Source organism: Sceloporus occidentalis, unplaced genomic scaffold (assembly GCF_023333645.1).
Source record: "Sceloporus occidentalis isolate IW3139 unplaced genomic scaffold, rSceOcc1.0.p SCAF_62, whole genome shotgun sequence".
In the NCBI taxonomy this organism is placed as follows: Eukaryota; Metazoa; Chordata; class Lepidosauria; order Squamata; family Phrynosomatidae; genus Sceloporus; species Sceloporus occidentalis.
This window is the reverse complement of record NW_028317042.1, coordinates 1486847-1631025: the sequence shown is the minus strand read 5'-3', so window position 1 is coordinate 1631025 and position 144179 is coordinate 1486847. Positions and strand designations below refer to the sequence as shown.

Here is a 144179-nt window from a genome sequence, read left to right as displayed (position 1 = left end):
ATCTGGAGACCCCCATCTCCAGAAGGATATTGAGATTTTGGAGAGAGTTCAGAGGGTGACTCAAATGGTAAATGGTTTGCGGGATAAAAAATATCAGGAAAGACTAAAGGACATGACTATGTACTGCTTGGAAAAAAGAAGAGATGTGGTAGAAACATTTAAATACATAAAGGGGTTTGACAAAGTTCAAGAAGGAAGTTTATTTCAAAGGAGAAAAAATGTTGGGACCAGAAGCCATCATCAAAAACTAGAGGCTCAGAGGCTTAGATACAACAAAAGGGAGTTTTACTTTACTGATAGGGTGGTAGGTGAATGGAACAGCCTGCCAGCAGAAGTGGTAAAGGCTTATAGAGTGAGGGAATTTAACCATGCATGGGATAAGCAGAAAGCTCCTGAATATAAGACGAGACCATGGGCTATTTAAAGTTTCAGTCTACATATATCGGTAAAAACAGGCAGGGCGAAGGGTTCTTAAACATATATACATTCTGTGACAGTAACCTGAGGTTTTTAAAGTCCATGTGTGTTGTCTTTTGTTTTCTCGTGTCTCTGTTTACAACGTGCTATTCATTTCCACAATGGTTCATTGATCTACAAAACAGTTTGTACCCTAGCCGATACAGATTTAATGTCAATTAACGTAGATGGCCAACGATTCATTGATCATTTATGAAAATCGTTCCGAACGCTGAGGCTGAGAAGAAAGATTCCGAATTCCGCTCCAGCACGTTTCTGAACTATGTTAATTGCCGGTTATAAATAATGCCTTTTAACAGCAACGCGAGAATTCTTCTTTCTACGGTAAATTATAGCACTGAACGCTTTAAAAAGCTCCCTGGTCTCTTTATCAAGTTTACTGTTGCAGAAAAAAAGGACGCGTATGTTCCCAAAGGGAATATGCGGGAGAAGATAAACTCTTTTTGTTGTATGCATTTTCAGCAAGAAGCTGGAACTGCGCTTGCCTCGGTATAACACAGTGGTTAAAAGGTGATGTCCTGCCAAGGGTTAATATTTGAATACAATTAAATAGAGAGAAAAAAATAATAATAATAAAAATAATAATAAAAAATGAGTCATACTGAGTTATTTAGAATCTTGGAAGCTTTTATATATTTTCCTAGACGTTTACATGTAAAAAGTGCATTTTTGGTAAAAGTGAAAACTCAATGTACAGGGGGTCGGGGTTCTAGAAAATGGTGAGGCAGCCTAAGACATATTAACTCTTTAATAACCCATCGTGAACCAAGTGGCACTAATACCGGTCGTCATGGAAACCTTGACTTGTCATCATTTAAAGAGTCACTTAACTGAATCACCTGCATTCAAGCAGGGATATCATTATAATGGTAGTAAAAGCGCCAATCGGGAGCCTTATGTATGATCACAGCGGTATAGCATATGAAGGAGTCATCTCCTGTCTTTGCGAACCTGAGACGCTGAGATTGGGGAAAAAAAACCCCGAGACTCAGGGTCAAACCTTGAGAGTTCCCTGATATTGTTATTGGTTATTGCATCAGTTGGTTACTTTTTTTTTTTTTTACCCCAGATGATAATTCTGATGATTTAGCTGAATAGATTGCCCATTTCCTGAAGGCTCACACCTTTCTTCAGCTTTTCCATTAAATTTTCCATTCTGGGAGCCCTACACGGCTGGTAGGACCTTCAGTAAACAGACCTTTAGAACAGACGGCGTCTCTTGATTTCCCTTTGAGGAACGTGGAGCCAAGTGTGGATTTTCATAATGTATGAAATGTCACTTCTTTTGTGAGAGCATTAAACAATAACAGTTGCACCCATACCCATTCCATACGATAGCAGAGGGGGTGGATTTAGGGATAAAGTTAGATACAATAGTATCACTGATAATGGAATCCACCTCGATGGGACAGCAGATTAACCGGTCATCCAAGGACTAACATACATTCCTACTGGGAACGTTTCAACCATCAGCCTGGATATTAATATAACCGTGGTAATAAATAGTGGGCATACTTTATCAGGGAAGATTATGTTATAGGGAGATGAAATTTGTGTCATGTAAGCGATCTGGTTCGTATTGCAATTTTCCAAGGCAGCCTTAATGTATGTTGCACTGTATATGGTCAAAGCATAAAGGTACACTTAATCCACATAATCCCTGCCCTAAACAGTTTACAATATACTCTTTGGTATTTTAGGCGACAGAGGTCATTTAAGATATTGCTTTTGGGATTTTGTGATGAAGTTATGGTTAGAACATTGCTAGATTTCTGAGCAGCAGAGCCATTACCAAGGTTTCTATTGCCTGGACCAGGGTTGGTGGTCCAACCCCGCACTGACGTCATCACTTCTGGACTTTTAAGGCTAGGTTTCCACTTGTTTTTTTTTAGCTAAAAACGCCCATAAAAACGCCAATAGCGCCACCTGGCGTTTTTTTTGTGAAAAAACGCAGCAGCCAGATGTTAGCTGTTCTTCAATAGGAAATCGCACAATGCCATATCCACTTGGCGTTTTTTGGTTTGGCGTTTTTTCAGTCCTCTTTGGCGTTTTTCTGCTTTTTTGGGCTCTGTGGCAGTTTTTCAAAATCGCAGCATGTTGACACTCTGGTGTTTTTTGCAAGGAAATCTTGGCGTTTTTCTCCAATAGAAGTCTATGGGAGAGAAAAAACGCCATGAAAAAGCCATGTGGGTTTATTGCCTTGGCGTTTTTTATGGCGTTTTTTCCACAGTTACAATGCAGAGGATGGACCCAGTATCTGTGTGTCCTACGAGAAATAGGCGGGAAACAAACAGTTTGACACAAAACAAAGTTCATATTGAATTCTACACCATTTGGAACAAACATGCCATTACAAACAAACATACGCGACGCATCAACTGGATCCTGCGTGCCAAAAGCAACAGCAAACAATTTGCACCATCATTTGGGGCCAATCTTCCTAGAGGAGCAGACATTCGGAATAAAGCAGGCCTTACAAACCACAGAAAAGTGACAAAAGGGTCCGCCGGGGCGTTTAAGTAGAACTCTACCAAGTAAATGACATCAGGGGGCAGATACTTGCCATTTATCCTAATCCCTTTTAGCTGGGTGAAACTTCTGACTTGTAAAGGCTAGAAAAACTGCCTAAGGTCAAAAAAAGCAATTTCCACAGAAAGGCTAAAACGCCAGAAAAAACTCCAGAAAAAACGCCAAAACGCAGGAAAATGCAGTGGCAGTTTTCTTGGCGTTTTTCATCAAGAAAAAAAACGCAGGACAAAAACCCAAGTGGAAACCTAGCCTAAGGAGACACGAGCGAATTCACTCAAGTTCACCCATCACCCTGCATTGCCTGGGGCAGCTGTCTCTCTCTTGCCCCATTGGAGTTATGTGTCCTTCTGATAGAAGCAGATACCTTCATTGGCGTTGTTGTAAATTAATTTATCGATTCAATGTCATGAATAAACTGTGGAGGGCATTCCGTTCTGCTCAGTTAGAATGTAGCTACAGGCTCTAAATGCGTTATTTGTTAATATTTTTGCATAGACCTGTTGTTTTTGTTTTTTTTATGGAAATCTTTTGTAGAAAACATGAGTTATTTGATGGTGCAATCCAGGACAGGGCAGTGGTTGTTTGGATGAGAACTGAAGGCACATTCATGTTCTCTGAGTTCTAAAGACATCTGGTTATCAAGGCAGGTAGAAATAAGTCCAAACACGTCTCCAAAATTTAGGTAGACCGTTTACTGAAGAGATGACATAATAATCCAGTGTGAGGCAAGCAGAGATCCAGTGAAATCTTGACTTGGTTTTCTGGAGAGGCAGGACGGGTTCAGTTAAAAACTGAGAAAACAAGAGATTTGAGTATTAGAGGCAAATCCAGTCTGGACATTGAAGTAGTCTCAACCACCAGGTGAATGTCTACTACTTGTAGACAGGATCTCAGCACCATTCCACCTCCTGACCGCTGTCCTATTGTATGGTCCGGTGCCCATCACCCACCTATGTAAAATTAATAAAAAAAGGCTCTGGAGCTCTAGAAATCTTATTCCATGACAATGTATCATCACAGGTGATGAACATTAAACAAATATTATTACATGATGGCTTGGCCCTCCTGGTATATGTGATCATCATAAATGTCCTCAGTATGGTCAGATACCATACCTTGGGTTAGGTAACAAAGTATCTTATTTTGAGCCACCAGAGTTTATGATCACTTGGGGCCTTCAGGGCTCAGATTGTCTTCAAAGCATGGAATAGGGTTGGTCCTCAAGCAGTTAAAACAGCAAAAAGAAATGTTGACAAAATATTGGATTAACCCTCGTTGTTTTTCAACGATCACACAAACCTTTACAAAACTACAAAGTCACCGGCTCAGGCCGAGACAGCTGGGAGCAGATTCGGGGAGAATGTTCTCATCTGTCGGAGCAGATACGGTCAGCTCCTTTGATATGGTACTTAATAGAATGACAGATCCTGAACAACTTAACAGAAAGCAGACGTTGGAAAATCGTATTGGAATATATTGTATTCAGTGTCTGGAATACAGAGACGGCGGCCTCTGACCAGAATCATCTCGGATAAAACATACTCATCTTGGCTTCCAGTCTTTGGTGCCTACAAACAAGAGTCCTCTACTTTTTTTTTGTTTTTTGTTTAAACGTATTTACGAAAAGGTTTTAGTATTCAGAATAAGTACTTCACGGAATAGACAAACAGACTGAATACTTAATGTTTCTTTTATGAAAAAAAAAAAAGCGCGGAACATTTATTATAAAAGTTGAAAAGAACATGCCCGATGGTATAGTCCATATGCTTTGAAAGCCGTGTTTCACGTACACTTAATGAGTATCATAGCAATACTTTTTTATATAAAATACATACATTTTATGGCTATTTCTGCACAGGTTGAATAATTATCAACTACAAAAGTTATTATTACTGATTTATAGGCTTATGTGATAGGGCAGTTGTGGCCCTAAAAGGACTGAAATTGGGAACGAGGGTTCCATTGAATTTATGAGTCTGGGGTATTTCTTACCACTAGGGGGCAGTCTGTGCAAGTTTAGTTTCTAAAGTTTTACAGCTGGGGGCAGAATAGACTAAAAAGATTGAAAAATAAAAAGATGGACCGAGGGAAGAGGACTATTCTTAATAATTCTATCAGGTAGTTCCCGAAACATAATTCAATTGTCAGCCTTACACATCCATTTACTTTTTTTCAATATTTTCAATAATTTTCATGCTGGTAAACATGCCTGGGGACGCTGGAATTAACCCTGAGACTCAAAGTGATTACTCCAAACTCAAGGTTAATGGGCAAACTCTCGGGATCACACAGTCGGGAGCGGACTTCTTCGTACTCTACATGGCTCTAATGATCAATGATCTATTATGTTCAGCGTTGATGATCTCTTAATATAAAAAAAAACTATAAAGGGAGCTGTTCGATACATAAAGAACGTAGCGCAATATGATGATACTTTCCCTTTAAATTAGTTTTAAAACGTAATTGTTTCTTTGGTTGAGTGTTTGATTGATATGCACATATATTCCACGTTCATGGATTCGCTTGTTACTTTTTACTTGTTAATTTTCTTTCCTGCTAGATGAAGCCCAGGTCCCTAAACCCAATGAAAACAATGCATTTTGAGCCGTACATGTACGGGCTTTGTCATTAAGGGGTTAATAGATTGATAAGTGGCTTTAGCGCAGAATGACTAAGCAAGTGAAGGTATGAAGAGTCGTTGAATGAAATATCTGATAGATGCCTTTACGGGATGTGCCAAAGGCAGGCAGTGAACTTGCACCCTGTAGATTTGGAATAGTGTGGATTCCATGCACGGATTCCACTGCGGTCACAGACAAGCTTCCAGCCCTGACACCAGGCACCAGAGACAGGGACAAGGACGGCTATAAGCAGGGATGGCATATTTCAATGCAACGTAACCCTCCCCGTACTTGAGAGTGAATGAGCTTAAAGGGCAACTGTCACGTCTCTTGCTTTTCAAGGCATAGAAACATAGAAATTGATGGCAGATTCACCAAACCATTAAGTCTGCCCATTTTCCTCCTGAAAAGACCCCAAACCCTTTTCTTTGCTTGATCTCGTCTTTTAAGAAAAGGCGTATGAATGTTGAAATTCATGCACTTTACCGCTTCTGCTTGGAGACTGTTCTACTTACAGTATCTACCTCTCTCACTAAAGTAAATCTTCCTTACGTTCCATCTAAGCTTCTGCCCCTCTAGTTTTAGATTACGGCTTCTTGTTCCAACATTTCTCCTCCTTTGACATAAGCTTCTCTCCCGTGCTTTGTTAAATCCCCTAGAAAAAGAGCAAATTTGGTATAGATGATACTTTTATTGTCTAGCTGAACTATAATACATTTGAAGCTTTTAAGAGTAAAATGTGCCTGAAGAAGAGACAAACATTCATAATGTACACTGCCGTTCAAATGTTTCGGTCACATTTCTCGCTGTAACGTGATTGGAAAAGGGTTTCCAACAATCAGTTAGCCTTTTAAACTTAAACTTAGCGAACACAGCGTGCCAATGGAACACAGGAGTGATGGGAGTGATAAAGGAGCGATGGGAGTTAAAGGGACTCTGTACACCTATGAAGAGATTACATTAAAAATCAGCCGTTGCCAGCTACACTAGTCCTTTACAACATTTACCCCGTCTGTGCTGGATTTCTGATCCATTTCATGTTATTTTAAAGGACAAAATTAGCTTTTTTTCCAAAAACAAAGACATTTCTAATTGACCTCAAAATTTTGAACGGTAGCAGTTTTCTTTCTTTGTCTTGTGAATGTAACAAACAACAACATCTCATTCCTATACTTTCAAGTGCTGCGATAGAGGCGGTAGTATTGAATGGCGGTACAGTGAATGAATTAAGAGTCTCTTGTGAAAAAATTATTAAAATGTCCAGAAATGTATGCAATTAAATAACTTGCAACCCCTCCGCCACAGTTTTTCCAGGAGAGATATGTAGGACTTAATTCAAGTTGAACTGGTGATCACAATGCGTTCCTGGCACTTTAAGGCCAACGGCCTCCTTATAACGTCCGCTTGACATGCACGGCTGCACAATATATAGCATGCGGCTGGGCATATCCAGCTGCTGGCTGCAGAATTGAAATCTGTAGAAGAAGATTGGGGTCCGCTGGCTAGTGGCCCACCAGGCATTTGGCCGGTGTACCAGATGGTCAGTCTGACCCTGGCTGGAACATAGTGAGAAATGAATGCACTTAGCATTTTTTCGGGGACTCGCTGTGTTCCCAACTGCAGCACGTGCCTGTCATTAACCTTAAATCCTTTGCTCTATATATATGAAGATCATGTTCTTCGGGTCATGTGGAATTTACACCCAGCATTCATCACCCCTGGAACAGATTTCACTTATTTGAAAGCTCAATATCCCAGTATCATATATATGAGTCCGCAGCTTGAAGGTATTTACTGACTTAAGGACTCCGGTGCCTTGTCTGCTTGACAGCAAGTGATCAGCAGTATCTTTGCTAACCCTCTAGAAATGTGCTGAAGTCCTTATTTTAGGGTGGGATACCAGCGAATAATTGGAGTGCCATATGTATTGCTCATTTTCTTAGATTTGAAGAAGCTTTTCTCGGTATTCCGCTGTCTCAGACTCCATACCTCCCGCCAGTCCTTCTTTGGAACCCAAATCCCTTGGTCCTTTGTCTTCCCCTGATGTTCCTCTTCTCCAGGGGCTCAGACTATTTACGGAGTTCTGCATTTTCTCCGGTCCTCCTTGGGACACTCAACTTGGAAGACATTCCAGTGTATGAATAGTAGCGACAGGAACGTGCTAGTCTTCTAAACTAGATATTGTGCCCCATCAAATAAATACACAAGGCCATTTTTATAAACAAGAAAGATTAAATTATTGGGTTTTTTAATTAAAACAAATCTTGAATTCTATCTAATGTGATAAATAGGTTCGATTTACTAAATTTGAAGCACCTTTTTAAAATTTAGATATAATATATATATTCATGTTGTTACAAAATTGCCAAGCTTAAAGAACGTGCTCCCTGATCTCCTTGTATGTATCTCATCAGTCCATCCAAATATAACAAATGGACGTTCTCCGTTCTCCGAACACATGCCTTGTATTTAAAGCAACATACCCATAAATAGTACTAAGGGATGTCATGACGTTGTTAAAACTAATGAAGTCGCTGACAATCATCGTGACGAGCTAAGAATCTCTGGCCTCGGGCCAACTCTACCTTCTGGCCCTCGGCTTGGCATCCTGCGATTCCGAAGCTTCTTGTCAGTCGTAATCCTGCTTGGCTAATGATTAGATGTTGGATTTCTCTATGCATATAATACAGATGCAAAGCTCGTTTGTACATCCATTATGTGTACCGATACTGATATGTTATGAATTATTTATTAATTTAAGGACAACCATAGAATAAAAATGAAGTCTACTAATAAAATCCAATTTGGACCTTTTGAAATAATTTATTATCATGAAGTATTATTATCATATAGTCTACATATAGTCTATTAAAGGATAATACAGTATAATATAAGTGTATTAGCAACTAGAATTAATTGTTTATTAATTGTTTATTAATTATTAATAATTTAAATAAACACTAGTGGTAATTAAGACTTTTACCATTTAGCCGACAGACTGATTGGGTCCATCTTGATTTTTGTCCGCAGAATTTTTTTATTTAATTTTATTAACTTCTACTTTTATTTTTAACAATTTCTGTTAAATGGGACTGATAGGATGTAATGTCATTGGACTGATACTCTGCATAACGTGGTCCTCAATAAAAAATAAAAAGAGGACATTTTTCCAATAACGTTGTTAAAATGCATATTCTGCACTATTACATTATATTACTTTACATTTTCTTTATTGTGCTCCAGCAGACACAATAGGGGACAGTGAAAATTAATGATAATAGTGAAATTAATAATATACAAAATTGGCAATAAGAAGGAACAGAAGGGGAAAAAAACCTGCTTTTGTGAGCTTACAGTAGAATATGGGCAAATCAGGCTAATATTATTAAAGCAACACATGCTTTTTTTTAAATAGAGTACAATATACTGCTGCTAGGCTGGTTTCTGTCCATCATAGGAGAAACCATACCTTCTATATGAATTATTCAGCTTTGGGAGAACATGCTTTACCCTAGGGGGGAATAAACATGCTTGGCATAGGTACATGCCTATCCTGAATCTAAGAAGAGACTGAGGACTGATAAGGAATTGCGTCGAGAAAACGGCCAGGGTAGATGTACTGAATGGTTCTTATGTGCTGTCAGATTCGATGTTCTTCATGGCGGAGGCTGAGAGTTAAACTCAAAGCTTTAGGCAGCCGCTTTAGTTCCACAATATATTTGGGAGATCTCAAGCGGGTTTTAGCTGTCCCTCCTCCCTATGTGCTAATTCATACACCTTCATCTGTGAGGCAAGAATGATCTACAGCCCTTTCTAACCATAGCAACGTTATTCTGAGTCCTGTTGCTGGGAGTAAAGAGACAGAGAAATCACTAGATTACAACTTCGGTTTTGACATTTGGCTAAATTACCGTATTTGCTCAATTATAAAACGACCCTGATTATAAAACGACCCCCCAAATCTGAATATTAATTTAGGAAAAAAAGAAAAAGCCTGAATATAAGACGACCCTATAGGAAAAAAGTTTTACCAGTAAATGTTAATTCATCTAAACTATTCTTTTTTAATAAAAGCTATGATTGAGAAAAATATTTTGGTTTTATTTTCTTCTATTTTACAACCTGCCCCCCAGTTATGCACATCTGCCCCAGAAATGCCTTATACCCCCTATATGCCACTGTGCCCCATGATATGCCTTTTAACCCTCTAAATGCCACTGTGCCCCATGATATGCCTTTTAACCCTATATGCCACTGTGCCCCATGATATGCCTTTAGAGGGTTAAAAGGCATATTATGGGGAAGAGTGGCATATAGGGAGGTTTAAGGCATTCAGGAGGCAGAGTCGCGTATAGAGGGTTAAAAAGGCATTTCTGGAGGCAGAGTGGCATTAAGGGGGTTAAAAGGCATTTCACAAAGCACTCTGCCTCCAGAAATGCCTTATGCCCCCCATTTAACACTCCCCCGCCCCCCCCAAAACTTACCGGTGCTTCTGACTTCCCTGTCATGTAGCCGGGGCAGCATGTAGATCCCAAGCACTTACGCTGCAGCCGGAAAGAGGCGTGGCTAGCGGCGGGGGTTGTCTGCTTCCATCGCGCAGACCTTCCCCGACTGTCAGAGATCAGAGTTCCCCGCACCGGTGATTGGTTCATGCAACCTTTGGTTATGCAACAGTCCCCCTTTAAAGATTTTCATAGCTTAAATGTGCACTTTTTGGAGTTTTTTCCAGTTTATTAGGAATTCTAATTCTAATATGTATTATTATTAAATACCAACCATATTTGACTTAATTAATGAGGCCTATACTTTCAAACACTTTGTGCCTGTTATCAGGGTGATCTGTTGGTGCTGACATCTTCTTGTCTCATTATTAGGACATCATTAGGTTTGGTTCAATCACCGTGATTGTACAGATTCTCCGGGGTCCAGCTGTTTTAGGTCTCGTGTTTAAGATGCTGACCTCCAGATATCTAAAAAAAACCTTAATTACCTCATACATAGACACACCCAGGGATCAGCTGCCGAGCTGCTAATATATCTGTAGAACGTCAATGAAATCACTTAACATGTGATCATCAAACTTCAAACTTCCTTAAAAAGGGGCAATTACAAACATAACAGCTAAGGGATCTATTCCTGAACTTGCTGCGATTTATATAGGCTAAGCTAAACTTATATAGGCTAAGCTAAAACTTACAATCTAGAGTGATGAAATGCTTGGGACTGGTCTATTTGCCTGCTCAATTAAATATATACAGCTAGATTAAGTGAGATCAGCTTCAGGTGCCCATTGGATTGTGAGATGAAGGTTGGTGACCTTGTCATATGCTGCCAATCTTTTCAGGTTCTACATCCTTTGTCTTTAAGCTTTAAGTGGATTTCCTATTGTTCTCAGCGAAGATGTATCTTACAAGACCAACTAAAACTTAGTGGTGGTAACCATCTTAACTTACGGTATTCAGGACCTGTAAGCCATACTGAAATCTCAGGGTTTGACCTCCAAGTGAAGCCATGTTTCTCTGGGTCTCTGGGTCACATTGCTTTTTCTTTGGGAAGGGGAGTGGTATTTGGCCATGCCCACTTGCCCTCCTACGCAAGACTATATGGGGCTAGCCCTGCCTACACAGCCAGCTAGCCCTGCCCCCTTCATAAAGCTACTCCCCCAGGAGATAGAGAACTCCCAGTAGCCTCTTCTGGCCAAGTATGATTATTACTCCCCTTCTATACAGTTACTATGCTCCTATTAGAAGCTCTTGCAGCCTTTGTAAGTGTGGGGCGATGAGCAAGATGATGTCACAACAGGAAACTAATCAATATGCTAATTTTGCCACCTTAATAATAATAGTTTCAACACAAATATCCCCAAAACAAAAGAACAAACCATAATTTGCTTTAATGAATTTGATAATACTAATACTAATAGGTGTTACCATTCCAGATATCAGATACTTTGAACGCTAGAATATATGGCGTTTCTGGCTTATATCTGTGCCACTGTGTGTTTCTTAAATTCGTGCCTGAAGCAGAATCCTTACATAAGGAAAGTGCTGCATCTTAATTTTTTTTATGTTAAATTCAGATTTGTTGCATGGCGCTTTCATTCCAAAGGTGAAAATTCTTTTTCACAGCTGTTTTGCTTAAGTGACAAAACGGTGATATCTTGTCCACCACCAGCCGGAAAGTAGTTTATCTTCGGATGCCACATTACGATGGGATTTTTATTTTTTTATTTAGTTATTTATTTATTTAGAGCCAAATGATTAAACCTTTACAGGGTAATAAACCGAAGCCGAATGCAGCTGGGAAATAAATATCTGTGCTGTGATATTTTTCTTGTTTTTTATTTTAAAGAACAAATCATCGGGCAGATCTTTTAGCCATTTTTCTGCTTTTTTTTTCACTGTACAAAAAAGAAGCCATACATTATTACTCTGGCCACGTATAGAGAAGAATACCAAACAGGATAACATACATTAAACAATTTCATTGGGTTTTGTGGGGTTTTATTTTATTGTTTTTTTTGAGGGTTAAGTGATTACTTAACCAAAAATGCATCACTTCTTTGTCATGTCGACTTAGTCCATGGCTGAGAGATCTGATGCCTACTTAGTCCTTTATAGTGACACTCAAGCCATCATATGTAGTTTCATGCGAGTGACAGCTGTGTGGTCCCCTTAAATTTTAGTGGTGTTCCCCTTTGCAAATTCATGGGGGGGATGCTGAAGAATCCCCCATATGCATTTGCCCCTTCCCTTTACACATCTCCTTGCGAATGCCCACTGCATGGGGTCTCTTCAGATCACCGTGCTCATGCACACAAAGATTTCCCATTGATATAAATGGGAATGCTTTCCTGCTGCTGATTGGCTGCTCAATATGCATTCTTTTGAGGTCATCAGGGAAGGTAAACTGTAGACATATGCAAGTGAACCGATTCGGACAAAGTTGTCAGTTCATTTTTGGCCCATTCGTTTTCGGGCAACAAATTTTGCACTCTCTAAATGTATCCCTACCATCTCTGCTGACCACTTTAGCTTCCGTATCTTCTTGTTCTATATTTTTTCTCTTCTACCTTCTGTCCTTCATCTTTACCACATACATAACCTGGCACAAACTCCCACCAAAATGGAGGTGCTTCCAGTGGCGTCATCTCTCCCCATCATCCAAATGGGCGAGAGGATATCGCCGCCATTTTGTCCTGAGGTGAACGCAGCGCTCTCACTGACCTCCTCTTCCTCGATCTTCCAATTGGAGGCGGTCGAAGATAGAAGATAAAAGAAAAGATAAAGGGTAGATGGTAGAAGAGAGAAGATGAAGAACAAGAAGATGGGGAAGTTGTTGACAAATTCAGAAGTGGTTGACGGAGGGCATTTAGAGGGCGTGAGAGAGAGACATATATTAATTATAGAGATTCTCACCCATTTTCCAGGACAAAATGTCATGAACTAGTTATTAAAATGCTTTCCTGCGCACTGGAGAATGGGGCGACTGGGTTGTTTGGATGCGCAATGTCTGGAACTTAAAATTCTGTCAGTATTAATGATGCTCAAATGTGACAGGGACTCTTCATTTATACAATTTATACAGTCGTTGCAATAGAAGGTCACCCTTAAGGAAACAGCAGTTTTATTTTTAATAATGATAATATAGATTCATTTTGTGCTGGGCTATTTATGTTTTTTTCTGGAAAATCATTATAGACTTTGGCGCCGCTTCTTTCTGTAATACAGGTACCCAGAAGGCTGATTATTAATTCTGTGGTTAAAAAAAACTAATTAAAAAAAAAAAATTATTATGCCAACATACCTCCCAAGTGTCCCAGTTTCCTGAAACTTTCCTCCTGTTGCCCCACTATCTTCGTTTAGGGGAGAAGTGAGCATTATGGGCCAGTTGGGACCATCCTCTGATCTCCTCTGATTGACCCAGGGAGCTTTAAAATCAGTTGATCTCCCATGGGGCCTCCTGAGCCAGGTGAGCACCACAAGTTGGTTCGATGGGTAAGGTAGTTGGCTGGCCAAGCCTCTGATCCTGCCCACTACTGCCTATACTCCCCACCCATTTGCTTCTCTAGACACAAACCCAATTCAGATGTCCTGATTTGGACACCTAAAATGTTGAGGGTGTATGTGCGTTGTGTTTGTAGCGTGTACATCAGTCTAACGTGGGCATTGTGCTTGTTGAGGAGTTTTCCATGGTTGGTTCCTATGAGATCTCCCTCTCTTGCTCAGGACCAAGTTAGTCCTTAATAGCCAAGAAAGTGGAAGGGGAGTGGGTGGGGCAGGCCAGGAAGTGGGTGGAGCTAAACACAACTTTCCCCATCCTGAGATGAAGAGCTGCCCTGTGTGCCCAGGAATCTCCCGGAGCCTCCCAGCAAAACTTGGTGAATATCCTAGGTACGATCAGGACAGCTGATGTGGCATCCAGTAGCCAAGATATAAACCCAGTTATGGTGACTCTTTGGGCAAATTGGTCACTGTTGGCAGCAATGATTTTTTTCCGCCCATTTTTTATCTACTCTACTCTAATCTACTGAAAACTAACAAGATCCTAATTTGCCGTACTAGTGTCGCGTGCGGTGTTACCGTCAGATAAAGGCGATATTATCCTTCCTCTAAAGGTACACAATGCAGATTGGTTGTAATGATCTGTGAAAACACACAGCTCTTAAAGTGCTTTGGCTGAGCTGACAGTTACAGAGCATTCTCCGTACTCCCCCGTTAACAATATCCTTTCAGAAGAATGTACAGAGGAATCCGTGCGAATGCAAACATTGAATGAATTACTCATGGTGCGTGATAGCATACGGCTGGGGTACTACACACTGCGTGGACTCTCAAGATATGTTCTGCTGCCAATATTCCATTTAGATGTAATATGAGGAAGCATTACTTTACTGAGACGGTAGTAGATAAGTGGAACACCCTCCCAGTGGAAGCAGCAGAAGCATATGGGATAGGCATACGACTCCTGAACCTAACATTAAGGTGTGAGTTTTTAGGTTTTTCAGGAAAAAATAGACCAGATGGGGTCAAATGGGTCTGATCTGCTGGCCAATTCCATGTTTCTATTCCTGTAGTGGAGATTCAGGTGAATGAATCACTGAATAAAAAGTACATTTCTATTTTTTCCGTTTCTAAACTGACTCATTCTTGATGATTGATGATCCTAATTATTACACTTCATGTTTTTTTTTTCACTTAAGTATTAATATAAAAGTTAAATCTGTCATTTTTGTCATTTCTGCTTTAACTTCCCCTGTAATGATTGTGATAATAGCTTTCCAAAGGATCTACATGGCTATAAGCAATCCCTAACTGTTACTTACCCAAGATGCCTCCAGCATCCATATGGCCTGCCTCTCTGCCGCGTCCACAAGGGCGACCTTCAGGCCATGAGGATCCTCATCCGACACCCTCTGACTACAGCAGCTGGCTGGGGCCTTACCCAGAGCCGTGACACACACAAGGTGGCTGCCATTGAACGACGTGAATAGAGTGACGTCACTCCATTTTGAATGTTGCGCCATTTTCAAAATTGCCACCTTTTGCCCTACTTTTTCCTATAACAACCATCAGAGAACCACTACACCTTGCCTTCTGATGGTCCTACCAATGTTCACCATAGTGTATCCTATATCGGTGTGTTGTAGTGCTAATTTGTTCCTGTGTTTCACCAAGCTCAACTCTGACTATCCTGAATTCTGGCTTTCTGAACTCAGCTTCTTACACGGCTTCGCTGGACTCCCGTCTTAAGACCCGTTTGATCTACCCGTGTGTGCACCCTTGGTGTTAGTCGCCCAGTCTTGGAAGATCATTGGTTAGGCATATGGCAATTCTGAATCAAAGACGATACCAAGGACTGATTAAGGTCTGAGTCTTTACATCTAAGAAAACCAGGCCAACTAGACGGGCCTTGAAATTCTATTTTTCTATAGGGTACACATGGAACAGATCTACTGAACTCAGAATGTAGGTTTTGTAATTCCATTTCTCTTCTTGGCAAATTGATGTTATAAGGAAGCGCGGACACCCAGAAACTTGGCGACTTTTCTGTATTATGTAGTACCTAAATTGCTTTTACCTCACTCGATGGAATCATTCTTTTGTGTATTAGGGGAATGGACAAGTTGGCGTCCGGCCTGTACAAGCTCTGGAGAATTCCTTTTAGTCGGGTTATTCTTTATAGTTGTGGGTTAGAACTTCACAGCAAAGATCCCCGGCACGGAATACACCTTTACATTATCCATAATCCCCAAAAAAGAGAGAGTGATGACAGATATACACACATAATTAAACTTTCACTCTCGTCTGCGTGCATATCTAGAAGGCTGCTTCATAGATCCAATACTGATGTGGAGGCAAATTGCCAGATGGTGTTATGAATCATCTTGACCATTGAGATCAGCTCAACCGCTAAAGAAACCTGCTATGAGACATAATTAACATTTTTTTTTTGCTACTACTTAAAGGGAATCTATCATGGAATCTGTTTTGTCATATCATTTAACTCTTTGCAGGACTGCGATGTACTATAGAACCGTATAGTCCGCTGAAGAGGGCACTATATAGTTAAGAAGAACTAGCTTGATATGATTAATGAATAAAATAGCAGGAGCATTATTTGGCCCCTCTTCAGGTTATACAAAATATACCGTATTGGCTCGGATATAGGCCGCCCCCGTATATAGGCTGCACCCTAAAAGTTTGGTGCTTTTTTAAAGAAAAAGTTTTTTTCTTTAAAAAAGCACCAAAAAAACATGCTGCCACTCTCCCCCCCCGAGATATGCTGCCACTGTCCTCCTCCCCCCCGAGATAAGCTGCCACTGTCCTCCCCCCCCCCCGAGATATGCTGCCACTCTGCCCCCGGATGTGCCGGCACCGGAAGTTGTATACGCGTATTGCGTGGATGTCCCCTGCCGGCCCCGCAAGACACCCGGGAGTCTGCTCTGGTAAGTCTTGGGGGTAAAACGCATCGTGCGGACGGTCACCGGCTGCGGCGTTGCGGGTAAACAACCTCCGCTGCTAGGACATCTGCACGATGTGCTTTAACAATCTCCGTTGCCGGGACTCCCCCACGTGGGAATTCCTGGCAAGGGAGATTGTTAAAGCAGATCGTGCAGACGTGCCGGCAGCAGAGGCTGTTTACCCGCATCGCCACAGCCGGTGACCGTCCGCACGATGCGCTTAGACAACCTCCCGTGCTGGCACCCCCCCGTTGGAAGTGCTGGCAGGGGAGGCTGTCTGAGCGTATCAGAGAGTAGGATACAGGTCCCCTGCACCGCTGCGGGAGATCTGCATCCTAACCCTGCTGCCTGCCCGGCGCCCGGGCGCTAGACCCCGAATATAGGCTTTAAAGTGGGGGGGAAAAGTGCGGCCTATATTTGAGCCAATATGGTATTAGGGCCACTTGGCGGATAACCCTGTTATAAAAAGGGTTTATATCTCCCCTATTGTTAAGTCGCTGATTGTTGTTGATTGGTTCAGGCAGCCTTTGAAAGGATGGAATGAGGAAATGATAGATGACTTCAGCAGAGGACATTGATTGGGTGGGCTAGTATTGCCACCTTTTGCCACAGAGCCCATCTTCTCTGAGTTAAAACAGATTTCTAATTTTAAAATACTGTATATATCTTCAAAACGATGCTGTTGATTGACAAAAAATATAAGCCGTAGATCGTTTTCAAAAACTAGTGATGCTAAAAGTTGTGAAGAATATTTCCTTTTCGTATAATGTGACTGGTTCTACCAACCATGGAATTCAACGTCCTGCTTATAATTATAGTCAAGGTTATCCGAGAAAGCAACGGCTTGTAAATAAAGTCTACAGACTTCGGCTTGATTTCTGTTTGCAAAGATTACCGAATTCTCTTTGGCCAAAGGTCTCACACACAAAAAAAAGAAATCAATACAATTCTTGTAATCATCCGTCAATAGACTCCCCATGAGTATTGTGAGGTTGAAGGGTTGATCGTCAATTAGGACACTGCCTTTTGTTTCATCGATGGTTGTATTGTGTTAAGTACATACACAATAGAGCTTTGAGAACCCGGGACACGTGTAGCGCTGGTAGCTTTTGTCAATAATTATTTTCTTTAACATTGTGCCCATCTATTGTAACTGCGTGGAGACTTGTTGAAGCTTCTGACACAGCTTTGGAGTTTTCCCAGGTATGCTTGCATCATGCTAACCCCTAATTTCATATAGTTCCTTATATAAACCGATGGTCCCATGAGCCACCTTTGTTCTGAACGTTGCTTCTACGTAAAACTCACCTCGTTAAAGTGTCATCAGCAGTATATACTAGTCCAGGCTTGGAGTAGAAGCTCCAGGGAGCAGCAGCTCTTATGTCGCCTTTCATGGGCAGGTGGCCCTAAAGGTTGATATGCTCCCTGGTGTACTGGAAAATCAGTGGCTCCATTGGGGGAGATCTTTGGTCCCTGGTCCCTGTCACCAGCACAACTGAAGTCTCTTTTAACCAGTAGGTCATGGGGGGGACTGCGGGAACTGCCCTGGAATAGGCCTAGGGCAGCAACCTTCATATTGCCTGTCATCATACAAATTATAAGGCATTACTTGACAGTGGGCTCATTTTTACCTATTTTGATTAATTTTCAGGCATGACACAGATAAAACTTGCACCTAACTTGTATTAAAACTAACTTGACCGCTACCCCGTTAAAGCTCCTGTACTTAATTGTACGGCCAAGTTAATTTACCTTTAAATTAATAATACTAGTGTTCGTGTTTTTCCTTTAATTGTTGCTCTGCGGTGCCAATATTTCTCTGCACAGACCTTGTTTGCCTTTTCTCTTTTTCCTTGTTAAAGAAAGGCCACGGCGTCTGCTTTTTTTTGCTTAATGAATTACATTTTCTAGCAAATGTTTTTTGACCCGGACCGGCAAATTGCATGTAACTGTATTACCTTTCAGCTAGGTAGAAAATAAGATTCTAATCAGCCAGATTTAAAGGGAAAGGATCATTGTAGCCATCGTTGTAGTTAAAAGGGACATTTTAATATCGCTGACACCCCCCACTAAGGAAAAAATACATATTAAAGTACTCGATGCACTCATTATGCATTCAAAACAAAATAAAAAATGCCTAGGGTAAAAGCTGCAGCTGCTCTTCTCTTCTGTGGTCCAACAATTCTTCCCACTGATTGGTTGCTTGAAGCAGCCAATGAGTGTCAGGAAATCGCTCCCATTCAAATTTATTTCCATCTTGTCCCTAAAAAAACGCATTAAATTTGACTAAAGACTCCATCTTCAGGATAACAAAAGGGTGACGATGAGCGACATGGCTTATAGACAGTTATAGCTTAACATGTCCTGGTCCATCTGATAGATGTCAACAGTACTGATTTGGTTGAGACAGTCCTGACTGGTGTCCTGATTTCCAGGACACCTGGTTATTGATTTTGTCCATCACTAAAAGGTATCAGCTTCCACTGAAGACACGATCCTGAAAATCAGGACTCAAGGTCTACACACATTTAATGCGTCAAACCTGAGACGTTCTTCTTTAGTCCTCTGCAAATAAAATCAAACTTTTGTTTCTAGACCTCGTTTTCACACTTTTTTTTTTTCTAATATCACATTTCGTTGTGTTTCTTGTGCCGGCGCATGCAAAGCAGATGCTAGAATTGATTAATTAGCAACATCTGGTTGCCCAATTATAGACACAGGTGTCTGAAGAAAAACAGAAGGTCAGAGAGAACTTTTAATTTAGTTGTATCATTCAAGAGAAAAGATCCTCGCTTCCCTATTAAATACAAATACAGCAAGGATAATTTTTTAGCATTGGAAAAGCCAATGCATTTTAAAAATCTATAAACTGTTTTTTTTAAATTTAAATTTAATTTGAGGTCTGCTTATAGGGCAATATCCTCTTCTATGGAACAGAAACATGATTATTCAGCCTCCATAAGTATTTCAGCCTCATCCCAATCATGAGGGCAGCCCAAGATAGGTACAATTAGCCCAGACATAGGTCACTTTGTCATCATTGAAAACTATCCTTCACAATTAGGGAGAGCTCTCAAGAGGCAAATGTGTATAAAAGGTCACTCAGCCATAAAAAAAGACATTCCTGAGTTGCCAGCTGTCTCGTGGTTTCTGGCATATATCTAAGCTGGCGAGCAGGACCCTTTTTTCCATGTAATGGTCCGTCTCAGTCTGTCAGTTCTAGTTTTGTTGGACCATTTAAGGTATTGGGCCATGAGCATACCTGGGAACTCTCCGGGTTTTGCCCAGAGACTCTGGGTTGCCACTGGAAACCTTTGGGTCGTGGAAGCGGTGTTCTGACACACCTCACTTCCTGCCCATTAGACAGCGTCATATCCAGTGATGTCAGTGGGACGGCCCACCAATGTCAGCGGGAATTCCCAGTAGCCAGACCCATAAAGTTACCAGGGATGGCCATGAAGGCCAAGTCCCATATACTGGCCTGTGGAGATAGCAGGCTGTAAGGATCAATGAAGGGACCTGTGACACATCAGTGTGGCCGTATTCCCCTGCTCTCCCAGGCCATGTACACCATGTCTACTGGTTGTACCCCCCATGATGGCGGCAATGCAAGTAAAAAAAAGAAATGTGCTATTGCCCTTTTATGTGATATTCCCTCAAACGGTGGAAAATGATTACTTTCCACCGTTTTAGAAACTTACAGAAATATAATCAGATATTCTGCTGGGTTCAATTCTTGACTCATTTTACAAATCACATCCACCTTAACTTAATAAATCCTTCAATGTGTCCTTAATCTCTCAGAAGAGATATGTAAGCACGCCTAACTCCGCAACGGCAATTTTTCTGCTTGTAGCAAATGTTAACGTGAACGTTAATAATTAAATTTCCAATTAATATTGCAGCTAAATGTGTTATTTATCAGTTGTACAAGACTCTTCTCCGTGCATGAGTAAGAATCATCCATTAGCCGTCAGTGATCAAGACGTCGTACCCGTATCCGAACATGCTTTCAATTTTAACCCCTTAAGGACAAAGGACGGTCCCTAAACCCATTGAAAACAATGCATTTTGAGCCCGTACATGTACGGGCTTTGTCATTAAGGGGTTAAGAAGGATGCAGAGCGTCTTAAGAGACTATAATTTCCTAAATTCATCTTCTGCCTTCATCTGTGTGGTTTACAAGAACACTAAATGTAAATTTATGTTGAGTTTTGTGGGTTTTACATAATTACGGCTCTTAATTTTTTGGGGGAAAAATATCGTTTTCGCTATATATACCGTTATATAATAATTTCATTTAATTTTTTGCCATTGTGTTGGCAATGGCAGGCTTACAAACCGACTACAAGTGATAATTACCCAAATATTTCACGGGTATCAGATGGTGTCGAGAATTGGTGGCCTGATTGTCTTGCCAACAGCTAAATCTACAAATGGCTTTTAAGCGCGGCGTTCTTAAGGGGCTGCAGCGAATTTATACGACTTGTAAATGAAAGGAACGTCACAGCACAAATATCAAAGAACATTATTGCGCCGGATTTTATAGGCCTGTGTATCAAACTCCCTATGCTGCAAAAAAAAAGGGTTGCAAACAAATAGAGATTTATTACGGAAATACCTTTCTATTACTTTCATTGAGATTGTTTTTCGGCTGGTTCTTGTTTTACTGCACTGCATTTTATTTTACGATATTGTCTTGGAATTTACATATGTATTGGAAATAGGTTGATAATTAGTTTATGTTTTTTATGACATTGTAGGAACGTTCCTTTATTTAGTAGATACACAATGGTATGATCCAAGATTGTAAGCTTGAAAGCAGGGCTCTCTCCACCTAAATGTATCAGTTTGTCTTAGTCTGTCAATTCTAGTCTTGTCATACCCCTTGAATATACCATATTTGCTCGATTAAAGACGACCCTGATTATAAGACGACCCCCCAAAATCTGAATATTAATTTAGGAAAAAAAAGAAAAAGCCTGAATATAAGACGACCCTATAGGAAAAAAGTTTTACCAGTATATGTTAATTCATGTAAACTATTTTTTTTAAATAAAACCTATGATTGAGAAAAATATTTTGGTTTTATTTCCTTTTATTTTACAACCTGCCCCCACCCCCAGTTATGCACATCTGCCCCCAGGCTTTCCACTCTGCCCCAGAAATGCCTTTTACCCCTAAATGCCACATGATATGTCTTTTGCAGCTCCCTGTCTCTTTATGGTTCAATAATCCTCTTGAAGCAGCCAATCAGGGGGATTCTGCAGATCCTGCATGTAATTTTAAAGGGATCTTTCAGCTACTTAAAGGGCGTATGATGGCTGGAGTGTCCCTTTAAAGAATCTTAAAGCAAACACTTCATTCTAGTACAGTAAAATAAACTATATGGACAAAAGTATTTGGACACCTGGCCATTACACCTTGATGACATTAATATGTAGTGGGTCCCCCCGTTTGCAGCTATAACAGCTTCTACTCTTCTGGAAATTGTTGCCCATCCATCCAGTAGAGTATTTGTGAGGTCAGGCACTGATGTTGGATGAGAAGGTCCGGCTCGCAATCTCCATTCCAGTTCATCCCAATGGTGTTTCGATGGGGTTGAGGTCAGGGTTTTGTGCGGCCAGTCAAGTTCTTTCACACCAAACTCATCCAGCAATGTCTTTATGGACCTTGCTTTGCGTGCTGGGGCCACAGTCATGGTGGAATAGAAAAGGGTCTTCCCCAAACTGTTCCCACAAAGTTGGAAGCAGAGCATTGTCCAAAATGTCTTGGCATGCTGAATGGAACATGGAATGAGCTCTCCACGCCTTCTTAATAATAAATTCCAAAACTCTTGTAGTGTCAGCTCCATCAGTATTTACTGAACACCTCTAAATATAAACTCTAGCTGTGAATAAAATTGCTTTTTACTAGAGCCTTAATGGGCATGAAATCGGCTGAATCCACACATCAAATGTGTGTATGTTACTATTTAGAAAAGTTGATTTGAATGTTGTCACCGAATGCTTGAGAAGACGTATGAGGGCGCTTATGTAATTCATACCTGCCAACAGCACTGATTTTTTTTTTTGGTGGTGGATTCTAACACCCAAACCTTGCCCATGCGTATGACCATAGTTGGGAATTTGTTGGCTCCGGCTACCCAGAGCCTCTTAGCATATGATGGCTGGAGTTTCCCTCTGCCTTTAAATTCTAGATCGCTTGCTAAACAAAGCTTTGGTACACGTCCAACTTAACAAGTTCCATCCAGGTTTGATCCCTGATCTATGTGCAACGCAGCCAGAATTGTCAAAGTATTTCCTGAAAGCATCTCTGTACATTTCAAACTCGGAAATTGATGCCAATTAACAACGATAAAGAAAATTTTCATGAAACGTTAGTATTGCTTCGTGTTCCGCATTCCGATTGTATAGGTGATAAAGTCTTTTTTTGTTTCTGCTGGGTGACTTTTGGTTATAATGGATTCCTCTTGGCTGATAAAAGCTACTGCACTCTATAAGAGAAAAAGCAGCAGGGAGTCTGGCTATGAAGACAAATCACTCCACATTCACCGTGACAAGACAGGCTGGGGTATAATGACTCAATTTTATTTCTCTAAAAATGCATAATAATAATAATAATTATTATTATTATTATCATCGTTATTTTTATTATTATTATTATCATCGTTATTATTTTTATTATTATTATTATAATTATTATTATTATTAAATAATTCATAAAGGCATTTAACAAATACAAGAGGAAATTTTTTTCAAAGTGTCATGTCACAGCGTACAAGGAGACACCGAAGTCAGGTAGGACTGGCAAATGATGGTCCAGAGAGCAGCGGTCAGGATACCGGAGAGCAGGAACGTCGTGGGAATAGCCGAGGTCAGGATACCGGAGAGCAGGATAGTCGTGGGAATAGCCGAGGTCAAATAACAGGTAAACAACAGGAATGCGTACTGAGATAGGCACTACCGAGATAGGCACGACCATCAGAAGGCGAAGACTGAGTGTATTTGAGTCTCTTAAATAGGCAGAGGAGTTAGGCACCAATTAGCGTTTTCCCGCCAAATATTCAAAGTGCCGTTACGTCACTTCCTCTGCGGCCATCTTGCGTGTGGCGTATACGTAACCTCCCTGTATAAGGCGATGCAATCTCCCCCAGCGCCACTAGGTGGCGTGAAGAGGAACGAGTCCGGACACCGGAGCTGGAACTGTCTTCAGTCTGCGGCTGCCGGGTTTGGAGCGTAGAGCCGGGAGGTCTCCTTCGCTTTCGGGGTGGCTGCCGCTGCTGTGCAGAGGCGGGGGGTCTCCCCCTTCTTCGTGGCGGCTGCGGCTGCTGTGCAGAGGCGGGGGGTCTCCCCCTTCTTCGTGGCTGCTGGGCAGATGTGGAGGGTCTCCCCCTTCTTCGCGGCAGTTGCGGCTGCTGGGCAGAGGTGGGGGGTCTCCCTCTCCTTCGCGGCGGCTGTGGCTGCTGTGCAGAGGCGGGAGGCCTCCCTCTACCTCGCGGCTGCTGTGGTTGCCGTGCAGCGGCGGGGGTCTTCCTTTCCTTCGTGGCGGCTGTGGCTGCTGAGCGGAGGACCCGGAGGATCTCCCGGCCAGGTACGTTACAGAAAGGAGGAAAAATGTTAGAACAAGAGGTCATAATCTAAAACTAGACCAACAGAGTCTTAGATGTAATGTAACGTAGAGAAGAGGGCGGTAGGTAAAGGCTAATACATTGAGGAAATGTAGACATGCATGGTATCAGCATATGGTTTCTGACATCTAAAAACCCACTTCTTTAGAGAAGCATACCATCTTAGCTGCTAGAACTTCCTTGTCATCGATACAACCCCCACAATACCTCTCACCCTTTCTCTATGCCTTATGTTTGTCACCCCATTTCCCTCTAGATTGTAAGCTTGCGAGCAGGGCTCTCTCCACCAAATGTATCGGTTTGTCTTAGTCTGTCAATTCTTGTCTTGTCATATGCCTTGAATTTATGTATTGTATTAAGCGCTGCGTAAACTGTTGGCGCTATATAAATAAAGGATAATAATAATAATAATAATAATAATAATCTAAGACTGAGACCAACGGCTGATTAAAGTCTGAGTCTCAACATCAAGAAAACCGTGCCAACCAAATGGGGCAGAATGGGTGTTATCTTCAAATTCTATGTTTTAATACCAGAAAAGGAACGCACAACACTTGTTCATCAAATCTTATGTGGGTAGTTGGGAGTGACTATAGCTATACTATAGGTTCAGCCGGTATTCCGAATGCCGCTGTGCTAACTCATTTTCTAATGAGAAATATTGAAATTTCTTATGGTTATTCTGCGTCCAGCTTTATCCGATAGAACGTTTTGGCTTCCACCCAGGGCTTATTATCCCAGACCAGTTTCTACCTAAACTAAACTGGGTCACCAACCTAAGAGAGCAAACATTCTGAGCTCCTAGAAAACAAGGACAGTAGTTGGGAGTTATGCTGATGGAGCACAAAGCCACCATCAAATGTAGTGAGCTGTGTGTATTAAGTGTATTTATACAATATGGGGTACACATGTATGATACGATTTATTAAATGTTTGTTGAGACTGAATTCCAGGTCCAGGAATTGTTTGAGTCTAGCAGAACCTTGACATCTAAGCTTGTGTGCAATTATTGGCGTTGTGTCCCGGTGACAGTAAACTCAATCCCTTTGTCCCTGATGCCTGTAATTTTTTTTTTATTTATTTACTAAGCAGCATCAATCCAGCACTTGACATTTCAGAAATAAAACCCAAATCCTCCGAACATTATAGGCGCTGGAGAAACGGCTCTGAAATTCATCCTCAGGGGTTGTTAGCACTCCCCAGAAGCTGACACTGTAAAGAACAATCAATATTTAAGCTTAGTGATGTTCCCTGGGTTTTGATTCAATTCTTGAAGTTACTTTTTTTCTCTGGGCAGAAAAACAATTTATTTTTTACAAATATACGCAGAGCCCCTGTTACCCTCGGTCACAACTCCTATCATCTCTTATCTTGAGAACCCTTGAAATGCCACCTTCCTCATTTCGAAAAGATGGCAGAAAAGAACCAACTGGCCCATTGAGTCTACCATTTTTGAATCATGTTTTACCTGTTTAGCTTTATGCACATTCCGAGCTTTCTTCATTTGTTTAAAATAGGAATCCTTTCAAAATAATTTTGTTACTAAATGAAGAACAATGATGAATGTGCTTCTGGATAGCTCAGTCCAACTTTTTGAATTATGAAAGATTTTCCCTTGCAAATTAATCCAGCAAGAAGGTCTGAGGTAGCCCTGCATAAAACTTTGGACAGATTTGAGCTTGTAATTGCGCACCTCGTAGTGCTATGAGTAAGCCTTCTATTGCGAAACGCGTGAGACTGTGTTTTCCTTTGTGCGGTAATGCTTCTACAATGTTAAGAGTAAAGCTTGGATTTTATTTAGGATTATGCTGGTGTCACTTTGGAGTTTATTATTCCACTGCAAGGTGTGCAAATCTCAGCTCACATCTTTTCAGACGGACAGACCGCGTTGAGCTGCACTCAATGGATGTATCCCATTCTGATAATGGACATTTTGTATCCCAAGATGCTATGATTATGCCAGTGTTTTTTCTATTTGGTAGCCTCGTATAATACATACTTAAAGGAGACATCTCCTGATAGTCCCTCTCCTTCAATCTCATTCCCCGTCTATCTCTCATAGGCTATAAACTCTAAATAAAATATAATAAATCACCATTTTAAAGGCCAGCTGAACACTTTCTGTAGAATAAACTCGCCGGTATTGGCCCTTTATATAGTGAGGTTAGGGAGTATAACTAAATGTACCTAACCATTTCCCCTATTATGTCTTGTCTCTACATCCGTTATATTATACACATTTTTTGGACACTTCTAGTCCAGTAGCTGTCATCTCAAACCCACAAGATATGCAAGTGAATGGGGATACCCATCTACTTACTCGACGAAAGATGGGGCATTCTAGGATATTGGTCTTATACCTGCTGATCAAGTTACAATTATAGACTCTGGGATTCCTGTATCCAGCAGTCACGCTGCGCTGTAATATAGACAGGAGCAGGTGGATATCGTGGTCTTTCATCATGCCTGACACCAGAGCCACCTTCAGTCTCACTGGGGTTGTCAACCCGGAGTCACCAGGATTAACGTGGTGTCTCTAGAAAGTAGATATTAAAGCCATAGGTTTATGGTCATGTTAGACACTACGGGACAAATATGTCGAGAAAGGAAATACATGTTACATTAAATAGAAGAAGGATATTTCCACTTGCATCAAGTTATGTGGTGTCAATGAGATGAGGGTAAGGAAGATGAGCGGAGGCATCTCCTGGAGAAGATCTCAGACCACTAAGAATGATGGAAATTGATTTCCGCCATAAATCAAACCTCCTGTCATTCTTTGTAACAGAGCATAAAACACAGACCTTAGCACATTTTATGTAATAAATTCAACCAAAAAAACACCATTATTTAACGTAGGTAACAATAAAACCCATGAACCATGGACAGATTCCATTCTTGAGCTTGTTGACGCTTCCTATTTGATGGTTTTTCATCTTTGCTTTGACCTGTAAATAAATCTGTAGAAATCTCCTGGAATGTTGTGGGATGTTAAATCGAATGTTAACGGCACACACACAATGCGTTTATAGGCTTTTGACGCGATCGTTTGTGTTAGGTCAAATCAAGAGATATGGAAACATTTATTTCAAGGTTACCGCTTCCCATTAGGATGGCTCTGGCGTCGGCATTTATTGATGTACCTTAAGAGAAGCATTTAAAGCCAGCCGATGTTTGAAAATCCCAGTCCGCGAGACAGTGTTTGAGGAATCACTGAACTGAAATTAAGCCAAAGTGAAAATAAACATTTGGTCTAAGAGTTAATTAGAAATTAATGCCCCATCTATTTCTAAAGCTCACTGCTAACACACTCGGAAATGTTGGCTTGATGAAAGTAGCAAAATTAGGTATATGCTGAGCAGAACAGTTAATACAGTCTCTAAAGTACAAGAGATGTTTAGTTAGGGTGATGCCATATGTACTTACATTTTACACTTGTTTACACTAACTAAACAATATAATGCTCAGCCAACAATGGCACATTTCCCGTACCAGGGTCCTGTACGTTGATATACCTGAATCTCGTATTGGGAAAGGTGATGGGGCATCTTGGACCCAACACTTCAGTTATTGAGTTTTCTTTTTCCAATGAAATTATGGTTATTGGTCTATTTTTTGGTACAGATCAATATGCTTGGTTGGGAAGCTGCCAAAGAAAATGCCTTTTTTCCTGTTTGCTTTTTTTTTGTCATCCAATCAAAGTCCAATTCAGTAACTGACCTCAGATAAAGAGGGACTAATGTGACGCTGCCGAAAACAATTTTCTCTGTGCCTGCTCACGGTAGAGAGGAAGGAGGGATAGTTCAGGTGCCAGAATTTCCCGCCTGTGACCAGCATCTTCTTTTCTAAGCCCAGCCATGTGCCACTTATCCTTCCTTTTCTTTTATAATCCTGTCCATGTACTCAGCACTACGCATATATATTACCGACACCATAAACGAAAAACATGAATGGTTATAACCATGCCTGGTTTATAGTTTGACCCTGAGTCCCAAGGTTTTTGCCTTCTTCTGGATCAAAATTGATTGACTTGTGTCTATCTTCAAGATAAATGACTATGTTTCTATGTAAGCCAATAAATCGTTTTTTGGAAGGCAAAGACCATGGACAGTCTTTTGGGCCATACCAAAAACCAGATACAGTTAGTAGAGTGTAAAAAGTTCTCAAATTATGTTCCACAGCAGCAAGAACTTCCTTGAGATGTAGGATGTTAGGGTTGTAAGACTACTTTAATGATCCAGCCCTGAGGTTAAATGAGCTACATCCAACCTTTAAAATCCATGTACAAATTGCATTGTGTGCACATGAGGAACTGGAATCTCTGAGAACATTCGCTTAGACCATTAATATAATACATAGTGATTTCGTATAGAACACACTGTAACAATACTTTAATCCCTGGGGCCGATGTTTAAATAGCACTAGCATTGGTATTCCACCGAGGAATGAAAAAATATTCTAGTGCTTGGCTAGCCTAGCTAAAAATGTTACAAACTATCCACGCAAACCTACAAGCTTTAAATTACCGTGTTAAAACCAAGGAATATGGTTTAATTTACAAGTGATTAAATTCTCAATCACGAGCCCTCTTTCCTGATTTCTGGTCTCCCAATAATTGGTATGATTGTGATGGAACATCATGCTAGTCCCAGGAGTAGAGACCTCATTACTGAAAGCACATGGGCCCGGTTTTTGGACGGCGTTCAATTGCTTTGCTCTGTTCTTCATTTCTTATCAGACGCTGGGCTTGTAGTGTAAAAGCTGCCACTGCGTTTTAAGGATTGTTAGTAAGCCCGATGTTTAAGGACACAGAGGTCATAAAAGTGTAGATTAGATACACCTGTAACACTAGTGCATTTAGAAAGCTTCATTAATTTGATTAATATAGACTAAAAAAACTAAACAAGTCCATTCGACACACTTAGAATTCTGTAATATCGGGGAATTACAAGCACCTTTCAGAATCTGTAAGGGGAACGTCACAAACGAGGACTACCTATTTTTCTTGCTATAAAGACTGAAACGTTAATCAGTCATTGGTCTCATCATAGATTCCAGTTAGCTATCTGCCTGTCCATGCATGTCCTATGCCTGACTCAGGGCAGCTCCCCAAGCTGGTCCTACGGGCTTGACTTGAGCAGTGGGTCTTCTTTCTAGGACATGATGTCATATACTGGTATTCTGCCACAGAAGGTCACAGAACATGATGGCCAACTATGCATAGCCCTCGTTTGTGTAAATGGGTCAGTTACAAGGGAGATCTCCCCAACCAGCCCACTGACCTCCTGCCCACTAGGGAGCTACAACATTCAATGGTTTTTCACCGCCTAGACCTGTTGCCCTAGACCTAGTTCACTGGGCCACAATATGCGACTGTGTTTGCCCATTGTCTCTCCCAGTGAATCATTTCTCCCTACTAGCACAGAAAAATGCTTTGCTGAGTTTTAGGATGACTTGGAATGCCAGAGAAACCTACATAGAATAAAATAAATAACAGCAATCACTTTTCCTTTAATAATAAATAGATGAGAACCAAATAAATTACTCTGTGAGATGGCCAACTCCTCCAGGACTTGCCTTTGACCTTTTCTTGGCAGAAAGAAAGACATAATTGCATAACGTCTACATTGACTAAGCGATCTATTTTTAATTTCAACGTTTACAATATCTCCGAGTGGTATATCACAGTCTCTCTGACACCTGAGAAAGAAGAGGCTGATCTTTATAGGTTTACTTTTCAGTGTCTCTGAGAATTATAGAACACGTCTACTTTGATTAAGTATTACATGTCCTTAACCCAGAGACAGCATGAAGATGAGAAGTCTGTATCTTGACAACGGGATTCATAATATTCACTGTCATCGTTTTATCTCGGAGGTTCCAAAAACAGATCAAAAACCAATAGTTGAGCTAACGCAACTATAATCGAGTTTTGTGATTACATTTAATCCGGATAGATTAGCTGCAACACATGCTCCTAGTCAAATGCATTGAATGGAATTCATTTTATTATATTGTATCTTGATCTTTGTTCCATTACCTGACACATGCACAGAGTTATCTCGGTTCCCGGATATAAAACCACATCCGGAGCATGGAAGCATTAGGTTACCCCAAGTGCTGATCCACACAGATCAGAAATGCTGACATCAAAAGTAATACTAATGAACTAATCAAACATTCTAGCATCATAAAGTAGAATGACATCTGCTGCATCTGAATGGTAGCTGTTAAGAAATGTTTATTTTTTGGATTTCTGTAAAAAAAAAAACCTGAAGAAGGGTCCTCAGAGGTCCATAGTGGACAGCAGTAGCCACTGTAGGTCAGCTATCATTGCTTTTGGACTATATCTCAGCTGTTTGTGAACTATAACGCCATGATTCTAAGCAAACATCTGATCACCTGGAGAAGTACTTGTTGGATACTCCTGCTTTACAAGTATCACTACTTGAGAAGTTGAAAAGTTCTATTTAATAGATCATTGAGAAGTTATATTTAACATGAACAAACAATACTTGTAAATCAGTGCTTAAGTGCCCCCAACAGGACTAGTTTTGTGCCAGATAAAGTGGATCAGCTATTATCTCAGTTTTTCCAACACTTTCTTATCATCTGTGTAGACCCTTCAAGGCTTTTTAGGAGGCTGTTGAAAACTAAGCTGTAGACTTTGAGGACATGATTTCAGCATTTCCTCTCATGAACAATGGAGACATGTCATAAGACCTCCAACACTTGCCAAATAAAACCTCCGCTCTTAATGGCTCATAAGGACCAACTGTTTTATTGACTCCCCCTATAACCTAAACATTAAACAGTGCTTCGTAGCCTACATCCCATATCTCGTAAGTACTTAAGAGACTAAAAAATGCCGGACTTTCCTTTTCTTTGGAATCTCCCTCCCATGGCGTGGGAAACATTTCATGTTTTGGGTGTGAATGTTAGCAGCTCAAAAGATCAATGTAGTTGAACCTGGTCAAAGAGCTTGTCTCTCGATACCTGGTCTCCAAAGAGACGTTGTATGGATCAAACGGGTACAAACAACGATTATATGGTACGCGGTGGGTCATTGTAACAGCTGGGACAAATGTTGTTTATACAAAATGGAATTTAAACAATGTTGCCAAAAATTCTTTGTTTTTAGTGATGTTTTGCAACAGGTGTGCGGAGGAACGTGAGAGACACAACCTTCTTTATCCCATAACCTTGGGTAACACCAGTTTTATTTCCTAGAAGGAAAAAGTTTGGATGTATTTGGTTTCTTTTTTTTTTTTTATTGGAACAAAAGTAAAACTGAACGGATCTAGGTTTTTTTCCCCATGTTAATTTATTACAGTGATTAGGAAGATCATTCAAAGTTAAAAACTGCCATGTGCCAGGCACAATACAGATTTAAAAAAAAAAAGATGATGAAAGTAGTATTGATTTCCGCAGTTTGCCTTTTTTTCCTGTTCATTAATCCCGCTTGGGTTATGTGCTCTGGCAATATGTCTCCAGTTTACATTTTAATAGATAGGAAGCGGGGATAGTCAGACACATTATTTGAAAAGCAGAAAAAGTATTTTCATGCATATGTATAATGTATTTATTAAACCTCCTGAACAGCAAAGGGAAATCCATAGGAGAGATAGATCTGTTTGAATCAGGGCTGATTGTCTAATTAAATGATACAAGATCACTGGATTTTGGACTGTGGTATGTCGGATTAGACTGCTTGCTGATGCCCTATGTGCGCTAAAGTCTTCTTGGTGAAGAGCACCCATGAAGCAGGGTTACAGGAGGTGACTGTTGTCCTTTAGGGTCTTAAACTAGACAGTTGGGCGCTAACATTGAATGTGTTGTATGGACAGGAGATAAGGGGAACAGCCTCCCAGCGGAAGTGTTAGAGGTCAACACAGTGAGGAAATTTAAACTTAAGAGGCATGGGCACGTGGATCTAAAACGAGTCCGAGGATCGATAGACGCTTAAGCCTTTACAGCAGGCAAAATGGGCAGACGAGATGGGCCGAATGAGATTTATCCGCTGGCAAATTATATGTTAAATGTGCTGACCTCTTAGGACAGAGGGGTGAGGAAGGTGGGACTGGACCTGTAAGAGAGGGACATATTGAAGGTATGTGTTCTTGCTTGGAGACAGTCTCTATAATTCTAAGGGTTTTTTCCACCTACTATATTAGCTATTAAGAACTTTGGTTAGAGGATGAGAAGGTCTGGAACCATTTTGACCGAGGTCTCTCACTCTATTTCGTTAATATACTGGTGCCTGTAAGTGGATTCACATTTTAACCTCCTGTTTTGTCATTTCCATTGTCCTCTGAAATATGCCTTTCTCCTGCATCACTCAAAAGTTTGGGGAAGGCTTAAAATGATCCAAGGGAACCGAAAAAATCGAAAGACGTGGAGGAAACTTGTTAGTGATGAGCGATAAATCAAAATGAGTGATATTGATGTTAACTTCAAATCTTTTAGCAACAGAATCCATAATAGAATTTTTTTTTTTTAAAGTCTCCTTTTCTTGCCAATAACCTCACTATGGTCTGAAATGATTTTTAGATGACTATAAGGAGTAGGAAAGTAACATAAGCTCTGATTAATTTAAAGGGGGGGGACTATACCTTGTATTATGGCTTAAAAAAGGATTTAGAAACAGAGCCGAGATATAATAAAATCGGAAAATATAATAATAATAATGAGAAAAAAAGTTTAAATAAACCTGGAATATTAACTTTAATTACCGGTATTATAAATCTCTATTAATTCTTGATAAACCAGACTCGTTTGTAATTACTACCCAAATAAATAATAGACTAGCAACCTAAAAAGACTAAAAATCCTCTGAAATTATACTTACCAGTGACCTTCTTCGCTGATGCCGTCCTGCGTCTCAAGATACCATAAAGATTCTATAAAATGCAACTCAAGTAGCTGGTCCCTCACAGGCATTCTATCAAGATTTATTTCATCTGAAAGTTCTATCATGCCAAGTCTTAGAAACCAGGTTTATCTAATATATTACATTTCTGTACCAACTATGCTGGTTAATTTTATATATATATATTTTTTTTTTTATTTTATTTTTTTTTATTTATTTTACATTTTTTGCTAAATTATTGTGATTTAATTCAAAATACAAGCCATTAAATAATTACAATATTATAGTCAGCCAAAAAGACCTGTCAGTGTGAATTTAGAACAAATGAAATGTTTAGTACTCTATGGGCTGAACACTTTTCTTGCGGCTGTGTGTCTTGGTAGTTGTAGTCCTCGGCAGATTTTGTGTCCTAAATTGACGGTCCCTGGGCTAGACGCGTGTTTAAAAAATCTGTACAGCTAGGGGGCACATATCTAATGTATGAAGGGCATAATGATATTTTTTGCAAGTCAGTTATGACCTCTTCCAAATGATTGTTAAGCATCATGAGTCACCGGCAGCACCGACAGCTATGCAGTCACAAGACGCCATGTTCCAAATCCGGGTATAGAATCACTGGTTAAAAAAAGCATATTGGGCAGAAGTCTCCAGATCTTTCCGAATCCTATATAAAAGTTAAAGATTCCAAATGTTAGAAATGACAAAAAAAGGTAAATATTACAATGTGCCACACTTTCCTAGGAAATGTTATATATTATATTATATATATTATATGTTATATATTAATATATATATTAATATACATTATATATGTCAGCCGGGACCTCGCTACCTAATGTATCGGTTTGTCTTAGTCTGTCTGTTCTAGTTTTTTCAGACCCCTTGAATATATATGTTGTATGAAGCGCTGTGTAAATTTGGATGCTGTATAAATAAAAATTTATAATAATAATAATATAAGAGGGTCAGTCCCTCTTTTTAAACCCCATGTACTTCTCATAGTCTCATATTCTAACTCCAATAACTAAAGAATGCATGTACAGTACCCCCTCAAAATGTTTAGGTGCCCAAATTGGGGCAATTGTGTTGGAGGGTGTGACAAGAGGCAGGGAGGGTGAGCCAGTGCTGCGAGTGGGCAGGGCCAACACTGGAAGTGGGAGGGATTACAAAGGTGGCCATGTTGGAGCTGCGGCGGAGGTCCGTGCTGCAATAGCACAAAACTCCTTTGACTTTACAGCTCCCTGGGACAGTTCTTGGCGATCAGAAGATCACCCCAACTCATGATCCCCAATGCCCCACAAAAATGGGACGGTGGGGTAGCTACCCAGAACAGCAGAACTCTCCTTCAAAGAGGTGTTGAGAGGTATGATGTAGTAAAACGCATAGGAATCTATTCAAAATGGACTGCAACGTGAATTCAAATTTTTTTTTTAATTAGTCGGTCCATTTAAATGCCCTAATCTGTTATATAAATAGCTATCAATAAGTCACAAAGCCATATATAATATCCACGTAAAGCTGCACCTCTAACCAGACCCCCAAAACAAAAGCGTTCTTCACCGGCCTAATTCTTGACATCTACTACAGCCAGACATCTAGATTTATGAGAACTTCACACATGGAGAAGGTAGCGATCTCCCCGTTCTAATGATGAAGACGTAGGGCTCATTAACCAACACAAACATCTCTGACCTCAGACCTCGGAAAAATAAATCTACGGTGCTTTATATTCACGGGATTTCTAGCAGAGCGGGGAATCGTCATTTTGCATAATAAGGGACGGTTTTATAAAGCTGTTTATATAAATTGTTTCGGATTTCACGGGGGCTCGGGGGGGGGCATGTATATTTTTCAGCGTTATACCTCGGTTTAATAGATACCTTGCCAGAGTCTCAGTAATCAAGAGATGCATAGCCCAGCGCACGCTTGAAGATGAATGAAACGGTAAAGAACGCCCGGCTAATTTTAGCTATTTCTCTACTTATGCGAGAGAAGCCGTATTAATATTTCATGGACGTCGCCGTATAACTATAGACTGGTAAACCACAGGATACTAATCAGCTGTTACCGCTGCTGATGTAATCGAAAGGCCGTTAATGAGAGCGTATCGCTATTTAAAGAATGAGACCCTTTGCTCCGGTTTCTCTGCTCTCCCATGTGTCCGGCAAGGACATTGCTGGCAATTTTTAGCCCCGAGGCGCACGTGCTGCCAAATGTCCCGAATACGCAGCAACCTAAAAACATATTTGGCTGCTGCTGATCTCATAGCAAATTCAAGGGGTGGGGGGCAGCCTTGCTCTGCGTACGGAGACGCTCACTAAAACAGGGGCATAATGTTCGTCCCTTCAGTGCTGAGGACCCCCAGGATATTTTATTATTACTATTATTATTATTATTATTATTTTTATTATCTTTTATTTATACAAATATTTTTAGTTATAACATGGAGTCCTCATTTAATCCATTTAAGTAGCCCTTAACTAGAGCCTACTCAGAAGCGTTTTGGGCAGCCTTAAGGCTTTTTGGGGGCTTTTTCAAGCGAATATTGCCTGTGCCCCTCTTTCGTCCCCTGATGTCACTCTTTTCTAGAGTGTTTGCTGGATATGAGGGTATCGCAGGGTTCTACAGCCCTAAAAGTCACAGTAAGGTGTATAGAAATAGATAATTGGTTTATAAATTAAATTGTGTAATTTTTTTTGACAACGTTCTTAGATAACTAGTTGTCTATAGCCTCGCTGATGCTTTGTCCCTGAGCCATGCCGCTAACCAGTGGGTTGGTTACAAAGAAGGTCTCTGATCTCCTCAACTAGCCTCCTCAACTAACCCATTTCAACGATGGAAGACGGTGCCAAGCGGGTACAGGCTCAATAATACGCTGCACGTCCTTAACCCCTTAAGGACAATGGGCAGTCCCTAAACCCATTTAAAACGATGCATTTTGAGCCCGTACATATACGGGCTTTGTCATTAAGGGGTTAAAGGGACAGATCACCGAGATATGACATCACTGCGCTCAGCAGCAAAAATGGCGACCACAGATGGGGTGGTTAAGTGCATATGGCGCTAATCCCCATCCACGCTGCCTCAACAAAAATGTCCATCTTTAAGTTGACATCTTTTGAATCCTCATTTTTGGTCTAGAAAGGGGCCTCTCAAACAGGTTACTTTAACCTGATTCCTCCTTTCCAAAGATCGGGGTATGGGGGCCGAAGGCATAGGTAGGCTCTCTAGACCCAGAGAGGGTAATTCATTTTAATAAATTTGAACACCTGCTATCATCCCACTAGGCACCAGAGATGGGGAAACCCTAGAAGATTGATCTTTTCTTTCGACGTTAGCCCTTTTTAAGTTTAAAATATTTATTATATAATATATAAAACACCTGGAATGTATGTATATACAGTGTATTTTAGTGTCCCCACTCCATGCAGTTCATTTGGAAGCGAACTAGACTTATGGCTCCGAAAGCTCAAGACTCCTGCTAATCTATCTTGCAGGAAAGAAGATATCAAATTACCATGCACATAACATTTGAGGACTGTGTGAACACCTTCATCAGGACAAATGACAAATTTAATGTATATAATAAATTGATCCATTTTTTTCCCTTTCTGCAAGACGATAGAAGCCGGAGATTCATGTTTCTTTCTTTTCTAATAGTATGGTTTCTCCGCCGGCTTCTGGAATGCAGAAATTCGTCTATCTTCCTAATAACTTCTCCTAATGGACGCAGATGGAGGCTGGGAATTGAGAAAAAAGTGAAAAATAACCAAAAAGACGTTATACATTAAAAAAAAAAAAAAAAAAAGCATACTGTCCAACAACCTCCGGTTTCAAAAATTGAATATCACGCAGGGAACACCTGCAGACAATTACTCATGCCGGCCGCGGATTAGTGGCGGGATGTCAGTCTTTCTCATTTTTAGTATCTGCGATCTCATAAAAAAATTATAAATACATTTTGTATGCTAAACAGGTGTTCCAAGAGATTTCCTCGAAACAAAGGCCATATTTGAATGTTTTATGGCCGGGCTTTTCAACTGTTGACCTGCGGGCCGGATGTAGACCAAAGCGACCCCCGGTGCCGTTGGTTTAAAATGAATTTTTTGGATGGAATTGTATTCCCGGTGAGACAAGGCCTACGTCTCGAAAAGTTAGGTAGTACGTTTGACTGGCGCTAATCCGTTTTAGTTATAAATTTCAGAAAACGCAGAGGCCCATAACTGACCATAATGCGTGTTTAAGGTCCTTCACTTTATTAGCCTCCACAACGTCTTATCTACCACCCTCTCTGTAAAGTAAAAGTTCCTTAAACTACACCTATACCTCCGACCCTTTGGTTTCAGGTTATGACCTCTTGTTCTAACATGTCTCCCGGAAATAAATGTTCCTCCTGTACCCACTTCTGACATATGGCCTCTCGCTCTCCTTTCCACGAAAGACTAAGATCCGTTAGTCTTTCCTAATCATTTTCTCTTCTGCAATCTGTCAATATCCTTCTGGAGATGGGGGGTCTTCATAACTTTACACAATACTCCAGGTGACATCTGACCAGAGATCTGGAATGTGACAGAACCACTTTTCTCTTTCGGCTACCGAAGCGAGAGCGGTGGTTCGGGCCTTTTTTCTCAGATCAAGTATAGTACCCTTGACCGGGGGAACTTGATCCTCTAGTCTTAGGGCCGAGGTAGCTTGGAGCCTGAGGTGTCTTATTCGAGCCCCCAGAGTAATCCGGCCCTCATGGCCGGGGATTGAAGGAAGACTTGGCATATCCCCTCGGGAGTGCCAAGTCAGAAAAATTATATAATATATTATATTATTATAATATAATAATTCTCAACGAGTAATCGAGGACACCTTTCTCAGGTAATATTTATTTATATATTTATATATTTTTTTTCCTTCTCTCGCTTCTCAAGGTTATGTAGAAAAGTAATTTGTTCGGTTATAGACTTCAGTTAAGCGCGCGGCGCTTATTTATTTCACATTGATCTGACCGACCGAAGGAGGATATTTATATTCCGTGCTTGCGCATAGCCGAGAAATGATTTGGTTCCATTATTTTATACATTGGGACCAACGCATTGCAATTTCTAAACTGTTTTCCGAGGGATTTATTTAAAGTTTCACTTAAGATTAAACGGGAATAGTCACCTTCGCGGCAATAAGTATAACGAAATTCATTTATCAGAACTAGCTATAGCTTGTGTTTTTCTCTTCGCAGTCCCCGTCATTGCGCCAGAGATATTTGATTCAAGGTTAGGCTGCTATTTATTGGGGCGATTATATAAACTTTAATGCATATGGTTACTTTAAATATTCTTATGGTCCCCCCCAACCCCCCCATGCATCTTGTGATCTAACAAGACATGGGTAGAAGTGCTCCTATTGGTTTCAATGAGCCAATCAGTGGTGCCAGAATGGGACCACTTAAGGGGATGTTGCAGTTCTGGAGCTGCTGCTTCTCCGAAAATGATTAGGAGGGCTTAGTGTTTTATTTTTATTTTTTTTAAAAGTGTTGAAAAATGCATATTAAAGTAGTCTAGACACCAAAATTGTGTTTTTTATTTTAAACATGTGTTTGAGTCATTTCTGCATCGACCTGAATGCATTTCCCATTGATTTCAACGGGAGCGCGGTCTCCATTAACTAGACAGGGAGTTCTACTGAGCATGTGCAGTGAGCATACTGATGTATGCTCCCTACGTCCACGAGACATAAGTCCTGTTTGTTTTCTTTTTTTAAATTCCAATTATTAAAATATCTGCAATAAAGTACAAAACAGGCGGATATATATTTTGTGTATTTTGCTATGCGCTGTGTATGACCCAGAAGTCCGGTGATGGCTGTGTTATATATCACTCTGCAAACAGGTAGTTTAATGATTTTTTAATTGCGATGCCTGTCCTCAAGATGGAATAACCAAAAATCGTGGCCTGTTTGCGTCCCTCGAGGGCTGGAGTTGTGCACCGCTGCTTTAATTCACGTCTGGTTGCCATATCTGTGTCTCTGCTAAACCCTATTACCAGCACTACTTTGAAGATCAACCTAATCAATAGAGCAAGTTTCTTGGGAGCAGGGCATGCCGCGCACACATGGAGTACGGGTTTCGATTGATCTGTGTTGCAATTGTAGGAGAATTGGTCTATAACTCTTACCGGCGTGTCAAGAATGAAATATGGGTTGGTTTGGCGATGTAACAGTTTGGTAAAGGTCGCGCTAGACCTGGAGAAATAGTTTATATTTATCATACTTTACATTTACTGGATATAGCTGTTTGCGTTGGCCAGAAAAAAAAACGTTTTGATGGTCAGTCCCGTTTTTTTTCTGTATTATTAAGGGACTGTAAGGGTCTTTTTCCAGTACAGAGAGGATGGTAGATAGATGGAACAGCCTCCCAGCAGAAGTGGTAATACAGTGAGGGAATTTAAACATGCATACGACTCTTGAATCTAAGACGAGACCAACGACCGATGAAATTCTGAGACTTTATGTCGGGAAAAATAGGCAGGCTAGACGGGGTGAATTGTTGTTACCTGCTGTCAAATTCTATGTTTTTACGAGACCCCAAAAAATATGTTTTCTGCTTTAAAAGGAAAACCAGGCACCAGTCTAGGAGGCGGTATATTCACAGACCGCAGTATGATAATATAACCACCAGGGTGCCTAGTAACATACATATCATGAGTAGATCCATTCTGTGCTCTATTTACGAGCTTTTATGCGAGCTTTTATACCTTTGTTGAATATATGTGGTGGACATAAGTCGACAGAAGTCGCTGAACATCGTGTCTGGGAAATGGGATTTGGGCAACAGTATTATTGGGCCATCAGCCTGGGCATGTCCCAATCAGGGCTAAAATATGCCAGGGCCTAAAGAAAGCTGTAGATCCCACTTTATGAACCATCATGGAACAGCTGATGGCTATATGGTCACCACGTGACCAAAAGTACATAGTCCTCTGCTTGGGGAACATCTCTGGTGCCACCACCCCTTTTGCTACCATAACATCCTAGAAAAGGGGTGCGCGGCTCCAGTCATCGAGGGCTGTCAACAGGTCACAATTTTTGGATATCCTAGCTCAATACATTAAAACAAGGAAGGAGGAATAAAAACGTTAGAAGAAATAAGCCAGAGAAGGGAAAAAAAAAAAAATATTGAGAGAAAAGTAGAGGTGTGAAAATATAGAGAGCTCTTTGATGGGAGGAAAGAGACTTGTAACTCATGTTTTTTTTTGCGTGTTGTGCCAAAACTAATTAAAATGCTCTCGTTTTTCATTCATATAGAGCAAATAATTTACGCTGTAATATATACTTAGGATTTTATTGACTTTAATGTACTGGGCTGTTAATTAGTCAGATATCTTTTTATTTACTGTCTGGCCAACTGTACAAGACAAGAACGCTAGAGGTGCAGAGACATAATATATATATATATATATATACATGCACAGTACGTATATAAATTATATGGTCATTTCAAGCTTAATAATTTGCTTTCTATGTAACGGTGTTCAAAAATCACAGAATTCCTTGCGTCATCCATGTCCAAGGACATAACTATCTTGAGGATACTGAGTATGTCTTGTGACATTTGTACATGGAACTTAAAAATGTCACACCAAATCGTCAGTAACCCCAAGCGCGCATGGCCAAGCAGGTCTAGTTAACAGGATTTTACCGGCGTCAAAAGCTTGGATTTTATCAACACAATCACTAAGGTGTGTATTGGAAACCTAACTCCAGATAATGCATTGAAAGCCTCTCTTTTTTTAGCCTCTCTTTAAAGGGACACATCAGTCATCATGTGTTCTTTAATGTATATGATAGCTGCATTGTCCTTTTACTTTTTTGGGGGTCGGAGGGGTCCGTCCAGACCTCCATGTGCATGGGTGGAAAGTGCCCCAGTGATTTCAGTGTGAGCTCTTTGATCTCTCCAATTGGCTGCTTCAAGTAGCCAATCAGTAGCAGGGATCGTCAGACCACGAAGGAGGAGGGCACATGTACTCAGAGTAAAGACTGGCAAATACAGGACAGTTGGCAGTTAAGAATTGCCAACCTGGCAGTTGTCTTCTGTCATCGGTCAGCGCCAGGTATCTCCGTGCATGTGCAGTGTTTGGCACCGGTGTCGTGCCATCGGCATGATAACCATACCTGGGAACTTCTGGGCTCCGGCTACCCGGAGCCTTTCCTTGCAGGACGCTGCCAGAACGGCACACTCCCGCTGGGGTCGGTGGGCAGTCCCGCTGATGTTGGGGGCGTTCCCACTGACGGCAACGGGAAACACTCCCATTTAATGGAAGAATGGGCGGGGAGCAGGGCGTGTCAAGACCCCGTGACCCAGAGGATTCAGGTCTTGACACGGAGAACCCGAGGAGCAGTGCTTACCCGGCAATCTCTGGGTCAAACCCGGAGAGTTCCAAGGTATGATGATAACCTCTGGTGCTTACATCATAAAAGTAGACACAGATACATGACTAGTCCTTTAAAAGTAGAAGAAGTTTCTAAAATTCACTGAAATCACCTCTCTCATCTGTCAGAGCAATACCTATAATAAATAGCCTTCATCTCTTCCTACAGCATCTTCCAAATAATAATAAGTTGCATGTTAAGCAAATCGCATATAAAAAAAACCCAAAACTTATCATCTCATCCTGGAGAAGAACAAGGAATTGTATTTTATACCCATCTAAAATGACTTCCGATCCATCTCCGAGATGTAAAAACTATAATGATGTAGCAGCAAGACACGGTTTGCAAACGGTGGGCCATGAAATTTAAACCTTTTTGATTATAACCTTTAGAGTAGTAAATTGGAAGTTTTATGGAAATCATATTTCTTGCTAAGCGTTCGAGATTACAGAACGCCTTCCAAAAGAAATCCTGACGTTTTAATGGCGGAATTTTTATTATTTGCTTTATTGCGTACCGTACACAGCTTGTATTTTTTAATTTTTTTGCCCATTAAAGAAGTTAAATTTTCATTAGAAATATTTCTTTCTTTTTTTGACTTATTGCTGCTCTAGTTAGAAGGTCACTTTGTCATTGTTGCCATGGTACAAACACATGATGACTTGTCCCAAATATAGGATAGTTGACTTAAAGTGCATCTGTCACGCAAACGGGGCTTAAATACATTTTTCCATCTAAGCTTATATATAGTTTTCAATTTTTTGGGGGGGATTGTTTGGGATCCATAAAGGAGAATTTGCGACCCGTGAAGATTTTAAAGGGTCAGTATAAAGTCCCAGACAGCCTCACCGAAAAAAGAAAGCATATTAAAGTACTTTGTGATTACTTTAATGTGATTTTTTTTTAATAGGGAGAAGCTGCAGCTCCCCTCCTCCTCCTCCTCCTCCTCCTCCTCCATGGCCCACCATTGATTCTCTTCTTGAAGCAGCCAATCATTTACAGGAAAGCAGTCCTATTGATGAGGACCGGTTTTCCGCTCATGTTGCCATCTACAACATGTTCTGGAACCTTCTAATCTTTAGTAACACCCAGACCTCTGGAGTAACATAGTTTCTACTTCACATGTCAAGAAACTCAGAATTCCTCAGGATCTTGAACCTGGGAACCATATCTTAGAATTTTCTGGCTCCGGCTACTTGGGGCCCCACTTGCAGAATGTGGGTAGGAGGCCCCACTGACGTTCCTGGGTGGTTCCCCTGGCCCACGCCATTTTTAATGAGGATGTAGGCGGGGAGTAGAGCGATCTGGAGTTTCCCCTTAGTGACCCAGAGACTAGGAGAAACAGTGCTCTGGGCCAAACCCAGAGAGTTCCCGGGTATGCTGGGTAACTCGCAGGGTAGTCTACCCGGAAGGCCATCTGTTCTGGGGAGATGCTTTATTGAATGGGGTGGGACTAGCCCCAGAAGTGGGTTAAAAGTGGGCGAGGAGTAGACAGGAAGTGGATGGTGAGCGCATGCGTTCAAATATCGTTCCTAAGCCCAGAGAAAGAAGAAACTGACCCAGACACCCCGAAACCAGGGCTTCACTTTGAGACTTTGGTTGGGCCCTGGATAGCACCCCAGTGGTACCAAACCATTGCTTCCATGACCGCCATCCTCTTCTGAATGCCAGGGTATGATGTCATAAGCTTATGTGGAAGTTCCAGACCTCCTTAGTGTAGCGGGGCTGCTTACAAGCGAGATCTTTGACCGCACAGGCAGACTAGACGCGGAATGGTTCTTATCTGCAGTCGGTTTTTGTGTTTCTATGTTATCTCCCCAACTGGACCGTTGAGCGACTGTGCACCGGAGAGCCTGACTGCAACAAATCGATGTTAAGGAAAAGAGCAGGCTTTGGTAAATAGATCGTTTTATTCATGGGGTATCCGTTATTTCAAAGACGCCAAAACAATAGAGCATGACAGCACGGACGGTGAAGATAACTCAGAGATGCAGCGATATCTTCTGGTTCTTGTGCAGAAGGGGTTAACCCCATTACCTACACTACTAATAAAAACGATTACCTACAACAGTAATGATAAATATCCCCCCCCCCCCCCGGCAGGGAGCTAAAAATGAACCTGAGCACCAACCATAGTATCCCATTGTAACTCTAGCAGGGGACAAGAAACAAGCGCTGTGACTTTAAACGGCTTCTTATTTCCAAAGTAATTGCTTCCCACTGAGTTTCGATAAGTCCGGGGCACCTGAAATTTGTAAATGTCCGATTTTTTGGTTCGGCCACATCAATATACAGTAATATCTAAAAAGAACATGATTTGCTTTCGCACTCGGCATGCGGGATTAACTATAATGGATCGTGCATCCTCCTGGGATTGACCCGGTATGAACCAAACCGGAGTGAGTCAGACTGACTTGGCTTGCAGCCCAAGCTAAAACATTAACTCTTAGTGTGCCAGGGCCCAGCAGATACTTAAGATAAAACGCACAGCATTTTTACGGCAGATAAAAATCATTTGGTTCGTCTAGTCTGCACGTTTTCTGCTTTATAGACACAAACGGCAATCAGTTCTTACTCTTGTTTCAGGATATCTACACGCCTATCCCATGCATGCTTACATTCCCTTACAGTGTTAACCTCTTCCACCTATGTTGGGAGGCTGTTCCACTCATCTACCACCCTCTCAGTAACATAAACACTAAGGATGATAAATACGAAGCCCCCTAATGAAATCCTTAATAAGTAATTTTACAAAGCCTAGTAAGCCTAGTAATCAGTTAAATTCTGATTATAATAATAAACAAGAAAACAAGAAAAAAAAACATACCGTAATTTAAGATAGATAGGTAAAAAATTATAAATACTGAAAAATGGCTAGTCTTACCTGTTAAATGATTCAGTTATTTGAAAGATTTCGTTAGATTTTTTTGAAAGGTATCTCAAATTGTACGAAGAGTAAATTAAATTCTAAGGGATGTGCTCTTGACACACGTATAATTAGGACAGATGTAGTGCTGAAATCTCTTGACCTGACCTCAGATAATTTGAACTAGAAAATCTTTCGGTGCTGAGCCTACAGAAGAAAAGGCAAAATTTGCACAAAAAAGAATAAAATCACTTTATAAAAAATATCTTATATTTCATAAATGCCCAAAGTCTCGCATGATATATTTGTCTGAATAATCAATGCAATGTTTTATTGTTCTTATTATATTAATATATATTTTTTCGAGAGGAAGAACATACACAATCAGGTGTAGGACGCCAGTCAATTCAAAACAAAGGTTCTGGTCTTTAAAGAGGAACTTTCAAATCTGAAGGCCACATACTGTGTTAATTTTCTTATTCTAACTTTTGTTTAATTTTCGGTTTTTACATTATTTAGATTTACAATGTTTAACACCCAGCAAAATAATTCCCAGGGCAATTTCCACACCAAAGGAAAAAAAAAGAAAGGAATCTAAGAGTCCCTCAGTTGAAGACCATATCTAGGGACTTCCTAGGGTTGGCTTGATTGTAGTGCCCGCTCTCCAGATGTGGTTCTGGTTAAGGGGTGGGGCAAGATCGTGTTAAATATTAATGAGATGTGAAGTGGGAGGAGAGTAGGCAGGAGTTGGCGGAACCTTGGTAGGGAGGGCTCTCCAGGATAGGCCAGGGAAGTAGCTCTTCACCCGGAGACTCCAGGTGCAACCCAGGAACTTCCCAGGTAAGGTGAAGACCGAATCCGTCTTTCAGCCCAAGTAGGAAGGTGTTACTTCCTCAACTCATCTGCGTTTACTCCTTCAACTTTCATAGGAGAAAAGTTCTTGGTGATGATCAATGCAAACTCACTTTGCATTGGTCATCAGATAACGTTTTTGTGTCAAGATTTGAGCCTTAAATCCTATTTTTTCTCTTGTAACATGGGATGTTTTATTAAAAATAAGCCAAAAACAATAACTTTTCAAAGACAGAATGCGCAAACCACCTCGGCCAATTGTAGTGTCATAAATCATAGTTGTATCAAATCTGCTTACATATACAGCTTTGTACATAATGAAGGAATGTACTGTATAACCGGGCATAGACTCTGCCGTTCACCTGAGCCATAGAAACCTAAAACGGGAATTCATAGAATATTTGGAAATGTCTTCTGGAACGCAACTGTATGTCATGCACGGAAAGTCTGAATGTAGAATCATACTTTAATTGTATGCAAACTATTCTTGTACATCTTACTATACAGATGCTCTTCTGCTATGCATCCCTGGGAACTTCTGGGCTCCAGCTACCCGGAGCCTACCCTTGTGGGACGCGGCCAGGACTGCCCAATGACGTCAGCTGACATAGCGGGAAACACCCCTATGTAAAGGGGAAATGGGCGGGGATTGGGGCCTATGCATGAAGCAGGACATCCCGTGCAAGTCAAGTAGCTGGGGAGCGTGAAAGAGACAGGTCCATAGGGGGCCTTATTTGGAGAATTTGTCAATGCATTTGGAAGGGGCACCACACAAAAATGTAGAGACCCCTGGACTATCACATGAACTAAAGTGTATATGATGAATGTATTGTCCCTTGAATGCTTTTTTGGTCCATGGGCCACCATGTCTTAACAGAACCAAAAGCTCTCCTTGAATATGTCCTAGCGAGTTAGGCTTTCTTTGTGGCCTGATTGGGGTAATAGGCTTTGGAATTAGTCTTCTGGGTTGAAAATTGTGGCTTTTTTCCTTTTAAGGATTAGATTTCCGCGGAGGGCATTATTAATTGCATTGTTATGGGCTGACTGGTTGACCAGCTGTTGCAGAACACTCTGACCGGGATTATAGCTCTTTTGTTAGAGATTTATATTAGGGGAAAAAACAGTGTAATTATCATTATGCGTCGGGAATAAAAAAATTGAATCACTGAAGGTTCCCCTTTCTCCGTGCCGAACCCAACCATTTCTAGCTGCCACAGTCTGGCTTTTTCATACATTTGCTATCACTTAAGATGTCAAAATTGAACGTAAAAATGTGATGAGACTATTAAACATCTTTTTTAATTGAATATCATATGAATAATGTACAATGTGATCCAGATATTGCATTAATCAAAGATCCTACTACATACTTATGTGATAGGGAAAAAAAAGTCACTCTTCCCACGTACTGTGCTTACAGTACCCTCTGCCCATTTATGCTGGACACACACTAGCATGCCGTACTCACCGACGTTTCCTTCCTCGATCCTGGGTCAAAGAGGGTGTGGCCTCAAGGGGGCAGGGCCACACACTCTGCGTGACCTTGCAGCATTAAGCTCTACCCTGTACAGAGACTGGGTATTTTGGAGCTTATTTACAAGAGTCTAGACTGTGTGTGTCTTGGAGAGGTATGGCATGCACTGCATAAAACTGCATAGAATGCATACCATATTTTCCCAAGAATAAGACGCTCCCATGTATAATACGCACCTTAATTTTGGGGCCTGAAATTAAAAAAAAAATATTACATAAAGTTATTGTACTGGCTGCCTGGGCATGATATGAGTGTGATTGATGTTAGCTGCTAGCAATTGTTAGCAATCACACTCCTATCATGCTCAGACGGCCAGTACACTTTCAGCTTCCCTGTGCCCCCTACACACAGATCCATGCTATCACACACACATATATTCATTCATTTACTCCCCCACCCTTACCTGAACTGTCGATCTGCTGCTCGCAGACCTCCGTGGGGGCCGCTGTTTCCCTCTAAAAAGTCACAATTGTGTATGGAAACAACAGGAAATATAAAAACTCTTAGTAAACCGTACACCTCTAGTTATCTCTGTAACACCTCCTAAAATTAAATTAGCCCCCCTTGGGAATTATGAGAAATCCAGGAAAACAAAGAACACGAACACTGAAAGAATCCGGTACTGGGGGAAGCACAGTCAACATCTGTTACTTGGAATAGCATCTGGGGACATGTGTCAAAAAACCTAGCAGAACTTGTCAGGGACCTCTCACCTCCATCCAACATCGGGAAGCCCTTTCGTTCCACATTAAACTTTTTAAAGCACATGTGTGAAGATAAAAACATTAAAGTCCCCCAAAAATTCCAGCCTATTATTGTTGTGTCTGTACACCACCCACCATGTCCCAATTATGTTATTTTCTACCACATCAAGTGGGCTGCGTCCGATGAGCCATATCAGACACCACAGACATTTTCTGATAATGATGATTTGCATGAAGAGTGGAGAGGATGAACTTTTATAATGATGGAGTTATTTTGCTAATTGATGAACACGCTGCCCTAGAGGGACATCTCAGTACACAAGTTACTGTTCCCACTGAGATGAGCAGTCCAGAATGGAAACAGTTAAAAGGGGGGGGTTGACTTCCGCTGGGTCGCTCTGAAAGCCTATTGTTCTTCCAATTCCAGTGCTTTTCTTAAATAAGAAGGAATGCAGCCCCCTTGCAACCTTTATATCTGTATTTGCCATAATTAACTAGAACTGACAGATTAAGACAAACCGATACATACAAATTTCGAAGGGTTAATCCATTAAAAAAGGCTCTGTGCCTTTAAATTTAAAGGCATCTACCATAACCCACATCTAGGCAGCAGGCATCTCTCAGCTCGTCTGTGACTATAACTCCTATGATAGTAAGCGAGTCTGTTGTGCCCGGCCATTGGCTGACTAGGGAAGATGGGAGTTGTAGTTCATCATCAACCGGGGATCTGCCTTATTTTTTCCAAAAAAAAAAAGGAAAAATTGATTAAAAAAGGTGATGTAATACAATATGAATACAAGATTTAAAAAAACAACTTGCAGTATCCTTAGAAATAAAATCAAAATAATCCTTGATTCCCTTTGAAATTATTAGGATTTACTGTATTTTTAAGATCAAGAAAAAAAAATAATGGGTTAAAAAAATGGGTTTCCAGATCCACTCACTCAGCAAAAGCCAATATCAGATCGGTGTGTAAAAGCATAAGAAAGGTTCAAATGGATTTGTAAAACCTTACGTTAAATATTCATGCAGCCAATGTTTTATCTACGTTCTTTTTATATCGGACAGACTTCATTTATGTTCTTGTTTTGTTTTTTTGTTTTGTTTTTTTGTTAAGACGTTCCTAACATTTAAGAGATGTTGCTTTTTGTGCTCTCGCACTGTTCTAGTAAGTGTATAAGCCTTTTAAAGATATTATGTCATGTAGGTGTGCCTGGAAGATATTCTGGTCACCATTGGCTAATTGGGAGGTTTGAGGGGAGGGCTTGGGAGACTAAGCTGTAATATTGAGAAGCTTGCTTAGGGATTTCGGTGGGATTGCCCGTGTACTCGCAGCTGCCTCTGCTTACACATAACTGCACCAGCAGCCTAACACGGATCCAATAGCAGATTACAGAAACAGATACTGCAAGGCAGGCAGTCGCAGGCTTACCGAGAGAGAACGGTTGGGTTCTCGGCTTGGGGGGGTCTCCTAGGTGATGAGAAAAAAGGCTTTAAGGGAATATAATTACCATGATAAAGAAGATTTTAGACATATTTACGGATAGAGACGGATCTTTTAGAAAGAAACGATGTATGAAAAAATGTCTAGCTGGCCAGAAACATTAAATAGTCTTAACATCTAGAAGGTGCATCAAGTTCTTGACCGAGAAAGTCCAAGCGTGTAGTGTCCCAGCGTGGACCTCTTTGCTTGTAGAAGATAAGGACAGTGTAACTGGATTGTAGATTGTAACCGGTGCTGGATTTTATGCTGAGACATGCGAAACAATAGCTCTGGGAATTGTAAGAAGAAAGACCATGGAAAAGTCAAGTAGTGAGGATTCCTCAATCCACCGGAGTCCATCTGTGGACAGTAGAGACTCAGCTAAACCATCTACCTCAGGCAGGGAGTTTGGTAGAGGATTCACTGCTGGAGCTTTTTTTGGTACTTCTGGATCTCGTGGCCAGACCAATTCCGGTGTGAAAACGGACAAGTGTTCTACAACCAAGGGGGGAAAATACGTGGTCTTTTATCTGGATCTATCATTTGTTTTCCTTCTAGAATTTAAGAAGTGCAACATGGCAAGAGGCTGTCTCTGTTGTTTGAAATACATGATGTTCCTGTTTAACTTAATATTTTGGGTGAGTACCATTCTCATTTACTTCTTAAATGCACTGTTTTGCTCCATGTTCCTTTCTGTGGTGATCGATGATATCATTTAACCTCTTCACTCCCATAGTGGTTTGAGCAAAGAGAGCGTGGCATTTTTGTGGCCACTCTGAAAGCCAATAGGTTAACTGATATATATGTAAAATAATCATAAGGATTTCTTAGCTACAAATTAACATTGTATAGCGTAACAAAGTCAAAGCACAATAAATTCTAAGAAGTATATTTGCATTTTTAAGTAATTACAGAACGCACCCAGCAGGGGTAGCGCTTTAATTGTCTTGCCAGCCCCTTCTTTGATTTACTTGTAGGCATTATTGAAATAACTTAAAGGAGAGATACAACTGTTCCAAATGCACCAGAGATCACTGCAGACAGCAGCTGCAATCCTAACTCCATCATCATCCTCTTCGGCCGCTTAATATTTAGCAAGGGACTGAAAATCCCTTTTCCATTTTTTTTTGGAATGTCATAAAAAAAATGCATTTCTAGCTTAGAACATTAAAACAACTGCTTACGGTTCATTTTTTTTACTCTGAGACACATGAAAACGGACTGTGTTTTTTTTTTAACCCCTTGAGTACTCGGAGGTAGTACTCGACCAGCAGTGTGTCCTGGTGGCCCTTCTGGCTTTCGAGAGGTTAGCACCGGTCATCGGCATTGAGAGTTTTCGCCACGCTCCACTCTGTCCATGGGGAGCATCGGTTTCCAGCTCTCCGGTGCTGAAAGGGTTAATCCCCAGTGCCATGATGGCACGGCCTCTTACCATTAAACCCTTGCAGCCCGGAAGGCTTAGCCTGCACACAGCTCGCCCTAATCAGAAGAAGATGAATGCGCTTATGCCGCATTATTAGTTAGTGAAAAAGCCCCTATGTGGCACTTTATATCATTGATTAAGCGCCAGGCTTTCTGCGGCGCATCCTCTGCATGAGATGTAATATATTCTCTAATCACAGCTCAATAATATTTCTTAAAGAGGAGAAAATACTCGGAAGGCAAGTTTATAGAATCGACTCGCATTGTCCTGGAGTCCAAAATTCTTATTGCGCTAGAACAAGCTATTGAAGTATTGTTTTTTTTTTTTTATTTAAAATATTATTTGCTTTTGAGCTGATTCATAAAGACACGAACAGGACAAGAAGGGATCATTAGGTCTTGCGATAGACCCATGGGACTTATCCTAGCTTGTTTCATACATTTGCAGAATATTGTACCCAGTGTCATCTTATTCTGTGGCAGTTCAACATCTCATTTTGATTTTTAAATCTTTATAATCCTATCTATCTATCTATCTATCTATCTATCTATCTATCTATCTATCTATCTATCTATCTATCTATCCATATATATATACATATACATATATACATACACGTGTTGGTATTACCACCTGCAGCATTACTTTACAGTAAGTGTTGAACAAGAATTGCTTTGCGTTCTAGAACAAAGCTCAGCATTCCGTCCAACAAACAGTTAATACTTTTTTGCATCCAATTTTTCTTTCCCCCCCCCCCAGATATAGGTTGTATTGGTTGCTTGTATGTGATTGTGATGAACCATCTGGTCTGGCTTCTTGCAGAGATTACAAATGTCTGATCCCCGAATCAACGTGCTTGTGATATTTAATTATGCTGAGATTTTGATCTGTACTGAGTAGAATTCTCATTTTCCCCCCCCCATGCTCTCTATAACATATCGATTCCATCCTTTTTAATAATACATAAATGTTTGTTTTTTTTTATTTAATATTAGGTACAGCCTAGTATATCTCTACATTTTATATAAAATCTCATCTACCCGAACTTGTTGTTAAGTCAGGTTTACACGTTGGTGCCTAAACTCTAACTCGATAGTAGGTATTACTCCTTCCACTTGTGATGTAATAGTTCTAGTCCTTCCTGCTCACCTAAATAAATCCCAACTAAATGAACCCCATCCGCATTTGAGGACTCCAGACCTTTCATCCTCCAGGTATTCCTGCTCATGCACATCAATGACATTATAGCATTCAATACCATGGCACCCCCCCCCCGGTATTCATTACTGTGGAGCAAGATCAAGGCTCTGGAGAGTTGCTGTGAATGAACTGAACCGCGTACAACATAAAAATTTGATGAGCGTAAGTTAATGTAATTTAAAAATATGAGTTGAGAACTTCGAACTCCCTCCTGCTGCAAATCGTTAATCCACGCGCTGTTCATTCATTAGGAATATTTGCGACTTTCCCGAGGTTCTTTCTTGCCCTAGCAGGATCTTCTGCTGTAAGTTAACCCAGCATGTGATTTATCGCTGGCATCTTACCATTTCTCTTGCTTTAATTAACTATTGCTTCTTCATTACTGATACTCTTAAGAAAGGGCATAAATCATAATTCCTTGATTGCATTTTTCCAACCGATCATTTAATTCGGGGCAAGAACATTCCTTGGAATACACTCGATCCGTAGCTCATAATAAGCCATGTTCTACAGCTAATTGAAGCTGCATCCACCTCCCCTGTTTTACGCATGTTTATTATTAGCATTTAAAACACGCTAACAAAGCTGACTCTAGTTATAGTAAAAATAGTACAGGACTTAAGAGACAGAAAGAGACAGTCCAGTGCCCTTTAAGGCCCCTGGCCTGCGAGAGGACATTCTAGAATGGAGTTGAAAAGAGAAGACCACTATAATTGGGAGAACATTTTGAGTTAGAAATTTGATTTGGTGATGATCAGGAGAGTCAAAAGTTGAGATTTTAGGAATAAAAGTTCTTTCTAGAAGCTCCATGCCTCACCATCAGTGATCCCACACAGAAAGTGGGAAATGGAGTCAACGCAATGTTGGCCAACTTGGGTTGAAATTTGTTGCTGGGAATAACTGCTGGTTGGTATTGGTGAAGATTGGTAGTTGAGTTGAGTAGTTAACCTTCCGCCAAAACCTCATTGACAAAGGCATGAGAACACACGTTGAAAGCTTATGTGCTTAGGTGTCTTTCCGCCATTCTTTAAGGACCTCATTGGGGAATCCGTCTAAATTCTGCAAATTATTCTTTAGTGAATACTCAAAATTCTAAAACTTTTATTTTCTGTTCCAAAAAAACATTAGCGGAATCAGTAGCTCATTTCTTTATACCGAGTTTATGTCATTCCTAGCATGGATAATTGATTGGTCCAGTTAATATTTCCCAGAATCCCTTTTTGTTTTCATGAGCCATGATATGATAAAGGGGTTGACGCAAGAGTGGTGCGAGCAACCAGTGGTGTGATTACCAGATACAGCCTTCTAGGTGTAATCTCAAAATTCCAGTTAAACCCATGATGATAGGTTGCAAAATTCCAACTCTAAACATGATATTTTAAGTACCATTATTCACAGCCATCAGGGTGCCAAGATTGCCGTGAAATGCATATTGGAATAATGTAACGAAAATCACGTTGCCTTGTTACACTAACACTATAATGAAAAAGTTAAAGATACCAAGCCATTAATTTGCTTTTCCCGATTACTCTTTGACACTTATCCACTTTTATGATACGTTTCAAATGTAAATTCCAGGTGCACGCAAAGTACACTTTCCCTTGTTAAGTTGTGCAACGGCTTATAAAAGATTGCTAAAATGTATGTGTCAGAGGATTGATGGAAAGACAGGATGTTATTGGCATGGAGACGACATGTACAATGTCCTTGTCTAGATTTAATATACCGTGTAGGCTTATAACACTCCATTACCTAGAAGTAAATCAAGCAAGGAACCTATTTAATGGGTTCAGTCGGCCTAGGCCTGTCCACCGATTACAAAATCGGGGGGCTGATCACCCCAGTTTCCTGCTGCAGAATGTGCCGGTTATGAGGTGATGATGTTGTCATACCTCGTAGAACCTTTTAAAGCATTCAGGATGCCAACTGCAGAGGGGACTGCCCTTAGTTGGGCTATAAACATCTAAATTAACTTTTACCTCGGCCACTGATGATAAATGCTATATTGTGAATCTGTGAGATAATGAAATAATTAGTCAATTAAGGACAGAGGTGTCTCCATGCCTTGAGGGCCATAACCAGACCAGGGTTTAGGTAAACCCTGGGTTTAAGCACAAGTGATTCAAGAAGTTCAAAACCACTTTGATGGAGCTGCCAGGTCTCAAGCTGGTATATCCATAAAATCTGGCCTGGATCTGGCCTTCAGGGCCTGGAGTTTAACCATATAGTAATTTAATATATAATATTCTTAATCCTCTCCACAGCTTGCTTACCCACAAAATCCAGCCCAACACTAAAATCTTGTAGCAATGTAAATGTGATCCTCATAAAAACCACATTATTCAACTATAAACTAAAGAGTTCTCTCTCTCTTCGTGGCGGTCAACTCACCATAGATGGAGCACTAATTGCTGCTCTTGACACCCATCAGGTTTAAAAAAGAACCATAAAGTTTGTAGATTTGTCCGCTGCTTACGAAAAACACGTGAAATGACTTAAAAAAAATACTCATCAGTTTCCCATAGACTTCCGCTCTCGGGCTTGGAATTTAACATATGCCTCGGTTCTACAGGATATCGACACATGGTTTCGAGCTGTTCTCTGTGCTTTTTTTTTTTTCGTGGACAAGGAAAAATCTCAGTCTCATGCCCCGTGACAGTTGGCACTCATCCTAACAAGTACATATCGGACAGCTGCTCGTGTAGAGAGAAGAGTGGATTTGGCCATTAATCAGGCTACTTTTATTCCCACCATATACTTTACCTCCCCTTTACCCACTAACACTCTCCTTGTCTTTCACGTCAGTTGCTGATTTGTTTTGGAGTAGACGCAGATGGTGGCGAGTTCTTTGTCCTCTCTTGTGACGATGTGACCATCAGTTGCTGTAAATTCTTTGGCAGCCTGGTGATTTCTTACATTGCAAAGGGATGTCTCCTCCGAGGAATTCTGGCAGGAGATACCTCATCTTAGGGAATTACATTTTTTGGTTCTTCTTTTTAATTGGAGTATTATATAAGGTGTATAATTTGATGGTATGCTTATTGCTTATTTACTCGCTTATTGAACGACGCACTTGGGTTTTAAGGCATCTTTAAAAGAGCAGTTACTGTAAAAGACAATGGTAGAGGAATCCTCTATTACAGTTCACCATATGGTGGGTTAAAATGGTAAAGCATATCGAATAATCCTCGTTCTCATCAGACATTCTGAGCTCCTAGAAAAGAGGGGGCATCTGGACAGGGTCTGGGGGTTTTGGGGAGCAAAGAGGGAACTGGCACTCCTAAAGTGGGATGAACACACTTTGGAGTTTATCCACTAAAAAGAGAGTCGGTGGGAGAGTTGGGAGGACAGTTAAGGTTTCAATTTATTAACTTCACTATACATTATAAAGGTCCATCCGCAATAAGTTGCGGAAGGGACGTTGGCTCCTCACCAATTAGTTTATACATTATACAGGGCCAGCTCACCCTTCTAGCTGGAGAAACCTCTTGGTCCTTCATAATGAGTAGTAAAGTGAGTGAGTAGAAACCATAACATTCCCTCTAGTGAGTAGACCCCTTTCTCTCACCGAAACTTAGGGAAAAAACGGGCAACACTGCCTCTTTAACTGTTTCCATGCCTCTAGACGTTAAAACGGGCTATTTTTGCCAACATCTTTAAAACCTCTATCACTTGATCTATACATTTGTGTGTACTTCCCTAACACAACTTTCATTGCACTGATGTGTGTTTGGGATAAGCCAAAGAACATTTATCAAAGCCAAATACCATTGGTGGCAGATAAGAGTCCTTCTCCTCCGTTTTGTTAATAAATACACTTTCAGGTGAGTTATTGCATTTTCTGTTGTGTGTTGAAGTTGACTTATAGCATCGGCAGCTTCGTGTATGGGATTCAGTGCATAGAGACGATGACATTCATTAATCTTGTATATTTATGGGAAGGGGATTATTTTATAGGACAAGTATGGCTTCCACGGATCATCTAGGAAATGTTTAAAGAAGAAATCCCCGCGCTTTAAAAACACTTCTTATAATTAGAATCTTCTGTTGCCTTTAAATCCCCCCCCAGTCCTACGATCCTTTCCTTTCACCGAATCGCATCACGTTCTTGAGTCCTTGTTATTTACGGAGTGTAATTCATCTTCAAACGCTCCTAACCTCTAAATCCATTTGCCATATCTGTTTGAACCCATCTCGGTTTTAATTCCACCTGTGCTTACTAAATAGATTACCAGAATGGCAATAATTTTCCCGTCTGCCCGTATCATTAGCACACGGAATGAATTGGTAAATTAAAGGGGAACGGCCACCATCACAGCTTTTTGGCACAACTAAATTAATTTAATGAAAGTATCCATAGCTTCTACTTTTCTCAGTTTAATTGTTCTAGGAATATTTAGACTAAAATAGACTTTTTTTCCCTTTGGGATCCCATGATTCATGCAAAAAGGGTGCAAAAGTGTGTAAATATAATTCAAAAGGCTTATTTAATGTGAAAGGGACTAATGCGCAAGGCTCAGGCGGTGTTAACCAGGTACCTATAACTTTAAGAGTTTTTCCATCTGAACCCAAGTCTTTCACGCATTTATATAGGTGTTTCTTCCCCAAAAAGTCCATTTGACTTCTTAATTGATCTGTATCTCCTGGATTTTAGTTATGAGAGAGACTTTGCATTTGCATCTTTACCCTTCCCCCAGCTTCCATGGCTAGTAGGAGATGCGTTTGGCTTTAAAGCTGGACCATGGATGGGGTGGTAGCCTGGAGCTTCAAAAGGTAAGTGGCTAATGTTCACAGGGGATGAGATTGGAGTAAAAAAACCGTGAGACTCTGCTAGTTTCCAGGTATGCGGATATGTCTCGATGACTTCTTTCTTCTTGGTTCTCGCAGAAAGGGTTAAAAAAATAAAATAATATTAATATATACATATTATATATTAGCTACGGATAGAAGAGTCATCTGCCTTGCGAAGGCTTATGTCCAATGTAGGGAATCTTTTGTAATCAGCCGGGTTTTGAGTCCCTTTTTTGCAAAATTGTAAATACTCCTTAAATAGTGCTGCAGTGCTGATAAGTCAAGGTTCAGGTTTTTGGCATCGTTGCAAAAACTCTTCCTGCTGACAGCAGCCTTGGACGATTTCCAGCAAATTATGTCTTCATTCAGGTGAAGCCATGTTGCTGATGTTGAGAACGCGCTCTTAAAATGCAAACGTGTGTTTTGAAGTTCGTCTCTTTGTCGTAATCTAACACACCGGCAAATATTTCCCGTCGTGTAGCCCGGCTAATTCATAAATTTCGATTTTGTCAGACTTTGGGCAAAGGCTGCTGAAGTTAGGAGAATGGTTGTTATTTCTTGTTGTTCCTTACAGAAGGGATTGCCAACTCTGGATCCTCTGGAGCTCTTTATCTATCGAAGCCCTTCTTTAGTGGTCAACGTTGAGTGAGCCAATATAATGGAGCATTAATTAAGTCCTTTTTATTAGGACTACAGACAAAAATACAAAAAAACTTTGATGTCACAGAAAAATCGACAAGAACCATAATAAAGGCCACTATTGGTTGTAGAGAGGACTTTCATCATGGCGCCATATTTTTAATGGCCCAGGTGGCCATCCTTGTAAGATCGGCATAATAAGAAATAGAGACAATTAAATGGAATATTTAGCATAAACCCACATCTGAACATGGAATAAACCATGTAGATGTCTACTTACTGAAGTATTTTGATGTATAAGATCTTAAGTCAGATAAGAGTCCGCTGCACCAACCACCTCTCCCCGACACCTAAGGGGTTATATTCATCTAAAAGCTGAAAATAACAGTGTGTCGGGATAATAACATACATTAAACAGCATTACACCGGTGTATATGATGCCCTGTTACTGTATTCTCAACACATCTTGAAAGTACTTTGTAGTTCATCCCTAGAATTACTGATTCAACAATAGCTGCTTAAATTAGGAGCTTTTTTCCCTAAAAGCTAGAAATTACTGAATATCATAACATTCCTACGTCCTTCTGTCATATTATACTCTCATTAGAGGTAGAATAAAAATGCTTTTTTTTGTTAACGATTTGTTAACAACTTTATGTAATCCCAGTTTACTGATATTAAAGGCTTCGATAAATCAAAAGCCTTGTATCCTGAATCAATGCACATAAATCATAATATATTTTTATAACAATCACCATTTTTTTTTTACTATTTTGTACTTGGCTAAATGTCTAACATAACGTCATTATTATCACCAAAAATAAACCAGCTATAAGAAGAGGGTTGATGGGAAAAGAGACATATTTTAAAAAGTGACAGTCCCCATTTAGGGAGATAAAATGCGTTGCCCAAAGAAAACGAACCTTATTACGCAGAACATTTTTTAAACAAAATTCGGGGACATTTGTGCGCAATTAATAAAAGTAACTTAATCCATACTTACAACATTCTATTGTCTCATGCTGGGACACCTGTACCCATATGACATCATGCATAGTAACATCAAACTTGACGGCAGATAAGATCCATCTAGTCTGCACATTTTTTCCTGATGTAAAGACTCAGACCTTAATCAAAATGCACATCTCAGTACATGGACAGTGGTGTGATCTCAGTACGTGGACAGTGGTGTGATCTCAGTACGTGGACAGTGGTCTGTTCTCAGTACATGGACAGTGGTCTGATCTCAGTACATGGACAGTGTTCTGGTCTCAGTACATGGACAGTGGTCTGATCTCAGTACATGGACAGTGGTCTGATCTCGGTACGTGGACAGTGGTGTGATCTCAGTATGTGGACAGTGGTGTGATCTCAGTACGTGGACAGTGGTGTGATCTCAGTACGTGGACAGTGGTGTGATCTCAGTACATGGACAGTGGTGTGATCTCAGTACGTGGACAGTGGTGTGATCTCAGTACATGGACAGTGGTGTGATCTCAGTACATGGACAGTGGTGTGATCTCAGTATGTGGACAGTGGTGTGATCTCAGTACATGGACAATGGTCTGATCTCTGTACGTGGACAGTGGTGTGATCTCAGTACGTGGATAGTGGTCTGATCTCAGTACGTGGACAGTGGTGTGATCTCAGTACGTGGACAGTGGTGTGATCTCAGTACGTGGACAGTGGTGTGATCTCAGTACGTGGACAGTGGTGTGATCTCAGTACATGGACAGTGGTGTGATCTCAGTACGTGGACAGTGGTGTGATCTCAGTACATGGACAGTGGTGTGATCTCAGTACGTGGACAGTGGTGTGATCTCAGTACGTGGACAGTGGTGTGATCTCAGTACGTGGACAGTGGTGTGATCTCAGTACGTGGACAGTGGTGTGACGCCATGCACTTTCTCCCCTTTGCCAGCATGTACCGTCTCCATTTCATTATAACAAACCCAAGAAAAACAACAGCCCCAAAAGTAATGGATTCTGGGTTTGTTATTCGAGAAGCGCCCCAGGCTCTTCGTAAGGACACCTGCCGAAAATATGTCATTTTTATATATATACCGCTAAAGCAGGCAGTCTACTCTACACAAAAACATCGGTTCTCTACAGTGATTTTGGTCAGACATTAATTTTTTTTTCTAACGTTCCTACATGAAACTAGAAGATTTTCGTAGATGCTGTAATTCCCGGCAGCGCATGTTTGTCATCCAGAAGATTTAGCTATGTGAGCAGTAAATGGTTGACACAGGCCTCTGGGGACAAAATAAAATGGGTGAACAGTTCCTGCTTCAGCAGTCCTAAGGATTTTTTTTCTTCTTTTATTGGTATATTGCATTATGTGGCTGACCCGATCTTTAGTGACAGCTTGTCGGGCTGATTAATGCAGTCTCTGGAGAATAGCTATCTGCTGTCTGATTGATTCACAGTGCCAACTCTCCCATACTTTACGCCGAGTGTGAACAATAAACACAGGATTTAGCAAGCGAACAAAATCCTTTTTTGTGAACGACCAATACAAAAAAAAAAAAAAAAACACCGATAATTGAATATTTTCATAAATGCCTTGATTGTTTTCATATTTATATTAAAACATTTGCCTTCCTAAAGGTTCTGGTTCTGGCACGAATTGTTTTTTTTTTTACTGATCTGCCCTTATTTTTCTTCCCCTGAAGGTTTGTTCACATTAAAAAAAAAAAAAAAAAAAAACTTTTCTATGGCAACAACCTATCAGTGGCCGCCTTTTGTGTCACATGACAATTAAGTGTCCCTTGCAAAAAAATTTATACGTGATTCAAGAATTATTTCTGGGAAGGGTTGGAGATTTCGGCAGTAATAATGTTTGTTATAGCACATTTAGCATTTAGGTACAAATGTTGGTGGAGATGCTCTTAAGGGTATGTGGAGCTTATTTATTGTGCTATGACACAAGTCCTGTGATGTAATAATAAGTGTCACATGGGGCACGTGTGTTATGGGATACCAACTTTAAGGTGTTTAGATACTTTTTTACCTATATCCATAATTTTTCTTGTTGCCTAGTGGGGGACTTCTCCCCAACGGCTTCATTTAGGACTAAGATATCAAAATGTATGGGAGACACCCTGTGTATAAATAAATAAATAGGGTTGAGGGCCCTCTACCTGAAATATATGAAATGGTCAGCGCTGGTAGCTTTCATTGTGTTTTTAAAGGCATCAGAATAACCTGCAGATTTTTTTTTTCAATTTTTAACGTTTCAAATTATTTGTTAAAATGACCGGTTTGTTCAATCACACAAATTGTCATTTATCAAAAAAGTCGGCTGATCATCCAACACAGCAGTATGAAAGCTAATGCAGTTATAATGTTCATATTATCCATTCCTACAAAAGAACGCATTGTAATCATTCTTTTTAGTATGCAAATTGCTCTTCGGCATTCTAACACGGGCCTTTCTAATGTATTCGGAATCACTGATCCATTTCTGATAGCAAAGTTACACTTTGAAAAGTTACAGCCTTACTAATTATAACAGTCCGTACAAAAAAGCCTCGGCGAGAACATGACAACGATCTCATTGTGTTGATGGTGATATGGCGTGAACTTTGCGATCAGCTAGTGCTGATTGATATTGGTTGGTTCAGAGAGCCTTTGTAGGGATGGGACAATGAGAAAGTGGAGACAACTTAGTAGAACCAAGTCTACCCAATCTTCTGTTTATTCCCAGAGTTTGGGTGTGTATGTGTATGTATATGGATATCTGTGTGTGTGTGTGTGTGTATATATATATAATATAATCTACTAAACACCCAAGCTACTTGAAAGGTCATAAGCCAGTGAGCATGTGATGTAAGTCAAGTGTCTCGTGTTTGTGACCTTGATCACGTGAGATTCCCAGGCTTTTAGGATGATCTCCACGCGTCACTCTGCCACACATTTTGGGCTAAGCTGATTACCATGCTTTGCTTAGAGATGACATCATTAAACTCAAAATGAAATGATGTCTTTCGGCATATTGTAAATATTTACAACATTTAATAAATAAACAAAAGTCGCCCCCAAATTTTTTTAAGTTGCTTTTAAATCAAGGTTTAAGGTCTTTCATTGCGTGCTTCTGATTAATCCCCCCCCCCCAATATCCTATAAGCGTCTAACGAAGTAATGGACATAAATATATGAACTGTAAAAAAAAAAAAAAATCACCTTTCCAATATGCCAATTACAATGTTTTAAATGTTATTTTTTTTTTATTTTTTTTTTATTTTTTTGTAATTTATTAATTTTTTTTTTTTTTTTTTAGAACGTTTGTTTAAAGTACATTTTCTCCTCTTGAGTAAATAATCTTCTGAAGGAACATGAATTTTTAATTTCATCAGAAAACATTGTTGAGTTCCGAGCAATGTTCCTTAAATTAACAGAGAGATAACTACTCAGTGAGATTATCATTATCATTTGAAATTCAAAGGTTTCATAGCAATTCTTCTGTATTGTTTTCTAATCTTTATTTTTTTTTTATCCCTTTCTTCTGAGATTTATGGAAATGTGGTGACATTGAGCTCGCTGATGAAGGAACGCAGTCTTTCAAACATATAGCGGGATAATTACCTAAGAGTCTGCTAATTGAGAATTGATTACATTTTACGATACCATGTTCCCAGAATAATTCCTGAACAGCTGACCATAAATTTATACAAGTCAACCAGAAGATGGTGAACATCTCTATCTGACTGCAAAATCGTGCTTTAGAGATATATTTGCTTTTTAATATTTAATTGTAATTATCTCCGCCAAATGGCCTTTTTGTTTTATGCATTGCATATGCTGTTAGGACCAAAACTTAAATGCTTACTTTGTGGGGAAAGGTCTAAGTTATTTCCTCAAGGTCGTTTCGAGCCATCCTTAGGACTTCAGAGCTCTAATGTACCGCATGCCAATCATTTTTAACGTCAACGTGCCAATTTTATTCTATAGTTTTATGGTGAAAGTGCCGCACGAGGACCGTGACCTTATCTGTGGCAAGGCTTGTGAAAGTCATTGGTTCCTGTGTGTTATTTATTGGAATTTCCACCTGTTGACTGCCTGCCTGTGGCTGGATGACGCCATACATAATGTACGTTTTTAGTCGTAATGCTTTAATTTGCAAAGATGAAGTCTTTTGAGATACTTTGTTTTGGAGCATCATTTAAGAGAGACAGAACTTCCATGAGACAGCTGAGGTCTTTCATCATGTTTCTGATGCACATACCTGGGATTTTTTTGACTTTGGCCACCCAGAGCCCCCTTGCTAGATGCGAGTAGGAGGTCCCACTGATGTCATTAAGGTTGCGGACGGTCCTGCTGATGTCATGGGACACCCGCTATTTTTAATAGTGATGAGCAGGGAGTGGGGCGTGCAGCAACTCCGCCACCCAGAGTTTCCCCTGAGTGACCATTGAGTAGAAGTAGCTGCTCAGACTTCCGCAGCTTTATCGCCTCCCTGGTGGTTGTTGAGAAGGCCCCTTTTTCTGCCCCTGCTCACTGACTTCATTTGGCATTATGAAGGACAATGCCTTCAAGTTCCGCATGGAAGAAGGGCTGAACTCTGTATCATGATGAGCTAAATTGCCCTGCATAGGGCCAGTCAAGCTCTCGCAGCAGGGCAATCTCCCAGGAGCAGGTCCTTCATAGTGAAGTTGCGATTCTCCAGAAAAGCTTTGCCGTTGTTGAAACCCGTCCCGGTGGTTAGGAGGGGCTTTTGTTTTACTTGTAGAGAATTCAGGAGAACTCTTACCTCCGCATCTAAACTATTTATTTGATGAACCTTGCATTACAAGGTCCAAGTTTTGTATGTCCGCATTCTTTAATAATTATTTATAACAAGTTATATCTTATCCGATGTAGGACTATGTAGCTCTATTGTAGTATCGATCCTGTTTTACTAAGCCTATGTACTACTAATTTGATAGAGGCCAGCACTGGGTCTCATAAACCTTTCTGTTGACAACTGTGAATAAATATAGAATCCTAAGAATTAAGGAATATAACTTGCTAGGAAGGATATATATTAGACGAGAGCTCACGGTTCCCAACTGCTGTGAAGTCCTGAAGGCAGTGAATTAAAACAAGGCTAGGATTTCTCAAGAACAACTGTTGGAGGGGCGATCAAACTACCATTCCAACCAGTCTCGGTTCCCAGGCTAATCATAATGCCCACCTGCCCCCCTTTCTCAGGAAATGAATCAGATTTACACTCCCGAGGAGTTAACTGCTGGGCAGACCAGATGTCTCCGTAACGTCTCCGGTTACCATAATGTAACTTCGGTCTTCTCTGCAACGTTCAGTCCATTTTAATCTTCATGGAAAGCCAAGAAAACCCTGGGCACTGGAACTAAGCCCAACAACCGAGGGATAAATTATTCTCTGCAGCTATATCTAAAAGACACGTCCCGCATGCCCAGAGATGGCATACAGCGTCTGAATGTCAGATAAATGGCACCGTTCACCATCACGAGGAACCTCGGTGCATGAAATCTAGGTCATCTGGTACAAAGCAAGATAATAAAAAAATAATACCTGTCCTGAAGATGAAATAAAGTCATATAAAAGTCACAGTGAAAAATTTAAATAATATATTCAAGGCACATGTAAAAATAACAGCAGGTATTCCTACCACATGGTATCCTGTTGGAGATGTAGACGAGGAATGATCTATACGGCGGTGTAGTGGTGGTCTTCAAATTCTATTTGGATCATTCAGTAGATTTCATTTGACTTTGGATCATTCCCTTTACTTTTAATTGGGGAATCAAAATTTCTGAAAGGCAAAAGCATAGAACAAAGGTGGTCATCAAACCTACATTAATGTCGCCTAATCATTTCTTATTTTTTTTTATCATAGAATCTGTACTGCTATTTATTCTGCTTTGTTATTCATTGGATGATGACTATTGTTTAATTTTTTTGGGTAAAACAGAAATATTGGAAGAATAGCGGCACGCATTGCATAAAATGTAGACTTTTTTGGTTTTATAAAATGGTATGTTTCTGGAGACAGATTTGAATGTGGGCTTTTTCAGAACGCCAGAAAAATCTCAATTTTTCTAGCTAAACTCTGTAATTAGGCTGATCTTGGGTAGCACTTTCTGTGAGTAAATGTACAACGTTGCCACATTCCCAAGGTCGGATGAAATAAGTCGCCATTTTATTGTATGGACCATGAGGTTTTCAACCAAACTTGGTAGGAACTCAGCAGGATCTGAGAGCTTCTTGTATATATCACACGCTATTAAGTTGATTAGGTCTCTAAAGAGAAGGGGACAGGAATTAATGAGGACCTTTACGGTTTATAACCTAGACAAATAACGGTCACAAAAACTACAGATAATTAGAAATGTTGTTCATCATGCAGAATTCTTCTTTCCCAAAATGTAGAACTATAAATGTTATTATTAGCACAACTGAGATAATCTAATATTTTTCTATATTTATATTTTTTAATAATTACATTTAATTGTAGTGTACAGTCATATGACATAGAAGGAGGGTGCTGATAGGTGGGAACATTTTGTTGCTATAGGAACAGAAAAATCATATTAAAATCTCCCTCTTCTGGGGAGGGGAGGCTTCATGTAGGGGCTGTGTCTACTCATGGGTGGGACTAGCCCCAAAAAGCACTTAGTGGGAGGAAACTGGGCAAGGAGCAGAAGAAAGAGGGCGGATAGCAGGAGGAACATAAGCAGGGGCGTAAGCATGGCCATACATATAAACACATGCTTCCCTGTCCGGAGAAAGAAGAAGCTGGCCAGGGGAAGCAGGTATGGGGAAAGAATCATTTAAAAATATGCATTAATCTGGCGTAAGCAATTATACACGGAGAGTGTTGGTTGCCTTAGGCTGACTGAGAGCAAGTTCTCAAAATTGTTTTTCTCCAAAAACAACCGAAGCCTCTCTTGCCGTCCCAGATGTGCACCGTATCCATCCTCACAGCAGAAAAACGTGGACGTGGCCGCATGCTGCGTGATCCTGTAAATAATTTAGAAATTGTGCGCTCTGCATTTTTTCCCCTCTAGGTTACCGCCTGCACTTCGGGTTGTTTTATAATGGTGGCCTTTCAAAGAGCAAATACTCATGAAATGACCTGTATTACATGTCCAGCCAAGTAGCCTAATCCTTCCAGCAAATCTATAGATAGATAGAAAGATATTTTATGTCTTGATCTCAGTATTGACATTTTCTACTTGAAACATAGGTGTCCGAAATGACGATCTCGAAAGAAAATTCTGCTTTTGATGATTTTTGGTGTAATTTTTAACCAAGAAAAAAAAAAAGCCATTGTTTATACAATGTAACCCCTCGCCACTTCTGTCATATCCACGTTTAAACAATTTTTGCTGTGCTTTGACAAGGCGTACTTTTAATTACTATGTAGAACGCGACAGACAAAACAAGGCAGATGTAAGGAAAAAAAGGTTATTCTAGCATTCATAATTATGCACAATTGAGCGTTGACCTGATTCTAATTGTGAAGGAAGGGGGGGGGGTTAAATGTAAAGATGTTACATTACAGCCAGCTGATTTACATAAAACTATATTGGAGAACCAACATAATGTGTTTGTGTTTAAAGGGACAGGACAGTGTCCCACCAACAATGATGGCATGTCAAAGTACTTTGTAAGACCCCAAGGAACTCTCATGCAAGCTAGTGCTGACTTGCCCTGAGTATACCGTGCATGCACATTGGTAGGAGTTGTGTTTTGAGAAACAGACAAGAGAAGGTGGCCTTTTTATTGGGCCAAGTTACAAAAAATATGGAGTTCAAGTATCGTTATAAATTACGATCTCTGTCTTGTTTTACTTTGATCCATTTCTTTGTTTCTTAATATTAAGGCTTATCATGAAAGGATAAATGTAATGTTCTGCAGTTGGCTCATGATATTTACATAGGCACAGCTCTTTTTAAGGCGTTGCTGTCCCTTTAAACACTTTTCCGACATTTATAGGGTCAAGTATTTTACTGAAAACCAGGCAAACATCTTGGTAACTATCGACGGACAGACATACGACGCCTAATTCCTAAGATATTTACTGATGCCATCCCAGCAAATGCAGCTGTAAATATTCATTATTTAGCATTCATCAGACCGGTACAAATGGGATGTCATTTCTGGCATTTCGAGTAGAAATGTTGCCTTTATCTGAATTCTTTATGATTTATGAGTACAATACCAAATTTTTTGCTTTTAATGTATCTTCTGTAATAAATATAAATGTGTTTGTTTTGCTGGCAATCATGTAGATCCTACAAAGCTCTGAATATTTTCTGTACCAGGAATATTCCGTGAAACGTTTCATCTTTAAAAGAAATTACCTAAATGACTCTTGTTGAAAGCGTAGTTTCCGTACAAACATACTGCCCTATACAGGACTAATTTAGTAGGGCAATACTGAAATCGCCTGCAGCCCAAAGCATTGAACTTCATCTGACTTTGCTTACTAAGTAGGACTTTTATTTCTTATTATTAAACCAATGGCTTACATTCCACTTACGTCCTGCTTGTTGATTCCTCCACGTGACGTTCTTTGCCTTATCAAGACTAATCATCTACTTATGATTTGCCTCAGGAAAAAGGAATGGCAACAGAAAGATAATTGACAGACACGGTTACTACAATCGAATGTTCCATCAGACAACGAGTGTGGTTATTCCACTGGTGGCCTTAAGAGAGTCTTGTATCTAAGTGCCTGTAGGCATTGTCCTACATTGCCTTGTGAAAAAGTTGGACCTGACAATTATTTTTACTTCCAACGGATAATAAACAATAAAAAATGCAGTTGGATTCAGTGGTTTGGACTTCTGTAAAATGTTAGAACAAAGAGTTATACCGAAGCTAACACTACCATTGTAGACTGAAAAAATAAAAAGTAAGATTCTGGTTGACTACAAGTCTACTGACCCTCAACCAGGTATTTTTTCCTTAGTGTCCCTTCAAAGTCCTCTTCACTCTCTTCTGGACCTATCTCGTCCTTTCTTCACAGATAACGAGGATACATGACTTCAGAAACCTGGCTTATTATCTTTTTTTTCAGTTTGCAAAAGAAAGAGGCAGCTGTAGAAGAAATCAACAACATAAACAAGAATGAAATGATGATGTGAGTTGTTCAAGTTTGAAAAGAGCAAAAAAATCGAGAGATTAGGTGACATCAAAGAATATGAACATCCATAGAAATTGTTTTTTTTGGTCCAATCTGGGGGAGGGAATAGCTAGAAGAATGAGGGGTGAAAACCTTATCCAGAACAGGTGGTGGAGTAAAAAGGAGGTGGGGGAGGAGATGAAGGACATGAGTAAAGAGCCTTTTTACAACTGGAATCGAACAGGACTTTTGTAGAAACAAAGCAATATAATTTATTTCTATGAATTTTAATATTTTTTTTTTTAGTATAGAAATAGGGACATAATACAGCAATACCGTTTTAATAATGGGTACTATGAGATTAGTTGTAAAACCTTTTCAGAGAAAATAAAATTAAAATAAATTGTTTAAAACATTTCGATATACAGGGGCATGTCGCTAAATTGTTATCATATTTATGACCATAGTGGACCCAGATGAAGCATTAGTGTATCGTGATTGCTTATCTGGTACCGTCTTTCCAAGAATCCCCAGAATAAATATAATTCAACAAAAATTTTAATATTTAAACTTTTAGCCATGGTAGATGATAGCTAAATGTGTCTTAAACCTCAGTTTGTCTTGAAGAAGGCAAATAAAAGCCTGCGCTTCATATACTTATTTATACTAAATATATTTAATGGTGTTTGCATAAATAAATATATAGTGATTATGTATTAGAAGTGTGGCTTATGTGAATTACATGGGAGCAGCCATCTTAACTTCCTGTTCTGAGGCTCTGCATCATTATTTCTGTCTATTAAGTTCTCTCTCCTGTGTTGTTACGTTCCTGATGATTGTTGATTGGTTCAGGAGAAAGGAGGTAACATCCTAACAGGAAATTAAGTTCCTGATGATTGTTGATTGGTTCAGGCAGTCTTTGTAAAGATGGGGTCAGGAGAAAAGAGATAACATCCTGACAGGAAATGAAGTTCCTGATGATTGTTGATTGGTTCAAGCAGTCTTTGTAAAGATGGGGTCAGGAGAAAGGAGATACCATCCTGACAGGAAATTACGTTCCTGATGATTGTTGATTGGTTCAAGCAATCTTTATAAAGATGGGGTCAGGAGAAAGGAGATAACATCGGGGCAGGAAATTACGTTCCTGATGATTGTTGATTGGTTCAGGCAGTCTTTTTAAAGATGGGGTCAGGAGAAAGGAGATAACATCCTGACAGGAAATGAAGTTCCTGATGATTGTTGATTGGTTCAGGCAGTCTTTGTAAAGATGGGGTCAGGAGATAACATCGGGACAGGAAATCGACTGCTACCAGTCTTGGTTCCCATTAAAATAAATAACATCTCCAAAACAATTACCGTGATTGACAAACAAAAATAACAAGCTACTCAAAGTTTTAATAAATTAATTTATGATTTTAGTTTGAAGACCATGACAGCTACAGTACTCTGTATACTGAGTTCTAATAAAACAACGAAGCCCACCTGAGAATTCCACATATTTCCTCATTTCACTTTAAAGACCGCTCCATTTTGCCAAAAGAGGATTTGGAAACGATTTTCCGTTCTGCGGTTATCACTGGTGTTGTTTTTCCTAGATAGTTGTTTCAGATTTCCAAATAAACAGAGGACAGTAGATCATTATAAATCCTCTTATCTGCTTTAGCTAAGAATACTCTCAGCGATTAAATCTTAAATTACAGTTTGCGAAGATAACGCTTAAAATTTCCAGGCAAATTGGACAGATTGTTATATCTGCAGTAAAGCGGTTCACAGCAGTTGAACACACACTTTTGGGATTGCATCTACCCGAGCGTTTGTACTGAAACAAACAAGTAGAACTTAAATGCATATGAATTGCTTGGCTTTCTGCAAACATAGCACGCACGTCGTGTCTGAATACAATCGTTACCGTTCTGTTTGCTCCATACACCCCAATATTTTAAATGTCCAGACGAGCCTACTATTGGTTTAGGGGGTGTGGTTGGAGGCGTGGCTGGGGGCTGGGCTTTACCCAGAAATTTTGGTCGCCTATCAAGACCTAAATATGGAACATTTAGAAGAAGAAGAATTTTATTTACACAACTTAATGTATAATGAAAGGGCTGTAGAACACTGTGATGCCCTCAGACCCAAGAAACAGGCCCATGCCCTCCATTGCCCACAAAAGCAGCACAGTGGGAAGTTACCCCAAAGAGTCGTACCATGGCCAAGTACCAGGGCTAATGGGAGGGCTATGGCTTGGGCAGGATGGCAATAAAATGCTTTATCTACTTAACAAATAAAGGCAACACTTTCTGGCCAACAGGATAAATGAACCAGAGGCGGAACATTGGCTGGCCACGATAATTTATTGAGTTTCCAAAACAGGTAGATGTCAATAAATAAAGGCTGATGAAAATAGATGACCAAACATATCTAATGTCTCGCCGGTGGAACCTAACTACCAGAAACGCATTTTTTACACCTTACGGGACCTAATCTGTCTTTTACACTATTGACTTTCTGTTGTTCCAGTGCTAAGCGTTTGCATTTTGCATTACTGATTGAGATATAAAATCAGCCGGTGAAACCGCTAACTCCCAGTAAAGGAAATACACCAAGCTAAAACATATTATTTTTACTGTAATTATAGATGGCTTTATAACAACGTAGCCAGTATAAAATTGATTCTTGATTAACTGTGACTTGCATTTTCGAATTAACCCCTTAAGGGCAATGGGCGGTCCCCAAACCCATTGAAAACAATGCATTATGAGCCCGTACATGTACGGCCTTTGTCATTAAGGGGTTAATATTATTTCTGTGCTTGGGGAACTTGTCTTTGTACGTTGAGGTGTCAGAATCTTGGTTGCAACATTTCGGATCAGTTAAGTGGACTTTAATGCTTATGATTGCTGAGAGGTCCATTTAAATTAACGTGGGGTCTCCATTGCAAATGCATGGGGGAGGGATTCTGCTTCAGCCAGCCAATCCGTGGTGAGAATGGTCAAGGACGAGGCTGGGAGCTGCAGCTTCTCCTTAAGGTAAGTATTTTTATTCTTTTAGTTTAACCTTTTAAAGGATGAATATTAAAGTACTCTTAATGTACATTACTATACATTCTTGTATCTGAATACATTGTAGATGAGAATTCTGTGTTTCATGAAGATCCTTACGTACATTCCTATGATGAGCTGGGAATGACAGCTGTCAGGACGCTTTAATTTATTCCTCGTTCCACTTTGCAAACCAGGTTTGATTTACATACCCATTTTGTCAGGTTTTTTTTGCATTGTTATAGTTATTAAATATGTCATTGCTTTTATTTATGATAATATCATATTTCTCTCCCGTATTGAACGTTTTTTTCGTTATTTTTTTCCGACCGTCACGGCGTAGAGATTTCATTCGGAATGAACGTTTTGGAAGACGGGAGCTAATGTGTTTGTGTGTATCGGAGATCTTTGTGATGAAACGTAACATCCGATGATTCTGGGTAGGAATGCAAATGGACCGAAGGAATTGATTTTTCTATCTATCCATTTCAACGCCGAATCCTCCGAGGGAGGAAGGAGTGGGAGTTATTCCTACAAACTCAGCATTTTTCAAGCCACTGTCTATTAACAATTAATTACCAATACTTGTAGATTCTCCCGTATTGGAACGTTTTACTCCAGAGAGCGTTGTGGGTACAAACAGATGCAGACGGCATAAAAAGACTTGTCTCTATAGGTTTCTTTTTATTAGTGATGGATAAATTAGGTGCACAATGTATAGGTGAAGTAACCTTATAGTGTAATTTGTTTATTAAAGGGACAGTTGAATATTCCTGACAAGTCGACTAACAAAACACTTACGTGCGCTAGAAGCGGCGAAACCTGCTTCTGTCCTCCGTCATGCTCCAACCACTCTTTTCACTGATTGGCTGCTTGAAGCAGCCAATCAGTGGCAGGAAAGTGGATCCATTGAAATAGCTGAAGTAGCCCTTTAAATTTTATTTCATAAAACGGCATATAGCGTCTGCATGTAGTTTTAATGCTGTTATAATATATATACATATTATATATACTTATAAATATATAGTATATATAGATTTATTAGTCCTAAAAGCTGTCACGGTGACAGCTCCCCGTTAAGTAATATTTTGGTGCAAAATAAGGGATTTGGGAAAGTGCCTTTTTCCCAATTTAAAGGTCTTTTTGCCAAAGGGCACAGTTTTACAGGTACTTATATCAGATGAGAGTATATTTTCCTTCTTCCTCCTTTGTACTTGGTTATTTATATTAATAGATTTCCATGCTGTAGTAAAAAACATTTATTGATCTAAGCAAGGAAATGCAGTTTTGCAAGATCTTATTAGCATTTCTGTGCTTGTTTAATGAACCGCAACCATAATTAGGGCTGTAAAAATGTATATTTATTTATTTATTGAAAAAATGTTGAATATTTAACATTAGAGGATCAAGTGGAAGTCTGTTTTAGTTCCATTAGCTTGAATGACGCAAACTTTCCTGAAATCTGTTCTATTCTTTCCGATGGAGAAGCATTTTGATGTGTTTATACAAATATGAGCTTTGCAATGTTGAGACATAATTAAAAATAGGTATTTATATTTATTTACATCTAACATTTTAAAATTGGGTGGATTTACTGGATACGGCGTGAAATCTGCTTAGATGAGTTGAAGGTCTTGGGTCCCTCCATTATACCCATACCCACGTTTTACGCATATGTGGTCCATCTCCATTGTGTAGACCAATGTTGGGTAGAGGTTATCCCGTTCAGAGCTCTTTGCTTTAGTTCTTGTACCAAAAGTTATTTTTATAGCCTATGTCTTGTTGTGGATGATAACAGTACTGGCAAAACAGCTTGGAAGAATTGGGTGGCCACATTTATTAGCTAGGAGTCCATGTTGATCCATGGACGTCCAGTGATTGCCCATTAGTGATATCCTTTCATATGAGCCCAATAAAAAAGAATGTACTGAAACATTTTGCTTATTAAGAGTTTAGCCTTCACAGCCGTTAAGTTTACAAAGCACAATTACCAATATCACTATATTTAATAATTTGTTTCATTTAAGGTCACCTTAAACATGAAAGCCATAGGTAAACCTTCTGTAACAGTCTCTAAGTCAACTACTTCTGAAAAACAGAAGACGAGAATTACAAACAAGGATTAAAGACACTTGTAAGGTCCTCTAAGCCAACCAAACCATGTATGGAGACTATCATTAGATGACAGATTTCTAGAAGCAAGCTGGTCCTTCCAAGCACCTATCGGTTAAATATAGTGAGAGATACAGTGGTCATCAGGCCAAAGCCGTGTTCAGTTACAGAGTGTACTGAATTCCTTGCAGGACGCATCATCGTTAAAGAAGCAGCAGGGTATTGTTGAATAACGTGAAATGCTGACCTTACATCCGGCTCGCTTTCACCTTCATATCTTTGGCGTTCCCATAAATGCTACGGAGATCCAGAATTTCAGTCTCTCGTTACTTAGATAAATCCTGTAACATTAGGATGGCGCAAAACACTATCTTGGGACACAGCGCTCCACAAGATCCAAGTAGCAGGAATCAAAGACGAGGGCTGGCGTTTAATTTTTAATAAGCCGTAGTAGGTAAACACCAAGTAAATGTTGCATACTTCTGTAAATGATGTACGCCATCAGTGGAGAGTAATGTAAAAACCTAATCTTACATGTCATAGATATTTCCGCTTGAATTTCATGTGCTTGCAGGGTATAAATGTTGATATTTTGTGTTTTTTTACTTATGTTTATGAAAACTCCTACGTGGATAACACAGAAACACCCTGTGATCAAATTAACCAGAAATGTATGTTAAATTCAGCAGCAACAAAATCAATGAAAAAAGGAATCATGGGCAGCCAATTATGAAAATTAAGTCGGGTTTATGGCTCAGTTTTTACTACCAACAGGTTGTTGAAGAAAAGGAGTCTATAAACATACATGGGTTTGTCCAGGAGTCTCCGGGTGAAGTGCTGCAACCCCCGGGTCACCGGGTCACTTTCCTTTTTCTCCAGGCAGTGCATCTGTGTTTAGCCACACCCACTTCCATACTGACTCCTCCTCCTTATTTTATCTCTCTAAAGGCAGTCTGGGGCTAGCCCCATCTCTACCCAAAATCACTCTCTTAGAAGATAGGAGCTACCTATGTAGTGAAATTTACTAAATAGGACAGTAGATAGATAGATAGATAGATAGATAGATAGATAGATAGATAGATAGATATTTCACTTGAACTTTATGGCATGAGACTTATTTTTAAACCATTGATGAGATGTTTAGAGACGGAGAACCTGGACAATATTTATAAGAAACTTAAAATAATCTATATTTCCAGGAAAAGGGTTGCTGTTTGTACCTCTACTTGTTTGCAAAATTCTAAAGGGTTTTTTTTGTGGGCTTTGTATATAAATATATATTTCAATTTACCAATGGATAATTATATGTAACCAAAAAAGTTATATATTATATATATATATATAAATAAATATATAAGAAATAAATAATCTGTATTCTGCCCAGCAAGCGCTCCAGATACATAAATGATATAGAGACGGAGAAGAAGCAAGAAGGAGAAAGAAAATCAGGAAAATTGCCATTTATTAAATTATCTATTTTTCTTGAATCGTGTAAAGACAGAGCACCAAATTGACCAGCGATTTTAATCTTCGACCCAATGTTTTGCTTAATCTTTAATTAAGCTACGGTTAGAGCAATAAGAAAACAAAAATAAAAACATCTAAAATGAGATATACCGCAGTATTCTGCTGTGTTGTTGAATAAATCATGTATCCCTATTTTGGTTTGTAAGAGCTTCAAAACAGTGACAGCTTTCGGCCATTTCCAAACATCATTTTGTCCTCTTCTTTTGAGCCTTTCTCCGTGATACTGTCACAGCAGTATCACCGCAGCTAGAACTCGCCTTCTAAGTGACTGATTACCTTTCAGCGACAAGCAGCTGCGAGACAATTTAGCTGGGTGGCCGACCACAGATTTTGGTTGGCATACAGTAACGATGATGGAAAAGAGAGGAGGGTGGTGGTTCAAGAGCGTCTTCTAGAGAATATTAAGGTTTTCATACAAGCCAAATCTTCTCCTTTAGGAAGAAAAGCTCCTTCTCTCTATGTTTTGCCGGGGACGGATTTCCAGCTCACGTACAAATGAGAGTTTATTGGAAGTTTGCAGGGAGTTGAAGAAAAGGTGCAACTCAAGTCAACTTCTCCAGCAAGGAGAGCCTGGTTGGCCCAATATTATAGATAACTGAATCATTGAAAAAGTATCTACTTTTTTGACTTAACCCTAAAGGTATAATTCTAGTGAAAAGTGGTAAAACTGGTGGAATCACTCGAGGAGTAAGGATTATTTAGAGGAACCTGTGTGGGGAGCATGTGTGACCAAATATTGTGATTTCCCTATCTGGAGATTGAAGGTAGCTCTGTAGAAACAGGTCTTTATGAGGAGATCTGCCATATTCCCAGGGAGACCTGGACTGGCCATCTGGCACACCGCGCAAATGGCCAATGGGCTACTGCACATCGGCACCTTTTAATCACGATCTGTTACCCCCAGCAGCACTGCAGCATGTGGGCATATCCAGCCCTTGCCCACATGCTGCAGTGCTGCTGGGGGCAACAGATTGTGATTAAAAGGTGCCGATGTGCAGTAGCCCATTGGCCATTTGCGAGGTGTGCCAGATGACCAGTCCAGGTCTCCAGATCGTGATTAACTCCTTAAGGACAATGGCCGGTCCCTAAACCCATTAAAAACAATGCATTTTGAGCCCGTACATCAACATAAAAACCAGTCCGGCTCTGTTCCCAGGTACGATAACCCCATAAACACAAAACCACAGAGTCTTGACCGTAATACATAACACTTGGCTTCGCAGGATAAATACCCCCTGGCGTCCCTGCAGCATTGCTTGCAGTTTTTCAGTCAATGTAAACTGTAGGTTAAAGGACTCCCTGGGGGGACATCAAATGAACCCCATACACTTGCAAAGCCTGGTGTGCCCCATAAATAGACCTAATGCCTTTTTAGTAATTATCATTTTATTGCTTTTGCAGTAGGTGTATTTTAGAAGAATGAATCAACTAGTAACAGAAATATCAACTTATTCAAGTAAATTGATTGCCTCGATTCCGACGTATAGCAGCTTTAACGTATATACCGGTATATATTTTGCTCATTTTATACTCATCATTAATCACTTTTCAGCTGCTATTATTTTGCAGATTCGGTGCACATGAGTCACATTCAGACTTGCTGCCAGTTTTACATATTTTTTATATTCTCCTTCTAGCTTTTCAATTATCTGCTTGACTATAGATAAGATACACCCAAAGCCGATTTTTTATACTTTCCTATTTTAATGTTGTTATCTGCTATCTCTTGCCAGAAAATTGAATCATGTAATTGTTACAGGCACTTGTTAGCTCTAAATAGCTCTTTTTTTAGGGAATAAAATCCGTAAACTATTATTTGTTGATTTAATAAACAATAAAGAATAAAAAAAAACTTGGACCAAGGGCCACTGTAAATGAAATGAGGTCTTGAACGTCAAACAGAAGAACTTTCACACACACCAGTTGAGTGGGAACATAGAAGGATTGGTGTTTACTCCATGATTTCTTCACTTGTAAAAGGAACTCGTGCTTTAGTGAAATTAATTACTTTGAAGGAAGCGTAGTTGGCATAAATACCCATTTTTTAAGCATGTATAGCTTTCTTCACATTTAGTACAGCTTAGAGTGTACATTTTTCGACAACGTGGGAACTGGAGGCTTGGGATCTGGGGGCTTTGGAGGCCTAGAAACATAACTTGGTTCCTGAAAGCAAGGGTCACAGGGAGCCTATTAGTCCCCCCCCCCCCAATGTTTCAGATGCCCAAAGTGGGACACCTTCATCAGGCAAGAGGCATGGTCTTCTTTAAGAAATATTTACCTGCACCTGACAATGTGTTAAAGCAGAACTCAGAGATATGATGTCATATCTTGTCCTCTCCTTCAGTAAGCCACCAGGTTGACACTGTGGGAGCTTTAATGAGTTTTGTGGTGCCAAACCACAGACCTTTGTTGTTCTATAGCTCAGTGGGCCCATTATATAGGAGATAACCCGATCAATGGGACTGGAAATCCTACCTACCAGTTGGGAGGTGAATAGTGAGTCTCTCTAGTAGCCCCCCCCCCTGATTATAATGGTGTCCTGGTTTGAAAGGGCTATCAAATTAATTATCCTTTTTTTTCTTATTTCAAAGGCTTGATAACAATTAAAGTACCATATATACCGGTAATCCTATTATCACTCTTGTCTGCTCAGACTATATGACTGATTGTCTCTTCCTCAATAGTTTTAATCATTTTGAGTCAGTTCAGCTTGACTCGGGGGAGGTAAGGATAATTAGCTGTGTGCCCTTGATGTCCCTATCCTAATGACTTAACTGGCAGATATTATAATTTCCCTCCCCCCAAAAATATCTAAAATTACAACTGAGCTCTTTAACCCTTTGTGCTTCGGAACGTTGAACAAATCCTTGCAATCAAGAAGTTAAAAATACAATGTTGCATTTTCCGTCGATGAAAGTATAATTCTATTTTGTGTATTCTTTTTGGGGGGGGGTGCTAAAAATAAATGCAATTGTTTGAACACTCAAAATGAAATCTAATGTGTAACCGTGGTTGATTTTGTCTTAGAATAACCGTTTTTTTACTTTGTTCGCGTATCATTCAAGAAGAGTTTTTCCAGCTGTGTGTAGTTCAAACAGGCAGCTGTTACCGTAGCTCTGACGGTGATTATTGCTCCCATATGTAGCTAATTCCTCTTTTTTTTATTTTAAAAAGCCATCTTTTCATCTTCAGAGCTTTCCGATGTTAAAAAAAAAATTCCAAAGCTGCGAACAGAGGAATAATCTAATTAAAAAAAAAATAGTTTATGGATAAACACCTGTCACTATCTTTCTGTCTCAAATCTTCATACAGTTTACATGTTATTTTTCATTGTTTCAGAGATTTGTACTCTAAATGTATCCGACATTATTCCTTCTTCCTAACGAGAATATTTTAATCGCTATGTGATGGCAATTAGCGATCACAGTATAATTTTACATTATTTCTCGCAAAGATTTTGTTTTTGGATATTACCGAAAACAATCAAGATGGACTAATGTCTATTCTCCCTTTAAACTTTTGTTAATTCACTGAAGGTTCTGTTAAGGAGGATGGAAAACCAAGGTACTAAACCAAGAGTTTCTTGGGAAGTTGCGGTTCCTTTACACCAGGAAAGCTTGGCAGACTAGATGGTCCAAATGGTTCCTCTGTCCAGTTCTAGTTCAATCATTGAGGTTACTGGAATTCTGCTTTATAATATAAGGCCATTTTGCAGTGGAAGCTCACAGGGCTTGGACCTCCATACTCAAATACTCAAATTCAAATACTGATTTGAAACTGTATCTCTCCGGCAAACTCTCCTTCCTTGAAAAGGTAAATGAAAATTGGAAAGTTCAGACACTAAGAAGTCTTTGATGTATCTTGACCCACAGAGAAGCCCAAAAGGTACGTTGATGGTCATAACCTTCTACAGTTTATGGACAATATCAAAGGCTTACGGGTCACATACCTAGTATGTCCCTAGACACGTAAACTCTGTGGCTGTCACTTGTGATTATGAGACAAAAAGAAAGTGTATTCTATTATTTTTTTTCAGTTTGGCTCCATGTCCCGATTCCCAGTTGTTGGATCGGACAGTATTTTCTGAATTCAGTATTTAGCTTAACAAATCGCATAAAACATAATTTGGTTTGTGATGGATCTACAGGAAATATGGTTATTAATAATTAAACATATTTATGGAGTGTGGAATTTAAAAGGAATCCAATTAAGGTGAATCAATAAACATATACATCCTGAACTACAAAAGGACAATTTGGAATATAGGTGAAATAATTATGCTTTGTTTAATGCTTTTATTGTGTTTTAAATGACCTTTTGAGCCTAACGGTAGAAATATGACATTGATATTTTGTTGTTCAATTAGCTTTATAGTAATTTCTGTGTCCCCAGTTACACCATAATAGACCTCATAATATAAACTGGTTCTAATGAGAATCTATGAGCAGCTAATCACCATGTTGATAAATGATGACGTTGCCAGGGTAGGCTCTTCTAGGGGAGGGGCTTTGGAAGGGGCAGGGCTAGACATGGAGGGGGTGGGGCTAACAGCAAGCAGTCAACCTTAAATGGACTGGTAGATGGAGTGGGTATGACCAAAGTCTACTCCCTTGCTGGTGAAAGTGACTTGGAGACCCGGGGAAGCAGCTGCTCACTCAGAGACTCTGGGTCAATTTGTACGAACATGTGTATGTATACACCACGTGGGGTATGGGAGGCTTTATAAGAAATTGGTTCCATGTTTAGCAGTTGGCATCGGCTTCTAAGACACAAAGATATGTTTTGGTATTTTAAACGTTCTAGTTTAGAAGACAACTGCAGAGAGTTTCTTACAGTACATCATCATTATTACCCAGCCCTGTGATGTGGTATCAGACAAAATTCTGGCACCACAGTGGTTTCTGCTGGCCTCACCCAGATTACTGCAATAACACACATTTGTAATCCAGTTTTCCTCTACGGGAACATAGAAAATATAGAATGTGACAGCAGAGAAGAAGCATTCAGTTCATCTAATCTGCTTGTTTTTTTCTGATGAACAAACCCTATCGATTCCTTAGTATTCTGATATATTCAGGAGAGCCTTACACCTATCCCATTCAACTTTAAATCCCCTCACTGTATTAACCTCTACCACGTCTACTGGAAGGCTTTTCCACTTTTCGAGTAAAACTTCTTCTACATTCCACTAGTTTATGACCTCTCGCCCTGACATTTCTTCTCCCTGAAAAATGATGTCCATATGTACTTTCTTCAATCTCCAATCAATATGTATTTAGATATTTCTACTTCCAAATAATGTAAAATCAAAATACCAAAAGTAAATATCCTGGGTTTCTGGATGAAATGTGTTATTGCATAAATCCCTTGGTAGCAGAACTTGAGTCAATTTTTTGTGATTCTAGGGCAAAAGTCTGGAGAATGTTCTTCTCACCATAGCAACCAATAAATAATTCTGCTGTATGTAGAGAGTGCATGAAACATCACGAACTAACGTATAAAAATTGCAGAATATACCTTTTTTTTATAATTTAAAAATAAATTCTGCTTTTTCTTTTTTTTTTTAGTCTGGAGAATTATGTGTCGAGGAGACTTTCTGCAAATCTTTTTGTACAGAAAAAAACTCTGTAAAAATAGTCAAAAAAATAACTTCTTGCTGACCTTGCAAATCTGAAGAGGTTTGATCATCACGGGCTATCCTGAAAGTCTGAGTCAAAGATTTAAAGTGTTTTTTAAATTGTTTTCTTATGTTGAGAAAAAAAATTAATTGAATCACAGATGTGCAGTCATTTTTTTTCCGTTTTTCTAAATATGCTTTACTTACCATACCTGGGATCTCTCTGGGTTTGACCCGGAGCCTCCGGGTGAAGCACTGCTTTCCTGGGTCTCCGGGTCGCTTTCAGAGTTCAGCCATGAACACTCCCACTCCTAAAACATTTAATTCTATCTGTGGTTAGCCCAGCCCCTTGACTGGCTAGCCCTCCCCTCATGTGCCTAACCCTGCCCCCTCATAAAGCCACTCCCTCAAAAGGAACGTTCCAGGTAGCCTGCCCTGGGAAGTTCTACCAGGTGTGGTTCTAGCACATGCCATAAAATCGACCGCTAGAGCTGATCAGTGGCGAGAACAGTTGGACCACGGAGGAGGTGTGCAGCTGCAGAGCTCCCAGGGTATTTTAATATAAAATCTTTAGTGGGGCAGCCTCTCCCTTTTAATAAGAGGAATCCCAGGGGTCTGGCAGACTTACAGCCCCTGATATCATGGTTGGACATCCCGTGTCTTAAACATAAGCAGATCTCACCCTACTCCGCTGAAGCTGCCAGGCAAGTTTAATTGAGCTCCAAGTACCAAGTTACACTTGGCTGTAACATTCATAAAAAAAGAGAGACTTTACTTACTGAACTGCTAAATTTATTTCTTACGAAAACCTATTACTTATCTGGGATTGAAAGTTGAATTCTCTGCTCGGAGTTCCAAGTCGTGTCTTTCGAGAGGTGCCAGAATGTGTCATTGACTCTTCTCTTCATCTTTAACATTTACAAAAGCAGATGTCAAGGCTCTGGAGCTTGACTAAAATGTTCAAGTGTCTTGGATGAAATAGGACAAATATGAAAAATGTATGTTGTGGGACCATGTTGGTTCCTGTGGAGCTCTGCAGTTTTTTTTTTCTCTACAAACATCCATCAATAATGGAAGCGTCTGAAAGATGATGCTATGCCAGTTCTGGATACTAGTTTGATGGTTGGACAGGCAAATAAACAAAATACACTTTTGTGCAGAACATCATAACCTTGAGAACATGTCATCCTTGAAAGTGGCCCTATCACCCTACTTGTTTAAATGCAGCAATACATGGCATTGAGTATTCTATTGTTAGAAAATTGTCTTAATTGGTACTATTTCCATACTTTTTCTACAAACTTGCTGCCTTTTTTTGCCCTATCGACAGAGTGTGGTTTCACGCAAGAGTTTCCATAAACCATAGATGGTTAATAAAGAACACATACAACTGGGGGGATACTTGATGGAGAATGAGGAAGACCTTTAATTTCCCTTTAATAATATATACCTTAAAGGAGCGCTCCAGTCCTGTTGTCATGATAAATGTAAATTTTCCATTTTACTGAATGCAAATTGGCGCAGGCATTCCCTAGTTTAGGAGTTCTTCATTTAACTTCTCCCCCAGCTGTCTCTACTACAAACCACTCAATGGATCTTGCACATCCTCAGTAGAACTTCTTTTCTAATCAAGGGAGCTGAACTCCTACTGAAATCAATGATGGTAGCAGCAGCCAGGCACTGGTAAGCTATCCGAATACTGATGTTCTGCTGGAATACATGTCATTGACTGTTTCTTCAAGGACTTAACTGAGCATGTGCAAGAAGTGTACCTAAGAATGCTTCCTGTTTTCAGTAGAGGCACCAGGGGGAGGAGTTAAATGGGGCAGAAGTCTCATCTTCTAACTCCAATAACTAAAGAATGCCTGTATACTGCATGTAAAATGGAGTATAACGTGTTAGATATAGAAATACAATTTTGGGGACTAGATTCTTCCTTTAATGTTCTGCGCAGTACCCAAAATTCCCCAAAATCCATATTCAAGTACAACCCCTAATGTAGCATTCTAGTGATTCACAGAGAATGCGATTTACAGTGTAATTTATTTTTGTATTTTTTTCTCCATTATCCTAGTAACATATGTCATGTAGTAGTTTACCATTTGTTCAGCTTGTCTCCAGATATCTGTGTAGTTTTATAGTGGGAGTAACATTTTGTTTTTAATTGGAAAGCCGTAAATATATATTTGTGTGCTGCTATTACTCACCGATACACAACAATACTATAATTGGATTTCCTAGAAATGAGAAGTTCCACTGCATTTTTATCTTTTTTAAAGCCACATAAATTAATTCCCTTTATAATTTCCATCCCTAATATGTTTCATACCTCCCAAGAGGGACACTTTTTGTTTTGGGGTGCATGGTGAGAGGTGTTACATAGGCAGGGCTTTAGCACAGGTTTTTTTTTTTTTTTTTTATATATCAATATATGTCAATAACTCTTTATGTAACATGAAAGGGCATTAAGAAGAAAAATATAATTGATTTAGGCAACTTATTTTGTAAATATCTTTTTTTTTAACTGCTTCTATGCAGATTATTGTGAGTTTTACAGCTGTAGAACCCCGCAATACCCTCATACCCAGCAAACATTCTGAGCTCTAGAAAAAAAGGGAAATCAAGGGATACTCAACACGTTTTGAATGTTTTGCTCAACCCTCTGAACATGAAGTGGTTGAGGTTAATACAACAAGGGAATTTAAACATGCATGAGTCTTAAGGTTTGAATCCTCATCGGGAATAACGGGCAGACTAGATTGGCAGAATGGATCTTATCTGCCGTCAAATTTCTATGAATGAATATTTTTTGTAACGTTGTATCAATCTGGATTTCATGGTCAGTGTGCCTTGCCTTAGCATCAACGTCAGCAGGGTCAGACTGGCGAGCGCTTTAAGGTCAGCCTGAAGACATAAGTGCGGCCAACGGCTAGATATGCACGACCGATGCGTTTCTATGTTGGCGGCTGGAGAGGCAGATTGGGCGATGGGGTGCTGATTGCCAGTCTGGGCCTAAATGTCAGTGAACTTAAATCATAAAGAAAGGGAAGAAACAGGTTCCCTTTAAGTGCCCTGGAGACGTGGCTTCTGCAATAACCATCCATGCTTTTTAAGTCACCAGCCTAAAATAGAACATATTTGTGGCAGCACGGACAGAACTCAAAGCGAAAGTATCTTAAGATACAGGCTCCATAGCCATTCGGTCGGCTCTTTTTGATATGTGAGCTGAACTATGCAGTCAGTTGATGCTCAGAGGTTTCTGGGTTTCTCAAGTGATACCTTGTCACCGAGTAGGTAAAATTCAGCAATGGTCACGTCAGCAGCAGAAGCTGAGAAACGCACTGCTTACACGCGATGAACTAAAATGACAGTAAGAGGTTTGTGCCTGAAATAGTGACCAAGATAACATTCACAACAAGGTACATTATGTGATTATGTTTACATTTTTTGGCCCTACTACAAAACTCAAGGAGAAATCTGTCCAGAAATTTAGAAGGTTTGTTTTTGAAACTATCCTCAAGTCCATGTCTGCTCCCACGAGGAAGCCCTGTAATCAGCATTTAGAAGCAGGTTCACCCAGCTACACCAGCTTATCCACTGGCGACATACCTATAAGGGCACGTTGTCCATGTGCATTGGAATCCATCACTTGGATACGTGCGTTTCACCGAGTTCGGACCTCAACCTCACAAGGTGTTCCTCACAAGTTGTTCCAAAATGGCTGGTTGCCCTGAAAATGTGTATTCGATGGCCCTCTCTGCTGGTTTTTATTCAGTTTGCCCTTTCCTGGTGTCTAACTGGAATGTGTTACAGGGCACAGCTAAACACCCTTTGCTGCTTCAGTTTGATAATGGGTGCCTTCAATGAGTTTCAAGGTTGCAGGGAACAGATAACCGACATCAGTAGTTGCCAAAATCATGGGATCTTTCATGTTTCCAAGGTTCTCCAAGTGGAGCTTCTGCTAAATGAAAATTCTCATGCATGGGATTTTAACTGAGCCACCAAACTTTCTATAGAGTGTGCATAGAAAAACTCGTATAGACCTTTAAATTTATGGAACAGTTATGGCAAATCTGTTAGCCTTGGAGTAATACATATTTACCAATATCTTAGTTCCTTTACCAGCAGAAGGTGAAATCACATGAATTGAGACACTGACCAAGATAGTGGGCCATCTAGGCTAAAAGGTACATTTTGTCAGCTATGTTAATTGAGCCACTCATTGTTTGTCGTCTCTCCTAACAATGTTTCAATTTATAAGGAATAGCGAGACGCATATTTATCACCATATTCCAGGCTTAAAATAGCCTTTTGATAAATCCTTTTTTAAAATGCATTCAAATGGTAGAGATAATTACTCCTTGTTATTAGCGAGAGCTAATGACTAATTAGAACCACTCAGCAAGTTTTCCATGTTATCTTTTGTTTCCTAAAGCTAAACTTTGTGTCATTAAACAGAATCAGAATGTCTTCGGCAGAATGAGATTATTTCCCCATTTAATGCAATTTAAAGCAATTTATAGGCTTTGTGTCTGGTTAGATTAAATAAATATGGTAACCAATCAAATTGCGTGTTAAGCACATCCAAAAATAGGTCTTTGAAAAGTATTTTCTTTATCCTGAATTTGTGTTACTGTGATGTAGAATAGTCAAAGTCCATTGCTAAAGTCTGTCTGTCTGTCAACGGGCACAGATAGGCCGTTTGGCTCAATGAGCAAATGCCTGGTGGGCCACTGGCCGACAACGCTGTGACAGCCCTGCAGTGTGTGGCCGTGGGCTGGAAATGCCCAATGGCGTTCTTGACGCAGGTGTGCAGGCAATAGAAATGCATTTAAGACTTAAGGGTAGTTGGGGAGAAAGAAGATCTTGCCTCCTGCCCACCTTTTGACCCAAGAACTAAGTTCCTCTTAGGAACTAAGTCCTACGTCTTCTAGAAGCTCAGAATGTTTGCTGGGTTCGCAGGGTTCTACAGCTCCAATAGTCACAATTGAGTAAATAGGAACAGTTTTTAACTCCTTGTGATTTTACAATAATATTTTTGGAGCATTAACTCTTTATGTGTAAGTCTTTGAGTAGACCTGAGACCTCCTTGTTTCTGTCCAAAATCTTGTTTTAGGTGAATGGCTACAGTCTGGAAGAACCTTTTCAGTCTTGTTATTTACAAATATATTAAATATTTAATTTATCTGTTCCCAAATCTTTTATTTTATTTATTATTCTTTCTTATATAGCAGTTATATTAACTTCTGTGCACAATGTGTTTCTGTATAACGGGTTTAGAGGCCAGACTCTGTAATATGGTTTTTGTTATCTGAAAAAACAGGGAGATAAATCGACTTGCCCAAGGACACGTGAAGTCTGTTGTGGAACAATAAAATGTTGGACATTGTTCATTCCCTGCTGCTGATTATACAGTTGACATTATGAGAATGGGGTAACGCGTGATTGAAGCGTTTTATTTTAATTTTGTTTTCTCCTTCGTCAAATGCTCCAAAATATTTCGGTTTAGAAAAAAAAAAAACATGCTTTACAAATGATCAAAAGTTTTAGCTTTAGGAAAATGGGCATATTTGTTTGTTCTAAAAGGTACTTTGGAGTAAAAACTGGAAAAAAGCCTGATAAACATCAAAATAAAGAACATTTTCACTGTGTGAGAACACTAATGAAGGAATTTCAGAATCCACCCTATTGTCATGACCTGCGGGTGCTGCTTTTGGATCCTACAGCTACAATTACTGGCCAACAGTTGAAATATTTTATTGTTTAACCAAGGTTAGAAGTGCAAGAGAAGGGGATGTGGAATTTCATGTGTTTGAAGATTTTTAAATACGTTTTTAACAGCAATTATGTGTTTTGTTTGTTTTATTTTTCCATGTTTTAAGCCATGTTAATCACAGTTATTTTCGGTATGAAATTATGCCTTTTTATAATTACGTTAATGTTTTGAATATTCTAGGTTCGGAGTAGTCAATGCCTTATTACTTTCATTATTCAACATAGTCTATATATGGTTGACTTATCCTGAGATATATATATGGAAACCAGGAGGATATTCAGAACTAAGCCACTCTGTGCCATGAGAGCCTAAGAGCAACAATAATAATACAGCTATGTTGTTCTCATAAGCCCATCTCTTTGTTGTTGGGTGGAATCCCACGCAGCGACAAACCTCTAGGTAACCGTAACTATATGCAGAAGTTGGTTTTTAGTATGGAAAACTGATATAGCTTTATCGGTTCAAGAGAAAGGTGAAGTCTTTAGTCGAAGGTCGTACCTTTTATTGCAGTCAAAGATGTAGTCCCGTTAGCTTTCAGGACGTCAGAGTTCCCATCTTCACATCATCTTCACATTATCCCAAGAAGAAACCTCTTTTGAGGTTTTACCTTTGATTTTACCTTCTGATTTAAAATTATAACTTAAATTTATCAACAGTTGTAACCTTGCAAGTAAACTCAGGCTGGATAGTGTGTGTTGATATAGCAATAGATATTACTGCAATGATATCTAGTCATCAGGAAGAATCAGCTTTTGGTAGAAGCCCAAGACTTGATGTTTTGCAAGAACATAACATTATGCAAATGTTGCTACCAAATGTAGATTGGGCTAGCCATGCATGAAGTAGGGCTAACCGGCCCCAGTTTTTATCGAGTAGGAGGGAAACTGGGTAGGTAGTTGTCAGAGTTAAACACCACCCTCCCTGCCTGGAGAAAGAAGAAAGTGTCCCGGAGACCCAGGGAAGCAGCACTTGGCCTGGAGACTCCCCAGTTGTCCAAAAGCAGTCACACCCCACTTTATCCAAAATATGCCGGCAGTGTTATGATGTCAAATCATGGATGTCTGACATCACTATAGACACCATGCATGCCGAGCAGCTAGTAAGCGCTGGTTGTTAGGACTCTCCTCTTAAATATGGCTCTGTAAGCAGATACATTAGCCACCTAAAAATAAATAAATCCTCAAATACATCCCTCTTCTGATGGTTTTCTTAAACCTAGCCAAGTGTTTATGAGCAGATATTTCTAAGTAAACCATAATGAAAACAAGCAATTTCAAGAAAAATTAGTATACCTGCAACATTTGCCAAATGCTGTTTTAATTCTCCATGTATTTGTTTTAAAAGCACTCGGTAATGGGATTTTTAAGCATTTGAACTGGTGCCTAATTTCTTAGCTCGGGCTTGTATAATATGATTCCAGAAGTTTTTAAATCCATAATGTCAATACTACACATAACGCAGAGACCAATCAAAGGCATATCCTAGTTTATGGCATTAAACAAAAACCCTGGAAATGGTAAAGAGGATTTACAAATTCTACCCTTTTTTTAGTTCACTGTACCAAATAAATACTTTTAATTATGTTAAGGCTTTAAAGCAAAAGGGGGTCATATGCATATACCAGGAGGCAGACGACTCAACTTCCTGTTCTCTCTCTCCTGGTAAGTTGCTGATTGCTGTTGATTGGTTCAGGCAGTCTGCGTAATGGTAAGGGGAGGAAGTAATAGAGATAAATTAGTCTCGTAATTCTAAAACAAACTGCAAGAGCTAAAGGCTGTGTACAAAAGAATATAAGAAAAAGCTAAAGAGATCATTTATATTTGCTGTGAGGGGACATCTTCCTTGTGTTTAGATGAAAGAAATGCCAGAAGACCTGGGCAAGAAATTCCATATTTTTGTTCATATGTTGTGCGTCTTTGTTCATAAAGTTAAAGTCATAAGATCTGAGCACAAACTTTTTCTTACAGTTGTTTCTCGGATTGTGTGGGTTGAATTAACCTCAAGCAGCGATTCCTTAGAAAGGTTGATGAACATTCAGGTGTTAGAAATCATATTTCCCTTTGCTGTTCTATTACGGACGGTTTGACTCTTTTTTACAGCACATCGTAATGGGGATTTGTTCGTCGTTGAGTTTTATGTTTTAATTATTATGATTAACATTATCCTTATGTTTAGGCTTAAAATTACATCTGGTTTAACGAGTTTCCCTTTGAAACAGTCGCTATCTTGAATTCATTGAAAAATTCACTTTTGAGTACTATTTTTGATACTATTTTTCTGAAAACCAAGGGCAGAGGAATAACAAATGGTTTCTATGTGGAGTCTCTTGGTAGTTTATCGTTGACTGCTTTCAGAATTCTCTTTCTTAAGACCTTGCCATTAATTGACCTCATTAATTGACCTCAACAGTAAACTTAATAGCTTTAGGTTTTTTCCAACTTCAGCCGAGCCCTGCAGCTTTATATTGGTTGGTCTAAAAACATTATCGATGCAGGGCTAGCATCAGAAGATGATGCTTCTGATGGTTTCTAAACAATTTCAGCCTGTTGATTGCGAGACTCATTCTCCTTTTGGCTTTTTCGACACACTTCAATGACTCTTCCTGACATTTACAACATTTCTAAAGTGCAACTAATAAAGTGAGTTAAATTTTGGAATACATCATCACATCAACAACAGAAACCGGAAACCCAAGTGCAAAACTTTTAAATCCATAAAACATCAGTTCATTTTTATGACTCTATCTTTTTTTCTGGGAGACAGAGACAATCCCTTACTAATGATAGTTTTATGTAAAAAAAAAAGCACAAAGTTGAAACCATAGCAGCCAATAGCCCCAAATTTGCCATCCCAAATCAGACGCTGTGCATGCAGAAAAGGGTAGGATACAGTGCAGAACACCAATGACATCATACCGCTGCCATCTACTTAATATGACAAGACCATGACATGGCATCGAAGCCAATATGTTCTTGGCACAACATATCTTGTACTGTCCACAGTGGGCATGATGCTAAATAGGGTTGAATGTGGTAGAATTGTGTTGCCATATAAAATTACTCGAGGCGTGAACGACACTTTAACGAGACCATTCATTGGATTGTGAAGAACATCTCAGGAGACATCAGATGCTGTGTCGCATGGAGGTTCAAAGGCAAGCTTACCAGAAAGCCACAATTTTGGTTGAAAGTTGGCACCCAAGCCAGAGTCACTGCAGTAAAAGTCAGCTGTTCTGCGCTTCTCGCCCAGATTGATAACCGGAAAAAAATGTTACTCTCCAGCCAACAGTCTCATATCAGCCTGGCATGGTTTACATTTCTATTTTGAAATCCCCCTAGAAGTTGAGTCTCTATTTGATTACGAGAAGCCAGATCATAAATACGTAGCTCCTTAATGGAATTACATCTGACATAAAGTTGCTGTTCTACGTCATCTGCTGAATCTATCACTTGCGTAAGTAAATATAGCATTTAAGTATCATTCCTAGTACTATTGACCGAATCCTATATTGAAAAAAAGTTCTAATAATGTACATTTTTATTCACAATTTTCCAGGGAGTGCTTGTCACGTGACACAAAAGCAGACGTTAACAGGTTGTTGTCATAGAAACTTAAATAGGCTTCTTAAGTTACTAAACATTCTGAGGAAAGAATAAAATGACGGATCTCCTAAGGTTTATTTGGTCAGCATGTTAAATAAGTCGATTATGTACAAGAGAAAGGAACTTTCTTACTGTATTTTATTTTAATGTATATTTTTATTTGAATGTATGATTTTTTTTGGCCTCATTGCTTGAGGCCTCGTAGAGTTTATATATATATTAAGTGTTTTTGGGGGGGGGGGGTTTCAATAAAAGCTATATTTTGGAGTTTGGAAGATATTTTAGCTCAATCAAGGGGAAATCTGTGAGAAATGATCAGATAACATAACATATTAAGTTCCTGTCTTGAAGGAACCCTCTTCTCTTCACCCAACCATTAAAATGGCTGCTCGTACCCTAAAAACCCTCATTGTCATGGCAATTCTGTAGCAATCTAAAGAACTACCAAGATATTTTAGGAATAATTACCATATTCTGTAAGAGAAATTGATATAGACGTGTTAGCTCAAGTCTTTAGTAAACACCAAGAACAACAGAGAAAAAGACATAAAATTATGGAAGCTTTCGGGACCTCGGAGGCCTCTTCCTCAGGTGGAGTACATCTTTTTTTCTGTTTGGCCTAACAAAAAGGTATGAACTTTAACTAAAAACTCCATATTCCGTAAGATTGCATTTGTAGTTATAAAATGTAATGTGATCTCAAATTAGCAACTGAAGCACAAGGCAACATTTCAAGTTTATTTTAAAATTAGCATTAACATTTTTGTGCAAATCATCTAAGTTCTGGTTGTTAAATTAAATTGGTTTTGCAAAAAAACAAAAACTTGTTAGAACATGGAACATCTGCACAGATAATTAATTTAGGATCTGTGTTGTATCAGATAAAGGTTGATGTTGTTCTCTCGTAAAGAAGTTAAAATAATGGAAATAATATTTCCGTAACATTTTTTTCTTTGTATTCGCAAAAATCAGTAGTTTTGCGACTTACGCATTTCAGAGGCCATTTTCTAGCCTACCGCCAAAGTCAAATGTTTTCCAAAAACAATAAATAATTATAGACACTAAAAGTGGGTGTACGTTCACTAAGGATCAATGATATGTGCCATGAAAGCCAATATTCTCTATTGAGTTTGAAGGTCAAACAAGAACTCTCTAGATTTCTAGACTTTCTTGAATTGAACTTGCTGGGAGATTTTTCATCCTAGGGTAAGCCGGGTCTCCAGAAGGATTCAAAATGTTTATCCTTAATGGGAAATTCCTATACTGTACGTTGAGCTTCATTGAGCTTCAAGCATGTAGTGTTCCTCAGAAAGGTCCACGCTGCAATAAAGGAGACCTCCCTTAAACCCATTTAATGCTCATTGACTGGTGGGTACCAAAAGGGTGGTATGAGTTTAGAAGAGCTTTATATCAGTATTAGACGTCTCTGTGAAATTGTAGTAGGCTTCCATGCTAAAATACCCCCTTTGTGGTAGTTTTCATTATTAAAAAACCCAACCAGTAGCATTCCTCACAGGTGTCCTAATTTTTCAGGCACAGTCTGCTGTCCCATGTAGTTTCCCCACGTTCCCATATTTGTAGGCACTGAGGATCATGGGCCAGTTAGGAGATACCCTGACCCAACCTAGTGATCTGTAAAGTCAATGGTGGTCTGTGCTCCATTGGAGCCACCTTATGGATGAGTGACCATGCCTGTGACCCCACCAAGCCTGCACCCAATCGTGCCTCACCCCCAGCACAGGTGTTGGACACCTGAAATGTTGGTGGGATGCAGTTTCCACATGGCATGGAAACTGGAGCAGTGGGTTTAACAGGAACCCCCAGAAGATTAAACTATCAAGAAATATATTTTCAATCTTGCCCCTCTTCAACTTTTGTTGTGTTACCAAGCTGCCCCGTGCCTAGAATATGTTTAGGAATTGATCCTCGGAGCTAGAACAGAAAGAAAATTGCTTCATTCTGCAGGAAAAGAAATAACATTGTTTTATACGGCAACGCTCCAAGCTATGACTGCCACTGAGTGCCATTGAGATCCCGTGATATTCTGAGATATAACAGAATAATCTGTTACCACAGAGAAGAAATAACCTCACCTCCCTCTGCATGTATTAAACTAACTTTTGAGATGAAAATGTGTGTTAAGACACAGCGCATGATTTTATCAAGAGCGAGTGGAACCATTTTCTTTTAAATCACATAAAAGAATTTCAGAAACCCAGAAACTTTTGCTTAAAGTAACATTGGAGTTCAATTTCTTACCAGCCTCTGTGATATATATTAATAATATAAATATAGATTTTTTCTTTTACGTGGATCATTAATAAAAGATTCATTGATGTGTGGATTTTGCAATGAAATGCCAGAGCATTTCATGACGTGAACACCTGGTGACATCACTACACCACCGACAAAAAACAATGTTACAAAAAATAAAAAAATACCGGTAATAATTGTTTTGATAACATCTCATTTTATAAAAACCAAAGAAGGTGACCAATTTTAGAAATCACGAATCGTGATTATTTTTTTTTGTCTAGTGGGAAAAACGTATTCTGGTACAAGTGTTATGTTTCAAAGTATAACAACGATAGTTCGGTACAGTCATAAATTATTCGCTTTTTTTTTTCGTTGTTCTGATAAAGCTGGTTACGGGTACAAGCGTTTTTTCAGTGGTTTGTTTCACAAGCTCTTAGCTTCCAGCGAGGATAATGAAGGGAAGGTACCGGCAGCTGTGAATGAAGCAGATGAAGGAATTTATCACGCCTTATCTTTCATCTTAGATCCTCCATATGATGCTGTTGGTTTATTTGTTATTAAAGGAAATGTGATTGCATAAAATTACATAGAATATTTAGGAAGGCTGGTGTATTGACTGTCTGCGAGAAATCGCATGCAAAAATATATTTGGTCACATTGGAAGAAAGCAGATCTGGTACAATGCACAGGAAAAGTGTGTCCCAAGTCCCCAAATGGGGCTGATTTCAGCCTTGACTGAGTCATTGGCTTCCAAGATTGAACCACCAAAAAACTATAGCTCAGGAAGTCTTTTAATCAATTGTTTCCTTTTTAGCACTGGGCTCAATGAGTTCACTCACTCAATTCATTCTCAAGTTAAACTGAGTTTAGAGAATGAGTGTGGACCCATTGTCAAGCCAATGTGATACTAAGATACTTGGCGTAAGGTCTACCAGAGATTTTATCATTTCCCTCCAAAGTATTACTAGTTGTCACGAGAGGCTATTTCCTAAATATAAAGACAAGGGATTTAAAACATTAAAAGAAAAACTATATGAAGATACTCCCCGTCATTTTAGGGGATAGCCATGTTGCGGCCATGGTTAGAAACAGCAGTGATGGCGGCTGGAGGCCAGAGTCGGTGGAGGGACAGTGTGGAAAATCAGGGTGTTTGGAAGATATGATGTTAACGCAAGTAATTGTTTTCATACAGAGCTCTAGGTACTAATCCTCTGGGGTAAATTCATCATCCGAAGCTATGGACACATAGCATACCCGCCAACTGTCATAATTTGGCCCACAGTGTGGGACGGAATGTTGGTGGTCCATCAAAATCTATATATAAATATATACATATATAAAGATTAACTTCTCCACGATAAACATTTTGCTAATAAAATAGAAAAAGAAGAGTCAATATCCATTTTTCCTTTTCCCTTTTTCCTCTGAGACATTCATTTGCACTTCTGAGCTGCAAATGGAAATTTATTTTAGCTACTGCGCTCTCTCAATCTTCTTTGAAGAGCCCTGATTTTCTGAGGATTTATCAGTATAATACAACCGCATTTTCAGCGCAGGAAATATCGTTCGGAAAAGGAAAACTTTTGGAAATTGATATGTGTGATGCACATAGCAAAAAAAAAAAAAAAGGGGCTATATCAATAGTTATGATGGAGCTTGGACTTCTGCTAAGAAGATTAGCCGGGCTAAGCTTTTTATAACTTGAGGAAGAGGCCACTGATCGGAGATCTTATCGAAACACGTAGGGCGGTGGAAAGAGACATCTGGATGGAAAACCAATAAACAGTAAGAGATAGTATCTCATCTAGAAACAAGAGGTTTTATATCAGCTAGTTGAGTGAGATAAGCCGAATGAAGCATAAACATGACAGGAGTGCATCAAATGGGTTCTCATTCGGAGATCTATTTATTTTATGTGAATTTCTAAGAAGCACTCAACTTTGAGGTTTATTAAGTTCTATAAAACGATTTATGCTAAAGCTGTGTTTTCAGCAATTTGAGGTTTTGTTTTTTTTATGTAAAATGTAAATACGTTACCGGCGTTGTCGGTAGTGTTATTTTTACCAGCACATCTTAAAGGCTGTGTATATCATGTATTTGACCCTTTGTTGAGCAGTAAAAGGGAATTACCAGAGGTTTTTCCGGCATGGATTTTAGAAAGAAATGGTGCTCTGGGGCCCGATGATTTGCTCTGCGTTGACAGCTCTGTATGATGAATGGTCACCCGATATGGGTCTTGAAGATGTCTCGTTTTACTTAATCTTTGAAGTTGATAATGCTATTGGAGAATTCGTTCCCAGGAAATTTTTGAGCTTGTTATAGTGGAGTATAATATATATATTTTTTTTTACAATCATCAGTGCGCATACCTCCCTGTTGTCCCTCTTTTTGGATGGGCAGTCCCTCCTTGGGTCCCAAATCCATATGCCCATCTTGTCTTCTAGGCGCTCAGAATGTTTGCTGCGTTTCACAGTTTTCTACAACCCTAAACGACACAATAATGTGTTTAGAAACAGCAGGGACCATCCTCAAAAAATAATTAAGGCAATAAAATATGTTTCTTCCTGTGGAAGTCCTACTTAATTACAATAATGTAATGTAATGACGTTAACCCTTCTTACCGCAGCACCTAGAACAAAAGTGTCCCTTTTTAATCTGGATGGTATGTGAAGGTGTCCTTGACAAACAGAACAAGAGGTAGTGTGCATTTAGTTATTCCAGGAAGGAGTTGGGGGGGTTTTGTTGATAATACTCAAGGGATAATTAGTTCTTCTAGAAGAAAATGCATACAAAGATACAAGGCTAGCTCAACCAAGTAAGAATTATTCTTAAGTAACCTGCCTCCACTCAGAAGAGCCTCAATCTCCATTGGTATAGCAGATAAGTCCAATTCACAAGGGCAGTCCAGATCCAAAATGCATGGCACATTTCTGATGCAAGAGGGAACAACCTCAGATGAACATTTCCACCCTTCATGGACCTTATTAGTGATGAATACTTGGAATCCCTCTTGGCACAAGTGAGCAAGGTGGTTCAAGTCTGGACTCCCAAAGGGAGAAAATACATGCAAAAAGTTATGAGACTAGCTCAACCGAGAGCAGACAGAGCTTAATACAGCCCTACATATATCAATATTAAATAATATAATTAGAATTGTTCTTTCCCTAATGACATTATATTATTTCATACTATTTAATACTCTTTTTGTAAACTCTACCATATCAATTTCATCCATTTCATCTGCAATTAAACATGACATTATGTATGTATGTATGTATATATATATATATATATATATATATATATATATATATAATGTGTGTGTGGTTTAGTGCCCAAAATTGTGCATTCATTCTGTTGGACCATGTTTGTTACATGTCTGATATACCGTATAATGATGAAAATAAGGAGATACATCGTATCATACCGATACATTGTAGGGGTATAAATCATTTAACAGGCTGACCTACTTACCAAGGATACTAAGCCTACGCAGGTCTGGCAAAAATCTTGTACTAAACATCAGAACAAAGGCTTGACTTTTGAAAATTGCAGAATAGACGTAGAAGCGACATGATTAATGGTAAAAAAAAGAACAGTCTTAGCTAACCTCGCTCAATCTAGGTGTCAGCTAAAATTGAAGATAAGGGAAAAGTCACGTAAAGTATCACTTTTTTTTTTACCTGCAAATTAATAATTGAGTAAATATACACTGAAATGTATCAGCTAATTGTTTGAGAATGATAGCTTGGCCTAATGTCCCTCTACAAATCCTCAAGGCTCTTAATCTGATGCATCTGATGAGTACCTGGGTCAGATTAGATGTGTTGGCAGCTCTTAAATCTCCGTAATTAAGTCAAGCTTAAATGTTCTGCCTTTCTCCGTATGACACACATATTATACTTACTTTAAGTATTTCATTCCAACATTTCAGGTGGCCAAAGAGCAACACCAGTGTTGGGGGGGTTGCCAAGGGCAGGGAGGGGTGAGCTACCCCACCCTACCCTAAAGAGGCACTTAGCTCCATTGATTTCCATCGATCCTTGGAAGGTTTTGGGGCGATCATTGGATTTCTTCAACTGGTTGGTGATCCCCACTCCCTGAAGTGGGGCAGCTTGGCGGGACAGCAGGACAGTGCCCAAAAATAAGCAAATCCCGCATAAAATGGGAGAGTTAGGAGGTCTTAAATAGTATTATGATGATCATCAACAAAATGAAATTTCTGTTTAGCTTATTTCGGTCTTGCCGATCATTTCTTGTTAGGGCCTTCGCCCAATTACAAAGAATGATTGCAATTACCAATTCCAAGCGACAAAACCAATGTTTTATTAATTTGCAAAGCCATGTTTTCCCCCAGGCAACAGCATGCGCGCGGCTCAATGCTAGTTGGGTGCCTTGTTCATTTACAGTTCTTAACGTCTCTGTAATTGAAGAAGCGAGATGGGAAAAAAAAAATAATAATAAATAAATAAAAAAGGAAAATCATTCTCCATCAAATCACGCTGAAGATTCAGATTTAATGGCTTGAGCGCATAAGACAGATACAGCGGGAGCCAAACATGTCTACTTGTGCAACCCGTAATTACTTTTCTCTTTTCTTAATATTACCACTACTGATGTCCTATGATTACCAGGGCTCCCCCGCATCGTTTATCTGTGACATTTAACTATCATAGTCAGTATATCACTTAGAGGGATAAAAAAACAGTGGTTTTGACAGTGAGGTTTGCATTTTTTTAAATATATTTTGTTTGTTAAACATCATTGGTATTAGGGTTATAAATAAGTTTATTGTTTAATATTTAATAGAAAAATCTGCAACTTAGAGACAACAATGTAGAAGGGCAACAACGTACTTGCCTTTTATTCTTCTACCTTAATGGCACCAACATTTTTGGGAGAAAAATGGGGGTTTGGAATCGGTCTATAATTTGTTTGGACTGTTTAGACGCACATGTCCCATTTGTCCAGTTTGTGCCCGTGTGGAAAGGTCTTCGTTGAGTAAGGCTTTACCAGACCTCACACTTTTGGGTGTCTACTGACAGAAACCTCTACGTTTCTTAAGCATGCCAGGGGTATTAAAAATAAATATTAGGAGGCCTCCTTATAAACTTTGTCTTTTGATCAGCCCATTTTAACAATTAAGGACAGCATGCTGCTCCATAGGGTTTATTAACCCTCAATCCCATGACATAGAGGATTGGAGGTGCTTGTGAGTGGACGCCATGTCTACAGAGTGCTTATTATCAAACCCCTATGTAACACATAGGGTAGAGCAAGAGGGGAACACTCACCAGTCACTCCTTGGTTAATAGGGGCCCAGGGAAGCCTATCTTCATATATTTATATAATTAAATGTTTTTTTGTGTATATGGAAGCTTAAAGCTGTGTTTCACCTTTGTCTCCTTTTAAGATTTTTGGCAACTTGACTCTGACTATGCAACAGTTAACAAATCCCTGGTATCTTCCGAGGCTGTCAACGTATCCGTACTACGGTTGACATTTAGCCGAAGCAGTTTGAGTTGAGTATTTGGTAATAGGAATACGAGTTGGATGTGTTTGCTTCTACTATACACTTACCTTGATCTCCAATTCCATCGTGTTCAACCTTTACAGAACTAACCCAGCGGGTTCACTGAAACCCACATGTAACGAGGCTGAACTGACAAGTCCTTCCCCTTTGTATTAGTTAAGGCTTTTCCATTATTGATTAAGAACATCAAAACTGTTCATCCTGCAGCAACTCTGTTATTGGAATCGTGCTCCTTACTAATACAGACGCATTTTAATGATTAGTTTGAGGATCACTTCACGAGGATGCGTAGGTCCGCATGATAGCCCTGTCTGGGGACTCACAGGGAATGCAGGCAATGTTCTGCTAGCTAGGAAGACCAAGAAATTAAATTGGGACTCATGTTAACCCTTTGTGTATGGATATTTGTGGCATTTATTTAAATGTAAGTTTGAACGGTCAATGAGAAGTAAAGAAGTCTTCGGAAGGAGAAGTCGTATTTGTTTTACCATCAATACAATAAACGTATTGGGTGACTAGCATTGCCGTCTGGCCAAGTGACTAAGATCTTTGAAGAGAAGGCTAGATATTCTTTCTGGACTATTCTGGTCAAGGAACCGGTCCATCTCTCCCAGTGACGTATTATGGCCTAGGCTGGCAGGTCCAATCTGCTTCGTAACAAGGTGCCTCCACTCAATGGGCCCATTAGCACTGTAGAGGGCCATGCCGACACAGTCTTCCATAGATGCCTTCTAAAAATTTTAAAAGTGGGGCATCGGGATATGACATCATATCCCAACGGCCAGAAATAAGGACACTGGTGCAGGGGAGGATGGGTGCTCCTGAAATGACCATATGTGAGCGTACAATTTAAATATTATTCTTTCCCTAGAACGCCCTAGTTACAACTAAACTACTGTTAAAATCATCTTGTAAAACTGTTGAGGTGTGAGCAAAGGCACGAGAACGCAACACTAGCCACGAAGTGATTTGCTAATGCTTTATGAGATAAAGTCGCTAAAAGGAATGTTTATAAATGCTACTTTCACGTTACGTGTTAAGTGCATGAGAGTATAGATGGGGTTTGCAGTTTATTAATTGTACTAACATGACTTTTTGTGACATTCTGGGTAGATTGTGTCAAATAGTTAAACGCATGAGTAAAATGCAGAATTCCACCCAAAAATTCTGCTAGGATTATATTATATAGGATTAAATCAGGACACTTGGGAGGTGAGCAGTACAAACTGTCTTGGATTTATATTCAGATGATGACACGGCATGAACACTGAGATCAGTAATGGTGATAGTATGTTACTATACTGTCCTTTACAAGTCAAATGTAAAAATCTAATAAGAAATAGCTGTCTCTTTAAAGTCCCTATGTGGATCGCAAGAAGAAAAGAGAGATTAAATCAGACATTCCATCCAACCAGAGCCGAATAGAAGTCAAAATATCCGAAGTTTGACCTCCATGGAGCGGACATAATGTCACTCGAAGACATGTAATGAAGTGTGGCTATAAATGTCAGTATAGCTTTTACTCTAAGAGCGATCCCGTCGCCTGTAAGAGTGTTTGAGTTTAGGTTTGGGATTCAATACTAGCACTAGACGCTTACTAATCACAACATCATTATCTTCCATTCAAACTAAGATAATCAAGTAACTGTATTTATGAAAAGTATTTTTCTCTTAAAGCAGATCTGACATGTTTCCCGTGTTTTTTGTGGTTATATAGACTTAATAAACCTTTGTAATATCCTACTACAGATTAATATATACATATATATATATATATATATATATATATATATATATATACCGTAGTCAATTACTATCCTTAAAATTATTTGCAGATTCATAATTTTATCTATTTTCTCTTCGCTATATAAATATATATATATATATATATATATATATATATATAATCCATAAATACTCCCTACTCAATTACTATGCTTAAAATTATTTGCAAATTCCTCATTTAATCTCCGTGATTGTGACCTCATCAACTGACCTCGTAAAAAAAAAAAATGCTGCTTTATCAGAAATAAACACGCAGGTCCATTAGAAGCCAAACATTCTAGGATGTGTAATGGTTCAACCTGTTTATTTTATTATTGACCGTTCTAAGTGCAATTTAGATTAATTGGAGAACAAATAAATTAAATGGCAAAGTTCTTGTTCAGAGTAATCACCTTGTGTCATTAAAACTTTATGATGTCATAAAATTTCCCACAGAAATGCTTTAATAATAGATGATAGGCAAGCGTGAATTGTTAAATCACAACTCGCTTTATTTGGGTAAATCTGTTCTGTGTTTTTTACTTATTTTTTTATTTCTTTTACGTGATAGTAGATATTAAGTTTGGATTAGGGGTATTGATTTTGTCATGTGAAGGCCTTTTAAAATTTGCAAGGCGCTTGTAAATTAATTTATTTTGCCAATAATACACTGGAGAGTTTTTCACATAATGCTTAATGCTATTGATGTTGTGATTTCTTTTTTTTTTCACGCTGCGCTGTTTTTTTTTTTGATAGCTTAAAAATTCTTAGATTCCAGCATCTCATATCACATATCAAGTCCCTATAAAGCATGTGAAATTAAATATAACCCTTTCTGTTTTCTGAACATAAGACAAGATGATTCGGAGTCTCCGAGTGAAGAGCTCCTTCCTTGGGTCTCCACGTCGGTTTCCTGTTTCTCCCGATAGGAGAGAGATTATTGGCCATGCCCTCATCCCAACCCATTTCCCCTCCTAACCCCAACCCTGTTAAGGGATAATTAAATAGAAATGAATGCTTGTAAACCAACTAACTATTCAGTCCCAATAGTTATAGGTGAGTAATGAAGAGTGTTCTCAAGTCCAATATCTGTCTCTACCTTATTTCTTTATGTCATTATGGACACATGCGAATGATTGGTCTCAGCTCTTAGAAAAAATAGCTTAAAGGAATGTAAAGAAAATGGAAGTTCTATAAACAATCCAAATCGATTAACGTAGGGCTGTGTAAGGTGGCTGGTTTCCGCATGCCAGCACAGATACTTTGAAATGAATAAACCCTCTGCGCACCCAAGAATAAAAGTCAATACCAATCCCTATTATTCATATTGATTCCAAAACTAAAAAAATGTACCTAAGCCCTTGCGCAAACCCAGATTTTTAGCTTCAACCAAGCCATCTGGCAGGAAGAAAGATAAACCATACGTTGGCTATCTGCTCATCTCAACTAAGGATGATTAGTGGTAATTGGTCTTTACTAGCGCCACCAACTCTACAAGTGATGATGTTTCAGTAGCTCGTTCTCAGATTAGACAGTTTTTGCTGTCCTGCGCCTTAAGGAGATGATGGGATTGGCTGTTCGAAGGCGAAACCATAGTCTGAGTAAATAGGGATGCACCTAGTCCTAGATGTCCCGTCCTGGTGATCAAGACTCTCCTCAAGGGTCTTGGGAGGGAACCAGACACTTTCCACGAATCTTCCTAACATTAGATTCTTTATTGGCATTTTACTGTTTTTCTTTTTTTTTTCCACTTGCTATTCACTTACTTACTAACTGAAATGAAAAGCTATCTGGAAATATAAAATACTTTGCTGCCAGTTTTCTATTTTATTTCATACTTGGAGAAATATTTTTTAAAAAAACAAGGATTAATATATATTTTTTTAAAAGCTATAGAGAATTTTGAAGTGGGGTTCAGTAGATAAGTCAAGTCGAGTAATGAGCGTGACGCAGGAAAATTTGTTCTATGATGATACTGTCTCTTAATACGAATTTGCTCAGGCCTTGATGTACGCGAGAGAGAGAATTTCAAGGATTATATTAGCGAAGAGTGAAACAATGGCACATAAAGCTATCCTCGCCGGCTTTCGAGAGATCAGAAAAGAATGGAAGGAACAGTAATTGAGATTGCATAAAATCTGACCCACTTACAATACCTGAACAAGTTTCCAAAGCTGTGGCTCATATCAGACTCGGTTCCCGATGCTAAAACTTCTTATGCCTTGAAGAACATGTCATGAAAATGTGTCTTCTTAATGAATCAAACTGTTAAAAAGCTCGGCTAGGTTCGGTTTATGATAATATTAACAGTTTTTTCTTTTTTTTTTTAAATTGGGAGAGCTGTAAGTGTTTATTAAGCTGATTTGTTGGAGCTTGTATAGGGCTGCAGTTCTTAAAATAATTCTAGGACTTCTTTTATTTGTTGCTTTGTATCTCGTTCGTTCGTGGGCAAACCGGCTCAAACTTCATCTTTTGATCTATTTTTTTCAAAGAACAAAAGACACAATTCAATGTGCGCTAGAAACAAAGTTGGAATGAATTCCCTTCAGATCGAGAAAGCAAGCACTGTAATCCCAATTTAGCCTCGATACAATGCATGGCCGTCTCCAGATGATGGAGTCTCTTTAAGTACCTATTATTGTTGTTTCCGCTTTCCCCCGTCTATTGTTATGTTCTGAAATGAAACCATTTATACCGTTAACCCACTTTCCACCAGCGCAAAAGAGACCTCTTAGTCCCAAAGACGAGATAACTCCTCCTGTATGAAATGGCTTAAAATATTTTTGGAAGCTTCTGTTTTGAACCACATCATAGATCACTGCTCATGATATTGTTTCGGCTCAAGTAACGCAGTGTAATACGACATAATGTGAAACCATAAAAGCCTTTAAAGTAGTTTATGGTGGTAGTAAGTAATATGCTATTCTATACATTAACCACCAGAGCGGGATGTCTGAAACAGGGAGGTTGATATAAAACCTATGTTTAAGTTAAATCTTTAGTTTTGCAGGTTGGGTTTGAAGAATATACAACATACTCTCTAAAAGTATATAAAAAAAACCTTTACATTAAATATATATTATTCCTTTTATTTATAATGTGTTTAAAAATGGACATCCCATGGTGAAAAATATTTTCTGCTTGAGCATTGAACCCCAGTCCTGTACACAGTAATGTAGGTCGGCAAAAGTCAGACAAAAACTGGATTCTTTTTCTAATAAACTCCCTTTTTCTGCAGACCTGGAGGCGGCCATTGTTGTCATGTGACATTTTGGGTGACTTTCCCTGCTCAAACAACACACTGAGCTGATGCTTTATGGCAACGCTTATGAAGTCCGTTCCTCCATAGACTTTCATTAGTCAGAGAGTCCGACTGGTTGATTAAGACTAAGCCATTCCATTGTTTCCCACAGGCAGTATGATAAGGAGTCAGGGTGTTTGGCTAGTAGATTGGGCTAAGAAAATAGAGTGAGAACTCATATATAAATGGCTAAGATTCAGCTGAAAACATTATTGATTCCCCCCAAATTCTTCTGGCTGGGCAAGCTTATTGATCATTCTTAATGCGCAGTCAACTTAGAGAGTTAAAACTCCAGCTCTCCTGCAAACATACGCCCTAAAGCGTTAACGCAATATCCCACACTATTAGGAACATTCAGAGCTGTATCATTATGAATACTCTATCAAGTAGTAATATGTTTATTGCTGATGTCACACCTCTGTAGTATGATGTAGAACGCAGTTGTGAATCTCAAAAGAGATCAATACCTTCCTTTGAGGAACTTGCCAGCTGATTTTTCTCTTAACCGTAAAATAAATTGCTATATTTTCTATATTTTCCTTTTCTTCACTCAGTAGTTCACCTGTTGTGTAAGAACATTTTCTCTGCATTAGGCATGAAAGGAAATAGATTGTTTAATCAGGCACCGTGTTAACACCTTTCGACTTGGCAGAATGATTAGTTTGAACTCCTCCGTGACACATCACTTACTCTGGTTCTTCAAATGCGAATTTCCCCCCCTTTAACTTTCTAGCCACTCTTAATGAATTCAAGCATTCATTAGAGTGTTCGGTGTTGAACCATCAAATCATCGACTTTCATTAAATGTGAGTCAGGCTACAAAAAAAAATAAAAGCTTCTCTTCAGGTCTGACGGTACGGATGTCACTAAAAACGTTAACTAGTGTCCTTTTCCATATTATGGAATACTGTACGTTGCGTGTCATAGCTAAAAAAAGTGTGTCAAACAGCCATAAAAGGACATTTATTTTAGGGGGCGTGGTCAGAGTTGTGGCTACTTTATATATGACTTTGTGACCAATTTATAACCTTTTTTAAGTTAAAAAAAGCAAAGGTATTTTGGTTTAACCGCATCCATGAAGTTGGTGATGGTGCCAGTGCCATTGTAAGACCACAGAAGAACACTGGATCAACATTTTTCTTCTTCTGGGGCTCAGAAAGGATATGTAGCCCCTTTCTTTCTTTCTTAAGGCACTGGCTCTTTCAAATAGCTTGTGCCGTAGTAAGTCTGTGGCATTCTTCACAGGATAAAGAGGTAACATAACACTCACTCAGCATCGGAGTGAAATAGCAGGAGTGTGGCTTTGCCAGCTAAAGTGGGGGATGGGGGTCAACAGATAGAGAGGATGAGGGGTTAAAGATTTGAAGGGGTATATTGGAAATTAGCATGGGTAGAAGCAGGACAATCCAAAGGGGTAAGTGTCCAGGGTACAAATACACTGGATGCTGACAATTCCTTTTTTGATCGTTTTCTGTCATTCTTTTTCAAATCGAGGTTGTTTGGGGTGCTGTAGGATGGGTAACATACACACACATATCTATATATATATATATATATATATATATATATATATATATATATATCATATATATATCAGAAACCCACCATAGGCATGGGAGCAGCCATCTTAACTTCCTGTTCTGAGCATCTGCAAGGTTACCCCTCTCTTCCTGTTGTTAAGTTCCTGGCCGTTGTTGATTGGTTTAGACAGCCTCTGTGGGGGTTTGGAGAGGAGAATGGGGGGAACTTCAGGACAGGGAATAAATAACACCAACAAAGTAGTTAAGCGTTTGCAGAAAATTTGCATTTAAATTCTATCGGCATATGGTTTACCTTTAAAGGTAATGAGTCTGGGGACCTAACATTTCTTCTCCGAGTTCCAATGGCGTGTAACAAACAAGCTTTCAGAATCCCCTGTTGCCCGTAATGCACATTCTGGGGTAGTAGATATTCCTAATAAATCTATTGTGGTTCCTGATCAATCGATAGCTACAGATACGCAATCACCTTCCGTAGTATAGGATAAAAGCATGTGAAATTGATTTTTTTTTTTTTTATGTACGAAATAATCCTGATAACGCAACATACATATTTCTGATCAACTAAGACAGAATGTAAAAAATGTTTAGAATGTGTGGTTCGTAAATTCTGCAAAAAATAACCAAATAAACCCATATATATATATATATATATATATATATATATATATAATATATTGTATATTAATCCATGTAATTGCTAATAATTGATATACGGTACATATCCATTTTGTCTGAATGGAGTGACCTTTTTCCTGAAGCATCTCGCTGCCAAATTAGAATGCCAAAACACATTCTTATATTTTTTTTTTTATGGTTTTCCTGCTTTTCCCATTTGCAAACCACTGAAATGTATACAGAACGTAAAGAACGGTATAAATCATTCACAGCTAAATGGCTTATTCCACAATATTGAAATAAATCAGAAGTAGGCTCAGTTTAAAAGACATTTTCCAAGAAAGGGAGTTTTTCATCATAATAGTTTCTTAATTAACGACGACCAGATAATGTTAATGACGACGTATCGGCTACCTCTAATCTCCAGCAGATTACTTAATGTTTTATTGCAAAACACTGATTTAGCCATTAAAATATCTGCTTTATACTATTTTCTATACTCTAGTACCGTCAACAGTAGCAGTTTTATTTACCCATCTGTTCTTCAAGCCATAATCAAAGGAGTAGCTGGAGCAATTAATATATTTCGGAGATGAGTTTCCCCTCTAGGGCCATTAATTATAATAAAAAATAATAACAAAAACGTCAAAGAAAGAAGTCCGATTTTTTTATATCTTTCATAGTTCCGTTGATACATTTTCTCCATCAACAAACGAGCGTCTGTTAAAATTAATCTTTGCGTAAGAACGTTGATTCATCGGTTTATAGTTTGCGTTAAAAGACTGGGCTTATTAACCCCTTAAGGACAATGGGTGGTCCCTAAACCCGTTGAAAGCAATGCATTTAGAGCCCGTACATGTACGGGCTTTGTCATTAAGGGGTTAAATGCTGTTGCGGCATAACAAATCGTTTCTTGGAGATCAAAGTTATAAACCCTGTTATACATCACAGTTGGATTTGATTTCTGTACAATTTGAATGGCTCAATATTGTCTTTATCACTTTTGGCAGAAAATTTTAAGAGTACGAGATGAAATTTAAAAGCTATTATTCTCTACTAAAAATGTCATTTTATGCACCGGGGCAATTTTAACCCAATATTCTATTTACACATCATATAAGCGACTTTCAGAACCACATATAGTTCCAGGTCCTTAACTATTACATAAAATGAATGTAAAGAGGATAACAAAATCATTAAAAATATTAATTAAAAAAAAAATACAAGAAAAAAAAATATTCAAACATTAACTTGAGTAGCTGACTTGATCTGGAACTTGTTCTGGAATTCTGGATGACGTACAAGAATAAATGGTTCGCATTTCTCTGGACTGCGTTGTAAGACAGTGGCGTGAAATCTACTGGCAGGCGTTGCTGGAGGGAGGATAAAAAATTGCAGACATGCAGTCAGTGTCATTCTGAGCCGTGCTTTTATTATCCTAACCGATCACTGTCGCTATCAACCAGAATGCGGAAGAATTTCAATGCGGGGAATAAAAAAAAAAAATATACAAAAAAAAACAAAAAAACGGTGAGAGTGGAGGACAACTTGATTGTAAATATCCTCCCCTAGCTTTTCTTTTTCGCAGCACTGTGCGTAATTTATGTTAAATTATACAGTAGCAGAATTGGCTTGGTATTGATAAGCTAGCCAATTTCTGTATAGAATTTATATTGTATAGGTTTATTCAATTCTGTAGGTTAGAAACATCAATCTTGGAAGTCAAGGTGCACAGTGCTCGCTTATGCATTTTGTATTTTTTATTTTTTTTTTATTAATAGAAGCTGTATCGAGAAGGAAGGTGAAAAATTGACCAGCATTTTAAAATAATATTGTAGCGAGTTTCATATTTTTTTTGTTTTTTTTTTTCTCTTACGCGTATGGACTGCAATTGCAGGTCTTTTTCTCGATTTACAGTTTCATAAAATAAATTTACAGTGTTTGCATTATATCGTCCGCCGCCTAGTGTGTCTCTAAAATTATAATTTTGTGCATTTTTGATATGTGTGCATCAAGGATTATCATTGGTGTGCAGGACACGTAATAATGTTCTTCAGGGAGATATAAGGAGTTGGAGATGGCATGTATCTTAAAACATGAGCCTGTGTATGTTGGTTAAACACGCGGAGACTTTGAAAAGTGGGTCGTAAACATTGCCAAACGACTAAATCATTGTCAGAATTAAATTCATATACTATGATGACAATTATAGGCTTACGATCATACCTGAGAACGCTCTAGGTTTGATCTGGAGTCTCCAAGGGAAGCCCACCTTCCCAGAGTCTCCTGGCAGAGGAGCAGCATGTAGCCATAGTCACTTCTCAATGCCCACTTGTTTGGGGCTAGTCCTGTCTCCTATTTGTGGCTCACCCTGCCCCATGTGGAGCTAACCATGCCTCCATGGGCTGCTGGCCCCCACTCCCTCGTGAAGCCTCTCTTCCCAGAAGAGGGAGAGCTCTGGCTATCTACTGTTCCTTGGGAAGTTCCCATGAATGATACAATTAAAGTGATACAACTTAATGTGTGACTTTTTGCTTTCTTGAGGGTTCTAGAGTATCTTGGTACTATACAGAATAACATGAGAACTTAAGTCTAGTTGGAGTCACATACAAGCCTTTGAGGGCATGCGTTTGTCCAGGGAGATACCAACTCTATATCGTCAAAGGCAGATTCCAACATACGTTGATGGTCTTGTGTTCTTTCGACTCTTAAAACATGAAATAAAGCATTACTGAATGTTTGACGGAATTCACTCATCAGTGAAGAATTTCGTAACCAATTGGCATTATCTCATTTTACATTCTTTGCGGTCTGTTGGACCTGTATAAAAAACGCGCGTTTGAATGGCAGAACCACTTACCGAGGTATATTTAAGTGCAGTAAAGTTAGCAGCGCTCAAGTGAAAACTTTAGTTTCATGCTTAACGTCATAATTTAATCTGCATTTAACGGCTCTTTAAAGTTTGACAGAAAAGACCATCTTTCCTGGATAACCACTTGCCAGGAAGTCATCAATCTTTTTTCTGCTGATTTCCCTAGACTATAGAATATTAGCTAAAAAGCTGAATGATTGGGCGCTAAATTAGATGTAATTCTAACTAAATTCCTACAGGAGCCATTATTTTAGATTCAATTCTCTCCAGATCTAAAGTAGAAGACTTTCCCAGTGATAAATGACAAAGAACTTGCCCCTTCCCATTCTTGCAATAGGACAACCGTACCCTACAGCTCACAATGGTCTGGAAAGAAGCCACTGATCGCCAGTCCCTGGAAATGAGAACTTGGGCCCCAATCCAATGGAAGGGGCCATTCGAGCCCCCAAGCCCACAAGGGCCCAGGTACAGGTAGTGGGCCACTACAACCCAGTCTGGGGTAGCAGACCATAAGGCCCAATGAGAGGGCCAGGACATACCTGGGAAGCCGGGCCCCCTGCTTGCCTGTGCCCCAATGGAGATCTCCACCTGGAGACTCCTGACCTTAATAGTATTAACCCCTTAATGACAAAATGCATTGTTTTCAATGGGTTTAGGGACCGTCCATTGTCCTTAAGGGGTTAATCAGAATTTATACTGAGTGCATATTATTTCATGGAATGTCAGTGTTAGTTTCATGATAATGTTCAGAAAAAAGGGTAAACATGATGTGAAACAGTTACTTTTTTTTTAATCAAGGTACAATGTATCGATCTGTCTCCCGTTCTGTTTCTTGCAGCTCTGCGGCTGTGGACTATTAGGAGTGGGAATATGGCTGTCGGTTTCGCAAGGAAACTTCGCAACATTTTCTCCCAGTTTTCCATCACTTTCAGCTGCAAATCTAGTGATTGCCATCGGGACAATTGTGATGGTGACTGGTTTTCTTGGCTGCTTAGGTGCTATCAAGGAAAACAAGTGCCTACTGTTAAGCGTAAGTTTCAATATCTTTATGGGGTGACAATAAAAGGCTACGAAGGACCAAAAAAAAGGTGCTGGTCCACTTATCCAAAAACATTAATTTCACTATCTAGTATGTTAAGCTTAAAAACAGTAGCAGATCTGTTAATTTCTCGATTTCCCTGGATTTCACATCTGCTTTTCTTTGTGTCTCATGGCAACTAAGTGTTCCCTTTAAAAAATATGAAGTTGAGTTTTCTTCAACTGGAGTATTTAGTCTCATAACACCTTTCATGGGTCCCACATAGAGCTTACTGTGACTTTCCAGGAGTTTGCGTGATCTCCCGGAGGTTAAACATCCATTAGTTTGTTTTTTTTATTGCATTGTTTGTATATGTTTTAAAACTCTATATTATAGAAACCAATGAAATCGTCCCATTTTCATTGAATGGACAACTACCTTCCAGACTATGGTCCATAATCACTTTTATAAAGCATTCCCATAGTTTCTTATACTGTAGCCTAAAACTATACGACTGTCTGTGATAATACAGCTATAATTTTATTATAAAATACTAATTTTTTGCTTTTCATTTTTGCAGTTTTTCATCATTTTGCTGATAATCCTTTTGGCAGAGCTGATTATGCTTATCCTGTTCTTTGTGTATAAGGATGAGGTAAGATATGTATATTTTATTACATGAGCCTTCTGCCCGTAGGGCCTGTGATTGGTTCCACACTAACTATGAGACAAGGGAAGACAAGGCTCTATGATGTCATCATTTACTGCCGTGTCATTATTTTACATGGACACATGAGAACTCTATAAATTGCGTTACCCACAGGGGAACATTATGACATTTTAAAGGGACCACGTAGCTATCATTACACCATAACTGACGTGTCGCTGTTAAAGAGAAGAGAGAGACATTAACAAAGCGACATTGTTATCCGGATTTTAATATTTCCAAAAAAAAGAAAAAAATACATTCAGTCTTTGATGAAGCAAGACAAAAAACAATTAGAAAGAACACATTTATTATTTTGTATAAGTACAGATGTTTAATTTTTCTAAATTGGGCTCATAAAACAATTATATTTTTTAAATGTAACAGTGCTTTTTAGCTATTTGCTGTTTTAAATATTCACTTGAAACAAATTGCAAAATAATAAACAGCTGTCGCTAGAATGCATTCTAGTTGCTTGTTTTTTATTAGTTTTGACATTATAAAAGTAGAAAGAGATTTTGTCGATTTTAGTCCTTTTTTTTTTTAATGCTGTCAGCTGAAGAAAAGAAGTCATTTTAGTTTTTATCCGATCTGTCTGATGTCCCTATAGGAAGCGTTGAGGCAAATGTGGACACATATATGGAACATTAAAGTTCTCTGATTGATGAATGAATAGTAATGAATGAATAATTTGAAACACAAAGCCCTGGTTTGTCAAGCCTGCCACATCTTTTTACATCATGTTTAGCAATTGGAAATGGTCTTTAATCTGACATAAAACCTCATCAGCTGAAACCACCATTCTGTTAGGGTAACTATTGAAGCTACATGACACAGAACGTGATGGCAGCTCAAAAAAGCCACCAGACCATATGTCCTTCTCGTCAGAATTTCATACTCAGTAAGGCTCCGTTGAAAAAAAAACATTCTGTATGGTAGCTTCGGCCAAGAACTACCCATGGCCACCTGAGCCAACAAGACCTCCACCATCAATGGACAGAGTGGATGGCGTTGAAGAATGTGTCCTCATGAATTTACGAGATTATGCCTCACTCTTCGTAGCTTTTAATAATATATCTGAAAAAGAGCAACGTCCCCATATAAAAGTGCGTAGAATAAGTGAAGGAATAAAGAACAGAGAAAAAAAAATACAGCAAATTTGATTTTTGTTCATTACCTGTCTTATTGCTTTTAAGTTCTTGCTATAGAAAAATGCACCTTTTTTGGATTATTATTGATTTTACTTCTGGTTATGAAAGGAGCATTTGCATATCAAAGTGAAAGAATGTTTACAGGAATGTTTTATATGAAAAAAAAACCCAATTGCCACAGCATCTAAGAGGATTTGATAAACTAATGATGCTGGCAAAAAAAATAAAAACTTCAAAGATTTTGAAGTGTTTTTCTTTTATTAAAAACAGTAGAGTGGGTAACGAAGGAAGACATAATGGGTCCCATTAAGACCAATTAAAACTGTTTTATATCTAGTCAGAATTAGAAATCAAAGATCATGGTTGAAAGAAGAGTTTGGAAAATATACGCAATCATTCGATTTGCTTCATGGTCATTAATGAAGATCATGGTAGGAATATTTTAATGTAATCTAAGTTTTAACATAACTTCCTCTGACCAGTTTTAGAATCCATGAAAAAGTAAGTTACCTTGGATCCAGTGCATGGTCAACTAATCAATGTTCCTTGCATGGCCTGTCTAATGCATAGAACATTTAGTTCTAGGTATCATTTTTTAATTATTATTATTATTTATTTATGTATTTATTTTTCATTTATTCTTGGGATTTGACACATTTTGGCCAGTGAAATTTCTGTGTAGCCGCTCCGTACACAGCATGATTCACCAATCTATCTCCCACAAACTGGAAGACACTCACAGATAACCCCCTTTTTTGAAGGTGACCTTTCAGTTGATTAATTCATCCTTCATTGGTAAATGACATTGACCCCAGTCCTTTTCTTACAGTGACAGTAATAGACTTTGACAGCATTCATTCATTCTACTCCTAACAAGAAAATAACATTTGTTAGAAGTAGAATGTCTTGAATGCTCCAGTCTAATACTTAAGTCAAATTTTGGGATCAAATAAGTACCTGTACACAAAGTCCATGATGTGCCTCATATTTTTTTTTATTATTAATGGGAAATAAGGGTAAGATTTCTAATAAAAATGACATTAGCTTTGATACATATCCACAACATGGTATTTTCTTTCCTTGCCTGAGAAAATATAAATAAAATTATATTCTGTATGGAGAATTTTGGTTGTTCTGTTCCACCAAGTATATTACTCATGGGAAGCAATAAATGCAACTAAGTTAAGGTAGAACTTTGAGCCATGGTTTTAAAGTGCAGACCAGGGGCAAAGTTCTAAATGGAGAGTTGGCCACATGGAAACCACTGTAACATTCCTACTTATTGTTTCACATTTGCAATGGAATTCTTTAACACCTTAATGACAATTGACATGCCAGGCACGCCACGGAAAAACATGCAGATAACGACAATGGACGTGCCTTAGAAAGCAATCAACAATATCAAGACCAAAAAAAGGGTTTCGTTTGGTTTCAGGAGCAATCACAAACGCCATATTGGGAGACAGCATGACTTTCCCAAGATGGCGGCACCCTTCTACTGGCTTAAACCAATGACAGTAAAAAGATTCCAAGAGGGTCTGCCCAGACCCTCCTGACACCTCTGAGCCCCCTCAACAGGTACTGCAAACGTAAGGGGAACCATCCAGTTTAAATGTTAAGTGAAATTTACAATTCAATGTGTATTAAAATTCCATCCCAACAATATTACAAACTGCCATCCATGAATAATATGGGAATGATCGAGAAAGTGAGAAGAATTAGCATATATTTGCTATTATATCTATAGTTGCATATATGTATCAGTCAAAACAAGCTGATTTCCAGTGATTTAACCTTTTAATATAGTTATATGTCTATTAAAATATAAATCATTCTTCAAATATAGATAATGTATTAAAATGCATTACATAAAAAGAAAAAATTCACATATTAACAAAATGTAATAAAATGTATAATTAAACTATATATTCTATAAAGTTTAATTATAAATTTTATTACATTTTGTTAATATGTGAAATTTTTATTTTTATTTAATGCATTTTAATATAATATATATATATATATATAATTAATAAATTATATATATATATATATATATATATATATATATATATATATATATATAAATTGCATATTAGGACAAAAGATGCTTAAAACTATAAATTCAACCAATTTGGGAGAAAAAAAAAGTCATGGTATCCAGATGTTTAATGTCCAGAATCAGGGTGAGATGCTCAATTGGTTTTTCATTTGGGAGAATTTGGTTCACAGAACTTACATTAAATCCGCTCCATTGCACTTTAATTGAGTCTTACTCCTCTGACTACACTGCAATTGAGACCATTTTAAAATGTATTAGCATTAAAGAAGTGTAGCTTGCATAAGATTTCGGATAACCCGCTGCCCTTTTTTTAAACAACCCGTTGTTCTATAAACTCATCCTTGGAAGAAAAAAATCATCCAGCCACAGTTCATATATTTGACTTTGTCATGATGTTTAAAGGTCACCCCTATCTTCATTTTTACAACTATATTTATGTGCCTAGTGGGTTTAAAGGAGTTTTTTTTTTTTATTTTTTTTTTTTTTGGTCTCAAAGGTCAAATTTTTTTTTTATTCATCCCTGGAAGAAATCATTGAACCATAATTAACTGCTTCTGGAATTCATAAATCAGACTCATAAATCTTCTGTACTTTTTCCTCTCTTGATAAATCAACCAGTGGCTTTTCCTAATTCATTTCGGAATAGGGTTGTATAAATTATAATGCAAAGTAGTAAAATAAGACAATGGCAGATGAATTATGTGCTGTTACCGTTTATTGGAGTAATTCCTTTGACAGAAATATTTAAAAAAAATAGAAAAAAAATACTTCTAATAATGTTTGAGAATTATGTTTAATTTTGTTTTGTTTATAGCTAATTTTACAGTCCACACTATTATTCTTTTAAAAGTTTTTCCTATCTGCTTACGTAATCATTAAATTACATTATAGTGCTTGTCTGCTTTCAAGTATTTGCATCTTTGTTACTTTTTTTAAACTAAAAAGAAATGTCCTCATATTTTTCTTCTTTTTTTATAATGGGCAAAAGCCAAAAAAGAGGTCTTCCGAAGTACATATTGTAAGACTCACTTTCCAGAATTTACAATTTCAAGATGTTTTTTTAGAAGTTTTCACATATCAAAAAATGTAAATGTCCCAAGAGGAGGAAGCTAAACTTTTCATGCATTTCTATGCATGAGGGGGGATGTATAGGATGTGACATTCTGGAGGGTCTTTTCGGCTTAATAACCTGGTTCCTTTGATGGGCAGAATGACAAGGTTTGGGTTTGAAGGACATTAGGACATCTAGAGTATGGGTGGAACATCCGTGAACAAGTAAAACCAAGTGACCATCCCTAGTCGTAACTCATGCCAGCATTCAAAAGGAGGTAGTTCTGATCTCTTGGCATCATAATTCTTGGTGGTCCATCATTCCGCATTTGATTTTAAGTCTCCAAATCATCTAAGTCAAGTTTAAAGCCTCAAATATCACTTCATGTCACTTAATTCCAAATTTCTGATGGGCAACTTGAGGTAGAAAATGTTTAAATCCATCTATTGTTGCTTTATAGGGTCTGTTCCATTTAGATAACCCATTACTTCCGCTTTCTAGTATAGTAGATACATAATAATAATATAATAATAATAATAATAATATAATTTTATTCTTTACTCTGAAGTTTTAATCAAATAAAACCAACACAGAAACTTTAAGGAAGCATTTTAATTTTCTATGACAACTTACTATCCGTGCCAACCTTTTCTTCGTTAATGTATTCCAAGGAAATATTATGAGCATTAAATCATTAAAAAAAATCATTTATCGGAAAGGTTTGGGGCATTTAACATAATGATGCTCCTAACACTGCGTTTAGTTATACAAGCGTTAAATTCCGAAGAATAGGTGGAACGCTACCTTGAGTAATATAATTGTGACGTGAAGCTGTGTTACGGGTAAAATAATAAATAAAACTAAAAGGTTTGTTGCTAAGAAAAAAATCTCCTTTTCTGTGTACTTATTCCACTGTGTTTTCTTTTTCTCCCATAGATCAATGAAAATGCAAAGAAGGATCTGAAAGAAGGTTTATTGCTTTACAATACGGAAAATAACGTTGGACTGAAGAACGCGTGGAACATTATTCAGGCTGAAGTAGGTTCCTTGGTTCTCCTATAGGCGTATATTGCTTCTCAAAGAACAATTTAACAATAGAATAAACTGATTAAAAGATGATTTAAGTATAGATTGAAGTATAGATTATTATTACCAGTGATGAAAGGCAAATTAAAGTTCCTTTCTTGGTTGTGATGAGGCAAATTGAAAGTTAGTAAGTTAAGGTTAAGTAGCTGAACTTCCACTGTTTTGAACTTCATTAATATGCGGAATGTTGAAATTTTGCACATTTCCAGTTGTTTGCCCAGTATTCTAATTAGTCAGTAGGCCAAGAAGAAAAGTTTACCAATTCGACCCTTCGTCTATAATAATAATAATATTGTGTATAATTGTGAATATATCAGCCTAAGTCCCATTTAACGGTAAGCACAAAGACCTCTACTATAAACGCGGACAATTTACGGGGTCAATTCACTAGACCAGGAGTGCAAAAGTACTTACTTTGTAAGTAAACGCAGCCAATGAGCAGCAGAAATAGAGCTCCGATTGAAATAAATGGGAGCACTTTTTTGTATATGTGTGGCAGGGGTCTCATTAGACCCCCCTCGGGCAGCATGAGAAATGGTGGACAGATGGGGGAATAGGTAAAAGGGGGAAAAGCATATGGCCGATTCTGCAAAATCCTTCTATACATTTGTAGTAGGACCACATGATTATTTAACCCCTAATGACAAAGCCCGGACACGTACGGGCTCAAAATGCATTGTTTTCAATGGGTTTAGGGACCGCCCATTGTCCTTAAAGGGTTAAAGAGTGCATACGATGGCTGGAGTTTCTCTTGAAGAGCTCACACGAGAATTCTACCATTTCTGTGTTTTCTTCGACTCTCAACGTAACACCTCCGAATGTCAAAGAGCAATTCCCAGTATATTTTCACTTCTCGCTGCCAATCATAGAGAGATGATGAGGAATAACGGCAGGTGGCTCTCATAATTACAGCATATTATTTCACAAAACGGCCAAATCATAATCTGTGTATTTCACACAAAAAAAGACATTTCTGAACATGAAGCTGTTTTTGTGCCTGTATTTAGATATAAATATTATTTCTTTTACATTTATTTTTTAATGTAGATGCAGTGCTGCGGAGTTACAGATTATACAGATTGGTATCCAGTAATGGGCGATAACCACGTTCCAGATCGATGCTGCATGGAGAATTCCCAGGACTGCGGTCATAATTCCACCGGTTTAGTGTGGAAAACGGTGAGTCGAGACTGTCCATCCTTTTTATCTCCGTGTGGTTTTACTCTGGTTATCGGCTGTGAATCTACGAACAATTACGTACTTCGGTGTTTGACTAACCTAATTGGGTAATTGTTTAAAGTTACGTTACATTAAGGGTTATTTTAATAGAATTTTTTCTTTAAAAAGAAATGTAGTTCCACCAGGCTGGCGAAATTCCCGTTGTATGGCTACCTTCTTTGTGGCTATCCCGTAAGTATTACCCCAATGAGGCCGATTGGTAGTCTATCCTACAGACACTTCACGATTTAGACTTCTCTATACCTTGCAATGTATATTGTTGGCCATCACAATGATGCGGTAATTATAGAGTTAATGATAGCTGTACAACTAAGGCTCTAGCGGACAGACATTATTCTTTGACGCTCAAATTAATTAGTGGAATTTTGGATAATAATAAGGCATTCTGTAGTTACTGCAATTAGAAACTGAAACTTGTTTTTTTATGTTTTTTTATACATTTTATAGGGTTGCTACGAGAAAGTGAAGATGTGGTTTGACGACAATAAGCATGTTCTTGGCACAATCGGAATGTGCGTTCTCATAATACAGGTACTTTCTTTTTATTCCTTGATTTATATTTCATATAATATGAGTCTTTTCCTTCAATTTTATGGTAATCTTCGTAGGTAAGCTAAAAAAAAAAAAACCAAGAGAATCATTGTCTGCGCCTTTCCGTCACATGCTGTTCGTCTTGTTTTTTTTTTCCAAAATAGGTCACTTGTCTTGGCTCATTTTAATTTGAATTCATCCACCAGTCTGTCTGCCCCTAAGGTTTTTGTCTTTTTCTTTTTTTTTTTATGTAAAACTATGACAGCGAATACCCAGTAACGATAATTAAAAACCCTGAAACAAAGGCCCTGTTGAGTTAAAGTTTGAAAAATATATATATAAAATATATATATATATATATATAATACTGATTTTAAATATATATATATTTTCAAGATAATAAGGCCAATTTTTTTCTTCCCAAATGTATCCATCATAAAACTATTGCATGGCCTCTAGGTGGAACTTGACTTTTCCTATTATTTACCAGATTTTAGATTCCCGAATGTATCAATGTAATGGTTGTCCATATAATCGGATCATCGTCATGACACGTAATTTAACTTCTATGGTTGGTCTTTAAAAACCTCCACTAACCCAAGTTACGTGATCACATTGGGACCAAATAATTTGCCGATCTCCTCCATCTGCTTGAACCCCCCCCCACTTATATATTTTAATATAAAAGGTACTCGCAGTTCATTGTTCAGTTGATGGGATATACAGGTTCTTTCCCTGAACTAGCTTTTTTTAACCCCTTGATGACAAAGCCCGTACATGCATTGTTTTTAATGGGTTTAGGGACCGCCCATTGTCCTTAAGGGGTTAAACTTTGTTTTAAATCTGTATCAAAGAGGTTAGAAGAAATGTGCATTTGCCTAGAGCAAGGCTGCTTGAGGTTCGCTGTTCATAAGTCCTTTGGAGCTTCATTTAAGAGAATTTATTAACCCTTTAGTCCGACTTGCCTATGTGATGAAATTACATGAGTTTGAAAGCAAAAAGGAAGGCTTCTACAACCTTCACCGGTCCAAACTGTTCTATGGATACAATGACTAAACATAGAACAGCTCCTACTTTGGACACGGAGTCTACACGACATTGAAGTCTTCAACGGTGCTGCGGAAAACATTATGAAAAGAGTTCAGATTTCATAAGGGACCTTGGGATCGGCTCGTATCTCACTTTGTTCAGGATACAGAGACAATGTTCTAAACAGCCAAGGTCACCTCCTTTTTTAATTAAATATCTCGAAGCGTAATTAGCACTTATCTCTAAATGTGTGCATAGATCACATGGCTAAGGCTCTTCTCCAGCTGGTTGATGAGCGCTCAGTGCTAAGACCGAATGGGCCTTATATCATTTTTCTGAAAAGGTTTTTTTTAACTTTCAAAGTTGTTTTTTTGTTAAAAGCTTTCCCCCCGACTTTTTTTTTTGTTATTCCAAACAATAATATAATTAATAGGAATAAAATAAATCAATTACTCAAAAATAGGAAAAAATGTAAATTACCATATGCATTTTCAGGAATATATTTTCACAAATTATTTTCACAAATATTTTCAATTTCTTAATCATAAACATACCCAAAGTTCAGTCATATTTAGTATTTTTGATCGATCCCGTTTTTTCATTTTGTTTTATAAATTTAATGATAAACATACTCAAAGGGGTTTATTTTAGGTTTTTTTTTAACCTTAGAGATTTTTGTATGCCCATACAAATGTTTCTTCTGCTTTGCTTACACCAGTATCCCCTAACATAGTAACATAGTACTTTGGGTTGAAAAAGAACTAATGACTTCATAATAAATATTCGTGAAAGAAGATGATATGACATCATAGTGCACCGAGATCTGAAATGATGTGGTTTAGAAATCCCATTCACTCTTAAGGCACCTTAGGAGCTCTGGAATTTGCTAAACTGCAAATCCCAGGACTCCGAGCCAGACCTTCAAAGATGGACTCTCTTGTTTGAACCTCACACCTTCCAGGGAATAAGGTCAACGGGTCAAACAGCGAATTGGAGGGATCCACATATTTCCTCGGCCCTATACATTCAATTACTATTTCCGTTATTGATGTTGAAGACTTGAGGACTTGACTTTGCCCAGGGTGACGGCAAGACGAGTCTGTGGATTTATTCCAGGAACCTGTATTTCAGCAAATCAGTTCTCCAATTACAAAGAATATGGATTTTCTCCCCTGCCACACTTTTATATTAGATATATCCAATTACCGAGATGACTTCACCCTTTGTCATTCATTTTGATTATGTATTACGAAGCTCCAGCGCTTTCACCTTTTTTATTAAATACCTTAATTTATAGTAAAATACCTGAAATAACATCAGAACTTTAGATAATTAATTGCGCAGGGAATTCAGTTTTGATATTCATTTAATCTGTTAGGGAGGGGGGTCTACGACACTAGAGACCCCATCTCTAGAACAAAGCTGATATAATTGTATTGAGATAATGGAAGACAAGAGGAACGGCCTTCCTGCAGAAGTAGTAGAGATGAATACTTTAAGGCAATTTAAACACGCATGGGTATTACATAAGAGCTGGTTAGGGTTTAAGTCAGACTTGAAAATGGGAGAAATGCTAGGAAAAAAGACTAGCATTTGTAAAAATGTATTTCTGCCTTGAGAGGGTGACGCATGGGACAGCCTTCCAGCAGGAGAGGTGGAGGTTAGTACATCGAGGGAATTCCAACATGGCACAAACAAGGTCTTGCGTTGGATAGGGGAATGGGCAGATTAGATTGTCCAAATGGCTCTTATTTTCCTGCCAAATAATAATAATACGTTTGCCTGTTTAAATAATATAAGTAGAGGCACCCAGTGGGTTAATTTTACTATGATTACCAACGGCACGGCCAGAGCTCTAATTATCATTTATTCAAATGGCCCAAATAAATTATGCAGCGGTCAAATAAAGACTAATCCAAGGTACACGGCAGACGCAAGCCAGGGACAATTAAAATAACTCGTTTATACAAGGACTAGAATAATACAACAAAAAAAAGAAAAACATTATTTTGTTCATGCGCCCCCACCCCCAAATTATCCCCATCTAATGAGCGAATAACTAGGATTTTAATATGTTTTGACAGCGCCGATCTCATTAAAAATGCCCATCCGACATCATCCAGTATTCCAATTTTCAGATACTCTGTATATATATATTTTTTTTTTAAATATTATTTTCCTAAAGCTGTTCATTTTTTTTAATTAAAAAAGGAGATACATTTACAGAGAAAAAAAATGTTATCTTTCGGAAAGATAACTAGACAGAGAAAAAAAAAAGATTTGGTCGGTCTAATTATCTCTTGTTTAGAAAATGAAACGAATGCGCTGAGAAAAGAAAAAAAAATAATGTATTGTCTCAATCTTTTGAAAAGAGCAGCTCTGCTGAGCTATACGAGTATAAATAAAAACATTTTTTACTGATGTTTTTGTGACATCATTATACCGTACAGTATGTAAATTTTTTTCCAGAGTCATTTGCATACTGGGCTGCCTGGTGATGTAAGAAAATACATGGATAGCGGCAACAGACAAGACCCTGTTGGCCCATCTAGTCTTTCCTTTGTTAATCTCTTTATATTTTTTATACGTTGTTAATAATAAGTGCAGTAGTATAAATACTTTAGGGAAAAGGCAGTCTCTGTCCCCAAGAGCTTACAGTCTAAGTATGTACTACTAAGTATGTACTAACCCTTACAATTTTAAAAGTATTGTTTTATCTACACATTAGCAATATTCTGTATAAAAATAGATCTTTTTTAAAAAAAATAATAAAAAATAATACGTGGACCTGTAACTTTGTTACTTTCGAATCCTTACTCTCTCGATCTATACATTTGCTATGACAATTTATACATTTGTTTTATGCGTAGTTGACAGATTTGATTTATAGAAACCCAAATATATTCGGTATATGTTTTTTATCGCTTTAACAGGAGGTTGTCAGGCGTTTGATAATTATCTAAAGATTTCACAATATTTTATAATGACACATTTTGAAACTTTACCGCTCAGCTGTTCGAGTTTTAGCGGCAGGTATAATAGCGTTCAGCCTTTATGAGCAGGGAATGATAGTCATCTCCCTGGCGATCCCAGGTTTCATCATTAAGATTTTTATTCCTTCTTGAAATAGTAATAATATTAATAAAGTAGATTTAGTAGTGATGGACTGAAAGGACTGGACGGATGACGTATAGCTAGAGTTATACAAGTGGTATTGCTATATGTAGGGACAAAAAAAAAAATACGTAAACAAATATATAAAGAATATTTCAACCAAAAAAATAGTATTTTTATCTCAGGAGCATGTCTAGGACTATAGTGACCATGTAAGCAGAGCATTTATGACGGGAACCGTAAAAATCGATGTTGAAACATCAGTGAGGAATCAGACTTGGATATGTGATCAGTTAATGGAGCCCAAAACAATTGCTTGCTTTGATTGTATGGTATGATGGCCAGTTGGCACTGGTCCAAACTGTGGATGCCACCGGGAGATCTGTCCTGGTAGGAAGCTCTTCTTCTGCCGAGACTAGAGGGGAACTTGATTCTGATGACTTTAAAAACAAGTGGACCAAGTGAAACATGTGGACCAACGGTATGCAGGTGATGAGATATTGGTATACATGGAGGCATCTCTATGACCTTCACTCATCCACCAGTGATAGCTGCCTTAGGTTGCCCAACCTGATTTAGTCAAATTAAGGTAAAGGACAAACAGTAGTTTTCTGTTTTGTTGCGTGTGAGTATGTATCAAACATCTAACATGATGAAATGTTCCTTTACATTTTACTTCTAGATCCTTGGCATGGCCTTCTCCATGACACTCTTCCAGCAAATACACAGGACTGGTAAAAAATACGATGCCTGAGGTCTTCTACAGGACAATTGCATCAACATAATTTGCCATAAAAAAAAAATGAACAAGGCCCAAGAAAGAAAAACAACACCGCAAAAAAAAACACTGTCCCGAACCCCGATCTGCTTCCCACTAACCCGACTTCGTTACTTGACTCATGTTTCTGCGTTATTGCATTTTGCTATTAATTTGCCAAAGAAGGAACTATATACAAAAAAAAAAAAAAGTATTTGCCGACCTGCTCTAACAATCTTCTTGAACTCGAAAGAAGAAGCTTTGCTTACTGATACGCTTAAAACTTTTACCAGTACGATACGGATGATAAGCTTTGGCTTCAGTCAACAACAAAGAGGAAGACGTTACAGCCATTGAAAAACCGGTACCCAAGCTCAGAGGCTGCCGGTTTGCATGGATGGACTGCGATTTTTTTTGTACTTAACTGAATATGTTTTGTTACTGACTTAGATTAGAACTAGCAAACTCATTATACGTGTATTTTTTTTTTATTATTCATCCTATTTTAATCCAAAAAAATACCGTGTGATCTTAAAAGGATGCACTCGACGTAAAACAAAAATGATTACTTTTACGTTCAGAGACATGAAGGGGAACGAGAGCTCTTCATTAAGTATCTGATCTTCAAATACCCCGTTGGTTTTGAATTGTTTTCCTAAGGTAGGTGGCGGTGTTTTGGAGAAAATGAAGATATTCTGGATTATGATGAACTAGAAGTAAAATATTTTCACAAATCATTAGAATTTTCAAGATTTTCCTAAATACCTACAGCCGTTATTATTATAATTTTTTTTTTAATGGGCATTTGTGATAAGGGCATTTTCATGGTGATACCCACTTGGTTAGGGGGGGGGGAAGTATGTTTTTGATAATAAAGTGTAAGTTAGAATTCCGGCGGTAGATTCCGAAGCAACGGCATGCTGGAAAAAAAAAACAGTTCCCAAATAGTCTGAACAAAAATACATTTAGAGGTGGGCGGCCTCTTCTGACCTACTAATCAGTGAGATTTCTTCTTACCCATTGACTTATGCCTTAGACAGGGCCCACTCAGTCCTTCTTGGCAGTGAAACTTGCCAGTGTAGGCCCTTCGCAATGAAATAGTGAATTGAGGGAGTTGAAACTCCCGTTGACAACCCTTTCTTTAGTGAATAAACCCCAAAAGCCATACAACATTGTGAAAACAGCCAAAATTTACTGGAAATACATCACAAATGGGACACGACCTTCTGTACTGACTAGGAAGATGACCCAATAAGTTCAGGTGTCATCTGGCCCCGTTGTTACATCATAGAAGTGTCACTGTAATCTCGAGTCACTATTACCCTCTGTAACTTTATTTCCTAATTAACAATTCTCTTCCACAATTCTGATTTGTTACTTGTATAATGAATTAGAACCCCATAAGCCAGAAAGCCCAACACGTTCTTATTTCTGATTGCCCTTGCTTCTATCTGCTGAAAATCTTTCAACCATATTTATTTTTTCTTGATTTTCTTAAATTGTTGCTTTAAGATGCGAACAGTTACCAGATAAAGATACAACATATTCAGCTGTGTCTTTGCACATATAATCTTTGATATCCTCGATATACTTACTTACAAAACAGTGTACAATATATTCTATGGACATTCCTGCTAGAGACTTCAGCACATACCTCTAGGTCAGGGTCGGAGTTAGCAACGATTCCTCCAAGGATGGGCAGCAAATTGTGTCCTAAACTCTGTGCTCCCTCCCAGATCTTCCTGGGAAATTTGCCCCACAGAAATTACCTATAAAGAACGCTCAAAACAAAAGAACTCCAAGGGCTCATCCTTTTTTTTTCTCCACCAAGAGCGAAAAGATGTGTTTACATGTCAACTACTGCCCCTATCTGAGCACCTTCATCCGACCCTTCTTCTAGTCTGATTGCTGCTTCATCAACAATGCCCATTGTTGTTACATTGGCATGGGCAACATTTTATTTTGCTGCTTCACACAAAAATATACATTAAATGGAAATAATCCATTCATAGAGATGTTCTCCTGTTTATCTCCATTTATTAGCAATGCTAACAGTCCATACGGTGATAGGAACGGCAAAGTCAACCTTTGGACTGACACGTATCTTACAGTGTTAGAACCTGATGTGAAAACCCGGTGACGTTTTACCTTCTGAAATTTATTTTTGGAGGTCATTTTTTATATTTCCGATGTTCTTAATGCTTTGAAGAAAAAAAAAAAATGCCTACATTCTGTAAATCCTAAAAGGACACGGTTAAAAAATAGTTTGCTCTTCAAAGGTTATGATAGTTGAGGCAGAGGGTTTGTGGAGGTCCAAGATCTTCTTCAAACTCAAGAAGAACAGCTGAACCTAAAGTGTAATTAATGTTTTCTGGGTATATTAAGATTAGCCAGAATATTGACCTTTGTTGCGTTGAGTTGTCAAGCTTGAAGAACACTACGACCTCAGATGGCTATGATGGCTATGGCACAGCTATAAAACATTATTGTGTCTGTTACAATGTATATATATTTTAGCACCGATCAGTTTAAGTGAGCCGTAAGTCATGTCTTGTTGGGGTTTCTTGAGCCAAAGTTTACAGAATCACTGCCACGGATCAGGAAATCAAGGCTCGCTCTGTCCGGGTTTTTATGAATTTTCATGTCTAATCATACCTGGTAATATATGAGTAAAAACCTGTATTAACTAGTTAAATGTATCACTTTGAGTAAGTTTCAGACTTTGGACTTGATTGTCCTGTCACTGAATCTGTATCGTGGTGTTAAATATGAACTTGATTTGTTGATAACCCTGATTAATTCTTCTTATTTAAGAACCGTGTGTTTTTAACTCTTGTTGTATGATTGACATTACCATTCCTTTGTAAACCAGATTATTGTTTTCTGAAAAGGAGACAAAAAATGAAAATGTTTCATTAGTAAATCACCCATCATCGCATAAGCTGTCATGGTGACATGTTGTTGACTTTTCTGTAACATATGCTTATAGTCAACTATAATATGCAGAGAAAAAAAGATGGATGATGTCACCTTCGCAAATTCTTACTTTACTTGAAACATCAGTCTTGTTCATAGGTTGCCTTCCTTGTGATGGAAGCTGATACCTGATCTTCCAAAAGGTGAATGAATGAAGGGCATTCCGGACAAGTGCGAAACTAATTATATATAATTTTCCATACAAGACAAAGCTCAAGTGGCATATTTATCTTGGTGCTCTGTATCTTAAAGGCTCAGAGAGCCTTTAAATACATTCTACGAAGGCTGTGCAGACTCGGTACAGTCCTCCGTAGCGTTTATGGACCCTTTGGGGAAATCGGCAATCTCCCTTTTAACCAGCTTGATGTGTCGGTACAGGGAGTCAATACCCAATAGGGCGACCAGGCTCCTTGTTATGTATTCAGAAATTGGGCAGACTAGATGGGCCTAATGGTTCTTATCTTCTGACATATTCTACGTTTCTATGGTGGTCTAGGCCAGAATATGTCACTGCATAGCTCTATGGAGAATAACTAAACTCAAGTATTTCTAAAACCACTTAGGTATTTCCCCAAAAAATAAGGTGCCACATTTTGAATGCACGGGAAAGCAACTGTAAGGTTCAACGTGGTGCATGGAATTTTGGGTAAAGGCAAAAAAAAATATACCAGTTTACTTTAAATAGTAGTAATTGGGACCATGCGTGGCTGAGTTAATATTTTATGTATGAGATGGAAACTCAGACACTAAGCATATTTGCTGCTACGAAGAAGTTTGGATTAAAATTTCCGAAAATATATATCCGCATGTTAATTATGCCAAAGTTTGTACCAAGGAAAATAATTCTTGCCACAAATGATAAGGATCGTTCTACTGCTTGAACGTGTTTAACCAAATACCCCCTGAAGTCCAGAACTTTCTTTTTGAATAGAGGTACGCTTAGAACATATATAGTACATTGTCCAGCTAAGGAGACCTAGTCCGACAATGGCCCATAGATAAAAGTCACATAAAAACTAAACATGGACGATCATTGGAGCCAACTTTCTTTTGTTCCTTCCAATCACTAGCAGCTCATGTAACATCTGCCGGTTCTATACTTTATTTAGCTAGCTCAGCAGGAGCCTCTATACACATATTCATATTCCATATGTACAGATCTATATTTGGTAACTTTTTCTTATGCCACCTTAAAAATAAAAAATAAAAATAAAAAAAAATAAAAAAGAATTCCCCCTTTCATCCTTTTTAAAGTTCACGCAGAATAGAAAACTTTTAAATTCACCCTGTGGTTGGTTTTTGTAAAATGATGTATTTATAGAGGGAATTCAAAAGAAACATGGTAATGTATGTTTTACGTTGCTTACTTAAAACCAATATTTTTATAAAATGCTTTGCTACATTTTTGCAGTGTTATTGCAACATATATTTTTTTTTTTTTGCAATGTCTTTAGGTCTTTAGCACAGTGATGTAAAAAGTAAAAAAAAAATATATATATATATATATTTGCCTAAATCCGAAAACTTGGATTTAAAATAAAAAAAAAAAAAAAAAGAATTAAACAATTATGGCAAAAAGAAACAATACAAATTGTAATACAAAAATACATTCACAAAAACCAACCATATTTTTTAGTAATATTTATCTAGAGGAATTTAAATATTTTTGTCATTTTGTTTTATTTTTTAGAAGATATGTTTAAATTTGCACCTTTTATTGCTTGTAATGATGGGTTGGCTGTCTGTATTTTCAAAAAAAAAAATGCTTTTAACATTGCGATTTATTATTTTTTTCTTAAGCATGTTTTTGAATAAAATTATTCTAAAATCAATGCATTTTTAGTGTATACACGTGTTGGTTTTGTTCATTAATGGAAATTAGTTTCAGTAGGAGTATTTTAAGTTTTCTTTTTGTTCTATATTAATAAATTGTATCCTCTGCACTTTCAAATCTAAATACAGGAGATGAAAATTCATTGAATTTGTATCACCAGCTGATAAAAGTATTTCTGTAAAAATCATGGAGGTTGCAGAAATATATATTAACACACAACATGTTGCAAATGATGATTCATTTAGCCATGACGCACAGTCTATAAATCCGTAAAAAAACCTTAATATTTGTGGTAGTAATAATTAAAAATGAAATTATGTATAAATTGTAAAATGTCATTTTTTTTTTTAAATTTAATACTTGTGACTTTCAGCTTTTTTGTTAGGCGCTGATACTGCTGACTCAGTGTCTGATAACAATTAACTTTGTTGAAATAATTTCCAGAAACTTTGGCTGTATCAGCGTTATCAGAGTTTAATTAACTTGGCAACTGAATGATTTATGCAGAAATCATCCACGCAGTGTTGTTTTAAGAAAATTGTGAGTTTGCATATATCCAATTTAGCGTAATATCTGTTTTAAGCGCGCAAAAGCAAATAACAAAAATCAAATTAACTATGCAGGGAAAAAACCATATCCATTATTGGAACTGATGTAAAAAGAATGAAAACAAGGAATTTTTAAAAAATAAATGTGTATTTTTTAAGACCCTTTTTCATAAAAAAAAATGAATTCCTCTCCTGAAAGATAATAAAAGCTGAGTTCAGACATTTTTCAGCTTTGCTTCTCTCTATCTCTCTCTCTCAATGAAAGGATGACATCAACTCTATTAAATTCTTCGCTTCTAAACATACTGTATTTAGGTTTTATTTATTTTTTACTGTTGTTAATATCTATTTTAACCCATTTGTAACCAATCATTAAATTATTAGTGAATTATTAACGCCACAGCCAAATATGTCCTTGATTAAAATATTGACTTAATATAGTACTGTCTGTAAGTCTCACCTGATTAATAAAGATTGTTATTTTTTTGACCAAACTGATACGTTTTATCGGGCCAACAAAAAAGAAATGTAAAGTCACAAAAGGTTTCAGGACCTCAAAAGGTCTCTTTTTGGGATGGACTTACTTTAATCACCACTGGAAATAATGACATTATCGGCTACTCCCTTCAAGAAAAGTCACAATAAAAAATATTTTTTTAATGATAATTTATTCTTATATAAATGATAATCTTAAATTACAATCATCTTTAAAATGTCAACCAATATTAACTTCTTTTAAAGTATTTTTTTTTGTCCCCCAGGTTAGAGTATAGAGTATTCCAATTGGAAAGCGCACATCCTACGTATGCCACCATTTGAATACCATACCAGAATGGCTTCCCCATCCAAAATGTTGGTGCCAGGCTAGTGCGATTTGTTAATGTGATTTGGTGTTATTACATTTTAACCCATATTTAATGGGGGTATTTTTGTATAAGATGCCCTGGAACATCAAGGTATTTAGTGTGCTCGCTATTAGAATGTTATGTGCCATTCCATAAGGGTTTTATTTATTTCTGTGTTCCTTCTATGCAATACCTACTTTAGCCTTTGTAAAAAAAAACAAAACATTTTGTATTAGTATTAATAATAAAAAAATAAATAAACAATGTGATAAAATTGCAGTCTTGTATTGTGGGTGTTTTTTTTAATTAGGTTTAGTTACATTAAAAGGTGTCTGGGATCCGCATGTTGTATTTTTGCATATGTGTATATGTATTGGAGTAGAGAAAATGAGAATTGAGAAGCAAAAGGAGAGAATGAGAAGGAATAAAATATGTAAATGGTTTGGGTGGAATGAGCTTTCCCTAAACCCACAACACAATCACCACACCTGGGAACTTTCTGGGTTTGACCTAGAGTGTCCAGATGAAGCCCTTCTTCCCTGCCTGTCTTTCTCCAGACAGGAAGACACTCCCCTCCCGCTCCTCACCCAATAAAGGCTGGGGCTAGCCCCACCCCTGCGGAGTGGAAGATTCTATTTTGCTTTGGCATAACAAGTCTTGTGTTCAATGTGACCTGAAACAAGATGCGTCGTAATGAAGAGAACTCACTTCATTTGGATCATGTGTGTTGTGAGTATCCCTAAGAAATGGAAGCACATCGACTTCCAGGATGAACTTTCTAAAACTACAGGCAAATAGTTATTTGCCACCCTACACTGTCCTACACTCAGCTTGCCTTACCCCTTTCCAGGTAGTTGGTTGAGTCAGTGATCAATTTACTCTTCTAGTTTATCCGTTCTGTTGAGTTTAATGAAATTCTCAATAAAGTGGCCTCTTCCTGAGTCCTTTTTTAACCGACTGCCAAGTAATATAAATTTCTGCTAATGGACAAGGTGGTCAGCTTTTCAAAGCAATTTGCTATGAGTTGGCAGCAGAATTGACTTGAACTGTCATTGCGTTGACACTCGAGTTATCCGGATCAACTCCACAGGCACACCTGGAACCTTTGTGAATAAACTATTAAAATAAAGTTTTGATTTTAAGCAGTTTCCATAACACATACTTAATCCTAACTAACATATCATGTCCCTTTTACAATACATTGTATTATATGAATTTATGGTCAAGAAATTGGAGCTTATTTATATAAGAAAATAAGGAACCGTTGGAAAACGTTCCCGTACAAACTTACTCTGGTTGTTTTAATTCAATGAAATGTTATATCCCCTGGCGAGCGTGCAAGGTACTTCTGTAATAAAAGCTTACAAGGGTGATGTAAAAATGATACGTTTAATGATTAACTGAGAAAGAAGACTAAGCAAAAAAAAAAACAACAGAGGACTCCAAACCGAGTGTATGTATTCTGGCATAGCAAAGAGTATTATATGAAATTGTATATGAAATTATATGGAATTGACAGATTTCGTATTCGGAAAAGGTATTTTTGTGAAAGGGTAATGTTATATATGATATAACACAGTAATTGGATTCAGCATGGAGAACCATTTATCACTTGTGCTGATATTATTAATATTTAATGGTCACTCATGTAAGGATTGGTATAACACTTCAAAATTAGGAAATATGTTTTTCTTGGTGCTCAGAATAAGCAATTGAAGTTTCATTGTAGTGAATAAAGGAAATCGGACTGTCGTAACAGGATATTTCATATCAATGGGGATCACAGGCTGGTTGGAAAGGTCCCCTGATCTCTTCTGATCCAACTAAATATACTGTAATGTCAATGGGGGTCATGTAGAAACTTGGAGTTTACCTGCAAAGCATTAGCAGACTATGTGCGAGTGTATAGGAACAACAGAAAATGGGTTTATTAAATAAATTCTGTAAATTCTATACATTATGCTACATGTAAATGCCTCTTTACATAAATAGATATAAATAAGTCACAAAATCACATCAGATATCTTGGGAACTCTCTGGGTCTGACCCAGAGTCTTCGGGTGAAGCTCTGCTTCCCTGGGACTCCGGTTCAGTTTGGTGAGGAGATATATTCACACATAAAATGATCGCTACGCCGCTTAAGCCATCTATGTGCAAAGATCATTTTTAAAAAAGACACTCCCATTGCACCAGGTATCAGTGAAATCAGTGTGAACATTTTAACAAATCGAGATAAAATATTGTTCTAAAATAAAAAAAACCCAGTATGAATACAATGATTAAAAACATAGCTATACAATATATACAAAAATAAGGTTCTGTCTAGACCCTTCAGCCCTAAGGGATTTGTATATGTACTTCCTCAGTGATATTAATACAATTTATTAATAAATTGATACATTCAATACATTCAATTCAATTGATACACCCCCCTCTCGCTCTCTCCCCCCCTCTCTCTCTTATCTCTCTCGCTCTCTTCTTTCTTTCAAGACTTACATATCGAGATCCCTTAGGCTTTCCTGATAATTTTTATCCTGCAAACCATTCACCATTTTTGTCACCCTCCCAGTCAAATATAACTAAAATAACTAGTTAGTTTGATAAGCTTAGCTCATGTATCTCGTGTCTGTCACACTAAAGGCACCGTGATGACATCATATCTCTGATACGGTGATGCGTCAGAGTAAGATATAACTCTAGACTAGAGTCTGAATGACTCCTTGCCTGTAATGTGTCAGGCTTTGCCACGTATTCACAGGTTCCTCCATCTCCTTGTGTCTTAGCGGTCCCTTGGAGGACTATTAACTTTCACTTCTGCATCTGTTTTTAATTTCTATCTTTTTCTTTCTGTCTGGGCTTTCTTTTACTAAACCTCTAGTGGGATGTTCAGCCTTATGAATATATTTGATACAAGACCCCATGAGGACTATTGTGGATGGGTACATCAGCAGACGATGGCTCCTGGCTCCCTTAAAAAGAATATTATATGGTTGTATGTGTACTATATTATATACGTATGTGTATGTAACTGAAACCATTTACACCTACAGTCTAACCATATAAAAGGTAATATAATAAATCTTATGGAAGAATATATTTTCAGCATTACTACATGTTATCGGCAGAGGGGAAGAGTCTTGGACACACCACCGTACTTCCAACGTCCTGCACCGTTAACAAAGCCCAGTCTCTCCATCTTCCTGTGGTTAAGCAGCTCAAGTATGATGGTGTCAATGACAAATAATACAGTTCTGTATCTCCACTGGTGCAGACTGGTATTCTTTCCTTTTTTACTGGTTTGTGGGCTGGCCATTGACTACCCTCCTGTATTGTAGTGGAGAGAGGGCCCATATTGTATATCCCATATAATATATATGGGCGCTATGTCAATCCCCATGCTGATACAGGCCCACAGGTTTCCAAGCCGTTGGCATACATAGAACCCCAAAAGGGGACATACACCTGGAATGTATGTATGCTCGCTCTCCGTCACTTTACATGCACACGCGGTGTGGGGCGCATGTACATGGACCCCGTACTCCGATTCAAACGGGTTAATTTCCTGAACCCATGCCATCTGGAGGCTGCTTCGCCGATCCTGTAAAAATATACGAATCGCTATAACTGCCCCTCTAACCTGCCTTTATTTTGTCACTTTACTGGAGAATCACTGCGCTATTTCTGCTATTAATATAGATATATTAAACCTCGTTCCGTTAATACGCTCAGCCTCTGATTTATTGCAATTGATTGTTTTATATTTCCTGTTGACAATGTACTAAAGTGCAGTTATATTGCATTTCATTTAGATCGGAGGAAATCTTTACGAACTGAACTTGACGGTGATGAATTCCACGCTGTCAGAGTTTCTTTGATTGTTATAAATTTGTTGGAAATCATATTGCATTAGTAGCAATAATAAATAAATATGAATTCGTTGGTCTAGCAGTCCATTTAATGGAGATTTAAGACGGAATCTTCTCATTTCATCAGGTTAGAAACAACAGACATATTTTTATCACGGCTCGTCTTTTGTAAATTTTTTGGAGCCGCTCCATGGGATTTCCTACCTCGTCATTAGATGCTTACCTAGATCCTCAAGCTCAAATTCCTACTTGAAAATCCATTTGTCCAAGGGTGCCTTGAAGTGACTTGAAGGTACTTGAGGGCTCTTGCGTCATTTCATATAATACTGAGTTTGTGCCACGTTCAGTTAGGTATGAGAACAGCATTGGCTTTATTCCATATTGGATCGGTTCCTCTTAGCTTTATGTTGCGTAGATAGCATTTCGGTCATTAACCAAGCCTGATGGAATACAGGGGGGTTATAAATCTTTTTTTTTTTTTTTGTCAAAGTGGAATGCATCTTGAATAATTTTGATTTCTGCTTTACAGCCTGTTAATCCAGTTGAGTTGGACAGCGCTATTGGACCTCTGGGTCAACTCATGTCTACTCATGATGAGTTGAACTGATTTTTTTTTAGCAAAAGCCCTTTTCCAACACGACCATCAACTCAAAACATCTTCAATTTCTTCAACAGCCAAGCCTTTCATAGCAACATTTTCAGAGTGTGTAGTAAAGTCGACTTGAACTGTGGTCGAGTTGACAAACAGATGAGTTGCTTGACGGCCAACACAACTTGAACCTAGGCCTTAGAGTCCACCAAATTGCTTGGGCTAACAGATGGATCCAATGGCGCCTCCACTGCAGGATCTTAGGAACCGAAGGACAATTTGAATTAAATCTACTGGCTATACCTTCAGAAGTTAAACAACTAAGTTACTACAGTAAATAAACATAATGACAACACAAGTCGTAAGTGGTTTTTGGTTCTGGATTTAAAATATGGTTTTATCCCAGCTACCTTTAAAGGCATGGAATGTTCCTCTATAAATGCGCTGTACAAAAAACCTTATTTATACTTACTGTACCTGATAATTTTCTATAAAGTCCTAATACAACATGACACATGTTTAAACTGGCTTTAAAAAGTCTAGTTTGTTTTGGCAAATTATTAGTTATAATCACTTATCATTAACCACTGTAATTAGAAAGAAATAATAAATAAATCCTGTGCTTGTGTAGTAGAATAAAAAAATATGTAAAAAAAAATACTCAAAGGTACAAGAACAAAAAAAAAATACAACACCCCAGAGGACAAGATGAATCACCAGATGAATGCTCAAGAAAAAAAAATGTTATAAATATTTTATAGAATAGAAATAAGATCCCTGAAAAGCATGAGCGAAATACACCAGGATTCTTATTTTTTAATAAATGTTCCATATTGTGAGAGAATAATGTGCAATATCATGATGGTATGCGGTATTATATCCTGAAATTACTAAAATTAAAAAAGCAATTCCAAAAATGTATGTATACGTGTGTTTTCTGCTTAAATTTCTACAAAAGATAAAGGAATATTATGAGGAAGTTAAGGATGAACCTGAATTTTTAAGATGCCGTGTAATGTTCACTGATAAAGCAATGTAGTTGTATATAACAAATAAATAAATGTAATTTATCTTATGTGGACCATTCGGTTCCAGTAACCTGCGAGCTAAAGTGAGACTTAGTCTTGCAAAGCCATTTGGATGATGAATGAGATATTTTAGAATGTCGCAGCACTAACTCATCTACCGGAGAGTATACAGAGCTGTCATCAGTCAGGGCAACAGGCTGCATAATAGCTAAGATCAAAAAAATACAATAATTTGGAATTTCAGCTTTGGAGACATAGAAGAACTTGGACAAATTAGGACTCACATCTATGGGCACCTCCAAGAAGTTCAATGCATCTGCTTTTGTGGAAGTTTTAGGTACTGGCCCCAGAGGTGTTGACTGATTCATACAAATTGGAAATTAACCGCATTTTGGTAAATTCGTCGACTCGTACAAGAATCGGACAAATATGAAGCAAAAAGCTCAGGATTTTCTACATTCATTGACACTATCACTCTCTCACATTCTCATTCACTCTCTCTCACACTCTCTTGGAGGATTGGGGGTCACCGCAGAGCTTCCATTTTGGAGGAAGTTGCCACTGGGTTATGTCCTTTTAGCGTGCCTCCAAAAAATCCCTCTTGAAGATGGACAATCTTCCATTAGGACCACAATGCCCCTCACTGATTTTTTTTTTTTTGCCTAAACGCTGATGCTGTCAATGCGGGTTAATGTTAATGCAGATCTATTAATTTTCCAATACCCTACATTTTACAGTTCTCTACACAAAAATATTTTGAACTGTGTTTAAACAATAAATATATATATATGTTTTAGAACCCTTATGGTATTCCTAGAAGTTGTTCTAACTTCCGGTTCTGTAGGTCTGCATGATTACTCTTCCTCATTAGGGTATCTCTCCCCTATTGTTAAGTTACTGATTGTTGTTGATTGGTTTAGTCTTTTTATAGGGTGGGGTTAAGAGAAAAAAGTAAGCTTCAGAGCAGGAAATCGATTGGATAATGCTAGATAAGCATTAAAAAAAAATCTAAAATAATCATATTTAATAGCACAAGCTATAAGTATTTTTAATAAATTAATTCAGTTACTCTAACAGTGAAAGCGAATGGCAACGTAACGCTGATATGGCCACAGTGTCAATACCTAGAATTTAGCAAGAGATGGAACAAATGTGTAATTTTCACACAATATGATGGCTATTTATCAAACATGTTTTTTTTAGTTGGATTCAGCCGTCTGAGATTTTTCTATTCCTATGCAGGATTTCCGGTCTCCCGGCTGCCTGATCAATTATACTTGGATGCCTGCCTATAAAATCCCCGGTGCGTTTCAGTATGGTTACTAGCTGATACAGTGAGTTCACGAATGGAAATGCTGTCATTCATCTACCGACTCCTGGGCTTTTAACTGTTTTATACAGTGTTTTCCCTTCAGCATTCCCAAGTCTGATTTGCGCACGGTAATTTATTTTCCTTGATGCTCAATATGTTACACCTGATCCTACAAGGGCACTTCAGCCATAGCTGAAGCCATAACTTCAAATGTACGCGCAGCATGTCTTCATAGTGCAGAAAGCTCAATTCTGTGCGGCTGACGACTCTGCTCTTTGTGCTTTTGTTTAGGTACATGAATGAACCACGTATCTTCTATATACAATTAAAAAAATAAACATTTGTCATATATACCTGTATAGTACTGTGCAATATATACAGAATGCTTTCACAAATAGGCTTGTTTATAGTTTATTTTTATCATTTAACAAAATACAAAGCGAGTTACCAGAAGGAAAATCCAAATCAAATCAATATTTGGTAAGACCACCCTTTTGCCTTCAAGACAGCTTTAATTCTTTTAGGTACACTTGCATAAAATCAGGGATTTTGTAGGTATACAGTTAGGTGTATGATACAAAAACTATACCAAATAGGTGCTAATGATCATTAATTTAATATGTAGGTTAAGATACAATCATTAACTGAGACAGAAGCAGCTGTGTAGGAGGAACAAAACTGGGTGAGGAGCAGCCAAACTCACTAACAAAGTTAGGTTGCCGATGACAGTTTAGCATAGAATGCCATAGACCATGGCAACACCGAGCACAGCAACAAGACACAAGGTAGTGATACCGCATCAGGTCTCTTCTAGGCATACATTTTTAAGGCAGACAGGGGTTTTCAGATGCTCTGTCCAAGAATAAAAAATGGGCAATTTTTAGCACATTGAAAATTACATTTAGTAATATTTTTTTTAAAAATGGCTGGTAGGGGTTGCCATTCACTATGGTATACATCTCTTGTGGCACTTAAACAAAAAAGGTTCTTTTTTTTAAATTAGGATTTTTTAAAATGGACTCTCCAGTGTCCCAGGCAGAATTCTCAACACATAATAAAGTACTTTAAAGTACTTTAGGATTAATTTTGTTAAATTAAAATAAATATTAATATTAAATAACATATATTCAATAGAAGCTGCACCCAGAGCTGCAGAGGCACTGTGGTCTGCTGTTTTGTGCTGCTGATTGGCTACTTGAAGCAGCCAATCAGTGGCAGGATATGCTCCCATTGAAATCAATCAGTGCAATTTGCATTGGGCCTCCTTGAAGCGCTCACCGCACTGGACTGGCGGTAATTATATGAAGCATTGGTAGATGTGTTTAGCTGAACACATCTTATGTAAAGCAAATTGGAATGGAGTAAGGGCCAAATGCATATGGATGGATCCCTTTATTAGTTTTTCAAGAGGACACTATGAAAATGTAAAAGAACCACTCAGTTATCATATGTATTAAGGTGCAACAGATGACTAGAGTGCATCTTTGAGAGAAATAGACAGACATCTTTAACATGAGACTGTCCCACGTGGTCAACCTACATTTGAAGGCCATTCCAGGTTATCAACCACCTCTTCATTCTTTCACATTCTAATCACACTCCTTTTTTAGCACTAAATTGAACTGAGGACAATCCTGTAATTAACTATGGGATTTGGTTAAATAAAATAGGATATTTCCTTACTGAACAGAATCACTGGGAACAAATATATTATTTCTCATCTCTGTGTTTGCTGTATGTTACTATGTAAATTTCCCCCTCCTTTATTTTCTGCACTGGCTGGTAAGATTTATAGTAATGAAATCTACCCTAAGACTTATTCCATCAGTAATTTATTGAGAGAACTAGAGTTTGAATTACAATATATGACACATAACATTTTACATAGTCTTGGCTTACCAATTATTGGGAAAAAGACAGTTACAATAAAAAATGATATATCTCCAAACCTCTGTAGAATTTACATGTAATGAGATACAGGTAACAATCAAAGGGGTCCCCGGGAGGATCCTTGTCAGATAGAACCTGCTGGCAATTTGTCAGGGTCAGCGGAAAGTTAGAGTCTGTTAGCGAACATATTTCTGCATCCATCAAACTTTTCTATATAAGTATTTGTAAAGTCAATGAAAGATGAACCAACTGGGTTGTTTGGTCTGATGCACCTAAACCGAGTCCCATAGAGAAATTATGCAGCCACATTTTGCCTATATTTGGCTTTATTTGGCTGAAACCAAGTAAGCTACACTGTAAAAATAAAAATAGTTTCCAGCTTGTAAAGGGGAATTGATGTATGGAAACCTGCATATGTAAGTGTTTGTGTGTTAACATGGATGTTTATGAGTAAGTATTTGTGTGCTAGCATGGATCTGTATGTGTGTTTACATGGATGTGTATGTGTGAGCATGAATGTGTATGTGGAAGTGGTGTGAGGGTGTGTGTGTGTTAGCATGAGTGTGTAAGTGTGTGTTAGCGAGTATGAGTATGTGTATGTTAGTGTAAGTATGTGTAAGCATGTGTATGTGTGTTAGCGTGAGTGTGTCTACATATGTGTGCTAATGTGTATGTTGAGGGGGAAGGGGCTGATGTGGCTACTTGGCTTTACTGCCCCCCCCCTTCGTGCCAGAAGGTGTCATCCCTCCCTATAGTTGTCTTATAGTTCATACATATTACACACAGGTATGTACTATGCTTTTGTTTTTTAAATAATAAACATTTGAAAGCATTTTTCAAAACTAAATTGCAGCATTTTGTTGCGTTAATTGTTTTTTTTTGTAAGTAAATTATGTTTTACATATGTTTTACTTCTATTTTATTGTAGTTGAAACGAATCAAAATAAGAACATCTGAACAAAATATGTGATCACAAAAAAGAAGTCACAAAGTTTCCCGATTTCTCACACACAAATCATAGCGTACCATCTGTAGTTATATCACTGGCAATGTTTTTCTCATTTTTTGTTTTTTTCATTTCTCACCTTACCACACAAGAATTTTTACTGATTCCAATTCGTTTCTAAATCATAGCTGTAATTTACGATAAAGCATTTAACCTTTAAAAAGGAAGAATTCATTATCTTAAATTAAATAAAATCCATCTGTCTTTCCATTTCAAGAGAGGTAAAAAGCAAGCAGAGCATACGAGGCTATGATTTGCAGGTGATCTTATTAAACTTTGTATTCCTCCCTTGAATAAATTTATGTTGCCCTTTACAATGCTAATAATGAATTTTAAGAAAGTATCAGCCGTTTGCCTTTGAGTTTGTTTTATTACCTTAATTACCATAAGACAATAAAAAATTGAGCTAATTTGTACACTTTCAGATATATGTAAATTTGGAGGCACAAATAAACCATTTGCAAAGGTACACAGGCTTGGGTTCTCAGCCTATGTAGCTTCCAATCTTCATGATGAATCAAGTTTTGGGAAGTTGGCCCACGCGTTTGTCTTTCTTGAACTTTGAGGAGCTTGACACATTCAAGTTGACGTTTTTCATGAGCTGAATTGGGAAAGGTTGAAGAGGAAAGAAACCTACAGGAGGAAACATCTGCTAACTTGACAACAGTTGAGTGCCACTCAATATGATGATGATGATGATGATGATGTGGAACTTGACAGAACTAAAGGGAAAAAGTACAAAAGTCTCCAACAAATATATCAGTTTGTCTTAGTCTGTCAATTCTCGTCTTGTCATATCCCTTGAATATATGTATTGTATGAAGTGCTGCGTAAATTGTTGGCGCTATATAAATAAAAGATAATAATAATAATATATATAATAATAATTAATTGCTATTTGAGTTGATGTAGAAGTTTTGAGTCAAATAGTCTCTGTTACTCCACCCATGAGTCAACCTTTAGTTAATAAACCTTATGGAACTTGGTGTTTTTAATATATAGGATCCATGTCATAAGTTGTGAATAAGTGTGTTAAGGCCATATAACTTACAAAGTGCGATTCAGTAGTAAGAAATAAATAAAAGGGTATAATGTGCTCAAAATGACACAGGCGATGAGCTTCCTATATAGATAAATATACATGCATACATATGCCTCTGAGGTTCCTCCGAGCAAAAACAAGTAGCGTGACAAATTTTATGTCAACATTTTACATAATAGTTAATCTCATGGAACAAGGAAACACGGCCCTGAATGCCGTAGAACAAATAGCATATGCCGGCATAAAGTGATATCCCGGACGATAACTGCAGAACGGCGAGAGATGTTCCACTACGATACAGCATTAAGATAAATGCACCACATAAACACTTCCAAATAGGTTAAAAATTACCATAAAATATACGATAATATACACAATATATTACAGTGACGTCAGCGACTATGTATGTTTAGCATAGCCCTTCTGGACTGGGATATTAGAAACAACCTGATGGCTAAGGTCATGATGCCTATGGGAGCCAGCATGGGCCGGAGGGGGGCTTGACTGGGATACCGACTAGGCTCTGGGGGAGAGCATTTGGTGGCATTTCCGTGTGAGGTTCCTTGCTGGTGGTGCTCGAAGCCTCAAGTCTGGTGTTGGGCATCCGGGTATGTCCTCCACTGTGTTGGTGGTATTGGATAGCCTGGTAAGTTTAGGGGTGTTTTCCTTATTTAATGTTGATTATTTATGTTATTTATGTTATTTATGTTATTTATTGTTTTCAGTTTGGTTAAATAAATAAATCGACTGCGGCGTTTTCAACCCCACTATTGATGTTGGTTAATTATTGGGTAGTTAAATTGGTTGGGTGGGCCTGGCCCGGACATCTACGGTACATCAGCCATCGCACGAGTACAGAGGCCGCAAATGGCATGTTCAATGTCCAATATGGAACCAGCATATTTTAGGCAATACATGTATGGGGGGCTTGACATCAGCAGCAGAAGGAAGAGGCAACGCTGGAGCACTGTGAGAAAAGAAGAAATGACAGCCCGTCAACATTTGGTTCCATGAAACGAAATTAGTTGCTTGAAAACGAATGCAGCAAAAACAAAAACAAAATTTTTGTCCGAATTGATTTTGCTTGCCGAATTGATTTTGTTTAATCTGTAAACACGATGGGTTAATTTACTAGACAGAACTGTAAAATGAAGGATTTTGGGGAGGTGACTAATCTATCCCAACATAATCATGAATCCTAACGATATATTTTCATATTTCTTTCACCGGTTATGTTAAATTCATTAAACATCCACTCCATAAATTACCTGCCGTACACGCAATGCATCCAATTTATGTTTCTTCCGATAAAGCTCGTAATTCCCTCCGCGCTCGCTAACTATCTCGTTGTTGACCCCATGGTCAGAAAATATAGCTTAATTAATATGAAACTGTTGGGTTTCCTCAGGGTCACAAGGATCAATTTAATTAAATTGTATATTGGTAACAGCGCCTCATTGATTTTCCCGCCCCACTACAGTATTAACAATTAAGGTGAAATTCAAGCGGACAAAAATGTGAGCAATCACACATTGTGGCCACTTTTTCATTTAAATTCAACACAAAGCCTCATTTTGCTGACGTCTTTACTTTTCCTCCCTTCTCAACAGAATTTGGCATTACTTTGTCAACTAATGGAAGTCTACGGACGAACGGACTTCATTAGCATTGCCATAAAGAATCAGCTCGGTGTGGTGTTTGAGTAGGAAAAGCCTCACAAAATATCACATGACTGACAACAATGGCCTCCTCCAGGTCTGCAGATAAAGGAAGTTTATTGGAACAAAGAGAGATAAAAGCCAGCTTTTGTCTAGGGTAACCTACAGCACTGGGTATTTTTTTCTATATAATTTGCTCATTAAGTTCTATAAAATTATATTTTATTGCTAATTTAAAGTTGGCTCAAAGTATTCTAAAAAAAAAAAAGTTCCTGACATGTTCTATTATTGAGTTTAACAAACCACTTCCTTTGGTTGCTACGGTAATAAGACCATGTGTGCACCATAAACACTATTTATACATACACCCCATTGTGACATTTTTAGCTTCATAAAGGCTCCACACAACTAGTATCCTTCAAATAGGGGGCTGGGATGAGTATATAATTAGTTATGGTTAATTCCTTATTACACTATTAATTACACTAATAATTAGTGTATAATAATTAACATAGAAGTACTGTATATTCATGTATATATAATATGTTCTGGGTAGTTTTATCACTTTTGCATCATCCACTGCCATCGTGTTAAAATTATTACGGGGACTCTCTGATCGGCAGGGCCAGGGCCGGCCTTAGGGGTGTGAGGCCGCACAGGGCTCCATGGCCACAGGGGCGCCTGCCCGGGACTTAAATTAAAACATCAGGGGTTTTTTGTTTTTTTAACTTTATTTAACATCCTCCATGTTAAATAAAGTTTTTTTTAACTTTATTTAACACGGAGGATGTTAAAGTTAAAACAAAAAAAAAACCCGGTGTTTTAATTTATGTCCCGGGCAGGGGCGCCAAGCAGTTGCTCGTGAAGTTCTCAGCAACCGCTCGGCACCCCTCACTCTCTGTGACTCTGTGTCAGAAGGGACAGAGGGGGTAGATTTTTTTGCTTTCTATTTTTTTGGGACGTAGGGGGCGCCAGAACACTTAAGGCCGGCTCTGGGCACGGCCAGACATCCATCAAGAAAATAAAGGTGCCGCTCCACCTACTGTGTTGAATCTAATTCTTTTTTTTGTCCACTAAATGCAGCTTTAGAAACATCACGTCCGCTACCGCGGCATTTAATTCTTCTTTTCACTGAATGCAGCTTTAGAAACATTATTTCTGATGAATGTCCATGTAAAGCTTCTTAACACTTCCTGTGTTGTTTTATGTGATTAATCCTTTAGAGGAAACAATACAATTACAGAAATGCCACAGTTTATCTGATCCACATCTTAGCATGTCTGACGCTCATTAAAAAAGCACTTTTATGTAACAGAAAAATCTTTTTTAAACACCGGTTGCGTTAAACTTTTTTATTTTTTTTTGATCGTCTGTCAATTAGGGGGAAATAGACTGTAAATTCCTAAAACATTATTTTTTTTCTTAATTTTCTAACCTTTAATTTAGAAAATACTCTTTTTTTAACCAAAAAAGCAAAAAACGCATCTTAGTCTTTTTCTAGGGATTGGCTGATTCAGAGGGAAGGTGGTCACTTACCCCTGATCTGTCATCCTCTGACATCATTTGTCAAGTACAAAGGCTTAGCAGTAAGCAATAAGCATAGAGGTGGCAAAGGGCACAACTGTGGGTTATCGTATTATAGCTTTTTTCTTCTTTTCCACAGATTTTGGGTAATGGATTATGGGTTCTTTCAGTCCTACATATAGACATTGGTGGTATTTGGGCCAGTACGAATAAGTCAAAAAAGGTCTCTCCAGGGTATTTTAAAATTTAAAAGGTTCTTTGTATAAATGGCAGGGTTGAAGTCCTAGGCAGGACAAGAAGGAAAGCAGATTTAATGTACCCTGGCCCTGGCACATAATTGGCATGACCTTTACCCCTAAAATTTTGCTGCTTAAAACACTAGTAATAGTTGATTTTTGTATTTTCCTATGTTGTTAAGAAAATGTAGTCCCTCTATTCTCCCTAGTGCCTAATATGCATACCTGGGAACTCTCCTGGTTTTGCCCAGAGACTCTGGGAGAAGCGACAGTAGGAAAGGCTACTGATCAGTGGGCAGTCCTGGCCGCGTCCCGCAAGGTAGTCAGAGCCCACAAGTTCCCAGGTATGCTAATATTAGGGTCCATTCACTCAATTGCAGGTGCTCACCCGTCTGCTGAAACCTGCCATTGTGGTTCACATGACTCTTCACCCCTGACAGTCTCTTTTTCCCTAGAGGTTGAACCCACTACCCTGCTGCTGTCAGGACTTCAAGGTTAATGCAGGCTACTGGAGGGTAAGGCACAAAAGATAGGCCAAAAGGTGGAGAACAGTCTGGAACAAATCCATGTTCTCATCCATGAAACAGGAATCAACGAGAAGCGCAGGTAGAGTGAACACGTAGAGTTAGATACGCTGAATGGAGTACTCAACCTGGCATGCATGTCGGCAGCATGTGCTATAAACGCAGAGCCCAGGAACTAATACGCATGGCATGGAAGTTCTATGTGACTAACAAGAAGACGTCAACAATGCATTAGCCATAAAAGAACAAAGGACCCTCATCTGGGCCACTAGGCTTTTGCTGGAATCGCCCTATGCCCAGTCTCCATATGAACCTCTTTGCGATGTCCAATTTTGGTCATATCAACTCAAGGATATCCCTCCTTACATAGATACCGTATATAACCATTATCCTCAACGTTCACAATTGGCTTCATATTTTTCCGGATTCCGATTTCTTTGTTCTGTATATTCTTTTTTTAACTTATTGCAATTCTCACAGAAATTGTAAAGCACTTTTTTTTGGAGAAAATACTTTATAGTTATTAATTCTATTATACATAGGCCAGTAGGTTGTTGTCTGGCACCACAATCCACGCTTTGACAAAACGGACAAAAACCGAACACATTCTTAACACCTTTAGTTCAGGAAAGAAAACAGCGAATTCTGATAAAATTGCAAATGTGGTTTTCCACACAAGTCTATTCTTTCAAATGTTTTTTTTTATTTTTTTTATTTTTAATTTACATGTATTTGAACAGAAATTCAGTGTATATTGTTTGCAATACAAAGAGAATTTGTTGAGTGAGAAAGGCTCTGCGAGAAATTGAATTTCTTTTCTGTACACTGAGTAAACAGGGACTTGAACAGCGGAAAACTAATGTGATCATTGTAGGACGGATAAATTGGAATTCCTTTCTGCTCTGATAGATGCAAGAAGAGTAAATATGGTAACATCTTACTAACTTAATATGTTATTTCCAAGATTTCATTCTGCATAGCAAACATCACCGGGTTTCACACTGAGACAATTATTATAAACACGCTTGGTCAAATGGTCCATAGCTTCATTCATTTCTTTCTATCTACAGCCAAAGTCAATATGGCAACAAGGGAGCACACAGAGTACCGGTACTTTTTTTGTGGCTACATAAGAAATAAGGTCTCATTTCTGGTCTGAAAATTATTTTCTACAAAATAGAAAATAAAAAACTGATTAACTTCCTGTTTGACACATAAACGTAGGAGAAAGTTTTGACTTCTCAAAAGTGTCATAACACCTTTGTGAAAGACATTAATAGGTGATGTGCGTAAGCTGATGATTCCGGTGGCCAGTGACGCCAGCGGTAAGCACAATTTGTAGCTGATTTTAAGCATTCTCACACATTAAATTATAATCGTTATTGCTTTTTCACCTGATAAATTCCATGACGGATATTGGTCTTGAAGTTGAACTCTTGACTAGTTCTCTGTTTAGCCGAGTCTTGTGTAGAAACATACAATGGAAATAAAAATGATTCTTTGTTAGAAGTATCATTTTTATTATGTTCTAGGTTTATTCTTCATATAATGTTGTTCATGAAGCTGGATTTACTTGATGAAACTGTTATCCATAACCTTCTCCTTTGGTCTCCACACCATGGACCACCTTGCCACCACACTGCAAAATGGAATGGAATAAAATCTTGATCTGGAGTCAACACAGATCTCAGTCACAGCTCCCACATAGCCTCCTCGCTACGTAGTGAAGAATGTGTCCCCCGGGATGTGGTGTCATATTCCAGTGTTTGGCTTTACTACCTCACTACATTAAAGGTTGGTGTTGTCACTTTTGGCCCTCCTTACAGCCCTGACTCAACAAAGAGATAAAGGTTTGGGCACCAGAAATCTTCATGGTATGAGCATATCGGGTTGACTTCCAGGCTCCTGCTCCCCAGAATCCTCCTTCTTCAGTTAGCCCGATAATGTCAGTATGCCGGACTGATGATGTCAGTAGGCAAGGCCAGTGATGTTGCGGGTGGAGTGAGCCACAACCATATTTGTATGGAGTTGAAGGAGGGGGTGGCCATGGATGGTGAGTGGAGTGTGTCTAAATCGCACTTTGGTGGCCCTAAGATTTCAGGCAGTGACCCAGAAGCTCCACTTCAAGTGGAGTCTGTGGTCCCAAGCTGGAGTTCTCCCAGGTGTGGATATAACACACAGTAACATTTTGTGACAACCATTAAGTCATTAAGGTGAAAATAAAATGTACACTTTCCTATGAAGCATACTCAAGTATTGTGTATGCAAAAAAGTGGATATACTTATATTTAAATATATTCTCACTCCATGAGATTCAAATGCATATAAAATAAAGGATAAAAAAACTTATACTCAACATATTGATGATATCTTTATTAACAATTTGCAGATAACTTAATTCAATCACATTTATTTTTATGCTTTTGGCAAACAAAAGATATATTCATAGTCATACAGTTGATTGTTCAGATGTAATCAAGAGTCTTATTTTATCTGCAAAAAAACTTACTTCTAGAAGGTTTCTTGCATTAATAGCACTTCGGTGCTGTTTGATGATTGTTTTGCTAAGAGATTAAGAGATTAGTTTGCTAGAATATTCACATATAGGGTTTTGAAAAGCAATGTACTGAATAAACTAAATAAGATTAAAATTGTTTTATATGATAGATAAGGATGAGGAAGAAAAATCATGGATGGTATCTATATATATATATATATATATATATTATTTATTTTTTCCGCTTGTTGTGATATTTAAAAAATAAATAAATGATAATAATATATATATATTTTTATTATTATTATTATTTTTTAAATACCACCACAACCTTGGTGGTATTGGTGGACCTCCTTGCTCTCCTTGAAGGATTCCAACTGAAGCCCGCTGATGAAGCCCATAAAGGCTAAAATGTGTGTCTGA

General features: G+C 38.5%; 1 protein-coding gene across 1 annotated transcript; it reads left to right on the top strand.

Moving 5' to 3' along the window:
* The first annotated feature begins 49254 nt into the window (after positions 1-49254).
* Positions 49255-120378, top strand: LOC149287278 (tetraspanin-9). Its single transcript, XM_089493075.1, has 7 exons — positions 49255-49578; positions 107476-107667; positions 108236-108310; positions 113562-113663; positions 114759-114890; positions 115398-115481; positions 120307-120378. The coding sequence occupies exons 1-7, from the start codon at positions 49255-49257 to the stop codon at positions 120376-120378; spliced, it is 981 nt and encodes a 326-aa protein (XP_089349201.1).
* The last annotated feature ends 23801 nt before the right edge of the window (positions 120379-144179 follow it).

Coding starts and splice junctions, on each gene's coding strand:
- LOC149287278 (XM_089493075.1), top strand. CDS start 49,255: ATGGAAAAGTCAAGTAGTGAGGATTCCTCAATCCACCGGAGTCCATCT. Junction 107,668..108,235: donor ACAAGTGCCTACTGTTAAGC/GTAAGTTTCAAT, acceptor TCATTTTTGCAG/TTTTTCATCATTTTGCTGAT. Junction 115,482..120,306: donor TGTGCGTTCTCATAATACAG/GTACTTTCTTTT, acceptor TTTTACTTCTAG/ATCCTTGGCATGGCCTTCTC.